Here is a 107,605-nt window from a genome sequence, read left to right as displayed (position 1 = left end):
CCATATTTGAAACAGAAGTTTCAAGGAGGAGAAAACTTGCACTGCCCACCTTAACTAGTTGTGGGCACTGGGCATGCTACATACACCCAAAACAAATTCATCAAAGAACACTATGAATGTGTAGGTGTATGCCTCACTGCCGCTTCCATTCCTAACACTTGCATTCAATTGCCAGTTCTCAAAATGAAAGCCTGGAGTTACTGTATAAATACTGTAGCTCTTCTAAAGAGAGATACAAAGTAACAATGTTATTTTGAATTTGCTCTGTTTCACTCATCTGCAGATCATGTGAGCAACCAGACTAGTAAAATAAGCTATATTTAACCCCTGATTAATTTACCTATTTCTATTTTATTAGCTAATAATATTTAGAATTTTTTTAATTGTTTGTTCTTTTTTTAAGTGCTAAATTTAAAAAAAAAAGAGAAAGAGAGAGCAGCATATCAGTGCAGCCCCATTAGTGCTGCCTCATCAGTGCAGCATACCAGTGCCCATCAGTGCAGCTTATCAGTGCCCAAAAGTGCAGCTTATCAGTGCTGCCTCATCAGTACAGCCTTTTAGTGCCCATCAGTGCAGCATATCAGTGCCCATCAGTGCAGCATATCAGTGCCCATCAGTGCAGCTTATCAGTGCTGCCTCATCAGTGCAGTCTCATCAGTGGCCATTAGTGCAGCCTTTTAGTGCCCATCAGTGCCCATTAGTGCAGCTTGTCAGTGCTGCCTCATGGCCATCAGTGCAGCCTCATTAGTGGCCATCAGTGCAGTTTATCATTACCCATCATTGTCACTTCATTAGTGGCCATCAGTGCAGTTTATCAGTACCCATCATTGTCACCTCATTAGTGGCCATCAGTGCCGCCTCATCATTGGCTACTAGTGCCGCCTCTTCAGTGGCTATCTGTGCAGCCTATTAGTGCCCATCAATGCAGAATATCAGTGCCCATTAATGCAGCAAATCAGTGCTGCCTTACCAGTGCAGCTTATCAGTGCTGCCTCATCAGTGGCCATCAGTGCAGCCTTATGTCACTCGATTAGTAAGATTACTCCTATCTTGTAAGATATTTGGACTTGTGTTTGCTGCCACTGATTGTAAACATAGGATTATATCACTTATTTGTACAATGACTAGGAAGTGCCTAGTCATTATACAAATAAGTGAAATAATCAGTGGCAGCAAACACAATTATTATTATTAATAATTGTTATTAATTATTATTATTTTATAAGATAGGAGTAATCTTACTAATCCAGTGACATATTGGGATAGCACATATGAGGTGAGCAGGTCCAAAATATTATTGCCATCATATACAATTAAAAATCTTACTTGTATATGATGCAGTTTGATATGCTCACTCAAGGACAAGGATGTTTAAAGAAATTAAATCATATTATTGAAATGATGCCATACCTGGGGGCTACCTTCTTCTCCGCGCTATTGACACAGAGCTCGGAAGGACGTTACATATCGTAACATCCTCCCAAGGATGCCACGGAGGAGGGTAGGTGGAGCATTAGGCTGCAGTGCCACACATATTAGTCTTGTCGGCTGTCGGTCTGTTTGAATGTCCTCACCGGCCGGTATTACAATACTGGCAGGCAGCAGTACGGCCAATGTATGGGGGCGCCAGACTGATTTGCCTCCTGGACCCTGCCCCCCCCCCGGCCCAGTTTGCCCCATAAGACTGGCGCTACACTAAAAGTGCGGGAGCCAGGAGGAGGCTGTTCTTTTCATGCGGGGGGTGGCTTTTTTTGACACCACCCTGCAAAGTGCCGCCCTAGGCCTGGGCCTTGTCGACCTAGGCCAAGATAGAGCGCTGCTCGCAGCACCACCAAAAAAATGTCTGCCCCTATGATTAGGCCTAGAAGCTAAGGGATCACATAAAGAAGCAGAATTGAATTTAGAGGCTACTTGTAGGCACTTTAGCTTTTTTATTATTCTGGAAACATTTTAGACTAGATTAGGTTGAGTAACCACTTACAGACCGGATGATTATCCCCCTTAATGACCAGGCCATTTTTTACGCTATGGCACTGCGTCGCTTTAACTGACAATTGTGTGGTCGTGCGACGATGTACCCAAACAAAATTGACGTCCTTTTTTTCCCACAAATAGAGTTTTCTTTTGGTGGTATTTGATCACCTCTGTGGTTTTTATTTTTTGCGCTATAAACAAAGAGTGACAATTTGGGGAAAAAAAATATATTTTTTACTTTTTTGCTATAATAAATAGCCCAATTTAAAAAAAAAAAAAAAAAACACATTTTCTCATTTAGTTTAAGCCAATATTTATTTTTCTACATTGGCGCAATAAACGTATAATGATTAGTTTGTGCAAAAGTTATAGCATCTACAAAATAGGAGATAGATTTATGGAATTTTTATTATTATTATTTTTTTACTAGTAATGACGGCAATATGTGATTTTTAGCAGGACTGAGACATTGCGGCAGACAGATCAGACACTTTTTCTGGGACCATTGAATTTATACAGCGATGAGTGCTATAAAATGCACTGATTACTGTGTAAATGTCACTGGCAGGGAAGGGATTAACACTAGGGGGCGATCAAGGGGTTAAATGTGTTCACTGGGAGGTATTTCTAACTGTGAGGGCAGGGTGGGACTGATTGGAGGAGGAGAGAGATCGTTGTTCCTAATCACTAGGAACAGCAGATCTCTCTCTCCTCCCATCAGAACAGGGATCTGTCTGTTTACATTGACAAATTCCCATTCTGGCTCTCTTTCCCACAATCGCGGGTGGCCGGCAGACATTGCGGCCACCGGCCACGCGCATCGCCTGTTCTGGTTATTCAAGGAGCCGACGTACAACTACGGCGATTTGCGGGAACAAGCCGACCTGCCACAGTATAATAACGGCGGCTGGTCGGCAAGTGGTTAAAAAAATGTAAAGTTTACAGCTAATCTAATTTTAACTGACTTAAATAGTTTTATTATACAAGAAAATTTACTAGCAAAAAAATGTAATTGGTGTTTCTGGGACCTCACCAAAACACCAAATGCAAAAAAGGAAAATGACAGTAAGTGCTTGATAACAGCTTTCCATTTTAGGGCCCATTCACAACAGAGGATAACTTGTCCAATAGTTTTTATGACAACTAATGCCACGTACACACGATCGGAAATTTGGCCAGCAAAAGACCGATGAGAGCTTTTGGACGGAAAATGCGACCGTGTGTATGCTCCATCGGACTTTTGCTGGCCGAATTCCAGCCAGCAAAAGATTGAGGGCATGTTCTTAATTTTTCGGTCGGAAAAAGTTCCTATCCGAAAATGCAATCATCTGTAGCAATTCCGACGTGCAAAATTACTATGCATGCTCGGAAACAATTCGACGCATGCTCGGAAGCATTGAACTTCATTTTCTCGGCTCGTCATAGTGTTGTACATCACTGCGTTCTTGGCGGTCGAAAGTTCAGCAAACTTTTGTGTGACCGTGTGTATGCAAGGCAAGCTAGAGTGGAATCCCATCGGATAAGCCATCATATCTTTTTCCGACCAAAATCCCAATCGTGTGTACGCGGCAAAAGAGGGAAATTTCACTTGCTTTTTAGAGAATTTCTCTCACTTCTTGTTCTATCAGGACAGGAAGTGATGGGAAATCCCCCCAATGGGGGCAGTCCAGACAATATAAAATACATTCAAATAGGTTTCATTCCTTTTCTGTTCTATCCAAATTTAAAAAGAAAAGGTTTTGACCAAACATCAGGCTAGGTTCACATCTATGCATGTGCTTTTGCTGCATTTTCCAGCAGGTTTTGCTTTTTTCTTGCATGTTTTTATGCTTTTTTACTGTGTTTTGCATATTTTGTCTTGGCCAATGGCAAGTTATGGTCATGTAGGAAAATGCTGCAAAAACACATCAAAAACATATGTATGTGCGTTGTTGATGGAATTCCACTGAAGTCTATCAAGCCAAAAACTCACCGTGCTGCGTGTAAAAAAACGCATTGCAGAAAACTGCGAAGATGTGAACAGGACCCACAGGAAATAAGGTTAAATGGATTGTAGTGCGTTTCTGCAAATTTGCAAACACACCAAAAAACTCATAATTGTGAACTTAGCCCAACTCCCGTTCAGACATTTGTTCATACATAAATACAGGTTGAGGGCTCAGAGCTGCTCTATCTCTTCCACATGGGATTTCAGAGAAAGGACTGCCACAATATGTAGTCCTGCTGGAGCACATGCTCTCCTTGTGGATCACTCGGCTTGGATTCTCCCTGGAACCAGGACTCTACTAGAAATGGACTTGAGCTAAATGCACTTTCTTTGGAGAAGGTATGAACCCGGACAGTCTGCATTAGTTGGTTAGGGCTGGGCTCTGTTTCATGTACAGTGTGCTGTTGAACTGTGCTGATGAATGCTCAGTTAAGCTTCATTAACTGTTTTATGCCTGGTCTGGGTGCATGAAGGTACATGGCATATCAGAACAGGGCTCGTAAAGCATACATGGGGTACAGGAGGAAAGTCATAATTCAAAGAGTTAACTCAGCAGAAGAGTGGAAGAGTACTTGCCTTGGGTAACCAAAGACTGGTGGGAATGTATAGCAGGCGGTCAATAAAGCGTGATATGGAATAGGTGACAGGTCCTCTGGTAGTGAGAAGGGTCAGTGTTCTGGTTCTCTCCCTAGAGGTCGGTTTCCCCAAAAGCATCTCGGACCAAACTCGCGGTACAGAGACCCCATGTACCTAACTGCATGGTACGGGAGAGTGAAAAAACTAAATTTTTGTGCACACATGAGGTCCGCGCTAGTGCACTGCAGAACCTGATTCTGTCACTGGAAGTGAGGTGACAGAGTTAGGTTGGACTGGTGCAGAGGGTATAGGCTCAGTGGTGTCCCTCCTAAATGCAACATACATTGAGCAAGGGTGTGTAGTAATATGGGACACTACATTTTCACAAAGGGACTCTACACGTTACAATACTGCACACAGTATAGGGCTCATCTATGCCAAGGAGTAAATGCCCATGGTTAATATCTACCTATAGGTAAGCCTATAAAAAGGCTTACCTATAAGTACAGTAAATATCTCCTAAATGTGCGCTGCTTAGGAGCTATTTACTTGTGAATGGGCCGGTGAACTAGGGTTGCCACCCGTACGGGATTGACCCGGACAGTACGGGTTTGGCAACTTGTGCCTGGGTTTCTGTCCCCTGGAAACCCGGGCACGCACAACATATATCCAGTGCCTCTGTGTTCTGGTTTGTCCCATCCTCCGCCCCGTAGCTCTGTGCTTAGTATGTGGCAGGTGGCGCCGGCGGCTCTGCGCCTACCTGCTCCTCTCCTACACTTGTCTGTGTAAGAGTGCCTCCTCACCTCATGGAGACTCGCCCTCTTCCTGCTCCACCACTGGGAGACAAGATACTGAGGTGACCGGGGAGCCCAAGACCTCCTCCGCACAGTGGGAACCCAAAGGTATGATCGCAGCCACCCTCCTCTGTCAGCCCCCTTCCTCTCTGTCAGCCCCCCTCCTGTCTGTCAGCCCCCTCCTCTGTCAGCCCCCTTCCTCTCTGTCAGCCCCCCTCCTGCCTGTCAGCCCCCTCCTCTGTCAGCCCCCTCTCCTCTGTCAGCCTCTGTCAGCCCCCTTCCTCTCTGTCAGCCCCCTTCCTCTCTGTCAGCCCCCTTCCTCTCTGTCAGCCCCCTTCCTCTCTGTCAGCCCCCTTCCTCTCTGTCAGCCCCCTTCCTCTCTGTCAGCCCCCTTCTTCTCTGTCAGCCCCCTTCTTCTCTGTCAGCCCCCTTCCTCTCTGTCAGCCCTCTTCCTCTCTGTCAGCCCCCTTCCTCTCTGTCAGCCCCCCTCCTCTCTGTCAGCCCCCTTCCTCTCTGTCAGCCCCCTTCCTCTCTGTCAGCCCCCTTCCTCTCTGTCAGCCCCCTTCCTCTTCTCTGTCAGCCCCGTCCTCTTCTCTGTCAGCCCCGTCCTCTTCTCTGTCAGCCCCGTCCTCTTCTCTGTCAGCCCCGTCCTCTTCTCTGTCAGCCCCGTCCTCTTCTCTGTCAGCCCCGTCCTCTTCTCTGTCAGCCCCGTCCTCTTCTCTGTCAGCCCCGTCCTCTTCTCTGTCAGCCCCGTCCTCTTCTCTGTCAGCCCCGTCCTCTTCTCTGTCAGCCCCGTCCTCTTCTCTGTCAGCCCCCCTCCTCTCTGTCAGTCCCCCTCCTCTCTGTCAGTCCCCTTCCTCTCTGTCAGTCCCCTTCCTCTCTGTCAGCCCCCTCCCTCTCTGTCAGCCCCCTCCCTCTCTGTCAGCCCCCTCCCTCTCTGTCAGTCCCCGTCCTCTCTGTCAGCCCCCTCCTCCTCTCTGTCAGCCCCCTTTCTATCTGTCAGCCCCCCTCCTCTCTGTCAGACCCCTCCTATCTGTCAGCCCACCCTCCTCTGTCAGCCCCCCAGACACCAGGAGACCTCCCCCACCCCCCCAAAATTACACTGGGAGGCTCCCCACCAAACATTACACACTAAATATACACTATATTGTACATTACACACTAAATATACACTATACTGTACATTACACAAGCCTGCACTATATACACTATATTGTACATTACACACTAAATATACATTATATTGTACATTACACATGCCTGCACTATATACACTATATTGTACATTACACACTAAATATACACTATATTGTACATTACACATGCCTGCACTATATACACTATATTGTACATTACACACGCCTGCACTATATACACTATATTGCACATTACAGACACTTGCACTATATGCAATTGGCTACACCCCCTGTTCACCGCTGCGCATGTCGCATTACTACTCACCTAGGGCACACAGAGGTGTCCCAGGTATTTTACTATCTCATAGTGTATACTACAAAAAAAATGCCAAGCCCCGCTAAAGTGTTCGGGTTTTTTCTCAAAGAAAAGGCGGCAACCCTACCGGTGACGTCACCGGCGCATGCACTCTGAAGGAATGGTATGCCCCTGCTTTTCCTTCAGAGTCCTGTGCCATGAATAGCGGCTCCCACGCGCAGGTGTGAACCTAGTCTAACCAGCACAATATATACTGACTGACAGACCCACAATGTAGGGTTTTCCAAGTCTATGGAAAACTGAACAGGATGACAGCCATTTCACCAGCAGAGTGGGCCCAGTGTCAAGGCTAAATCTGGTTTGCTATGCAATGTGATGACCATGCACACTCTGCACAGCAATAAAAAGAGCAGCCATTATCAAAACCAGATTTGTGGCAACCCTACCACACTGGCGGCCCATTAACATGTTGGTGCCCTGGAGCATTGTGTCCCTAACACGACGCACAAGGCCCCTTGCACAAGGGGTTGTCCAGCTGCAGTGTTTTAGTGCACCAGGAACAGTTGCAGCATTCAGCCCTGCTGCAGACAGCCTGCCAAAGTCCAAAGGACCCAAGTCTCTGAACGCATAGGGCCTTAAATGCTGGTACCACTCTGTACAACGTACCACTCAGCCCTGTCCAGCTGCAGCCTGCCATAGACCTTGACAGTTTGTCTGCAGCAGAGCTGGACACTGCACCTGTTCCTTCTGGGTGTACTAAAACGCTGGATGGGATGCACTGCAGCTGGACAGCCCCATGTGCAAGGGGCCTAACACGTGAACAAAAAGTGTGTTAAGGCAGCTAATGAAAAATCTAGCAACGCACTAAAACATTAAAAAAAACTTTGCACTGTTTTTTACAATGCTTGGTGAGGCATCTATGTGCATTGAGGTTTCCTTAAAAAATTAATAGCATCGTGACTGCTGGCTGACAGATTTAACATGCGTTAACACGTGCTGTGGTAAATCAACACAACAGTGTGAATGGGCCCTTAACCACTTAAGGACCAAGCCTCTTTTTGACACTTGTTGTTTACAAGTTATAATCATTTTTTTTTTTGCTAGAAAATTACTTAGAACCCCCAAACATTATATATATATATTTTAAGACACCCTAAAGAATAAATTGGCGGTCGTTGCAATACTTTGACACACACCGTATTTGCGCAGTGGTCTTACAAGCGCAATTTTTTGGAAAAAATACACTTTATAATGTCGTGATGAAATCGCCACATCACTCTATATCCGCCATCAGTGTTATATTTACCTCTGGTATTCTCTTCTCTTTTGGTTTCCTCTTGGCCCTGTTTTGGGGAACTGGGATGTTTGGCCACCCAGTGTTTTTACTTGATTGGAGTCCCTTAGCCTTTCACTTTTCCTTCATCAATTTGGGTTTCATTCTTTCTTAATCAGATCTAGCTGATGGCATATACAGTACATGTGGATGACCTCCCATTTTCTATTTTGATATCTTTCTTTTAATGATCACTGATATGACTTGGGACACATATTCCTGTGCTGGATACCCTCATGCCAGGCGTGTTGATTATATATTAAAAATGTGTCTTTGGGAGACACATGGGGGGGATGGGGTGAAGGGGTTAATGTCTTGGAGAGCTATATCATGTGATGCTGTTTCATACTTCAATAAACCAGATATGAGGCGATAACCCTTGGGTGTGCATACAATTATTTATTTTTTATTTTTTGTGGAAGTGTTGATTATATACTTCATGACCATCCTATGAATTATTCGATTTACCAATGTTGCTAACTGGATCCTGAAGAAGCCTCTCTACGAAAAAAGCGTTGATCCACTATCTACACTTTTTTCAACACGCATTGTTTGCACAGAACGGTCATATTCTGTTGATATTGTTGTACTATATATCTATGATATTATATATGTTTTTAACTTTTGTATAAATAAAATGTATGGCTTTTTATGTATATTGCTATATGTTGAGGATATGCAATTAGTGGACCTCCAGCTGTTGCAAAACTACAAGTCCCATCATGCCTCTGCCCCTGGGTGTCATGCTTGTGGTTGTCATAGTTTTGCTATGCCTCATGGGACATGTAGTTCTGCAACAGCTGGAGGTCTGCTAATTGCATATCCCTGCTATATGTGATATTTGATTTTATGGCACTTAACCACCCCCCCCTTCTTTCCCACAAACTCCTCATCAGGGGAGATGTGGGGACTTATTCTCAATATAAACCTATCGATTTACTGGTTTCAAAAACAGTTACATTCCCGTAATGTTGGAAATGCAAACTGTCACATTTGATTGTGTCCTCAACCAAACTGTCAAACCATCAAATGGCTGGTGTAATAACCGATCACATGTGCAGCACCATGGCAGTTGCAGTTCAAAAAGAAGCAGCTTCGGATAGGAGCATACCTCCCAACTTTTTGAGAAAGGAACGAGGGACACCTGTTAGCAAAAGTATGCCGGAATAGGGCACACCCCCTCAACCACTTCCCGCCCGGCCTATAACAAAATGACGGCTGGGCGGTGGTTCCGTTATCCAAACTGGATGTCATATGACGTCTTTCTGGATAACTGGCCGGCTGGCGTGCTGATCGGTGATGCAGCATGTCAGTCTGACACACCGCAACACCGATCTCAGTAAAGAGTCTCTGACGGAGACTGTTTACCACGTGATCAGCTGTGTCCAAACAGAGCTGATCATGGTGTAAACAGGAAGAGCCGTGTATCAGCTTTTCCTCACTCGAGACAGATGCGAGTAGAGGAGAGCAGATTGGCTGCTCTCCTGACAGGGGGGGTCTGCGCTGATTGATTATGACCACCAGGTATGCCACCCATGGCCACCAGAGATGCCAATCTGTGCCCAAAAATGATGCCAATCAATGCCCATCAGTAATGTCTGCCAGTGCCTACTTTACAGTGATGCTCCTCAGTGTCACCTATCAGTGCCACCCATAAATACCTATCAGTGCAGCCCATCAGTGCCCCCTATAAATGGCCATCAGTGCCACCTCATTGGTGCCACCTCATCAGTGCCCATCAGTGAAGGAGAAAACGTACTTATTAACAACATTTTATAACAGAAATGAAGACACTTACCTTATTTTTTTCCAAACTTTTTGGTCTTTTTTTATTTGTTTAGCAAAAAATAAAAACACCAGTGGTGATCAAATATCACCAAAAGAAAGCTCTATTTGTGGGAACAAATTGATAAAAATTTAGTACAGTGTTGCATGACCACACAATTGTCATTTAAAACGTGACAGCGCTGAAAGATGAAAATTGGCTTAGGCAGGAAGGGGGGAAGTGCCTAGTATTGAAGTGGTTTAAAGGAGAATTATACAAAAAAAGATTAGTTAAACTCACAATTGCTTTTTTTTTACCACTACAATTCCTTTATACTGGCTTTTAAAATTTACAAATGCTAATAGGTTTAGCACTGGGAAACACTTTTTGAAAGATAAATAGTGCATTTTATATACAACTATATAGATCAGAACAAAATGAGGGACAAATGAGAAAAGACAGAGGGGCATTGTTCTAAATCAGGGACAGTCCCTCGAAATCAGGAACAGTTGGGAGCTATGTAGGAGGGTGTAATTTTTTCTAGATTTATACTTACCAGGTGGATGCAGCATGGGTCCGATGCTGCATCTATCCCCCGGCGCCTCTGCACTGAGAACAGAGCAATCGAACACCGCCGATCAGTCGTATTTCAGAGCTTCTGTCAGTCACAGCTTCCTGCTCTTCTCCCTCCTCGCTCATTGAAACGCTGGGCTGTGGAGGGGGCGGAGCGGCCATCTTAGGCTCTCAGGTGCTTGCCGAGAGGCTGACCTAGGTGGGACCTGGCGTATCCAGACTCGGTGGTCAGGATGATGCGCTGCCTGGACTGATTTCTGTGATGTCAGCAGAGAGCGGACTTCAGTCCGCTCTCTGCTGAAAACGGGTCACAGGAGTGCAAAACTGATTGCATTCCTGTGATCCATATAAGAGGTACAGCATTAAGGTGAAAAAGCTTCTGTCTCTCAGCAGCCCCCCCGAGCCCCTGTTATACTTACCTGAGCCCTGTGTTTCCCACGACGGGAATGAGCACACCAGCTCTGACGGTGTCTCATGTCCTGATTGGATAGATTGATAGCAGTGCAGTCTTTGGCTCCCGCTGCTGTCAATCATAGGGTTGCCACCTGTCCAGGTTTTGAGTCATGTATCCGGGTTACAGTTCACTTGAAACCCTGACACATTATTCGGATAGGAATGTGGCTTGGAACAGAGCTTGACAGGAGGGTGAGGGGCACTATGTGCGCCACATTACTATTCTCTTTGGAGTGCCCAAAGGTGTCCCGGGTCTGTTACAATCCTATAGTGCAGTGATGGCGAACCTTGGCACCCCAGATGTTTTGAAACTACATTTCCCATGATGCTCCACTACACTGCAGAGTGCATGAGCATCATGGGAAATGTAATTCCAAAACATCTGGGGTGCCAAGGTTCACCATTACTGCTATAGTGTATACTAAAACAAAACATTTAGCCCCCGTTCACACCTATGCAAATTAGATGCGGTTTATACCGCATCCAATTCTCAGGCCATTTTAAAATACATTCATATGAATGCATCTGGTTCACATATGTGCGTTGCATTCGCACTGCGCAATGCACAAAAAACGTGTGCGTTTTTTGGGCATTGCGGTGCGAATTACAAGCCCATTATCTTTTATGGGAACGCATCTGATTCGCAGATGCATTGCGTTCTGAACATGGATTTTCTCCTTTTCCTCACTACACCTCCCCCTCCCTGCTCACTGATCCGCAGCTAAAAACGTTGCGGAACCTCTGAACAACTGATTTTTATCTTCCCAGTGAAACCTGAGCTTCAATTCGCACCGCACATGTGTGAACCCAGGCTTACTGTGTGCAGCTAAAGTGTTCGGGTTTGGCTTGATGAAAAAGTGGCAACTCTAGTCAATCAAATCCAATGACGTGGGGGCCGGAACCGAGTCCTCCTTTCTGTATGAATAGATGCAGAAGCAGGACACGGGAGCCCGCCCGCACGGGTGTCCACGAGGAGAGCGCTTCTCCGAAGGGGCACTTGAGAAGAGGAGGAGCCAGGAGCGCGGTGGTGAGGGACCCCAGAAGAGGAGGATCGGGCCACTCTGTGCAAAATCAACTGCACAGCGGAGGTAAGTATGACATACTTGTTATTTAAAAACCCTCAACCTTTACAACTCCTTTAAGGCTGTCAGCAGACAGCAATAAAAACAAACAGGTGTTCTAATCCCTCTCTACTCTGTCCGAAACTTTTTTTTATAAATTGCCTTTAACTATACTTTAACAAAGGACACATTAGGAGCATTTGTTTTGGGCCCTAACACAGCTAATTTTATAAATAAATCCCGAAAAATCAGCTGTTTGTTGCCGTCTAGTGCACAGCCATGATTCCGAAGACCAGCAATCATTGCAGTCACTGGGAAAGTCTCAGCCAACATGGCTACCGGTATGCAGACAAACATTCACTTCCTTATGTCTGAGACTCTCAGCGCCCCGCCTATTTCCGTGTTTTCCCAAAACGTTTTACGGATTTAGAAGTTAAAAGCTGTCATTGGAATTAGATGACTCTTTGCTGAAGCAATATCAGGCGAACACGCCGCTATTGTAATATTTGTATTTCACAGGAAGCCCCATAATATAATTGAGCAGATCCGGACATGGAGGCGCTCTGAAGACTCCTCGGGTGCCTGTCCTGGGTACGGAGTTCGGGAGTGGTCCGGTTCTGGAGGCACGTGCTGGAATCTTCCCGTCATGAAGCTGCTGTGGCGCGTCCTCGCCTGCAGGGAGCGCGCTGTATCCTCGTACACAGGGGGCGCGCGCTGTACAGGGCTGCAGAGAGCGTGCCCGAGAGGTGAGATGTCAGCTGCCATGTAGGGAAGCCTTCAGATATAGGAGAACATGGTGGACCATGCATCTGCAGGCAGGGGGACCTGCTGGAATGTTGGAATACTAATTTGTAAAGCAACAAGAAGGTTATAGGGAGCTAACATTTGCTGTACAGATTATCTGGGGAAATAAATTCACTTTACGACTATTCTGGCGGTAGGTCGCTTTAAAATTGCATGTCTTTTCTGCAATAAACAGCCTGTCTGCTCACCATATAAAAAAAAAAAAAAAAAAGTTCTGCTTTTAGGAACTGTTGCAGATTTAAAAAAAAAAAAAAAAACACTGTCCGGTTGCAGATTAGGAAACTGGCAGTAATCTGGCTCACTATTAAGGATGAGCTCAGGCGTGTTCGCAAATTCCAAGTGCCCGCCAGGAAGCCAACACTGCGCAGCGTAAATCACAGGCAGCAAGACATTTCCTGATCTGTGCAGCCACGCATCGGGAAATGTCTCACTGCCTGTGATTAGCGCTGCGGAGCGTCAGCTTCCTGGTGGGCACTTGGACTTGCAAACACGCCTGAGCTCATCCTTATGGCCTGTTAACACGATCCGAATATCCTATGAAAACTGTCGTCCAAGGAAGAATCGTACGATTTTCGGATCATGTGTCCACTTCTTTCGAGAGCCGATCACAACAGTTCATCTGATATTATTCGACCGGACAAGCATGAAAATGTTCCTCGTACGATACCAGATCGTACGATTTTCATTTAGTCAGTATAGTCGTCGTCCGAAAATACAATACAAATACATTACAACACATGACATCACTTCTGATTTTTTTTTTTTTTTTCTGTCGTACGAGAATTTTCATGACTTTATTTACCTATTCAATTTCTACTTGCAACTATTAAGCAAAAAAGGTTGTACGATCTGTCTCTGTATACGTTACAATCCGGCCTTTTGTGCAATCAGCCAAGACTCGTTTGTAAACTATCCTAATCAATTTTGTATCCAAAAGCAGACCCCTTGCGCTACATACAGTACTTGTTGGTAGATATAAAGGATATAGTACATTCAGATTGTAAGATGTATGGTGAGCCCAAGACCAGATCCAAAAAGGCGTACAGAGAGATATCAGTGCCCAGAGTTGGGCATGTGTGTGCTGGGAAGCTGTCATGAATGTGACAGTTTCCTGAACTGGACTTGTAGTAGCTGAGACACCGGCTGCTGCCTATTTTCTAGCAACTAGAAATGAGGTTGAGCCCACGTTCACGTCGGCGCAATTTGACTTGTCAGTTCGCAGGCCAGATGGCAGCCTATTAATAGCAATAGCACTGTCCTAATCAGTGCAACATGCCGATTTTGTGGCGCCAAACCAATTTCCAAAAGTAGTTCCTGCACTACTTTTGGCAACTTCAGGGATGATTTCAGTAGACTTTTGTGCATGAACTCGCACGGATGTCTTTCAAATCGCCGCCGAAACTCTCATTGAAATATGGGTTTGAAATCGTGCAAGTTCAGCTAAACTCGCACGATTTCAAACCTGCGTTCAGCGTGAACGAGGGCTGAATGTCATCCAAACTCATCTCTAGTCGAACTTGGGCTCTTTGTTTTTATACTCCAGAGAGCAGCAGGCCGGGCTCATGCCTGGTCCTGCAGCCTGCCTCTTTGTTGATGTGAGCTGCGGGACAGGAATGACCCAACCTGCAGCTAATTTGAGTAAAAAAAAAGAGGGTAAGGTCGGAGTTCAGATAAAGATAAATTCAGAGGACGCCTGAGCTCATGTCTGCTAGCAACCAATGACTCCTCCCCAGCCCCGTTCGGGGGAAATTCTACGGGCTGAAAGTTGAATGTAAACAAATGGGATTTGAGATACTGACTGACTTTGTTACCCAAATATGGTAATGTCTTTATTAATATTAGGACAATGATGAGTCACACAGAAGGTGGACCTGATGGGGGATCTAGTCAGACTTTCCATCAGGCTTTACCCACCCAACTCCACAGCTGTCCACTACAGTGTGTTGTCAATCAAAAGAAAGGTAGAGCGGGTGAGGAACTAGCCTCCCCATCAGGCTGTGCCAACTCCACTACAAAGCTCTTCGGCCATGCATCTGTCTGGGTGATGGGTGCAGTGGCCCAGAGAGGTGCTCCGTAATGCTGAGATGCACTGAGGACATATGTCTGTCTCTGCCTAGTCCTAAGGTCCTTTTGACACCAGCGGACCGATCGGGTCTGCCTGTCAGTTTTTCAGGCAGACTCGGTCGGACCACCCATTGATCCCTGTGGGGCAGTGGATGTCAGCGGACATCCGATCCAATAAAATACTCTAAAAATAGACGTATGGTGATATGTTTGCCAACCATCCATCGGATCGGATGGACATGCAGTCGGCCATCCAATGCCCCCATAGAGGCGAGCAGGCTGTGTTCATATCCACTCTGCATGTCAGAGCGGACATGGACCTGTCATCTGCCTGCTCAGTGGCGATCAGCAGAGAGATCCCTCGTTGAGCAGGCGGATTTCCCTCCATCTGAAAGGGGCCTAAGACTGGTGCATGATTCGTTTGTAAATACAGACCATTTTGGTGCGGAGGTTTAAAGGGGTTGTAAAGTCTCATGGTTTTTTACCTTAATGCATTCTATGCATTAGGGTGAAAAATCTGCGCTTCAGCTGCCCCCCAAACCCCCCCTCCCCCCCTTTTCCTCTAATCGTCTTTCAGGACAGCCACCTGAGAGACCTTGGCTCCTCCCCTCTGTAGGAAACACCGCGCCAGCCTTCTTATAAATTTCCTCCTCCCCTGCTGGCTCCTCAGTTATTTGTGTTTCCCCCAGAGGGGAGACACCAGTGGAACCAAGCCAGGAGAGTCAGGAGGCTCAGACAGATGTCCTAAAAGGGAGCAGAGGCTCCTTGGGCAGACCAGGGCAAAAACTAACCTGGAAGAGGATTTGTCACCCCCGCATCCCTGAGTGCAGGCAGAGGTCGGGGGGGCTGCCTTTCAGTACCGAGCGTGGTAGCAGGAGGTGCATGTCCAGCGGTCCCATACCCACAAGCAGCGTGTAGCACTGGCAGTGTAAATCACGCCGGGTATTGGGACCGCACAGCGCCAGTGGCGGGTGACGTCACGTCTGGCGAAAGGGGCGTGTACTTCCGGGTTCACGGCTTCCGGGTCCGGCCGCGAATCATGAAAAGGAGCCAGGCATGGGCTGGAGAGGAGCCACACATGCTGTAGAGACAGCAAAGGCTCCGCTAATGACACCATAATGTCGGACGCAGAAGGAAGGGACCAGACTGCAGCTCCAGCAGAGACCAGCTCCAGCCATGTTAAGGTAAGGGGAACCTAGGGTGGAACTCCCCTGGCCTGAACCCCCCCCCCGCAGGGAGTACATGGATAAAGGGGGGGGTAGGTAAAGTTCCCTCTGGTGTCAGAAGGTGGTTCATGGGGCCCCTGGTGAGGTAAGTCCACATGAAAACGCAGTGCACCTGCAGTTTTTCAGGAAAGGATTATGGTAGTGTTAATACTGTGGGGTTTTCTTTTTTACGTCTTTTCAGAAAACGGACAAAACCAGGCCCTCTCACAACTCAAAGAGGTGGTGCCCTTCTTGTAAAAATACACTTAAAGATTCCTGGGGGAAAGCATTATGTAAGGAATGTATTAACAAACTAGTACAGGAACATTCCACTGAGCAGGGCAGTGATTTAGCGACATCTGTTCTAGTACCTTTGAATCCTTTAAAACCTTCATTGAAGGGTTTTAGATCCCACAGCTGCAGACTGCTCCTCCTTCAGTACAAACGGCACTACCAAAAATACAAGCACTACCCTCCACTAGTGCAGGCCCTTCAGCAGCCCCTAGGGAGGAGGCAGAAGAGAAGCCTGACAGCGCAGCCTCTGGCTCCCAAGAATCAAAGGGTGAAGCCCTGGAAGGGGATTCCAGAAAACCCTCCCAATACAAACGCTCATTAGAAGAGGTTGACCATCTTCTGGGAGCCATTCATACCACATTAGGTATACAAACTGAAAAGAAACCTTTATCCCTGCATGATCAAATGTATGAGGGTTTAGGAGAACAGGAAAAGAAGAATTTTCCTGTTCATGAAGTTCTAATAGAGGCAATTAAGAAAGAATGGCAGGAACCAGAAAGAAAGCCATTCTTTTCTAAAGCCTTAAAAAGACGGTTTCCATTTTAAGATGATGAATAATCAGTATGGAACAAAACCCCAAAGCTAGATGCGGCCTTCTCACAGGTTTCGAGGCACACGGATCTAGCTTTTGAGGATATGGGGGTCTTATCTGAAGCAATGGATAAGAGGATGGACTCCCTATTAAAAAAGTCATGGGACTCCACAGTGGGAAGCCTAAAGCCAGCCATGGCAGTCACGGTAGTGGCCAGAAATGTAGAGTTCTGATTGAACCAGATTCGGGCACACATCGAGGAAGGAACTGCAAAGGAGCAGATTTTATCCTCTTTTCCCACTCTTCTGCGAGGCATCGCGTATATCGAGGATGCATCAGCAGAGCTGGTACGCATGGCAGCCAGATCGTCAGCACTGGCCAACTTTACAAGAAGGGCCCTGTGGCTAAAGACATGGCAGGGTGACTGTGCATCCAAAGCCAAACTTTGCGGGATCCCTTTTACAGGGGACCTGCTGTTCGGTCCAGGGTTAGAGAAAGTGCTGGACCGTACAGCAGACAAAAAGAAAGCGTTCCCGCTGAAACGCAAAGCAACCTGGAGTCAGCACACCAGAATAAAAGGAAGCAAAGAGGGGACACAAAACCCCGTTTTTCAGCACCCAAGGGGAGAACCAGAAAAGACCTTGGGTCCAGAGAGGGAAAGGCAAGGGAGGAGCGATTTTTCGTCCTCCTGAGCAAACCAGAAATAAACAATGACAAAGTAGTCTCAGTGGGAGGAAGACTGGGGGCCTTTCTCTCGTAATGGGAAAGGATATCCTCCAATCAGTTTATTTTGAGAACAATAAGAGAGGGGTATTATCTAGAGTTCTCAAGATCACCCCCCCAAGCAGGTTTTACACCACCAAGCTTCCAAAGAACAGAGAAAAGGCCAGAGGGTTAATGAGTTCCATAAAGGATCTCAGGAAACAAGGTGTAATCATCAAGGTACCAAAGGAAGAAAGAGGGCAGGGCTTCTACTCCCACATATTCGGAGTACAAAAACCCTCGGGAAAGGTCAGACCAATCCTCAACCTCAAACCCTTAAATCTATCCATAACTTACAAAAGATTCAGAATGGATTCCATATACTCAGTAAAGGCTCTGTTACCACCAAGCTGTTATATGGTTTCCCTAGACTTAAAAGATGCGTACCTACACATACCGATACACCAAAGTTGTCAGAAGTTTCTAAGGTTAGCAATAGAAACAGGAAAAGAAACCTTACACCTTCAATTCCGAGCTCTACCCTTCGGCCTCTCTTCCTCACCCAGAATTTTTACAAAAATTCTGGCAGAAGCTCTGGCACCATTACGACTAAAAGGCATATCCATCATTGCCTATTTAGGCGACCTTCTCCTTTTTGCAGACTCTCCCGGGAGATTGCTAGAAAACCTCAAAAACGCACGGACTTTCTTGGAAAGTCTAGGTTGGTTGATAAGTGTAGAAAAATCCAATCTACAACCCACGCAACAAATAAAGTATTTGGGATATATAATAGACTCAGTGCAACAAAGAATATTCCTACCAAAGGAGATGATAGAAAAAATTCAAAAAGAAATAAAAAGAATACAAACCAATCTACCATGTTCAATCCCAGCGGTACAATGGGCAAGCCTACATTTTCGGCCACTGCAGATGTTCCTCTTAAGGATATGGGATCACTAGCAGAAATCACTGGATACACAGGTATTAATACCAGCAAGGATAAAAAAAAGACCCTATGGTGGTGGAGGAGAGCAGAAAATATAAACAAAGGAAGGCTATGGATCCTACCCATTTCCCGAACCCTAACCACAGACGCAAGTGGCGTAGGGTGGGGAGCACATTTAGACTCCCAAATAACACAAGGGACTTGGGAAAAGGAGGAAAGGAGGAGGTCGTCCAATTGGAAAGAGTTGAAGGCAGTATGGTTTGCGCTTCAGTCCTTCCAGAGAGAGTTGGAAGGACATCATGTACAGGTCAGGTCCGACAACTCATCGGTAATCGCCTACATAAACAGACAAGAGGGAACCAAAAGCGGAGCCCTGTGGCCTTTAGCAAAGGAAATCTTGAACTGGGGAGAGGAAAACATACTTTTTATCAGCAGTCCACATTTAAAAGGGGATTTAAACAAAGTGGCAGATTTCCTCAGCAGGAAGAAAGTGAGAGAAGGCAATTGGGTACTAAAACAAGAGGTATTCAAGCAGATTAAAAAAAATGGCTAACACCTCAGGTGGACTTATTTGCTTCAAGAGAAAGCAGGAAAGTTCGAGCGTTCTTCTCCCTGAGAAGAGAGGCTGTAGCACTCGGGGTAGATGCATTAGCACAAAAGTAGACGCTCAAAAAAATGTTATGCCTTTCCCCCACCAGTACTACTACCAGCGGTGATGAGAAAATTGCGTACAGAAAACACATCACTGATTCTCATAGCACCTCACTGGCCCAGGAGACCGTGGTTCTCTATGCTCAAAGAACTCGCTATAGAGCCCCCCTGGTTGTTACCAATCCAGGAAGATCTAATCTCCCAAGGCCCAGTGTACTGTCCCCAGGCGGAAAGGTGGAATTTAGCCGCCTGGTATCTGAGGAGCAGCTGCTAAAAGCAAAAGGGTTCTCAAGCCGTTTAATAGAGACACTGCTGAAAAGCAGGAAGGTTGAGACACGGAATATCTACCAAAGAGTATGGAAATGTTTTAGCAGATGGTGCACAGAAAACAACTTCGAAGCACAAAGCTCAGTGGCAGTCTTAGAGTTTCTACAGAGTGGTGTAGATAAAGGACTAAGTCTCAGTACATTAAAGATTCAAGTGTCAGCACTGTCGGTTTACCAGAAAAGTTTAGCATCAGATCCATGGATAATCAGACTCTTTAAATCCGTGAGCAGGCAGAGGCCGATACAGAGTACAGCCTTTCCAAAATGGGACCTGTCATTAGTGCTGGAAACTATGACAGCAGAACCCTTTGAGCCCTTAAAAGATAGCAGCCTGAAGATGCTGACACTTAAAGCAATCTTCTTGGTAGCAATCACTACAGCCAAAAGGGTCTGCGAGATAGAAGCCCTATCAATTGGACCCCCCTTTTGTCAGATTTTCCCGGATCGCATAGTCTTTAAAATGGATCCGGGATTTCTGCCTAAAGTGGTCTTGAAATTTCAGAGGCCAAGACATAGTGTTACCATCATTTTGTCCAAATCCTTCGAAAGAACAAGAAATAAAATTTCATAATTTAGATGTCAGGAGATGCGTCTTACATTATTTAGAGGTAACAAAAACACTTAGAAAGACGGATTCTTTCTTTATTTTAATTTCTGGAGCTAGGCAAGGGCATAAGGCTTCAAGAAGCACTATAGCCAGATGGCTAAGAGACGCCATTGAACAGGCGTTCAAGTTAGGAGGCATGCAGATCCCAGAGGGAATCAGGACACACGCCACAAGGTCAATGGTAGCGTCACAGGCAGAGAGAGCTGGAGCAACGCCAGAACAGATTTGTAAAGCGGCAACCTGGTCCAGCTTTGCCACTTTTGTAAGACATAGAGTGGACCTGTGGTCAGCCAAAGATCAGACCTTTGGACGCAAGGTCCTACAAGCTGTGGTCCCACCCTAGGGGTAAGTGCTCGGTTATCCTCTCAGGTGGCTGCCCTGAAAGATGATTAGGGGAAAAACGAAGTTACTTACTGGTAACGTTCTTTCCCGGAGTCTTTCAGGACAGTCGGGTACCCACCCAAATGTATATTAAGACATAAAGATTTCCTTACAGGAAATGTGATATAGTTGACTATGTGTATCATATGTTCTTGTGTCTCCCCAGCGGACTGGAGGTGCTCTTCAAAGAACTGAGGAGCCAGTAGGGGAGGAGGAAATTTATGAGAAGGCTGGCGCGGTGTTTTCTACAGAGGGGAGGAGCCAAGGTCTCTCAGGTGGCTGTCCTGAAAGACTCCGGGAAAGAACGTTACCAGTAAGTAACTTTGTTTGTTTTTTTTTCTTACCTGAGCCTGATCGATCCAGTGACAAGCCGCTGTCTCGGGTCATCGTTGGATAGATTGATAGCAGTGGGAGCCATTGGCTCCCACTGCTGTCAATCAAATCCAGTGACCTGGGACCCGAGGGCGGGGCCAAATCCTACTGTCTGTGTCAATGGACAAAGCAGCGGGACTCATGAGCGAGCCCGCATGGGTACCCCCATGGGAAGCTGCTCTCCGTGGGGCAGCCGATGAAGAGGAGGAGCTAGGAGCACTGCCGGGGCACCCCGGAAAAGGAGGACTCTTGCACAGAGCAGGTAAGTATAACATGTTTGTTCTTTAAAGAAAAAAAACAAAAAAAAAAACCTTTACAATCACTTTAACTAAATTTGTGTATGCAACACATTTTATGAGCTTCCTTCCTGTTCCTACAACTGGATATTGGCCAGACTAATTAAAAAAAACGAGTTACCCTGAAACCTATACCATAATCAGTGTAGCATAACCCATATAAATTACAATCAAAAATGATTGAAAAAATAAAGAACAAAGTTCCAATATTGTGTATGATATCCATCACTGTGCAACTCAAAGTGACAGTTCAAAATGATATTCAGAAAATCGTGATCCTGTGAATTTGGTGACCACCACCTATGGCTGGAATGCCTGCTCACCACGAGATAATGACCCTACTACAGAGTCCTAATCGCCTGTTTAGGATGTCTCACAGGTAGGGTTGCCACCTCATCCCTTTAAACCCGAACACATATTAATTACACAGGTTCTGTGGCTGATTAAGGTGGTAATTAAACTTGGTGCCTTACCTGCATTCAATTAGCCACAGAACCTGTGTAATTAATATGTGTTCGGGTTTAAAGGGATGAGGTGGCAACTCAACTCACAGAGTGCCACGGGGGTGTTGATCCACAGGGTATCTCTAAACTTTGTTGTCCTCCACTTAGGATCTCAATCATTCAAGTACGGCAGGTTCACAATGTGGTGATACTCCTTTCACTTACTCCAGTTTCTCCTTTTTTTCATTGGAATACAGATCTTTCAATTGTTGAGGCTCCATATCACATGTGGGATTCGGAACACCAACTCCTCCAAACTCCAGTTACCCTGAAAGTCCAGCTTTCACTGCAGTACTCCTCTTCATTCCATCACCATCCCCGATAAAAAGTCATCTCGTCCACTCTAGCCTTTTGTTACCCAGTGTCACTTAAAGTGGACCTTTACCCATTGAAGGCATTTTCACTCATCTCCCCCTCCCTCTTACACGTGCAGATTGGACTGAACTGAAGAAGTAACCGGTCCACATGTGTGAAAGGGGCCTTAATGAGTGGCTATTCAGGTGCTTATATTCTATTTCTATGTGTATATCAGCAACTGTGTTGAATCTACCTTCATAACTTTCTTCAGGATTGCTTATGTAGATGTGACAGTCATTTCAACATTAGTGTCTTTGATTTCCAGATTACAGAACATCTGTTTCATTACCTGGGGACACACAAAAAAGAACCGTATTTTCATTTGTGGGGAAGAAGTTCTACTTTGACACTCATGCTGTTGTGCAAGTTCTGGAAGACAAAGGTAACAATATCGTATGCTTAGACAAAACAAATTGCCTGTCTTGCTTTGGGAACCATATTAAATTTGGTATTTTTGTAGAGTACTAGGACCAATTATTTAATTGTGTACAATTTTCCCCTGTTGTATGTGACCCCAAAATGAAGAAAAATATATGGGTGTACTCTTTTACGTTTAGTAAATGTAGCCTGTACATTTTCTCGAATCATCTTCCAGGGCAGCATCTGAGAGAGAGGCTCCTCCTCCCTGAAAAAGGAAACACATTAGTCCACCATTATAAATTTCACAGTCTTACCTGCGTGCCTCAGTTGTTTGTGTTTCCTCTGAACCCACATGAGCTGCAAAAGAAACGTTTGTTATTTTACTTCTGTCTCTGTGCTAGTTGCAGGAGACCCCCTGCCAGCATCCCATCCAGCCCAGCAGGAGCAGCAAATTTGAGCAGAATTGCTCTGCCTGAGATTTTGTCCCTGCAGAGGGGTCTGCAATCATCCCCCCAAGCTGCAATGATGCACTGACATTTCCCCCATGCCGCTGATCTAGGGGCCTGCCACAGTTTTTCATCGAAACTCCATCTGGGAACTCTGGAAACATACTTTTAGATATCAAGGGTGTACAGAGGTGTGGGTGCATGGATGCCTTACCCCCTGACCACAGCCGCCACCGTGCTGGACGGGTAGGTGTCTCTCTGCTGTAATTTTTTTCCTTGTATTCTCTGGGGATGTCCACACCCGCCGCCCACCGGATTACCGTTATTTTCGCCGCGATCGGCGTCCTCCACACACCACAGAACAAGCCTCTCCTCGTGGAGGCTCTGTGGGGTGTACCAAGATGGCGCCGGAAAATTGTCATTTCCGGTTTCGGGTTAGCTGCCGTTTTCCCGGAGCCTGTTCCATGAGATACAGAGAGGGACACCTGCGATGTCCTCACTTCCGGGGGCGGTAATTTAAAAAAAAAAAAATATATATATATATATATATATATTAATATAATCTGTCTAAAAAAATCTGTCTTAACCGTACTGTAAAACTGTCTACTTACAGGCAGCTTTTTACCGCCTACCTCACGGGGACCTTTTTTATGCTTGATTTTAGGCAAAGACCCCTGAGGTAAGGAAAGTGAAAAGCAACAAAACATGTGCTTCATGCAGCCACCGGTTTTCTCCCGAATGGAAAAAACCCCTATGTCAAAAATGTATAGACAAAATGGTGGCCAAAGAATCGCAAGGGTATCTGAAAGATCTGCTCAGCTCTTTCAAGAAAGAAATACAGAGCACCATGGCGCCACTACGTTCAGCTATTGAAAAGTTGGAAGCGCCATCAAGTGCCAGTCAGACCAGTACCCCGTCTATCAGCGGGATATGCGTGCCTTCAGGTAACAGGGAACAGACAGAACAAGAATCGAATTCGGATGAATCCGAACAATCCGAATCGGAGGATGGACTTTGCTCAGACTCTGATGAGGAAGATGCGGTTTCAGAGGGCAACTTATTTCTCTGAGGATATGGATAGCCTTCTAAAAGCCATAGCGGACATGCTAGGTATTAAAGAACAAAAAGCCGCAGAGCTCACAATACATGACAAGATGTGTAAAGGGCTACAACTCAGGAAGCCTAGAACATTCCCTGTACACCAAACTCTCAAAGATATTGTTAAAAAAGAGTGGGAAGACCCAGAGAAAAAAACTCTTCATTCCAGCCACAGTCAAACGCAGATACCCGTTTGCAGAGACAGACACCAAAACCTGGGCTAAATGCCCCAAAGTGGACGCCTCTCTGGCAAAAGATAAATAAAAGACAAATAAATCTGACTTGGCCTTTGACGATGCAGGTACCTTAAGCGATCCCATGGACAAGAAGATAGAAGCCCTTTTAAAGAGGGCCTGGGAAGCAGGGGCTGCGAACCTAAATCTGACAATAGCTTCCACCTGCACAGCCCAGACTTTATTAATCTGGTTAACCCAGCTTCAAGAACTACTGGAGAGTGACACACCTAGGGAAGAACTAATAAAAACCATCCCTACACTAACCAGAGCGGCAGCATTTCTAGCAGATGCCTCAGCTGAAACTGTCAGGATATCTTCAAGGGCCACAGTTCTGCTCAACTCAACCCAAAGAGCCCTGTGGCTGAAGTCTTGGGGAGGTGATATCCCTTCCAAGAATAGACTGTGTGGGATTCCATTCACTGGAGACCTACTTTTTGGGCCTGAACTAGAAACAGTCCTAGACAGGACCGCAGCAAAGAACAAGGGTTTTCCCCAAACCAAAAAGAAACAAGGGAAGGTGTCCTTTCGGCAATTCAAAAAATTCAACAAGCCGGGAACAAAAAACAATGGCTGTCACCACGTGGGGGGCAGACTCGCAGCCTTTTCCCACCAATGGATGGAAGCAACAAAAAACAAATTCATCATAAGCACCATAACGGATGGCTACGCAATGGAATTCTCCACCCGCCCCCCAACCAAGTACCTAGTAACCATGCTGCCAAGGGACGACGATCGCACAAAGGCCTTTTTAGAATCACTGTAGGACCTACTGGATCAGAAGGTGATTCGCCATGTACCTCAAGAAGAGGAACAAGGGGGTTTTATTCCCATACCTTTGCAAGTAAAAAAAAAATGTCAGGCAAGCTAAGACTCATACTGAACCTCAAACCCCTCAACCGAGGAATAAAATAAAAAAATTCAGAATGGAGTCTATTTACTCGATCAGAAACATCCTACCACGGGAGACATTCATGGCAACAAAGACCTACAGGATACCTACCTACATGTCCCCATAAAGGAGGATCATCAAAAATTCCTGAGGTTCGCAATACGAGGGCCAGCAACTACTCTGCACCTACAATACACAGCTCTCCCTTTTGGCATCTCTTCAGCACCAAGAATCTTCTCAAAGATAATGGCAGAAGCGTTAAAAGGTCGAAGACAACAAGGTATTGGCATAATACCATATTTAGACGATCTACTGCTCTTTGCAGATTCAGCAGAGGCCCTAGAGAACAACCTGCACACAAGTATGTCCTATCTGCAAAACCTGGGATGTATAGTGAATGCAGAAAAATCACAGATGACCCCAAGCCAGAGAGTGGTATATTTGGGCTATGTACTGGACTCCAGACTAAAGAAAACCTTCCTAACGGAAGAAAAAAACGAAAAAATTACACCGGCAGTAACCTCCCTAAGAGACCAACGCCATAACAATCAGACAAGGAATGGCCGTACTAGGACTGTTGACGTCTTCTATTCCAGCTATCACTTGGGCACAGATTCACGTGAGACCTCTACAGAACTACATTCTGTCCCAGTGGGATGGCATCCACTCATCCCTAGACAAGTCCATTCCTGTTCCGACCACAGTCAAACACTCCAGTGGTGGCTCAATCTGCTTCGATACATCGAAGGGCGCAAATGGGCTCAATCAGATCCAATCAGGATCACCACCGATGCCAGCGCCCTAGGCTGGGGGGCACACGTGGAGGGCCTCTGCTCACAGTGAAAATGGACCTCCAAATGGTCCCAAGCCTCCTCAAACATGAGAGAGCTAAAAGCTGTGGAGGAAGCATTAAAAGCATTTGAACCAGCTGGGGATGGCATCTGTGCTATGCATTCCCTCCAACTGCCATAATACCAAGGGTAATTCAAAAAGTAAAGGCAGAGAGAGCAACGGTGATACTAATAGCACCGCACTGGCCCCAAAGGGCATGGTTCAGCCACTTAAAAAACCTCAGCATCCAACCTCAGCTGACACTGACGGACCGGCCAGCTCTCCTATCACAGGGGCCAGTCAACCACCCGAACCACAGAATCCTGAAGCTTTCGGCTTGGTTACTGAAAGGGTAAGACTTCAGAACAAAGGACTGTTGGACAAGGTAATCAATACCATCCTAAACAGCAGGAAGCCTGTGACTAGGGCAATCTACGAGAAAGTGAGGAAAAAGTTTGTCTGCTGGAACAGAAACAAACCGATTTTCCAACAGAGGGATAATCCCAACAATCCTGGATTTCCTACAAGATTGAGCAGACAAAAATATCTTCCCAGGCAAGCTAAAGGTACAAGTTGCAGCACTCTCCTCGTTCATGTACACCAGACTAGCAGAGGACCTGCTGATAAAGCGATTCCTAATGTCACTTAAAAGAGCTAGACCAGCCAAAATGAATAGAACTCCAACTTGGGACATGGCCACAGCGCTTAGAGGATTTCTTTCCCCTCCATTTGAACCGATGGAAGATAGCTCAGACAAAAACCTCACTTTAAAGACTGCACTTCTTGTGGCCTTAGTATCAGCCAGAAGAGTGAGCGAAATCCAAGCTCTGTCTATAATGGAACCATACTGCCTAATACATTTAGACAAGATAATTCTCTCTCCAGACCCGGCCTTTCTACCTAAGGTCTCCTCAACGTTCCATAGAACCCAAAATCTCATCATACCTTTGCTTCCAAAAACTATGAATAGCAAAAAAAAGAGACACTTACAACAAACTCGGTGTAAGAAACACACTCGTAACCTACTTCGAAAGAACGAACGATTGGCGAAGAACGACCTCTCTTTTTGTCCTTTATGCAGAAGTCAACAAAGGGAAACAGGCTTCCAAGAATACCATCAGCAGATGCATAAGAATGGCCGTACAAACGACCTATGAGGCACAAAACCTCACTCCGCCAAGCGGGATCAGAGCACACACAACCAGAGCCTGGGCAACCTCAGTCGCAAAGAAAGCAGGGGCAACTCTGGAGCAGATCTGCAGGGCAGCGACATGGGCGAGCTTCAGTACCTTCGCAAAGCACTACCATATAGACCAACTGTCTGGCCAAGACTAGGCATTTGGTCGCAAGGTGCTCCAGTCTCTATCCCCACCCTAGTAAGTATTGCTTGATACATCCTCTCAGATGCTGCCCTGGAAGACGATTCAAGAAAAGAGTTAGGTACCTGGTAACTCTTTTTTTTTCTAAGAAGTCTTCCAGGGCAGCACTAGTTTCCACCCTTGAAACGACAAATACAACGGGGGAGCTTTTAAACTTACTGAGATTTCCTTTGTTGCTTTAATACAACTGAGGCACGCAGGTAAGACTGTGAAATTTATAATGGTGGACTAATGTGTTTCCTGTTTCAGGGAGGAGGAGCCTATCTCTCGGATGCTGCCCTGGAAGACTTCTTAGAAAAAGAGTTACCAGGTACCTAACTCTATTTTTCTATTTTTATGTTGCTGCTAAATACCCTGAAATCATGCCAGTTTCCTTTTGCATCTGTGCTGGTGTGGTCAGTTTGTGTCCCTGGAAATACTGCTAGGAGTTACAGGACACTGTGCACATGCACAGCGTACCTGTATCTCCTGTAATGTTTTGCAGCCACACTCCTGCCCACAGCATTCAACTCTGGCTCAACGTTGTCTCTGTGAATTAAGATAGGGGGCCTCACCTTAGGCAGCATTAACACACCAGCCTTGCCCCTCTTCTCTGCAGATTGATAGGCAATGACAGTGAGGATGGAGGTGGAGGGCCACACCTACGACAACAGTGTCTTGCTGGCTCCGCCCCTTCTCCGCACTGATTGACAAGCATTGTTACCAGTAATGGAGGTGAATACACTGCCTACCCATATAATAAAAATAAACATGCCCACTGCTATAAGGAAGAGAGCAAAGGATAAAGCTGTGCTGTAATGTGACTACTGAATTAAACTGATAAAAAGGTATAAATAAACTTTATTTTTTAAATAAGGAAATTTGAAAAAACATTAATGAAATTTTAAGATGATATGTTTACATATAGTTTAGGCTTGGGAGCATGCTGGGACATTAGACTTGGGCCCCATTCACACCTGAGCGTAGCGTTTTTCGGGCGTTTTGTCACGCCTAATTGTGTGTTGCCATGCAGTGTTTTCTGGCGTTTTTGAGCTTTGTCGTTTTTTTTTTTTTATTAGCCAATAGGAAAAATGATCATCTGTTTCATCATTTGTTGCTATGTTTTTAGATTTTCATCTGCTTCCTGGGTGAATATGCTCCAAAAATGACCAAATTGAGCGACAAAAAAGGATTCAGAACTTGTTTGCGCTTCAGGTGTTGGGCTTCTGGCGTCTTGGAGTGGAGATGTGAACCATCACCATAGAGAATAATGGATTTTTTTTCCCCTCAAGCGTTTTGTAGCCTCAGGCTTCAAGCTACAAAATGCTCAGGTGTGAATGGGGCCTTACTGCTGATTTGACTTAGGGACTTGGGGTCCACTTGCACCACATCTGTTGGGCTGCTTGCTCAAAGCAGGCACAAAGCAATGATGGGCCATCCATTGCTTCCAATAGGTCCTGTTCACTCCAATGTGTTGATATGCACTTAAAAATGGAGCATGTTGCATTTAAATACAGTGCAATGCTTTACAATGCATTGAAACAGAATGGTTCGCACTTTAAAGTACAGCTGGTATTATTTAACTGACTCCACTAGTTTGCCATTGATGCGCGTGCATACCTTATGACAGTCTTTTAGAAGCTCCTTGGCAGTACATAATTCTGGGGTACTTCAGTATACACAATTTGATGAGCACCCCTTCCTGCCTCTCATTTTTGTTGCCAATTGAGATGCCTAGAATAGCACTGAGCCAAGTGGAAGGTGAGGGGGATGTGTGAATTGGCTCTTAGAACTGCTAAGGAAGGCTTATTAGACTTTCAAGAGGGCTGTATGTTTACCTACATTTCACACGGGCAAGTCTGCTTTATTAAAACACTTTCTAGAAAGGTAACAGGTTGGCTCAGTGATAGCATGTGGGGAATTCAGTAAAGCTGCTGTGCCACTCTTCTGGTGTTAGTCCCTCTTGTTAATGTATTGGGCCAAATTCATGAAGCACGACACTTTTGGTTCTGACACCTACTTGTACACCAAATTCACTATAACTGAGGTCTGGTTGGGAAGAGGGTAGGTCATTGTCCCAAATTGTAACAAATGACAGAAAAAAAAAAAAAACCTACGGGACTTTAAAGGCTCAAATACACAAAAATAATAGTAAATAATAGGTGGATGTGTATAATATAAAATCTCAGTACAAACTTTATTAAACAATATTTTGAAAACAAGGGAATCCATCCTGGACCTCAACCAGAGAGGCTGCTTCAGGACTCCTTGCCACATATCCAGTGAATACCTTGTGTCTGAAGATGTAATTTTATTTTATTTTGGGGACCATTGGCCCCTTTTGGCGTGCCTCCTTGGCTGTCCTCACTTTGATTTTTTTTTTCTTATGGGTGTGACTGGTATATCGTTCCCCTGGTAACATGATGGATACCACTGCTTGTTTTTAACCTTGTTGGCTGATGTACAAATGCTCAGGTAACATAAGTGATTTTTGTTCTACTTGCCTTACACCCCTGAAGAAAGAACCCACTTCAGAAATGCTTTGGGTGATTATGCTTGACTGGTCGCTGTTGGACCATCATGATGTCAACAGAAACTGCAGCACACTGTTCACATATATTTTTTTTATGGTTGCCATAATACTACACCAGCCGTATTTTGTTTTTAAAATACTGTTTAATAAAGTTTGTACTGAGATTTTATATTATATACGCATCCAATTGTCATTAGTATTATTTTTGTGTATTTGGGCCTTTAAAGTCCCATAGGGTTTTTTTTTTTCTGTCATTTGTGCACCAAATTCAGGTAGTTCTAAAGTGCACCAATTTTACGTTTGTGTCGCATTGAATGCACCAAATGTAAAAGTGGAGCTAAATAAGACCAACTCTTTGTGTGTACAGAGAGAAAAAAAACTGTCTCAGACAGATTTTGTGAAAGTGTCTTATGTGCATTCTAAAAGTGGAGCCAAATCCAAGTACAAGTTCTAGACAGGTGTATGAATTTAGTGTATTCTTCACCACTTTTAGAATGCATGAGACACACTTTCGCACAATCTGCCTGTGCCAGAATTTTATGAATTCCAGGGATGTTTCATTTCCAGATTTTTTTCACCCATTTACTTTGCAATTGGTTAATCATAGTTCATATATGAAAGCAGGCCAGAGCATAAAAGAGAATGATAGAAGATGACTGTGCACAGGTCTTTTTCTGGCCTTCAATGGGAATTGTTGGCTTTTGTTCATAAGATAATGCTTGTAACAGTTTTTGGCTGTTTAAAAACAGACACATGTAAGTTTTGCTGCTATGCAACATTTGCTTGAACTGAAAGGCCTGCATTTCACTTGATTGGATCACTGATCCACACAAAAAAACTGTTAAAATTGTTACACTCTTTGTTAAATAGAATGTCCTCCAGTTCCTATGTATTTGAGTTTTGTGTTTTTGTCTAGGATTCAGCACTCAGCAGTCGGAGGTCGTTGTGTCAGCACTAGTGAAAATCATGAATACTAACATGGATCTCATATACCAGGACATGGTTTCCAAAGTGCAACAGGTTAGAAACGAGAAGAATGGGATCTAAGGGTGGGTATAGCCTTTTAGAAACAAAAATATCCAAAAACCTAAAAATTCCTGGGTGTTTCCTGTGGCAGAAAAATGAGCAAGGGCTTGTGTTCCTAAACTGAAAAATGTGTCATTATAGCTGATGTCTGAAACTATTGGCTTTAGAAACTGGAAAGATGATGGCTTTTTCTTAGCTAAAGAAAGCTGTCTTGTTTTTATTGCTACTGACAATTTACAGAATTTTGTGGATTGGGACTCTTACCACTCACCATTAATTTACATTTAACTATTTTTACATATTTTTGTTTTTTTCAGGTATTTACCAAAACATATTCAAGCTATAGTTCTAGAATGGATATGGGCCAAAAGTGCACACTATCAGGTTTAATTTAAGCATATACATCCAAATCGGAGGAAGGATTTAGGAATCACAGCTCTTAATAGCCATCCCCCCTTTTTCAAGGGACCAAAAGTAATTGGATAATTGAATCAAAAGCTGTTTCATGACCAGGTGTGGGCCGCTCCTTTTGTTATTTCTTCATCAATTAAGAAGGTCTGGAGTTGATTCTAAGTGTGGTATTTGCATTTAGAATCTATTGCTGTGAACTTACATCATGCGTTCAAAGGAGCTGTCCATGCATGTGAAACAGGCCATTGTAAGGCTTTCAAAAATTAAACAAATCCATCAGATAGCAGCAACATTAGGAGTGGCCAAATCAACAGTTTGGTACATTCTGAGGAAAGAAGAACGCACTGGTGAGCTCAGCAACATAAAAAGGCCTGGACGTCCACGGAAGAGAACAGCGGTGGATGATCGCAGGATCCGCTCTATGGTAAAGAAAAACCCATTCACAACAACCAGACAAGTGAAGGACACTCTCCAGGAGGTGGGCGTATCATTGTCAAAGTCTACAATCAAGAGAAGACTTCACGAGAACAAATACAGAGGGTTCACCACAAGGTGCAAACCATTCATAAACCTGAAGAATAGAAAAGCCAGATTAGACTTTGCCAAAAAACATCTAAAAAAGCCGGACCAGTTCTGGAAAAGCATTCTTTGTACGAATGAAACTAAGATTAATCTTATACCAGAATGATGGTAAGAAAAAAGTGTGGAGAAGGCTTGGAACAGCTCATGATCCAAAGCACACAACGTCATCTGTAAAACCTGGTGGAGGCAGTGTGATGGCATGGGCATGCATGGCTTCCTGTGGCACTGGGTCATTGGTGTTTATTGATGATTAGACAGAAGCAGACGGATGAATTCTGCAAGGTTTAGAGATATACTGTCAGCCCAGATTTAGCCAAATGCAGCCAAGTTGATTGGACGGCGCTTCACAGCATAGATGGACAATGACCCAAAACATACTGCAAAAGCAACCCAGGAGCTTTTGAAGAAAAAGTGGAATATTCTGCAATGGCTGAGTCAATCACCTGATCTCAACCCAATTAAGCATGCATTTTGGTTGCTGAAGGCAAAACTAAAGGCAGACCCACAAAGAACCACTGAAGACAGCTGCATTTAGAGCCTGGCAAAGCATCAGAAATTAGGAAACCCAGTCTTTGGTAATGTCCATGGGTTCCAAACATAAGGCAGTCATTCGCCAGTAAAGGATTCTCAACAAAATATTAAAAATTACAATTTTTTTTAATGATTATATTCATTTGTACTTTATATTTATGTCCAACCCCTTGAATTAAAACTGAAAGTCTGCACTTCAAATTCATTTGGATTGCTTCATTTTCATTTTATTCTGGTGGCATACAGAATAAAAGTGTGAAACTTGTGCCTGTGTTCAAATATATATGGATCTAACTGTATATTTGTGTATATTTTCTCTATTTATTTATTTTTTTTTTATTAAAGAAATATTGCATTTGAATATTTTACACATTTTTCAGCCAGCAGGTTCCCCTTCAGGTTCCTTTTCACATGTTTACATAGATTTTCTTAGCAGCTCTGCTGAAAGCAAGTTGTTTACAGAGCTCAGTTGCTCAAGCTGACATATACACCACTGAGTGGCTCTTTGCCCCCTTTCTGCCTTCCGTATCTTTTTTATTTATTTTAAATTCTTTACTTTGAAATTTTTACAGTCATACAATAAGTGTGATACAAATACAACTGTAGGATTGCGTACAGGAGAGGGACTAATTCTAACTAACTTCTTCCATCAAACCAATGTATAGAGAAAGTGGTAAACAAAACATGAGGTGGTAACACCCTATGACCCCACCCCTCTCTGATAAGGATATGAGAAGAACTTATGTCAACTCGAGTATGACTGCAGACTTTAGTGTAAGTGCCTCAGTAGGCCAAAAAGAAAACCCTGATCTTCTCTCTTTTTTTTTTTTTTTTTTTTTTTTAAAGACAGGTTCTGCAGAACTACTCTCTTTAGAAAGTCCATAGTGCTCTGTAAATCCTATGTCATACAGTATATGCACTCACCTTTTAAAAGTTTTACCTGTAAATCAAAGACTTTAAATACATAATACAATATATGACAAATGATTTAATATATTAACATAAAAAATATGAAAATATATTTGACCCCCAAATGATTAGATTAACTATTACATTATAGGAGTAATGTAATTTCTACTATCAATATAGTCTATAACACATATATCTCCCAATTGCCCTACCATCCCAATTATATTAAAAATGAATTGTTAAACCTAAGCGTATGGGCCAGCTCTACTAATATATCACTGCCATCAAGCTAATGCAGGGCTTTTGCATCTTTTATTACAGGAGATCACTCTTCAGCAGGTCATGTCACACATAGCTTCAGTAAAAAAGGATATGATCATCCTGGAGAAAAGTGAATTCTCTGCTCTCCGAACACAGAATGAGGTACTTAATACACACCAGATTAAGTGTTCTTGAAATGTCCTAGTGTTATAAATCCATTTGTTTCACATAAAATGCTTTTATATTTAAACATAATTATTACAAAAAAAGTGTATATGCAGTAATTAAAAAGACAATGTACAGTAACCCAAAGAACCAGGTTTAGATGTCGGTAAACGCTGAATTTTACACGCTACACTTTTGCTTTAGTTCCTTTAGAAACCTCTGCTGAGAGAAATATGAGGGCTGCCATTTCCACCCCTTCTAAAAATGCTAGTTGCCTGGCTGTCTCCAATCTTGATACTTTCCAAATTTCTGACCAGGAACAGTAAGAAAAGTTAAAGCGGTTCTTCAGTCGGAAACAAAAAATTAAGTGGGCAACTACAAATACTGTAGCTGGCTTTTAATAATAGGACACGTACCTATCCAGGGATTAGGATTAAGTATGGTCCTTAGCCGAGCTGGCTCTTCGTCCGTCTTCGGGTCCAGGCGTCGGCATCATTACTCTGGGAAGCTGGCTGTGAGTGCTTACAGCTTCACAGCAGGTTTCCCACTACGTATGCGCAAACCGCACTGAGCTTTGTGAATGGTCTTGCAGCTTTCTGGGATCCTGTGACGTGTCCCAGAAGGCTGCTACACTATATTGTCAAAGGTATTGGGATGCCTGCCTTTACACGCACATGAACTTTGATGGCATCCCAGTCTTAATCCGTAGGGTACAATATTGAGTTGGCCCCCGCTTTGCAGACATGGATGAGTGCATTTGGGGTGGAGGAACTTGACTGACCTGCGCAGAGTCCTAACCTCAACCCAATAGAACCTTTGGGATGAATTAGACTGCGAGCCAGGCATTCTCGTCCAACATCAGTGCTTGACCTTGCAAATGCACTTCTGGAAGAATGGACAAACATTCCCATACACGCTTCTAAACTTTGTGGACAGCCTTCCCAGAGGAGTTGAAGCTGTTATTGCTGCAAAGGGTGGGCTAACTCAATATTGAACCCTACGGACTAAGACTGGGATGCCATTAAAGTGCATGTAAAGGCAGGTGTCTCAATATAGTGTATATTTATCTATATTATATGTTCTTGTGTTCTTTAAAAGATGTTTGGTTTCTAAAATGTCTCTTGTTCAAGGCAGAACTGACATGTATTTTATTAAATGCTTTTTAGTTCATCGAGGCACTGTCATTTGGATACATGTATTCTTGTTACAGCCAGTGGCGTCTCCAGCTTTCAAATTTAGGGGGGGCACATGGGGGGACAGGGACAAAAGTAGGGGGGCAACTATAAAATGTGTATATCTATCTATCTATATATATATATCTCCTGGGGCCCTTTACTACGACCCCACAACGGGCCCTTTCACATGTTCTGCAGTGAGCTCCCTTCCTACTGTATTGGGGTCCCCCAGGGTGGCAGAAAACAAGAGATATATGTCACCAGCATATCAAGAAAATAAAAGGATCCAAAGCAGTGGGAGAACCATCAGGGTTGCAAAGGTTGTCTTGCCTCCGGGCCCTGGTGTTCTGCCACTGTGGGGTTCCCCAGCCTCCTCTTGCTGTCCTGCCCCTGCTATTGACAGCGCTGGTCTGGCATCTCTTGGAATTTACAGGCTGGTCCTCCTGTCCTAAGGACAGGAGAAATCAGTCTGTTTTTTCAGTAACTGAAAGTCCTGGTGGAGTCCTTCCTGCAACTCGCTCTTCTCCCTGCCAATGAGGATGCAGGTGAAGGAGCAGATCGGGCGGCCGTGGTTGTGTGAACGCTCGCATTATGCAGTGTCAGCGAGCAGGGGAGGGGGGAGGAATCACCCGCAGGAGCTGACGGGGGACTCTCTCCCTCTTAGACATTGATTTTTTTGTAAAAAAAAAAAAAAAAAAAAAAAAAAATGTTTTTTTTTTTTTTTTGGTGGGGCACAGCATAATGTTGGGGGGGTCAGGGCCCCCTCTGGCCCCCCCTAGGGTCGCCATTGGTTACAGCATATCCATTAAATAAATTCACTATACTGTACTTACCAGTAGGGATGTGTTTCCGGTTCGCATGAACCCTTGTTCGGTTTAAATTTTTTCATGCTTGGCGAACAGCCAAACTGAATGGGGTGTTTGGCTTTGCTGAACCTTCAGCTAGTGGAAAGTGAAACCTTTAACAGTGGTAATTCTACTAAAAATGACAGCTTCCTGTTCAGGTTGGTTGTTAGGGAGCCCGACCGCTTTTGTTAGAGAGCCAGTATAGCTTTTAAGGGGGACCCCAGCATTCAATACAAGATCTGAAGGGTCTTGGCAGTATGAGGCTGTTAAATAAAATAACCATTCTCTTGCAGAGCTAAAGGCATTGACAGAATTTTCAGCATCCAATACTTCCAGGTTTGTCAGACGCTGCATGCTAAAATTCCACCCATCAGCCACTATCCCTAGTGTGTTCTAGGCGGAAACTGTATTAAACCTGTAGGGAAACCTTTTTTCGCTGTTGAAGCCATGCCACACAAGCAGTCCTGTCACAGGTGGTAATCGGACAACAGCATTGCTAAAAGAGCACAGATAGCACTCCTTTGCTGTTGTGACCTTACTGGCTGATGGGTTGCTTTGTTTTAACCAGTGAGGGAGCAACATTGTAGGAGTGGGTAAGCTCTCTCTTTAGCAGAACTATTAGTGCACGTTGCTGTCAGCAACAGGATCGCTAATGGCACTTGGTCCACAAACGAATAGAATTGTGTGATATGTATGATCACTACAACTATAGTATCTTTGCATTTTCCCGATGAACTGTACTAAATTAAGTTGGCGAAGGCATACTCTTTTGCCAGTATACACTGAACTTAAAACTGGTTTACTTATAATAGTTAAAGTGGAACTTCACCCTTCCAATCATAATGGATTATTTTTAATCCTCCTGTTGCTAACATTAGTAAATAAATAGGAAAGTATATCATTTACTTGTGTTAAATTTTTTTTTTTTTTGTTTTTTGCATTTCTTCAGATACTTCCTGGTTTCTTGCATAGGCAAATTATGTCATACATCCCAGGAGTCTACAGGAGGAGAGGTTTTCTCAGCTAAGCACACCCTCCTGCATGCGTACCTGAGCTAAGGGCTGATGGATTCCAGGAAGTATATGTTGCATGAATCATTTGCCCTTACTCAACATGGCCATGGCCAGAAATGCTAGGGGGATGTTTTTCAAAGTGATTTCTCAACAAGACATGGATGGATGGGGGAGTTTGCTTTGAATATTAACAATAAATTAAATAGTGTTTTTGGTTCGTGGCGCTCAGATGCAGTGAAGATCCGCTTTAAAAACAAGAGTGTGATTAAAGTAATGTAGTAATTGTTGTAATGTAGTAATTTTTGCGCATAGCTTTCATGACCGTTGTAAAATGTGTCTGCTTTCCAATGATATGGCCTGTTACCTAAAACTATGTGCTGCTATACAAAACTAATCAGGAGACTGGTGTTGACCTTGCAGCTGGGTGTAGTTGTGTGGCGTTATAGCTGCTTACACTTGTGCGGTATAATTCTGTATTCTAGTTACAAAATTTAGAGATGCTGTTATTTGAAAATTGTCTTGGATAGCTTCTGTGGCAGCTGTAATGCAAACTGTCTGTTTCTCTTTGCAAAACGTTTGATGGTGGTTTGAAAGCAGACTTCTCAGACACTCTATTACTCTATTATAGAAGATCTAATATGTGTGTTTGTTTTTATTTATTTTTTTAACTCCTTTTTTCAAGAAATTGTGTATATCAAGCATATAAAAAAACATGGAAATTTCAAAATCAAAAGTTCCATAGTATTGACAATAGGTATATCCACATAGTAGTAATCAACAGTATATTGCAGTGATACACAAAGCGTAAAAATGAAAAAACCAAAACAATTACCTGTAAACTTATGGGGTACGTAACTACAGATAACACATTATTGTACAGTAACTGGTGCTCACCCATATTACCAGTTTTGTAAAGAAATATTAAGTACTCAAAGATCAGTGTAGGTTCGAATAGACAGCACTCTGTCATAGGCATATATAGACTCAATGTAAGAGCATACTAGGGAAGAGGGTCGGGGACTAAGCAAAGCAAGAAATTGCTAGTACCCTGCTAGTCTATCCATGGTCCCCATATTTTAAAAAAATTCTTAGGGCAACCTCGCTCCTCATATGTCCACTTTTAAAGTGTAAGGTTTTGATCAATTTTTTTCCATAGGCCCAAGTGGAGACCATCAATCTTTATTCAATGCAGAGCAATTGTTTTCTTAGCATAGAAGAGCAATAGTCTAAGAGAACTTTTGGTCTTAGCCGGTAGATCTACATTCTCAAATACTCCCAATAGACACTATTTGGGGTTAAACACATTAGGGAATTCAAAATTGGAGGCAATAAACTCCAGTAACCTTTGACCAAAAAGGCCTGATCTTGGTGCAAGCTAAAACAATGTAGAGAAAGTCACCCTGTTCAGCCTCGCATTTGTGACACAAAGGACTCTCTTGTTTGTGCATAAGGAAGAGTTGCTTAGGGGTGTAGTTTTTCATTTAATATCTTTTCAACACAGTAGTTGCCACAACTGTCTATCTAGAACAAATCTCAAAATGTAAAGTATTTGACTTTTTTTTTTTTTTTCTCTCAAAGAAAGTAAAAATTGAGCTACAGCAACTGAAGAAACAGTTAAAAGTAAGTTTTTGTAATTTACTCTCACTACAAATCTTGGTTTCTAACAAATATTCAATAAACAAACCTGTGTTGAAACCTTAGATATTAGATCAGCAGGGGGTCTGTCCGCTGATCTCCTGCTGACCTGAGGAGAGAGTGGATGACAGGACATGTCCATGTCTGCTTAGCTTATGCAAAGTGGATACGGATTGAGTCTGCTCTATTGACCATTGGGTGTAAACGGACCCTGCTGTCCATCTACACTTGACTACCCTCCGATCCGCGGGCAAACTGGATGGGATTGGAGGTATGCGGGGATAAATGGACACAAGTCCGTTTACACCTGCTAGTTCATAGTGGTGAACGGTGGATCCGATCAGGTCTGCCTAAAAAACCTACGGGGGCCTAACTGCCTTTGTACTTCTTTTTTTTTTTTTACTTCCAGTCTTCTACGCACCTGTCCCCGATCCAGTGAGAGCTCAGTGCTGCACAGCCTCCTGATAGAATCTTCAAGGCTGCAAAGTTGAGAACTTGTGGGATTGGGCACGAGTGAGTGGACTCTTTCACATGGGCAGATTTTGTTGTGATCAGCAGGGGATCTGTGAGCTGATCCCCCCCCCCCCCCCTGCTGATCGGAGCAGAGTGGATGGATGCCTCTGTGGCCCAATACTGGCGGGAAGAAACTAACGGTGGGAGTCAAAAATAGATGTAGCTGCACTGGAAGTTGTTCATTGCTTTCCAAACCTGCCTTTGAAGTTTCAGTGTGGTTGGTGATGTAGGTAGCTAAGAGATCGAATGTTAGATAAATGTTAGCAGAGATTAAAGCTGAACTTTGAAATAGGAATTATTGTCTAAATACAAAAGCCATTTTAATTATTGGCTGCACGTTGGTGAGCTTTGTGTATTTCCTTCCAGATGTGTGCAGTAATCCAGCATGAAATTTTTCCTTTGTGCAGGAGTTTCTTGTAATAAAGATCAGTCACTGCTACTTTCTCCTTGTTCAGGGTGACTCCTCTTGTATCTGCCCCCTACTGTAGTTTACTGCAGGCAGCTTGTAGGGGGTGGGATTGCTTGGTCCCTCCCACAGCTCTGCTCTCTGCACAGGCCATAGGCAGCATAGTGATGTCATCAGTACTTTCACAAGGTAATAACTAGGCCTGCAAAAGCCTTTGGTGCACACAGCATTGATTTTATATCCTTTTTGACTGTTGAGGAATAAATATAATGAACGTTTTTGTTCTGAGATTTCTGCCCTCCCACTGACCCTTCGAGGTCTATGTAGTTTGTGTGCAGTGGATCCAGGGGATTGCAGAGAACTTTGCTGCAGTATGCTGCAATGCATTTGGTTGGTATCACTAGGGCACCAAATGTATAACAAAAAGAACCCTTTTTTTAACCTTTTAGTAAACCAGAACCTTACAAATCATTTTTTTTTCTCTAAGGATGAAATTCTTAAAGTCAGAGCAAACAACAAATTAGACTTTAACTCTGAGAAAAGCAGAATAAAGGAAATGGTAAGTTTGTTCCACTTTTGCACATCTGTTTTCACTTGCAGTAACTCTTAACCACCCATCAGTGCATTTGTACACCATGTAAAATCCATACAACTTGCATTACTATGATATCACTCTATATTGGGTATAGGTTTAAAATGTTTTGCCATAATTACAGAACTAATGTGTCTCATGTGGTTAGCATTAGTTTGCTTGAGATAGAACCTATAATCGTGAGCGTATGCTATATTATTTAAAGTGTCTCATGCTTCTTTGTACCCCTCACTATCAAACCTTATGAATCCACTCAGTTGCAGTGATCAGTGTAGTAAATTATATGTTTAAGAAACTAGTGGTGGTTCTACAATTTGTCTTGCCTTTTAAGAAGCTCCCTGTGAGGAGGCTCGTAAGGCCCAGACTATGTCACACTAAGGATAGGCACTCAACCAGCCAAGAGAGCACTTACCTGCTTTCTCAGAACTACTCATTGGCTGAAGTACTGCAGAATCCCATTACCAATATTGGAGCAGCAACGGTAGGACACTTGCAGTAACAAGTGAGTGTTCTCTCTGCTCTCTTAGCAATTCTGTCTCGTGCACTTTGACACCAGGACCCGTAATCTGAGATTGCCCTCAAAGTCAGTGGGAAAAAATATCCAGAATAACCCCTCACTGACCCACAGACACACACCTCACTATATATAGAAGACACCTTACATCACCTTTACTCTACTTTCCCACTCCACTGCCCTGCTCTGATTCCCGATGCAGTTTTGATGTACAATGAATTGCTCATCCCAGTGGCCAATTGCCAAATGTTGTCACACAGAGGATAGGTTGGGTATTCCTAGATGAGTGCAAGTACTGACGATAGATCATGGTCAGTGTGTGAAACGACCTTTGATTGGTCTTAATAAAGGGTCTACAAGTGCTAATCTCCACCTGAAAATGCTAGGTTCTTGACTTTCATTTTGTTTTAAGCTGATTTAAGGTGCTTTCTGAGTAACTCATTTGGAGAAAGTAGGCAGATTGGGAAAGTCACAGAAAACCAAGTCCTTATCTTCTTGTATCTGGGTCAGTGGCTTAAAGTATTGAGTAAAGGTTCAGCCAAGCATCTGCATTTTCAAGAAGTCAGTAAAAGAAGCCTCATGTGTCTCATTTGACTGGTTTCCTTGAATACAGGTTCAAGTTCTGTCCACACATACATCAGAAGGGAATACCCAGCATGGTTGATGCTGATTTAATGCCCAGTGAGCAGCAGATAATGCAGGCCATACACTGAGCGGATTTCTTTCCTGCGACCACAGGTTGCAGCGGGGGAAGCCATTCCCGCCGGGAGAACACAGTGATTATTGCTAGCGGCTATAACACCCGCTAGCGATAATTGCATGTGAAATCTGGCAGGCTGGTTGTACCCAAGTTGATCGATTGATCAACTTGGTACATTCAGCCTGCCCATACATGGTTTGCATCTCAGCTGGTCCCTGCTGAACTGGCCAAGATTCGACATATGGCCGGCCTAACACAAGATCAGCTGAAAAGGGAATAGTAGTGTGACCCCCTCTGGCTATGTTATGTAAAAAAAAATAATGTGAAATTAAACAATGGGATAAAGAGAATATCTAACAAATCCTTTAGCAGATAAAATTAAACCACGTGTTATGCAGATATTTGCCTGGAGTTCCTCTTTAAACTAGGCAATAAATGTTTCCATAGATAAAGATGGAAACATTATGGAAACTGTAGTGTGATTTCAATTACATCCCATCATGTGCCACACTTGTGATTGCCATTTTGAAAGCTTGAAATAGTAGAAGTGGATTCAGAAATAAGTCATGCTTTTTGCATGTCTCTGTTTATCTTTGAATGATATTTTTGAACTGAGAGGGAGGTGAAGGTAAAATAAATATTTTCTCCCATTATTGTGTTTATTCCAAAAGAGTCAGGAAATTGGGTTTGGAGTACTCCTACAGAAAGATTAACAACATGATTTTCTAAATCGCATTTAAAGCTGTGTTGTACATGTGCACCTTTTTCCATTTTTAATAACGGCATCATTTGTAAAGTTATACTAACTTTCTAGTCCAACAGACAACCCTTTGAAGTCAAGTCTTGGTAAACTGCTAAATTTAGCGACAAAGCCATAAGGGTCAGATTTGTGACTTCTAGACTGTGACAGGTACATTCCATGTGTGCACTGTTCAATCCTGTCACAAAGAACATGATTTGCCCAACAAGTTCTACGTTTTTAAATTATTTTATTTTTTTTTTTTTTTTGTGCTGTGCATTTATAATCCATTTTTTCTTTTCACTTATAGTATGCTGATCATGATAGAAAACTCCTAGAACTTCGAACAGAGATAGTGGAAATGGTATGTAACTGATGCTTCTAAAATAGAGTTTGTAAAATCGGAGACCATTAGGTTATTTTTTTTAGTATTACAGCCTTCCTCAGTGAAAATTGTTGGAACACGTTGATTTACTAAAAGACTAAATTGTGTGAAGATTTACTTCAATGTGCAGATAAAACAAGTAAACAGGTATTTCTTAATCTTTTATTAGGACCCCTTTCACACTAAGGAGCTTTTCAGGCACTTTTGCGCTAAAAATAGCACCTGAAAAGCTCTTGAAAACTGCTTCCTATTCATTTCAATGGATGCTTTCACAATGGGGCGGTGCGCTGAAAAAAGTCCTACAAGCTTTGTTCTTTGGAACATGTTTGAAGCACTTAAAGCGCTTCCAAAAACGCCCCTCTCCATTGAAATGAATAGAACGCGCTTCAAAAGCGCCACAAAATGTGTGTTTTTTTTGTTTTGTTTTTAGACACGTGACCTTAAAAAAAGCGCATCGCTAAAGTACTGCAAAAACGCCTGTTTTATGGCCAGTTTTCAAGCGCCTTCCTGAGACACTGGGTTATGCTGCTGTCTACAGGAGATTGCTGGACACTGGCAAACAAAGCTGTAGGACAGCCAGTGTAACCCCTACCACTCCTATCTTGTTCCAGTTTTGTTTTTGTTTTTTTGCTAATGTCCTTTGAAACCCAAACTCAGTTCTTTTTGCATGTTATTAAGCTTACTTTTTCTTCAGTCAGTCAAGATTATCTAGTTGCCGCAAAGCTAGAAGAGCTCTCTTTGCAGCTTTCCAGATTATAGCCAACAAGACTGTATATGGATGCCGCTGTGATAAAGACCCAGGACTTGCCTGTAATATGACCTATGGGCACTGTGTCTCTGCTGTAGCACTCTCCAGACACAGAGTGTACAGAGTAAGCTACAGAATGCTTTAAAGGTCCAGGGCAGTGATGCATCATTTTTAGATGCTCCCATTGAAGTCTGTTGGGACCAAAAGAAGCTTCAAGCTACGCTATGCTTGGGTATGAACAGGCGTCATTGAATGTAATGGAAATTCTAGTGGTGAGTGTTGAAGCTTCTCTGGTGAAGCTTCAAATCACACTTCAAAATTGCACAAGTGTGAACCAGGCATTATACTGCAGCTGCTGGAAAACCATGCTTGTAGACTGCCACTAGCATAAAAAGTGATGAAAGCAAATCTGCCTTATTGTGACAAACCAACTGAAAACCTACCTCAGACAAAGACACAAGCAATACAGCTTACATAAATCAACCCAGCACCAACACATTTTTAGACTGAGAAGACAAAGAAAAATAACTTGGCGAAGCGAACCTCCCAGAACCAACAAGAGAGGATTTTACAAAAGTCCGTTATTCAACATATCAACAAGGACATTGAACCAGGGTGATTACATATTATAATATAAAGGACCATTGTTTTGCCCAACAATGAACTAGAATGGATTGATACATTTAAGTCTGATATTGACTTATTCAAACTAGAAAGAAACATGAAGTTAAAACAGCATTTCCATGGCACAAAGACACACGATAAACAGGACACAGTCAAATTACCCTTCAGAATTAAAAGTAACTTTATTCCCCCTGAACAATTCCACTCCATAGAAAGTTTAATTAAAGCCGGCTATAGACAGTTCAGCAGGGAACGGCCGCGATATGAACCATGTATGGGTAGGCTGAATGTACCCAAGTTGATTGTTCGACCAGCCTGTCTGATTTTACACGCAATAATTGCTAGCAGCTGTTATAGCCACTAGCAATAATCACTGTGTTCTCCCAGTGGGGACGGCTTCCCCCGCCCCCGGGAGAACACAATGGCTTAATGGGAGGCATTCCTCTGTCAATACTTTCTATGTTGATGGGGGGAATCAAGCAAATTCCTTTCAACCCATGCTTGCAGGAAAGAAGTTCGCTCGGTCTATGGCCAGCCTAAAACTACCAGACATGGTGTCATGCACAGGGCAAGAAAGCAAAGAATGTGCTCCAACTTCCCTTAAGGCAAGCTCTGAGCACTATAATCACTAAGGGATTTTAAAGACATTCTTATCAATCCAGCAGTTAGGGGGTGCTGTAGTCCTTGTGAGCTATTCAGATTACCTAGTAGACATTCGGAGATTGCTTTTGGACACTTCCAGTTATTCCTAGAAATTCAAATGATCTGGCCAGGACCATACCACAGAGCAGTTAATTGATATTGGATTAAGAATCCTGATCATGAACACTGGTGCTATGTTTCTTGCTATTGAACACCCTAGAATCACAGTAATCTATCAACTGCTTAAAATAATATGAATCCTCTTAAATTTAGACCCATTGTTTCCGGTGCCAATGCTGTGACCAAACCCCAGCCTCAAGTGTTGGAACTTTTTATGCAACATATTGTAAAGGTACCCCCAGCTTATATTAAGTATACCAGAAACTTCTTTTGCATATGGGGTTAGAACCAGACTGGCTTCCTGCCACATTGGATATATCTTCATTTTATACAGTATCTCAATACCCAATGTGGTGGGACTTAAGGCAGTGGAACACTTCCTCCAGAAAAACTTTGATCTTCTGTTCCTTATTGCCAGAAGGACTAGTTCTTAATGATGATTTATGATTTATTTAGATTTAAATACAGCTAGGGGAATTCAAAATGGCCCAGATTTATGGTGGTAGTTCCCTTTTTTTTTTTTTTTCTCAGAAAAAAAAATGTATTAAATAACAAAAGTTACAATCATGTCATAGATTCCAGTTTCAACAAATCACGGTGTACATACAATTTTTCTTATCTCTATACCTCGGCCTATGTCATGGTATCTTCAACATGCATTTTTCACCCAACATCCTATATGACCTGCTGCGCTGGCCATCATCTATCAGTGAAACCTGGTGTTAATCCCCACACGGTTGACTCAACACAGTAGCCTGTCAAGTATGAGATCCACCGGGGATAGGCTCGGGGAGCTCAGCCAGGGTGACCACTGCGCTTCAAATTTGCTAGGGCGTCCCCTGTGTTGAAAGATACATTTTTCTAGCTGTAAAGTGTCCCCCTCCTGGTTAATCCATTCCCTGAGGGAGGGTCGGTCGCCTTCCATCGCCGAAGGATGAGCAACATTGAATAACAGTTAGTTAGAGATAAAGTCTTTAAAACTGATCACCTCCTCCATATAGTGAAATATGGTGTCGGGGATAGAATCCATGGAGTCCCGCTGGATTGAGCCCTTATAGCGTGTTGCAACTGGAGGTAGAAAAAGTGCATCGTCTGTGGGAGCCAAAATCACTCCCGCAGATCAGGAAAGGTGCTCAATTTGCCTGCCGTAAAAATGTGGCGCAGGTGTGTGACTCTGTGTTTCCTCCATCGAGCCCCACACATCCGTGATTGAAATTCCGGGTAGTACCCATTGTCCCATATTGGGATGTATTTAGTAAAACCATTTACCACCTGTAACTGTCTGGCCTTGTTCCATATTTTCTGGGCCAGAGCAAATGTGGGGAACCTCTTATTAGATTTTGCATAGGCCAAAGCCTCCAAACCCTACGCTATATCAGGAACCTCTGTTACGTGGCACATGAGGGCTTTGATGGGGTCTGTTGCAGGGTTGCCCTCCTCCTCCCCGCCCAGCGGGTTCAGGGCTTGGGCCACATGCTGTAGTTGGGCAGCGATATAGTAAAGCCACGGGTTGGGCAAGCCAGACCTCCCGCGTCTTTGGGTTTCTGCAGTTGTTCCAGCTTGACTCTGGGGGGTTTGTCCTGCCACAGGAAGGACCTAAAAATAGAGTTGATGATGCGAAATATTTTAAGGGGGATCACCATGTGGGTGTTATGTAATATATAGAGGAGCTGAGGCATGAAAATCATTTTTATAAGGTTTACTTTACCCACCAGGGTCATTTTTTATTCTCGACCACACTTTTATTCAATCACGAATGCGTCCTAACGGGTGACAGATTGAGGGGGGTATATTCTCGTATTTCCGGGGTGACCTGTACTCCTAAATATTTAAAGCTTGAGGTTACTGGTACTTGGAGTGCTGCGGGGCCCTGAGCATCAGGATCTGCATCTAGTAACATTAGTGATGATTTAATCCAATTGATCACCAAGCCGGAGTACGTTCCGAATTGTACTATGATCGACATCACTGCTCTCAAGGAGTCGAACGTGTCTCCCAATAGCAGCCTGGTATCATCCACGTATAACATTTTTTTTTCGTGAAGCTCCCCATACTTCAAGCATTGGACCTGTGGATTAGACCTGATCAGGGTGGTCATTGTCTCAATCGCAACCGTGAACAAGAGCGGGAACAATGGGCAGCCCTGTCTGGTCCCCCTGTGGAGTCTGAAGGGTAGGGAGATGTGGCGGCCTGTCTGTTCCCCCTCCTCATAAAAAGCAAGCCTATTGAAATCTCTTTCTGTCAGCTGCTGACCAGGTAATCCGCTCAACCGCCTCCTGCGCCGCTAGCCAGGACTCTGAATCACTAGGGCTGTCAATAAACCTTGTCTCAAGCTGGCGCTCCAGGTGTTCCGCCTGCTCCTTCCTTCTGTGCCCTCATTTTGGATTTGATGTTCGTAGCTGCAGTAATAAGAGTACCTCTCAGGAACGCCTTAAAGGCATCCCAGGCATTATTAGGATCAAGGTAGTCCGCATGACACTTCCAGAATTCCCTAATTGCCTCTGGTAGGCCATCTTCAGAGGGGAGTAGGTTTAACCAAAAGGCATTGAGTTTCCAAGGGGCCCTCAGCAGGGTCATGTCAGGCTTAGAAATCAGGTGGATCAGGAGGGGGGAGTAATTGGAGATGCCCCTGACAAGGTATTGGATGTCATGTAGAAAGCCGGACGTTTGGGCTGTGCATAGGCACAGATCTATTCTGGAGATGGATAGGTGCGTCATTGAGAAGCAGGAGAATTGTTTTTGCTGCGGGTTACAGTCCCGCCATGGGTCCAACCATCCCACCTCCTCTGTGGACTTCCGCAGTGCCGTTCGGGCAATTTTGCGGCCGTTCACCGGAGGCAGATGTTTGTCCTGGATGGGGTCCATGTAGCAGTTAAGGTCCCCCACAACAATCAGTGGTAGGTCAGGGTAGCTTAGCTGAAATGCCAGGAGGGTTCTCAATGCCTCTGAGTTAAAGAGGGGTGGAATATATAAAGCAGCCAGAATACATTTCAATTGGTGCACTTTACATAGCAGGATAACATATCTCCCTTCTGTATCAATCAATTTGTCATACACTTGGAAGTCTACTGAGCGATGCACTAGTACGCTCACCCACCTAGAATAGGAGGTGTGCATAGAGTGGTACCCCCATCCCACCCATACAAAGTTAATCCAGGATACCGTTTCTGGAACCAAATGAATCTCCTGGAGGGAATAGATGGCCGGAGCTTGCTTCCTGAGGACTGTAGACACCATAGTGCGTTTGAGTGGGTCCTGAAGACCCCTAATGTTCCAGGACAATAGGGGGACGGTGTTCATGGTGGTAGTTCCCTTAACAACTACCTGCGCCTAATTCAAGCAGTTTTTTTTAGACCGTTTTTAATTTACACAGTGATTTGCACCAGTGTCGGTAACATTACTGAACTAAAGAATTTAAGAAAAAGCTGGACAGCTGCACTCCGTTGTAACAAATTTATTAAAAACGGTTAAATCCATAAGGTTACAAAGACATCAAAGGCACAGGGACAAAAATACTGAACTAGTCGCTCAGTTCCCCATTAGGCTCCACCTTGGCCAGGCACCTGTCAGTGTGACAAGCTCAGTGGCCTGAGAGGATAGGAGTGGGTGCACTGAGGGAGTGTCTTGTGTGGACATCCCTTCCCTAGTGAAGACGCAGACAAATTCATGTATCTGTCTGTCAAGTACATGAATTGGACACGCATACTGACACTTTCAGGGCTGAGCTTTGACAGCTAAGGGCAGCACCACAGGGTGTCTATGAAATGTACAGTATCTCACAAAAGTGAGTACACCCCTCACATTTTTGTAAATATTTTATGATATCTTTTCATATGACAACACTGAAGAAATGACACTTTGCTTCAATGTAAAGTAGTGAGTGTACAGCTTGTATAACAGTGTAAATTTGCTGTCCTCTCAAAATAACTCAACACACAGCCATTAATGTCTAAACTGCTGGCAACAAAAGTGAGTACACCCCTAAGTGAAAATGCCCAAATTGGGCCCAAAGTGTCATTATTTTGTGTGGCCACTATTATTTTCCAGCATTACCCTAACCCTCTTGGGCATGGAGATCACCAGAGCTTCACAGGTTGCCACTGGAGTCCTCTTCCACTCCTTCATGATGACATCACGAAGCTGGTGGATGTTAAAGACCTTGCGCTCCTCCAGCTTCTTTAGCTTCTTTAGCAAGGCAGTGGTTGTCTTGGAGGTGTGTTTGGGGTCGTTATCTTGGAATACTGCGGCCCAGTCTCCAAAGGGAGGGGATCATGCTCTACTTTAGTATGTCACAGAACATGTTGGCATTCATGGTTCCCTTAATGAACTGTATCTCCCCAGTTTCAGCAGCACTCATGCAGCCCCAGACTGACACTCCCACCACCATGCTTGACTGTAAGCAAGACACACTTGTCTTTGGCGGCAACCAGGTGAGGAGTACAAACGCGCTTGACAGCTTCTGAACCAAATAAGGTTATCTTGGTCTCATTAGACCACAGGACATGGTTCCAGTAATCCATGTCCTTAGTCTACTTGTCTTCAGCAAACTGTTTGCGGGCTTTCTTGTGCATCAGAGGCTTCCTTCTGGGACAACAGGCATGCAGACTAATTCCATGCAGTATGCGGCGTATGGTCTGAGTACTGACAGGCTGACCCCCCCACCCCCACCCCTTCAACCTCTGCAGCAATGCTGGCAGCACTCATCTGATGGCCAGGTGCATACATATAGTCCCCAAAGGGGTTGGGATTTCCATGATGAAATCTGGAGTACTGTCAAATGGTTGCAAAAATGTCTAAAATATGAATAAGTCAATAAAAATATTAAACAATGCTGCTAACAGACATACTCAAACCTGTTTACTGTCTCCATGACCAAAGGCTCCATTCTAGACTTACGGATTCTTAACAGGTTCATTTAGTTTCCAAACATCCATATGGAATTTGCAAGGTCAGCTTTCACTTCCCTGCAACAGAGGGACCTTCTGGCCTCTGTGGACAAGGAAGCCTACTTGTACATCCCCATTTTTACTCTGAATTAACAATACGTGCATTTTCCTGAGGACACACTACACTACCAGTTTGTGGCACTTCAAGTCTTCACCAAGGTGTTAGCTGCTGTCCTAGATCTGCTGTGCTCGTAGGTTATTCCCATCCTGGGATACCTGGATAACTTCCTGCTATAGGAGCAGATGGTCCAGATTCTGTCAGCTAATGTTCATGAGACAATGTAGACTCTGCAGAGGTTCAGATTCACTTCTTAGTGAAAGCACTTGTATAGGGTGTCACTCACGTCCCCCCCGTACATCCTCCAGTGATGCCATGGGATCTTAACCTGGTTCTGCGGGCCTTCACAAACCACCTTTCAACCTATTAGAGATATTCCTCTGTCTACTTTAACTCACAAGGTTGTGTTCCTCATTGCCATCACATCCTTGGGGTGAGTTTTTGAGTTTGCGGTCCTAACCTATAAAGAACCTTGACTTGTGCCAGACAGGGACAAGGTTATCTTAAGGCTTTGGGTATCTTTTCTTCCCAGAGTGGTTTCTTCCTTTCACCTAAACCAAGACATTGTTCTCCCCTCTCTGTCTTTGTCCGAGACAGCCCAAGGAGAATTCCCACCATTGTCTTTATGTGGTATGTGCTGATGCAGTCTCTTAGCTACAGTTTCTTTTAAACTGACACTTTTCGTCATTACTGAGGGTCCCCATAAAAACGTCTTGTTTCACTTTCCACCATCTCTAGGTAGATTCGTCAGCTTATCATTCGAGCCTATAGACTTAAATTGGATGTAAACCCGATTCATGAAATTTGAGCTGGTGTCCTATATCCGTAGTGGTTTTTTTTTTTTTTTTTTCTCTCTTCAAAGCCTGTAGCTTTGTTCTTCTGTTAGCATGAGAACTTTTGACAAGCTCTCCGAGACGGGTGATAGAAGTATGTGTCAGGGAAGGTTGCTATAAATTAGCACACTGCTAAACTATACACAGGCAACCTTTGCATGTGTGGGTAGGGGGTGTTTGCCTTTCCTCCAATCAGCTGTCTGTGTCTAGCAATAATCCCCTTCTACAGGGGAACCAGGAAGAGAAAATTCTAACAGGACGTGCACTTTCTAAACATTATATCAAGCTGAAGACAGCACATATACATGTAAAACTTATGTAGGTAGATTTGTTTCATTTCTGTGTATCATCCGAGGCTGTTTACTTCACTGGGTATATGGAGGGCTTACATCCACTTTAAGGACAGGTTTCTTCCCTTTCCTGTCAAAAGGCAGTCCACCAGATCAGTTAGTGTGTCATTGGTTTTTCAGCATCAGGCATCTGTATCTCAGATTTCCAAGGCTGCCACCTGGTTCACGCGTTCATTAGCTTTTAACAATTGGATGTTCAGAGTTTATCTGATGCAAGCTTGGTTTTTAAGGTTCTTTAGGCGGTTCTATAAGTTTACTTGTGGACTGGTTAGCCTTTTGTTTGGTGTGTTGCCCACCCCCTCAGTTGGGCTGCTTTAGGACTTCCCAGTTAATCAGAATCCTTCCAACAATGTGTCCCTAATGAGTGAATAAAGTAGAACTAATAGGCAACACCACTTTTTTTTTTTCACCCATTTTGGATTTAGTAAGGAAGAGTTATAATCCCTGCAATGTTTATTTTTGCCATCTTTGTCCCATTTCAGAGATTTCCCTTTACTTCCTGTCCCATATCCACACAGGAAGTTTGAGGAAATCCCTGCAAATTATGAGAATTCCTTGGGGGCTCCGGGGTCACCAGAACTAGTGTCCCCATTGAAAGATTTCCCCTCTACTTACTACTTTTCTGGGATCAACCCAAAATTTGGGATTTTCTTTACCTTTGCTTTCGATGAAAACGGTAAACGGAACAAATAGAGAGGGTGAATCTCCTTAACAGGAGCACAGATAGCACTAAAAACTGACAGCGGTTCTAATCCCTCTCCACTATATCCAAAACTAAAAAAAAAACAAACAAAAAAAAGTTTTGCCTTTAAGTTGTACTTTAAGAAAATTGTATTTTTGACTTACTATAAACTCATTTTCTTGGAGTTCAGTAGGAACCCAGGTGGTCCCTCTACAAAACTGAAGCATGATGGGTTTCTTACAGCTTTGTTTGCTAATATCCAGCCTCATGAAGAGAGTAGCAGCATAACCCATTGTCTCAGAAGTACTTTTACACTGTATCCCTTTAAAGAACTCCATGAAAAGAATTTAATGGGAAGTGAAAAATCCTGTTTTTATTTCACATGATTAGATAGATAGTTAAAGTGTTGTGCTCTGTTGATTCTTTTACTTGGAATTACAAACTTTTCATTTAGGGACCACTCGCTTTGCAGTGTGTTAACGTGTTGTATTAATGCAGACCATTAAAATGAATAGCTGCCAAAACAACCATAGGTGTCAAATTGGAACTGGCCCTTTTGTAATGCGCTGCAACGCAAGGTGGGTTTTCATTAGTGTGTTGGGTTGAATTTTAAAGTAAATCAGTAATGCGCATTGTGATACCATGCACCTTATCCCAACATGTTAGTACAAATGGAGTCTAAATCATTTCAATAATCATGTTTACCCATAATACCATTGAGCCCTTACTGACTTCAAAGTTAAGCTATTTTTAAAGTGTAAACCTAAAACTTTATTTTTTATTTTTATATCTATAATCTAATGATAGGTATTCACATTTCACATTAAACATAGCATATCCCCACTGTATCCAGTTACAGATATGTGATAGTAAAAACTGTCAGAAGTAAAATCATGATACAGGAGTGTACACCAAAATATTGGTCCAACATTCCTAAAGAAAAGCCACAAAGGGCTGTTGAGAAAGTAAGTCAAAAGAGGGTGCTACCTAAGTCGCTTGAATAAAGAAAGAGGAGATATTGGTATATTATATATGTAAAAATAGAAAATAAAACAACTAAAACTGAAGTCTGAGTCTGCAATGCAAATTCTAGTCATCCATCAGTAACGGGTCTTGGTATCCGTTGAAGGCATGAATCCCCATCAACAGAAAACCATGTATGAAGTTGCTAACAAACCCTAATCCATTAAACATCCAGTAAAAGTTGAGTGTGTAGGGATCTGAGTGTGTAAGAAAATAAAGCCAACAGGCCCATATTTTATAGAACTGGTCATATTAATCTCTAGTTTCCAGTCAAGTGCAGCGGGACATTTGTCCTTTTTCCAAAATTGGAGGGATAAGGCTCTTGGCTACAATCCATAGGTGAGGCAACACACTATTTTTGAAGGCTTTCACTAGAACCTGTGTGTATCATGAAATAGAAGTTGCCTGGGCTCTTTTAAAGCGTAACTCTACTTTTGTCTAGGAAAAAAACATTTCCCCTCTGGGTGATCTCTAGCATGTACATTTCAAGGTTTTTAACAAACTTTGTTGCAGATTCCTACCTTTTTGTTGTTCTGAAGAAATCCCTGTTTGTTCCTCTATGCCCCTGTGCTGAGCTGCTGCAGAATCAGGCCTCTAATGAGGACGGCTGCTGGGCCTGCATCCCTTTAGACGTTATTACTGTTTGGCGTATCTCCCCAAAAATGAACATTTTCATGCAGGGGATGCCAAAATTCTGACTTGTATTTTAGTGTAGACTTCAGGGAAAATCAGTGGGCCAATCACACAAGCAGGAAATTATGTTTCTGTGGGGCATTCTGTACACATTCTTTGTACAGAACACCTCCGGGTAGCCATATTGCATTGCACTTTACAGAAAAACAGAACTGCAGATTGAAAAGGAAAGGTAATTTTTAATAACATTCAATGAAAATATGACTTGTGTCGCAATTGTATATGCTAAATTTTTATTTTTTATTTGCTTTTTTTTTTTTTTTTCTATGAAACTGGAGTTATCCTTTAACACTACTGAATGGGGATATTCTCCACACATTGAGTTCTCATCCCAAAATGTCTGAATATTTGGGCATACCACCATATACAGTATGTAAGAAACAACCTGGTTGCATGCAACCCCTGCCGTTTTGAGCTACACATAGAAGAACAAACCAAGCATAGATTGTAGACTTTGCTTATATAGAAGCCACAGTCGGTGGTCTTAAAGCTGGCCATGAACTATTTAAAGTGGAGTTCCACCCAAAAATGGAACTTCCACTTTTTGGATTCCCCCCCCCCCGGTGTCACATTTGGCACCTTTCAGGGGGGAGGAGGGAGCAGATACTTGTCTAATACAGGTATTTGGTCCCACTTCCTGGCATAGATCACCGCGGCGCTTGCGGTGACCTACGCCACTTCTGGTGCCTACACTGTCCTCCCCCGCTGTATTCTGGGAGACACACAGAACACAGCAGGGACCAGAGAGGACGAGCAGCGCGACTCACGCATGCGCAGTAGGGAACCAGGAAATGAAGCCGCACGGCTTCACTTCCTTATTCCCTTAACGAGGATGGCGGCTGCAGCAGCCGAGAGCCGACGGACGGATTGGCTTCGGCTGCCGACATCGCGGGCGCCCTGGACAGGTAAGTGTCCATATATTAAAAGCCAGCAGCTGCAGTATTTGTAGCTGCTTGCTTTTAATATTTTTTTTTTTTTTTTCAGCGAACCTCCGCTTTAAAAAAGATTGGACAGATTCTTCCATCTGTGCTATATAGCATGAATGGATTAAACTCCCGCTGTGCCCATTTTATTCCGAGTCGCCGTCACCCAAATAGCTGCATTTGATTTTCTTTCCAGCTCCTTCAGTTTTTCATAATTGGGGAGGGGAGATAACATGACCTGCAAATCTGCATTAGTATATGGTTAGTGTAAAATACAGATTGTTGTTCATCCCCAAGATTTGAGCTTAACAGTGGCCATGACAGCCAGCAGAGGATACCTTTTAAGGTCCACAGTGGATTAAGCACTTTCTAAAAGAGTGACCTAACTTGCAGGCCTTTTTTACTTTTTTTTTATTTTTATTTATTTATTTTTTGCAATCTGTGCTCTCTGATTTCTCACTTTATAATAATTTCTTGTTGCCATGTTTACCACTTTTAAGTAATACTAATAACATCAGAGACAATGTTCAAGGACATCATTTGTTATTGCAAATCCCTTGAAATTATAGTTCTCTGCATACATAATCCAAGTGTGAAAATGTGAGGAATGCAAAACTGGTCCAGCCCGGTGAATCATGCACTGTGTGCTTTTCCTGAACTAGTTTAAAGAGGCTCTTCCAGTTTAATCGGAAGTACAGCCTGTGTGTGCTATGAAGGGATCTATGCTTCAGGCAGTTCTAGACAGGATTAACTTCGTCCACAAATATTTTCGTTGCCAAAATTTAACACTATTTTAGTTGACTAAAATTTGACTAAAACAATTCAGATGACTAAAACACGACTGGAACTTAAATATCATTTTAGTCATAATACTATGACTAAAACTAAATTAAAATTTGACGTCAAAATTAACACTGGTTATGTATCACAATGGCTAAATCTGTGTGTGTAAGTGCACCTTAATACCATACATAATATGTTATTAGATTTTTACTCCAGGAGTATAGAATACGTTTGGAAATTCTAGAGAAATGCTTGAATAATGCATTACGATTTAACGAAGCCCATTAGATTTTAACATGGGGACAAGGTGCTATTGGGGGGGGGGGCAGCCTCAGAGCAACCCCCCCCCTCATGGTGAGGGCATGTGGCTCACTTGTCTTGTCCCTTTCTGACCTGCCAGGCTGCATGCTCTGATAAGGGTCTGGTATGGATTTTTGAGGGGACCCCACACTATTTAATTTTTTTATTTTTTTTATTTTGGCAAGGGGTTCACCTCAAAATCCGTACCAGACCTGAAGGGTCTTGTATAGATTTGGGAGGGACCCCACACTTTTTTTTTTTGCCGATTTTGAATTTTTATTTATTTTTTGCCGGCAATGCTTGTTTTTGCAATCAGCTGTTAGCGGGGAAGCCCGCTGACAGCTGACGACTCATTGGTTGTTAAGGACATGGCAGCCAGCTTCCCGGCCCACTCCTTAACAACCAGCTATACACTGTGTTCTAGAGAAAAAAAATGCATCAAAAATGCAACACTTGCGTTTTTGGTGCAGGTCTATTGAAGACTATTAAACGCAATCCGATGCGGGGGAAAAAAGTCCCTGATCCTTTCCAAAAGCGCAGTGGCTGAAAAACACATAGATGTGAACATGTACCATAGGAAACCATGTTTAACCGCTTAAGGACAGCCCCACGTACATATACTGTGGCGGGGCGGGCCTTAAGCGCAAAATCACTTGATTGATGATTTCTTCTTCCGGGTCAGATCGGCTTGCGCGGCGCTGGAGACCCGCTCCCACTGTGATTGTACACTGCGGGAGCCAATCGGTGGGTCTGACAGACCCGATGTCCACCGGGAACGAGAGGGAAAGAACGGCGGTCTGCCTATGTAAATAAGGCAGATCGCTGTTCTGCTAGTAAGGAAGCTAGGGATCTTGTGGTTTTTTTTCTAAGCAGGAACACAGATCTGTCTTCCTAGAGTGCAACTATCCCCCCAGACAGTAAGAAAGCACTCCCAGGGAACACCTGTAACCCTTTGATCGCCCCTGATGTTAACCCCTTCCCTGCCAGTGTCATTAGTATAGTGGCAGTGTATTTCTTTTAGCACTGATCACTGTATTGGTGTCACTTGTCCCCAAAAATTGTCACTTGGTGTCAGATTTGTCTGCTGCAATGTCGCAGTGCCGCTAAAAATCACTGATCGCCGCCATTACTAGAAAAGATATTAAATATGTAGCAGAATACATATTGGCCTAAATTGATGAAGAAATTTCGATTTACTTTTTTTTTATTATTGGATATGTTTTATAGCAGAAAGTAATAAATATTGTTTATTTCAAAATTGCCTTTATTTTGTTTTCTAGCACAGAGTTGATCAAATGCCACCAAAAGAAAGCTCTATTTGTGGGGAAAAAAAGGACATCAATTCAATTTGGGTACAGCATCGCACAACCGCGCAGTTGTCCGTTTAAAATAATGCAGTGCCGTTTTGCAAAAAAGGGCCTGGTCAGGAAGGGGGTAAAACCTTCCAAGGCTGAAGTGGCTAATGGACTGTGGTGCGTTTCTGAAAATTGCAAAACGCACTACAAAATGCAAAGGTGTGAACCTAGTGTTAGTGTTTCAAGGATCAGTTCCCTCAGAAGTGGTTATTCAGTTATAGGTGCTCTGGGGGGGATTGAGGATCCCACTGGCATTTAAGACTACATTCACACTAGCGATGGGGTACAGATTGTTTGCTGCATTTAGAGACTGCTTAACGCCGCTTCTGGACACAGCAAAAGTCTGCAAGCAAACTGGCCAATTATAAATGTGTGAAATTCAGCGCTAGATTTAAAAAGTGAAAAAATAGAAAAAAGACAGCTGCTAGCATAGATTAACAGATACAAGCCTTCTACAAACTTTTCACACGCAAAGTGCGGCGCTTGTCACAAGAAACATAAATATTATTAAATTACAAAAACAAATATAAAAAAATCTGTCTTTTCCAAGAAAGAATCCATACGTAAATGTTAGAAAAAAAATGTATAAAGAAGAGTCCCAAAGTGGGCAAAAAGTGTCTCTAATTATCAAAGAAGATGAAAAACACCCACAACTCCAGAAGGGCAAGCTCTGAAGAGGGGAAAAAAAGCACTCCAGACAGTGGCAGCCCATCCATAGTGGATGCACGGGTGCCGCCCCCCCCCCCCCCCAATCCATGCGTTCAGCCCCCTAATCTACATGCAGGTCACCGGACGCATGGATTCCAATGGGTTTTTTTTTCTTTTTTTGAAGCACGTGATTAGACCCTGAGACTTTAATTGACTTCAAAAAAGGATGGGCTCGGGGCACAGAGCAGTGCGCCCAGAGCCTACCCAGCTGTGTGACAATAGCAAATTAATATTCGCTATGATCTTCCTGCTTCTACAGCCAATCGGGAAGCAAGTCAACCTGATTGTCTGTGAGAAGCGATCGTATTGGCCAGGCAAGGGGGAGGATGTACGGGGAGATCCGGGAGCACCAGAACTGGACTCCCTTGTCTACCAATTGTCCGTCCGGTCATCTCTGCCACTTCTTTAGGCTGATCTGTGACCAGAGAGCCGTGGTGCTGTAAGTGCGGCTTGTTTACATATTACATGCAGTGTGCAGGGGGTGCATGCCTTCCCTGCCTGCTGGTCAGCTGTGACTTCCCCAGTGTTACATCATCAGTGCTGTAACCGGACAGTCCACGGAGATCCCAGATCTCAACATCCACACCGCACCCACACACTGCCGACACATGCAATGGAGGGAGCTCAGTGCTGGATGTCCCTGTGTACAACCGCAGCAGTTCAGTGTGAAGTCACCCCTACTGTTCTGCTACCACAGAGGTACTCCTACTCACCGTGCTGCAGTCCTACTGTGCTAGCAAAAGTGTGCCTAAGAAATTAGGGAAACATTGTAATCATATTGATACTGTAATCGTGACTGTTGATATGGACAATAAAGAGTTTATGGAGCTGATCTATGAAAACTGGGCAGATGTGTTGTGGAAATGAGTAAATGTGTTACAAAAAAGAATTTTTTGATTAACTTTTATATAGTGATCTGTGCCTGCTTCGTCTGCACTATGGGTGTCACTATCAGTGCACATCTATCATCAAATCCTCCCAGCAATGTGATCACTGACACCCAGCACTAAGATCACTGACACCCCAGCAGGTTGGCTGCTTACCAGATATATATTAGTCTTTCAAACAAATGAAAAGCCAGTAGCGCTTTAGGGGATAAACCCCAAAAAGATCCGCGGTGCCTAACATGACGTCACCAATTATTATTTATTTATTTTATTGGTTGAACTAGATGGACTTGTGTCTTTTGTGTCTTTTTTCAACTAGACTATGTAACTAGGTTTGCCGGCAGGGTTTAGTACTGCTGGCAAAAATCTAGGGATTCCTGCTGGCAGCCAGGCCTGGCTTCTGCTGTGTGCAGAATGCAGCTGAATGTCTGTCTGTCTTGGGCACTTCAGCAGTGAGATCTCCTTGTTATAGTTCCTGGCTTCAATATTAACCTTCTTTTAGTCCTATGGGCGGCTTCACACCTCCCCACTGTGGTTTGGTCACAGCATGGGTGCAGCGCAGTGTACCCTTAGTTTTTGTATACAGGACTCTTCTTGCGCTTTCAGAAAACGCACCAAAACTGTGGGACATAATAGAAGTCTATGGCAAAGCTCAGCTAACCCACACCAAAACCGCAGCAGTTCAGTGTGAAGTCACCCCTACTTTTCTGCTACCACAGAGGTACTCCTACTCACCGTGCTGCAGTCCTACTGTGCTAGCAAAAGTGTGCCTAAGAAATTAGGGAAACATTGTAATCATATTGATACTGTAATCGTGACTGTTGATATGGACAATAAAGAGTTTATGGAGCTGATCTATGAAAACTGGGCAGATGTGTTGTGGAAATGAGTAAATGTGTTACAAAAAAGAATTTTTTGATTAACTTTTATATAGAACTCACTTTATGCACCTTCAGTCATGCTGGAGCCTTTTCACATTCTGTGTTCTCTTTTGGTAGGTTTTAAACCACTAAGGTGCTTTAATAGGTTACAGGATATGCTGGCACCTTTTAGGTTTGTGTACATTTAATCTATCAGTGTGATGGGTTGGACTAAATGGTAAAGGTTATAGAAACCCCACCTAGAACAAACCATTAGCAAGAGCTTCGATATTTGATAGTCGGGGTCCCTTTCATTTCTTCTGTTGCTGCAGCACTACATTAAACACTCTTTAGTGACAAATGCTGTAGAAAGACTGGATTTCAGACTTGTGCAGTATGGGACACCACATGTGATTCGGATAGGAATCACACTGCATTTCCATTCAAATCACATGCGATTCTTTGCAGTGTGGTTTGAGCCCATTCATTTTGTATGAGCTCAATTCGCACTGCACAAAAAAAGGTGCAGGCATCTTTTTTCTTTTTTTGCCGCACCAAAATTGGATCGCATTGGGTGTTTTACACCCATGTGATCCGATTCTTTCAATCGCACTGCGTTTTGCGACCTGTTTTGGGGTGTCATTGATTTAACATTAACTCCTGTGGCAGATCGCATACACAGAATTTGATTTCAGTGCAGTGCAGGAAACAATCAGGATTTGCAGCATTTCCCTCACCGCATATATGTGAACCGGGGCTTAAGCCAAAGGGCAAAGGATCTACCAGTTAATGTATGAGCCAATTTTTTTGTAAAATACAAAAGATGTTACACCAAGTAAATAGATGCCAAACATGTCAACATGTCACACGTTAAAATTGCGCACGCCTGTGCAATCATGACAAACGACATCAATTTTACTATCCATTGGAGACATTTTAAAAGCCCTTTTATAGGTTACTACTTTAGATTTGCGCAGAAGGTCTGATGCTAGAATTACTGCCCATGATCTGACGTTCATGGTGATACCTCACATGTGTGGGACAAACGCTGTTTGCCTGTGTGTGGGACCGACGCGTGTTCACCTTTGCACGGAGGGACAGGGGCACTTTAATTTTTGTAATTTATTTTTACTGTGGCTTGACCTTTTTTTTTTTTTTTTTTTTTGTATCACTTGTATTGCTGTCAATTGCTGGCTTGTCACAGCAATTTGTGACAGATACTCTTTACGGAGAGATCTGGGGTCTATAAGACTCTAGATCCCTCCTCTGCCCTTTAAAAGCATTCGATTACACCAAGATCGGTGGGATCAAATGCTTTTGATTTTTAAAAATGGCGCTGTTTACATATGGGTAACCCAGAAGTGATGGGACGTCATCGCTTCTGGGTTACTATATCATAGAGTCCAGCTAAGCTGATCGGTTCTTTACATGGCTCTATGATCAGCTGGCGGAAGTGGGAGACCCGGTACAGCCGTGGAAGACAGTGGGAGTGGGGGGACGTCCCCTCCTGCTGCTTGTAAAAGCAATGCAGCAGCCAGTTAGCCGGTAGGATTGCTTTTACAAGAGAGCCAACCGAAGGCTCTACAAAACGGTCCTGGGGTGATGTAGGCAGCTGCCGGCATCATCCTGGTATAACTGCTCAAACTCCAGCGATGTACAACTATGTCGCTTGAGATGACGTGGATATGGTGAACCATACCAGCGCACTATAGTGTTGACAGGATTAGTGAGCATACCCCTGTCACTCCATAGTTACAGTAAATAACATTTCCTGGTAAATGCCGTAATTATGAATGCTAGAACAGTAACTTCTGTCTTTTAAAACATCAAATTACTGATCAAGGTGGCTACAGGCAAGTGATAGTAATGAACTGCTTCAAGTGATGATCTTCATGTATGTGGGCCCAAGCATAGAGTGCAGTAGCGATTGATTATGTTGGATCATTTCAGAACTAAATCCAGTCAGCACAACAGTTTGTTGAGTGAGTCTAATAACGTTTACGTTACTAAGAATTGTCTGGGTAATTTATTTATTTCAGGTACTTATAGAGTGCCGTCAATTTACGCAGCGCTTTACATATACATTGTACATCTAAGGTCCCTAACTCACATGCACACATACTAGGGCCAATTTAGACAGGATCCGATTAACCTACCAGCATGTCTTTAGATTTAGAGTCTTAGGCCCCTTTCACACTGGGGCGGTAGGGGGCATCGGCGGTAAAACAGCGATATTTTTAGCGCTGTTTTACCGCGGTATTCGGCCACTAACGGTGCGGTTTTAACCCCCCGCTGTCGGCCGAAAAAGTGTTAAAACCCCTCGTATAGCGCGGCTATAGCCGCGGTATTACCACGGTATAGCCGCGCTGTCCCATTGATTTCAATGGGCAGGAGCGGTTTAGGAGCGGTGAATACACCGCTCCAAAGATGCGGCTCACAGGAGATTTTTTCTTCTCCTGCCAGCGCACCGCTTCAGTGTGAAAGCCCTCGGGCTTTCACACTGAACAAACAGCGAAGGCTGTTTAGGGGCGGTTTGCAGGTGCTATTTTTAGCGCAATAACGCCTGCAAACCGCCCCAGTGTGAAAGGGGCCTTAGAATGATGATGTAAATGTTAAAGAAATATATAAGCCCCGAGAATGATGCTGGTAGCTTCCATCTTGGATGTGTTAATAGCCCCAGCAGGATCATAGGTGTCTCTCTAGTATTCCCCTTCACTCCTCCCCTGGCAGCAACATTAAAAGGTTATGTAGGGTCAAAAGAGCCGGATTAGCTGGGCCAGCATAGAGAGTAATTGCACACTCCTGGAAGAGGAGAGGGCTGACATGCAAGGAGGGAGGGTGCTCTGCTAGGGAATCAACTGTTATGAAGTAGCTAAATTTACTAGCAAGTTTGGAGGCACATTGTCAATAAAAAAAAAAAAAGGTTCATAGAAAGGAATAGGCTGCAAGCAAGCATTCACAATACATGAATTTTCTTTTTTCTTTTACGTTTTAATTAGTGACAGGGTGTCTTTAAATAGTTCCTGAAGCCCTAGTAACAAATAATTACTTTGTGGATCGATACTTTTGCTAAAATTTTATTTTGTACTATAAAAAACTGTTTTAAAGGACAAAGAATATATAAAACACAAAGCGCTGTGATGCTAAATAGCTGATAATTACACAGAAAACCAAGTGAGGCTGCTATCAAAAAAGATTGTTTTCAGAGTCACTTAAAAAGAATAAATAATGATATTTGAAGCGCTTCACAATGTGCATAAAAATGAATATATATGAATAAATATAAATACTCAAATAAACCCAGCGGTGAGTACAAATTCCTAAAAAATCCAGCAATCAAAATAGTGTAAAATTATAAAAAAATTAGTGACACCAAATGTGTAAAAAAAAAATCCACATAAAAATAAATATATAGGGATGTATTCAGAAGGTTCAATTATACAAGTGTAGAATCCGATTGGTATAGAGCTTTGATCCAGTCCCACTAGCAAAGCTGTTTAAAAACACTTCCTTAATTAAGGTGCTCATTGACCTTTATAGTAATGATATAATGGCTCCTCCCACGTGTTACATCACAGTCACGTGACTTTTTCAAGGATCCTTGAAAAAAGTCACGTGACTGTGATGTAACGCGTGGGAGGAGCCAAGGACGCTCTCTGCAGATCAGCAGTATCACTCAGTGTACTGCAGTGAATCTGCTCCTGTCTAAGGCGGCTGACTGCTATAGTAAAACCTGCATATGCCTTATCATTATAAGGCACACGTGAGTGGATTGAAGTTTGCCTGTGTACCTTGGTATCCTAACTATTGCACAATGATTGTTTTTTTCTCTTATCTGCCTGTCAAATAAGATCTGTTTTATGAATCTCACATTGGTTGTGAACAGAAGGAAAGGAAACATTGTTACTATAAAGGTCAATGAGCACCTTAATTAAGCAAGTGTTTTTAAACAGCTTTGCTAATGGGACTGGATCAAAGCTCTATACCAATCGGATTCTACACTTGTATAATTGAACCTTCTGAATACATCCCTATATATTTATTTTTATGTGGATTTTTTATGTGGATTTTTTTACACATTTGGTGTCACTAATTTTTTATAATTTTACACTATTTTGATTGCTGGATTTTTTAGGAATTTTTACTCACTGCTGGGTTTATTTGAGTATTTATATTTATTCATATATATTCATTTTTATGCACATTGTGAAGCGCTTCAAATATCATTATTTATTCTTTGTTTTAAAGGACACATGCTGCTATTGCTGACTAGTGATGAGCTCAGGCATGTTCCGATCCTAGTCCTAACCCACCTGAGTGAGCCCACCAGGAAGCTGTACTGGACTGATCCTAAGTGGCCAAGGCATTCACCGCCCCATGGCCACACATATGCACGCCCATTGTATACATGCATATATATAATTATACACAAACCGTCTCTAGTACAAAAATTGCCTCTTAAAGTCCCAAAAGTTTAAAAACCATTTCAAATAAACAAGGACACACATAAAGCTCCCCAGCAGAACGAGATAAAAAATGTAGGGCAAAGTGCATGCTTATCTATCTGTATTCACGGTTAAGTAAGGTCACAGACCTTAAGAGGAAAAATGATCAGCAATCTTGTGGCTCAAAAACTAAAACACATGGGAAAAAAAATGACATTTTTTTGGTATTGAATTTGTACCTGCCTGTGCATGTATGTTTTGCGTGATATCCAGATACACTTAAGTATTATCCGCATTAGCAATTAGTAATCCATGGATATGTTCACAATGTATATTGGATAGATAAGATAAGATTTATTATCATTGTAGAAAACAAATTCACAATGAAATTTACATTTCTACTCCACACATTATTCATACATCAAAATTATCAACCATGCATTTACCACACAGGATTTAATTATACAAAAAAAAAAAAAAAACGTCTCCCAGATGGCAATAATTTAAAGAAATGACAACCAGGATGAGTCTGGTCTCACTATTTTTCCTGCTCTACAAAGGCAACGAGTCTCCTATATTTTTTTTCTAGAGGAACAAGTTCACATCCTACAATTTTCTGTGCTGTTCGAACAACTCTCTTTAGAGCATTTTTATCTGCCTGTGTACAACTAGGATACCAAACTATAATACAATACCTTGATGTACTCTCAATTGCAGAGTGATAGAATGTCTCTAGTACCTTCCTTCCCAAGCCATTCTTCCTAAGGAGTCACAAAAAATATAAACGCTGTTGCGATTTCTTAATAATGGCTTTAACGTTGATTGTCCACGATAAGTTTTCAGAAATGCATGTTCCCAAAAACTTAAAGGTAGAGACCCACTCCACGCACACGCCTTTAATAAAAAGCAGTGCTGGTTCAGGCCTGTTCCTTCTGAAATATACAATAGGTTCCTTTTGTTTTCCCTGCGTTTTAGGATCAGGTTATTCAGGGTACACCATTCCACTATCCTATCAACCTCTCTTCTGTATCCCTCCTCATCGTCTCCAGTGATACAAGTGATTACGGTAGTGTCATCGGCAAACTTAACTATACTATTGGTCTCATAGGGGGTGCAGTCATATGTGTACAGCGCATAGAGAAAGGGACTTGACACACAACCCTGCAGTGGTCCAGTACTTATTTCTCGCTTGGAAGAAATAAACTTATCCAATTTGACCACCTGCGAGTGATGGACCAAAAAATCCCTTATCCAAAAACAAATAAAGGCAAATCCAATTTTTCCTTTTTTTTTTTTTTTTTTTTTTTTTTTCAACCAACCATTCTGGAATGATGGTATTAAAGGCAGAGCTGTAATCCATAAACAACATCCTTATGTAGTTTCCCGAATGCTCCAGATGACTAAGTGCCCCATGCAGCGCTAAAGCTATCGATGTTCTGTCTCCACTCATCATATGCGTGGGAAAAAAATATTTAGCTCATATAATTACAGGAATGTTAGGATTAGCCTTTTGTACAGATTATTGCTAATAGGCTGTATAGAAACCACTCGGGTATTCATCTCAGATTGGGTCATAGAATCCAAGTGGAACTAGATAGCTCAGCAAGTCTGACAGAAGAAACTATTAATTTCCTAGACTGGCTCCTTTGTTTACATTGATATCCACTGATCATGTGCAGATGTATGGATCTTAGAATCATTCATAACATTGAAGTTGTAAAGCTTAATCACATGGGTGTAGGGGTGAAGCAATAATGATGGACTGCACCAGATGACTCCTGGTTTATAAACGTGAATAGTCTACTCCCACGTTCTCCACTGCTGCACCTAGGAGATTATTATAGCAACAAAGACAGAGTTCATATCAGTATATTCATAATATCTCCTGTACCATTCATGGAATGTGACCTTGTAATACTATACAGCATAGTGGATCACAATAGAAGCAATAAATTCCATATGTAAGATAAGTGGAACTGGGTGGCTCAGCAAGAATCATTTGCTTCACTCTTTGGTATAGATTGGTATCCACAAGTCATATGCAGATGTATTGAACTTGATAATTCTGATCACTTATAGCATTATAATAGTGATGCATATTTTCATAGGCGCAGAGATGAAACATGGGTAAGGAACAGAACCAAATAGTTCCTAATACCTAAACATAAATAGTCAACTCCAGTCAGGTCGATGCCACTACTGTACCAAAAATCCATGTATTTTGTAACGACAATAATGCAAAGTTCATATCATATCCATAACATCTACTGCACCTTTCATAGCATTGAATACTTAATAATGCATGTATGTTGTAGTGTTCCCACAGTAATTATTGCTGGCCTTCTGAAAATATTAGTTACCTGGCTGTTATGCTGAGTCATTGATTTCTGATCTTTCAGAACAAGTATGGAGATCAGAGGCTCTGACTTGGCTTGATGAATGGCTGTTCTGGGACATTTAAAGTAGCGTTAAAGGGTTTGTAAAGGCATTTTTTAAAAAGAATAACAAACATGTCATACTTACCTGCTCTGTGTAGTGGTTTTGCACAGAGCAGCCCTAATCCTCCTCTTCACGGGTCCCCCGCCGGTGCTCTTGGCTCCTCTTCTCTGAGTGTCCCCATAGCAAGCCGCTTGCTATGGAGGCATTTGTGTGTGCTTGCTCCCAGGCCCTGCTCTGTGTGTCCACACAAAACAAGGCTTGGCCCTGCTCCTGCCCCTTTCTCTCCTCACTGACTATGATTGAAAGCAGCAGGCGCTGTTGTAGAATTGCCCGAGGGGGGATGAGGGGCGGGGTTCAGTACTCATAACGTAGAATGCACTTAGAAACAGGCAACAAAGTACCACATGTACTTTGTCCCAAAAAAAAAAAAAAATGTAATGAGAGATCTTCAACGCATTGAGCACAAAAAAAGGAAGTTTTCTGAGTAAACTATTTGTTGAAATTCTCAATCCAGCACTTGCAGTTTACAACTTTCAATGATGCTGGCTCCTGCTGTCCCAGTGCTGTTTCTCTGAACTCCAGGTTTTCACTGGAAAGCATTAAGTGAGGACAGTGTGTTCTCCAGCCTCCAGTAGTCTGTTAGCTTGTTATAGGGGTGAAGGGAGGAGAACAGGGGGAGCACCGTCACAGGGTACAGAGCTGTGTCTTTCTATTGATGCACATAGTGTAGGAAGACAACTCTGGTACCTGCGTGCAAGGTTGGCTCTATAGGACACTGCAAGTGAAAGGAGCCACCCTGAAAAGGAAGCCTAGGCCAGTGGTCATGGCACCAATTTAACTGCGTGCTGACTGCCCGCCGTCGAATGACGGAGGTAGAATGGCATTCCTGCGCAAATCGCCAAAGCCGTACGGTGGGCACTTTAATGAATGTAGGGGGTGCCGGGCACCCGCGATTACTCCTGACAGAGCAGGAACGGGGATTTATGTGTGTAAACACACAAATCCACGTTCTGTCAGGGGAGAGGAGACAATTCGTGTGTTCCTAGTATGTAGGAACACCGATCGGTCTCCTCCCCAAGTCAGTCCCATCCCCTCAGAGTTAGAATACACACTAAGGGAATACATTTAACCCCCTTGATGTCCCCCTAGTTTTAACCCCTTCCCTGCCAGTGACATTTACACAGTAATCAGTGCATTTTTATAGCACTGATTGCTGTATAAATGTCAGTGGTCCCAAAAACGTGTCAATAATGTCCGATCTGTTCACCGCAATGTTGAATTCCCGATAAAAATCGCAGATCGCTGCCATTACTAGTAAAAACAAAATAAAGAATAAATAAAATGCCATAAATTTATCCCCCATTTTGAAGACGCTATAACTTTTGCGCAAACCAATCAATATACGCTTATTGTGATTTTTACTATACACTGAAGACTTTCCCACAGTGGCACCAATATTGTACAGTTATGCAAAATCCTCACATTTTGACTGCATTAAAGCAAGCAGTTTAAATATGGATGACCTAATACTGTAATTGCACTGACCTATACATTATTTATTGTTGCTATAGTACATATTTCTTTTCCAAGAGTACTTCTTCATTAAGCTAAGCAGAGAAGCATTTCCAGTGACTGTCCATGTTATTGCACATATTTCTGGCACTGTACTGTGTGTGGACTAACTAGGTTCTGCCCTCACTGCTGGAATCGCAAGTACTTCATAAGGACTCTAACTATGCAAGAGCAGCATTGTCACCGTAGGCTGCTTTCTTGATTTTGACTTCAAATACCTCCTCCTGTCCTCCTCCTTTTCATTACATAGGGAGGAGGGCTTTTGTACTTCACAATAGATAGCTAGGAAGGCAGGTAACATTGTTTTGAGATTTCAGTTCAGTGTACAGGTACTTACAAGGACATGAATTCCAGCAAGATCAACTGGTATTTCTCTGTACTTGAATAAAATGATATAGTTGATGTCCAAGGATTCCATATACTGTAGCAGGCATCACTAAATGGTGGACTGGGATCCAGATCCAGACTGAGTGACCGTCTCATCCAGAACGCCGTGCTCAAATCACTCAGGAGCTTGGTCTCTAGCTCTCCTTTGTATGTAGATCTTGCTGCTGTTTATTACCCCTAGCTGCTATGCTATCATCCTTGCAGAGCAGAGGATGGGAGAAGCAGCAGGTCTGGATAGAGCGCAGGAGCAGCAAGTGGGTGAATGGTTGCTAGGATGCTAGGTAGTCCTAACAATCAGCAGCTTGTTAACAAGAAAGTTTGGGCAGCTCCCATCCTCTGTACAGACCTGCCTTGTGTAGGATAGGACTGAAAATGCTGATGTGAGTGGGAAGGGATTTTCAATGGGGGGGGGGTGAGGATAGTGCTCTGAAAAGGGGGTGTATGGGGACGTGAGGATGGTGCTCGGAAGGGGTCTGAGGGCAGTGCTCTGAATCTGGGGTGAGGATAGTGCTCTGAACTGGGGGTGATTGGGGGAATGAGGATAGTGCTCTGAAATGGGGGTGAGGATAATGTGCTGAAGGGGGGTTAATGGGGGCAGGGGACACTAATGTGAAGGGGGAGTGCAGGGAATATTGATATGAAGGGCCAGTGTGGCATAAAGGGGGAAACTGTCATGTGAGGGGGGACTGAGGGCAATGTTGTAAGAAGGGGACTGTGATATAAATGTGTGTGGGAGGGGGCTTTGATGTGAAGGATCTGCATTATTGCACATGCAATTTGGACCCCTGCTGGAAGAGATTTGTACTGATGTACTGATTTGACCTATGTGAATCTTCATTTTATACCCCTGCCATATAGGGATTCTGTTATGATATTTTTTTTTTTTTACACTTGCTTGAGAAAAGAGCTATCCTCAATGGAAACTCAGTACAGCATCTGTGCCACATATTAGTTTTGACGCAAGTACGGTAAACTGAAACAGAGTTCACTGCCCCAGAACTAATTTGCAGTAAAGGCTGTACTTACTAGAGGAAATTAGGTTCACTTGAGCCAAGTATAAAGGGCTGTAACAGAGACTCTTTAACATTGCTTACCATTTGAAGTTCTAGTTATTTAGTGATGTCTTTATTATTTGTAGCATGTTGATCAAGACAAAGGACTGACACAAACCAAAAGAAAGATTGACACAGAAGTAGCAGGCCTGAAAACTATGCTGGAATCGCATAAACTTGATACAATTAAATATCTTGCAGGTAAGTGGTCTTGACAGGTATTGTTTCTTGACCATATGTTGCTTTATTGGTCAAAAACTTTTCCTAATCTTACATTACAGGACAAAGAATGAGTTTGCAGGTACATAGTTATGTTGCCGAGTTTAGGAGATTGGACACTGGCAAAATAATGCTGTTAGGACAGCCCAGTGTAATCATTTTCACACCCTAGTGTCCTAAGAGAAAGGACATCTTCTCTCTACTCTAAATAAAGTAAACTATATCCTTTTTATCAAGATTTAATTTCATCCTCCTATAAAATTTCTGCAACTGCATGCTGAGCAAGAAGGTGCTCATTTTTTAGATTGGCTACTGCAATGGAGGCTGTACCCGAACCCTGCTGGGACAAATTAAGGCCAGCCTGTAATGTGTCCTTGGCGAACTGAGCTCTGTGTTATAGTGATTTGAAAAAATATTCATACCCCTTGACATTTTGCACATTTTGTCATGTTACAACCAAAAACGTAAATGTATTTTATTGGGATTTTATGTGATAGACCAACACAAAGTGGCACATAATTGTGAAGTGGAAAGAAAATGATAAATGGTTTCCAAATTTTTTTACAAATATGTGAAAAGTGTGACGTGCATTTGTATTCAGCCCCCCTGAGTCAATACAGGGGAACCTTGGATTACGAGCATAATCCATTCCAGGAGAATGCTTGTAATCCAAAGCACTCGCATATCAAAGCGAGTTTCCCCATAGAAGTCAATGGAAATCAAGATAATTTGTTCTGCATTGACTTCTATTGCATGCACTACTGCATGTGGTCAGAGGTGGGGGGCGCCGGAGAGCCTCGGAAATACTCGGGGACAGCTTGGCTGAACTCAGAAAGGCTCGGGAACTGAGTATTTACGAGTGATTCCGAGTATTTCCAAATGGCTCCGAACCGTTCCGAGTGTCACCGGCGCCACGCACCTCTGGCCAAATGCGGTACTGCACACCACATTGGCTTGAATCCTGCTCATTTTGCGAGACAACGCTCGCAAACTGAGTCAGGATTTTTAAAATAAAGTTGCTCGTCTTTCAAAATGCTCATTAACCGCATTAATTGTAAACCAAGGTTCCACTGTACTTTGTAGGACCACCTTTTCCTGCAGTTACAGCTGAAAGTTTTTTTGAGTATGTCTGTATCAGCTTTGCACATCTAGAGTGACATTTTTGCCCATTCTTCTTTGCAAAATAGCTCAAGCTCTGTCAGATAGAATGGAGAGCGTCTGTGAACAGCAATTTTCAAATCTTGTCACAGATTCTCAATTGGATTTAGGTCTGGGCCTTGATTGGGCCATTCTAACTCATGGAATATATGCTTTAATCTAAAACATTCCATTGTAGCTCTGGCTGTATGTTTAGTCTTTTTAGTCACAAGTCTTTTGCAGACTCTAATGCCCTGTACACAACGGTCGGACATTGATCGGACATTCCGACAACAAAATCCATGGATTTTTACCGACGGATGTTGGCTCAAACTTGTCTTGCATACACACAGTCACACAAAGTTGTCGGAAAATCCGATCGTTCTGAACGCGGTGACGTAAAACACGTACGTCGGGACTATAAACGGGGCAGTAGCAAATAGCTTTCGTCTCTTAATTTATTCTGCGTATGCGTGGCACTTTGTGCGTCGGATTTGTGTACACACGATCGGAATTTCCGACAACAGATTTTGTTGTCGGAAAATTTTATAGCAAGCTCTCAAACTTTGTGTGTCGGAAATTCCGATGGAAAATGTGTGATGGAGCCCACATAAGGAAAATCCGACCGTGTGTACAGGGCATAACAGGTTTTCTTCTAAGATTGCCCTGAATTTGGCTCAATCCATCTTCCCATCAACTCTGACCAGCTTCCCCACCCCTGCCGAAGAAAAGCATCCCCACAAATGATGCTGCCACCACCATGTTTCACGGTGGGGATGGTGTGTTCAGGGTCATGTGCAATGTTAGTTTTCCACCACACATAGCGTTTTTCTTTTAGGCCAAAAAGTTAAATTTTGGTCTGCACTGACCAGACCACCTTCTTCCACATGTTTGCTGTGTCCCTCACATGGCTTCTAGCAAACTGCAAATGGAACTTCTTATGGCTTTCTTTCAACAATGGCTTTCTTCTTGCCACTCTTCCTTAAAGGTCAAATTTGTTGAGTACACGACTAATAGTTGTATTGTGTAGGAATTCTCCTATTTGAGCTGTGGATCTCTGCAGTTCCTCCAGAGTTACCATGGGCCTCTTGGCTGCTTCTCTGAATAATGCTCTCCTTGCCCAGCCTGTCAGTTTAGGCGGACTGCCATGTTTTGGTAGGTTTGCAGTTGTGCCCATACTCTTTCCATTTTTGGATGATGGATTGAACAGTGGATTGAACAGTGCTCCATGAAATGTTCAAAGCTCAGGGCTTCACAGAACAGCTGTATTTATACTGAGATTAAATTACACACAGGTGTATTTACTAATTAGGTGACTCCTGAAGGCAATTGGTTCCACTAGATTTTAGTTGGAGGTATCAGAGAAAAGGGGGCTGAATACAAATGCACACCCCACTTTTCACATAATTTTTTTTTTTTTTTTTTAAACTTTGAAAACCATTTATCATTTTTCTTCCACTTCACAATTATGTGCCACTTTGTGTTGGTCTATCGCATAAAATCCCAGTAAAATAAATTTTATGTTTTTGGTTGTAACATGACAAAATGTGGAAAATTTCAAGGGGTTGGACTACTTTTTCAAGGCACTATAGGCATTGGCCTATACAGCTTGTATGTAATGAACAGAGTTAGCCACAGAGCACTCTATAGGTTTAGGTAGTTGTGCATTTGTTTGGTAGAACCCCTAAATCCTGTGTCCTTAAAGACTCCTTAGGAAGTTTTCCCACAGGGAGGGTGACGACTATCAGGATAGAGCATGTCTCCTAGATCTTGCCTCCTGTCCTTTAGCATTTTTCTGTGGTACTTCAGGTCAGTTTCTGGACTGCATTTGCTGTGAGTCTGATCTTTTTACTTTGTTTTCTGAAGCATCTCATCACTTGAAGTACCTGGGTATCTGTGCAAAAATGCCTTGAGTTTAAGGAACGCTTCACTAAGGTAACTGGGAGGGAAGAGAACCCTTTTGCCTCTTAAAAAGGCAAAATATCCATCTGCGAAACCTTCTATTCCTGAAGCTAAAGAGATGCTTTCCTTTCTCTTAGGCCTCCAGGTCCAAGCAGAACCTTGAATCTAGTTCTATCATAAGCCGTGGACCTCCAAGTCCACAAGCAAGTCCTCAAAATGAAAGGGCACCCCAACTTGTTAGTCATCTGCAGCTGCTGATGAGTGTTTTCTGGCAGTGGTGGGTGCCACTGTTAGAATACAATATCCCAGCAAGTTGGGGGCTCAATCTATCTTGTTTGTGTAGATGGAAGAATCTACCATTGCATTTTTTTATTTTTATTTTTTTTTTATTTTTTTTAACAGTAAAAACTTTATTAAAAGTTTCCGAAATCCAGTATTGGTTATCAAAAAGTGTTACCATATTTATAGTTAGTATGGTTGAAAAAAGTCCATCTAGTTCAAGTATCGTACAGTAATACAACATAGGTAGAATATACAATTCAATTGATAGCTAAGCACCAACCATTATAAGAGGGTGGGTTGAAAGTTTCCATTTTTAAGGGGAATTTCTCTTCTGGCATAGTAAGACATGTAGAACAAAATAGTTTAGCATGTTAGGAGAGAGAGAGAGAGTTGTAGATACCTAGTAACAGAACTACAGTATCTCACAAATGTGAGTACACCCCTGACATTTTTGTAAATATTTTATTATCAATTCATGCGACAACACTGAAAAAATAACGCTTTGCTACACCCCTAAGTGAAATTGTCCAAATTGGGCCCAAAGTGTTAATATTTTGTGTGGCCACCATTATTTTCCAGCACTGCCTTAACCCTCTTGGGCATGGAGTTCACCAGAGCTTCACAGGTTGCCAATGGAGTCCTCTTTCACTCCTCCATGATGACGTCATGGGGCTGTTGGATGTTAGAGACCTTGCGTTCCTTCACCTTCTGTTTGAGGATGCCCCACAATGTTTAATAGGGTTTAGGTCTGGAGACATGCTTGGCCAGTCCATCACCTTTTTTTTTAATTGGAAAACCAACTTTATTGAGAAAATATATGCTTGGTACATAAAAAAATAATGTAAGCCAACATGGCCAGAACAGTTATACATACATGAGCACATTGAGTTATCTGCATGTTTATAGGGTGAAATATCCACCGGGCATGAAGCCAGTACACAATAAGGAAGAAGAGGGGAAAAGGGGGAGAGGAGAGAAGAAGATGAGAGGTGAGCATATCAACATTTCAAGTACATGTTTCACCATCTTCCAACCATCTGTTCCAGACTTGCTCGTATTTAGGCGGGCATCCTCTATGAACATAAATCAGCTTCTTATAGGGGACAGTGTCATTAATTTATTTTTTCCAATAATGGATTGTAGGGGGTAGGGCCTGCATCCAATTACGCGCTATCGTTTTTCTCGCTAAGAATAGCATTTCATGTAGAAAGGTATGGAGGGGTTTGTCAGCGTCTAAGTTAGGTAGCAGACCGAGTAAACACATCTTTGGGTCAAGGGTAGCAGGAGAGCCCATCTGATCGTACAGGAAGCGTATCACTTGTATCCAGTAAGCTTGGATATTTGGGCAGGACCATATAAGGTGATAGAAAGAGCCTGGGGTGTGGTCGCATAGACGGCATCCTGGATTATACATGGGTTTGAAACGCGCTATCCTCTGAGGAGTCAGATATGTCCTATGTATAATATACAACTGTGTTAGGTGGTCCGACAGTTTAGGGGAAACTTTTTTCACATCTTCCAAAATCTCATCCCAATCCTCATCCTCAATCATTCCAACGTCCACCTCCCATCTAGTCTTAGCATTATAGGCCAAGGTTATAGAGTTGGGAAGACGGATGGCGGAATAAAGAGTGGAGATTAGTTTGGCTGGCTCAGTACCTATGACCGTGTCAACTATGGAGGGGACTGTCAGGGATGGGTTGGAGCCAGCAAACTGAGTTTGTATAGCATGGTGGAGTTGTAAGTACCTGAAAAGGATGTGATTGGGAAGTAAGAATTCGTCTTTTAAGGTTTGGAATGTTTTAAGTCCCGTAGTGGTCATGATCTGATGCATATACAAGATCCCGTTACGTATCCAAACCGTGGGGTCTAGGATAGACAACAGCTCAGGCAGGCGTGTGTTGACCCATAGGGGGGTGTGGGAATGAATCTGAAGTCCCGAGTTTTTGTAGTGCCAACCGCCACACCCTCCGGTGATGTGCCAACATGCCTGCTTTGTGTTGGGGGGGTATGTCCTGTCAATGGGGCCCTTAGGACTGACTGAAGTGGGGTATGGGCTGGGTTATCAGGGTGTTCACAGAGTAGTAACTGGTATCTTGGTAGCTCGTTCTTGTCAAAATGATAGAAGTGGGACAGTTGGGAGGCAAGATAATAATCCTGAAAATCTGGAAGAGCAACTCCTCCCAATGTCACTGGGTTCTTAAGTATTCTCCAAGATAATTTGTGTCTGCTGTGTCCCCATATAAACGAATTTAGAATAGATTCAATTGTTTTGGACAAGGGGCGTGGCCTGACGCATGGAGGAGTAAGTCGCTCTCCTTAGGAGCTCCCGCACACGCCGGCACAAACGAGGCTCTCAGCGCTTCCCAGCACCGCCATCCAGGTCTGTTATGGGGAGGAGGGGTGGGGGAGACAGGCACCGAACCCCCGATCCACATCCTGAAGGGGACATAGATCGGTTCTTTACACACTTGGGCCATAACCGCTCTGGCCCCCCCTCATCCAAGATGGCGCCCGCCCGGACCCCAGGCTCGCATGCTGCCTCACAGGGAGCTGCTTCACAGCGCTCCACACCACACATGAAAACCAGGCAAAGGGCCCGATCTCCCCCTGATTCTGAAGCTGGATCCACCCGTTCAGCCTGCCATTCCCCTGAATCCCACAGATCTTACACAGGATGGGACATGGAAGCATATATCAAAGCACTCCCCACCAGACATGATTTTGAGGCCTATGTGCAACGCTTAGAGCGCTCATATAAACAAGAGATGTCTGAGCTCTGCAGAGATATCACTAACAGAATTGAGGAGGTAGAACACACCATGGAGGAAACTGCATCCACTTTACAAACGCATGACACTATTCTACATGAGCATACTCTTCAGATACAGCAATTGATGTATCATCAGGATGACCAGGAGAATAGGGCCAGACGCAACAACATACGCATACGCGGTCTGCCTGAATCGGTTGAAACCAAGGACCTTGCACCGGCTGTCACAGCCATCTTTAATGACCTACTTCAGAAAGATAAAGATGATCCGCTGGAACTAGACCGGGTCCACAGAGCCCTAGGCCCTAAAAATCCAAATCTGGAACACCCCAGAGACGTGATCTGCAGAGTACACTTCTTATGCAGTTAAAGACGCCATCATGCATGCCGCACGTGCTCAAGCTGCCATCTACTTCAACGAAACCCCAGTGTCTCTCCTCCCTGATATATCTAAACTGACCCTGGACATGCGATGAGCTCTGAAGCCTCTCACCGGGGCCCTTCAAGCCAAGCAGATTAAGTATCGCTGGGGTTTCCCCTTCAACCTGTTTGCATCCCATGAAGGAAAATCTGCGACTTTCCGCACGTTAGGTGATCTACCTAAGTTTCTTGGAACTTTTGAACTGCCACAGATTTCCATCCCAGATTGGCCCCTCCATGCCGCCACTCCGGGTTTTAAAGCCGCGCCAGGTTGGCAGAAACGTTCGAAGAAGAACAAATGACCCAAGTCGGACTTCTCTTCGACCGAAGGTTGAACTCTCTCCTCAATTCTCCTTTTTTTTTTTTTTTTCCCATCTCTCCCACAGGTTCCTAATCGGTGGCGGCGTCCCCGGTTACAATATCATTGGAACATATGAATAACTAACACAATATGTTTTACTTCCTTACTGTAGGATTTATATTACAGATTATGTTCCCTGATATCTTTGACGTGCGGTGTCCCGTCACAAGGACACTGCGCTTCAAACTCCATGTAATGTCCCATCCTCTCCCATCCCTCTCCCCTTCCCCCCCTCCCTTCCTTTCCCCCCCTTGTTGCTGGAGAAAAGGCCCTGTATGCAATACATTTAATCTGAAACCTTTTGGGGATATTCTCTCCTAGGAGGTCAACAGTACAATCTTTAGCTTACTTAGACATACAGGGCCCTGAAATGTTATGTTCATTGTTACCAGTTTATGTTAATATACAGAGCCATCATGTTTCTTTTGTTATCTCACACTCTATAGCCCGGCGTGTGCGGGCTCCCCCCTGCGTTGACCACTGTTACCCCATTTAGGTCATTCAGCGCCCTAGGGGTGTTAGCTGATACGTTGCTGACAACACCATTAGTGAAGCCGTATTGGCCCTTTTTTCTTTTTTTCCTTTTTTCTCTTCTCTTTTCCTTTTTCCCTTTCTATTCTCTCAACTTCAACTATTTCCTTCTACTCACCACTAGATGTCCCCCTTCTCCTCCCCCAAACCCCTACTCTCTATCTATGAAGACAGCGAGCCTCCCTTTTATCTGTTTTTTTTGTCAATTAGAACAATTTTCTTATGGCATCAGAAACCGCCTTGAAAATTTCCTCATTAAATTGCAGGGGTCTTAATATTCCTGAGAAGAGACGACAAATTCTTTTTCACTTCCACAAAATGCGGACTCAAATCTTACTTTTACAGGAAACCCATTTTAGGTCAGACAAAATCCCGCAATTCCCCTATAAAAGATATCCTACTTGGTTTCATAGCTCCAATCCCTCAGCAAAATCTAAAGGGGTTTCTATAGTCTTTCACGCATCCTTTACTCCAGATGTGCTTGACTCGTATATCGACCCGCTAGGCAGATATATTTTTCTCAAATTGTCATACAAAAATGTTATATACACTGTTATTAACGTGTATTCTCCTAACCAGAACCAGCAACAATTCCTCACCTCCGTTATCGCCCGTCTGAAAAGATTTGGTACAGTCAACATGATTCTGGGAGGGGACCTGAATGCCACCTTGATACCTCGTCTTGACTCCTCAACCGGTAAGTCCTCGATCTCTCCAACCTCTCTGACCAAAATCAGAACCCTCCTATCTGACTTATCTCTGGTGGACATATGGCGTATGCTACACCCTTCCACCAAAGATTACACCTTCTACTCACCCATACACGCCACTTACGGGAGACTGGACTATCTCTTTATCTCACAATCCCTATTAGACTTCTCGCCGTCCGCGTCTATAGGTATCTCTCTGTGGTCTGACCACGCCCCTATCCACATTAGCTTGGGATGTACACCTTCACGCAACCGAAACTCTTCCTGGAGATTGAATGACAATCTCTTAAACGACCTGGTATGCTCTCAAGATATAACACAGAATATTAAACACTTTGTGACAGACCACACTCACGATCCCACTAATCCTTTCACGAAATGGGAAGCCCTTAAATGTGTGCTCAGGGGTAAATTTATGCAACACGGTTCCAGACTTAAACACGCGCGTATAGCAGACACGAATCGTCTTCTCACTACCATCGCCACTCTAGAAGAATCGCACAAACAAAATCCCATTGACTCGACACTCCTTGACCTCACCAACGCTAGGAGGGACCTCCTACGCATTTACGCGGAGAAATCTCTCATAGCTAGGGACAAAGGCAGATTCACTTATTATTCTCAAGCTAATAGGTGCGGTAGACATCTCGCATCCACCCTGCAACCCCGCCAAAATAGAACGCCCATTCCATTCATAAACTCTCCCACTAAAGGTAAAATCAGGCAGAATTCCGCCATTGCCGAAGAATTCCGCCAGTACTACTCAACACTGTATAACCTTACCCCCCAGATCCCGCTATCCTCATCCTCACCGCCTGACTTAGCCTCCTATATTCAAGAGACAGCTCTCCCAACTCTCCCCACATCAGATTCACAAGACCTAGAGGAATCCTTATCCGATACGAAATTCCTCTCTGTCATTAAAAACCTCAAGAACGGTAAGAGCCCTGGACCCGATGGGTTCTCTTCTCGTTTCTATAAACTCTTCGCAACACAACTTTCCCCTTTATTAGCGAAAGCTTTTAACGCTCTAGAGGGTAATATTGCCCTCTCCACATCTAGCCTCCAAGCCCAAATAGTGGTCATCCCTAAGACTGGAAAGGACTCGTCCATATGCTCCAACTATAGACCGATTTCTCTCCTAAATATTGATTTAAAGTTATATGCCAAAATACTTGCTAACCGTCTCTCCCCCTGTTACCGAATTTAATACATAAAGATCAGGTTGGTTTTGTCCCAGGCCGAGAAACCAGGGACAACACCACCAAGACCATACACTTAATTACTTTTGCCCAGCGCCACCGCATACCAACCTGCCTTCTCTCTTGCTACGCGGAGAAGGCCTTTGATAGGGTCAGCTGGTCTTTTCTCCAATCCACCCTCTCCCAAATAGGCCTTGGCCCGAAAATGTTAACACGCATTATGGCACTCTACTCTAGACCCTCTGCCACTGTCCTAGTGAATGGCACCCAATCACAAAACTTTACGATCACCAACGGCACCAGGCAAGGTTGCCCCCTTTCCCCTCTCCTGTTTGCCCTAGTCATAGAACACCTCGCCCAAGCCATTAGATCAAATCCCAACATACAAGGCATCCAGACCCCTTCATCTCACTGTAAACTCTCTCTTTACGCTGATGACCTACTCCTGTACGTAACCAAACCCCACATATCCATACCCTCTATACTAGCAGAGATAGACAGATTCGGTCGCTTTAGTAACTATAAATTAAACATCTCCAAAACTGAGGCCCTAAACATATCTTTACCACAACCCACACTCTCAACCCTCCAATCAAATTTTTCATTTCAATGGAAACAGAACTCCATTTCCTATCTAGGTACGGCCATCCCGAAAATTTTTTCGAATATTTACGCCCTGAACTTTAGCCCTCTCCTTCTAAAACTCAGACATTTAATGGAAGAACGAATGGAGTTAGCGGTATCCTGGATGGGCCGTATTAATACACTAAAAATGGATATCCTCCCCAAACTCCTATACTTGTTTCAGGCCCTCCCCATAGTCCTTCCCCCTGCCTTTTTCCGCTCCCTAAGATCAATCGCTATCCGTTTCGTCTGGAAGGGCAGACACCCGAGGCTGAAACATAAACTTGAGCTCCCCCATTACAAAAGGTGGGTTGGGTTTACCTGACTTTGAGCTATATCATACATCTACAGTAATCTCCCGCATCCTTGAATGGTTTCCTCGACCCATGACCAAGGCTACCACATTCGTGGAGCAAGACCTATCCACATATGATCTCAGAGCTCTTCTCTGGGGATACGACCATTCATTTAAATCGATAGTGGCATTGTCCCCCCTTACAAGAGACGCTTTGACGATCTGGTATCGTAGAAAACTTACCTATGCTCTATCCTCGGAACCCAGCCCACTCACCCCTTTGTTTGATAACCCTAAACTTCTGGAGGGCCACTCCATAAAATCCATAGACAACTATTTTAGAGAGCTTTGGCCCACCGCACCACAATTTGTTGACCCCACCTTAGGTACATTTGCTTCTGCTCTTCCAGACACAACCTCCAGAGTGACCTGGCTCACCCGTAGACATTTGAGCGAATACTGCAAACAATTACACGACTCTAGCCTAATTCACAGACCTTTAACAGGATTTGAACAACTCTGCATCCTACCGGAGACCCCACGACACCCTTTATCAAACAAATCTTAGAACACACTCACGGTGTCCTTCCTATATACACAACAAAATGGTCAGCAGAGGTTGGAATTGATATATCTGAGGCGGACTGGAGTAAGGCCTTTCTTTTCACAAGCAAGACCTCGATCTCGAGCTATATGCAGGAGAAGAACTATAAAGTCCTATCAAGGTGGTACCGAGTCCCCACAACACTTAGGATGATGTTCCCTGCCAATTCGGACACGTGCTGGAGATGCAACTCCAAGAAAGGTACTTATTTGCACATCTGGTGGGAATACGATAGGCTTTTACCATTTTGGACGCAGATTTTTCACATTTATTCAGAGATTTATGATAAACCCCTGATGCCTTCTCCCACCATTGCCCTCCTATCTATTTTTCCCGGAGGCGTAAAATCACAGAAAAACAGTCTTTTGAAGTTTTTCATGAGTGCAGGGAGACAGCTTATTCCCAGACACTGGAAATCTACCACTTCCCCCTCTATACTGGAATGGGTCAATGAAATAAATAATATAATGCTAATGGAGGAAATGCAGGCCAATGTCCTGGATAAGCAAGCTAAATTTTCATATATCTGGAGTGTCTGGAGGCATTACTCCACTTCAGACAAACTTAAACAGAGAATGAAGAATACGAACCCCCCCTAATGGTCACACACTGTATACCAGTAAAACGTGGGCTGTACCCCATGGTTTGTTTTACAGAGCGAGGTTCGCTGTCTCCCCCACCCCCCTCTTGTTCTCCTACTGAACATATCTGTTCTTTCCTCTTTCTCTTTTCCCTTCTTACTTCTATCCTCTTTTTCCAGATTTTTCAAGACCTATACAAATGCAATCTATTCCAATAACCGCCCCTCCCTCAGTGGAGGATTATTTTTTTCTTTCACTCCTTACACTTTACATGTTTGTGCACTTTATGGCAGATGTTACGTTTGCACATTTTCTCCTTAGTTACCCTTCACAGTGCCCTGAGTCCAAGGAAGCAGAAGATCCCCATAGGGGCTTCCTAGACCAGGGTACTCAACGCCTTACAGACTAATATCTCATACACATGACCCACAGAGAATGAAACAATGTAAAGGATCAATGTCTGGTCAATTGATTGCACTAGTCTGAATTTTATACATTTTTGCACTTGGGTAAACCAAGAGATTTGATGTCAGGTCTCTAATTTTGTTGTTATTTCTTCTTGTGTTATAAACCTGTCTAAAATTAATAAAAACTAATTGTTTTGAAAAATTTTTGTGATACATACAGGGGAGCATGCCACACCATATAGAGTATTATTTGGGAGAAGTATCATTTTGACTAGACTGATGCGTCCCATAACACCCAGGGGTAGTCGAGCCCAATTTTGTGTCTTAGTCTTGATCAGGGTGTACAGGGGTTTAATATTCAAGAGTGTGTACTCTGTAAGCGATCTAGTAACTTGCACTCAGAGGTACTTAATTACAGAGACCCTGGGGAGAGTCAGAGGGGGGATGTGAGTGAAGGAGGGAAATGGTCCATTGGAAGGATCTGGGATTTAGACCAATTTATGCTTAGGCCCGAGTGGCTACCAATAAGCTCTAAGGAGTGGAGAGCTGCAATGAGAGAGGGACTCGAGTCTGCCAAGTAGAGGAGCATATCATCTGCGTATATCCCAATCTTTTCTTCCAGATTCCCTATCTTGAGGCCTCGAATATTGGTGTCCGCACGAACCATGATGGCCAACGGCTCCACAGCCAATGCGTACAGCATGGGGGAAAGGGGGCAGCCTTGTCGGGTCCCTCTCTCCAGCGGAAATTGATCGGAGAGCCAGCCGTTTACAAACACCTTGGCCTTCGGGGATTGATACAGGAGCTGAACCCAACGAATAAAGTTGGGGCCAAGTCCAAATCTCGAGAGGCACTCCCATAGATAGTTCCACTCCACGGAATCGAAGGCCTTGGCGGCATCTAGAGCCACCGCGACCCTCGAGCCGACTTCATCATGGGACCCCTGAATGGTCATAAATAGACGGCGAATATTCATAGCAGTGTTCTTCCCTGGCATAAAGCCTGTCTGATCAGGGTGGATTAGGGAAAGAATGACCTGGTTAAGGCGGAAGGCTAGAATCTTGGCAAGTATTTTAATGTCGACTTGTAGTAAGGAAATGGGTCTATATGACTCTGGGTATTTGGGGTCCTTACCAGGCTTAGGGATTACTACAATTTGGGCTTCTCTCAGAGGGGGGTAGGATCCCCATATCAAATATGGATTTGTATAGGTCATGAAGTTTAGGGGTTAAAATTTCGGAGTAGGTGGCATAAAATTCAAGTGGTAAGCCGTCTGATCCTGGGGCCTTAGATGTAGCCAAACAGGAGATAGCCTCAGAGATATCTTCCTTAGAAATGGAAGCTTCTAAGAGTTCACGTTGGGCATCAGTCAATCTAGGGAATTTAATTCTCGCTAAGTAATCTTTGGTATCTTGGGGAGTATGAGTGACCCGGGAGGTGTAGAGTGCGCAATAGAATTTCGCAAATTCCTCCGCTACTTGTTTCGGATCAGTGATGACGTTCCCCTGGGGGTCAGTCAGCGACACCACTACCAATCTAAGTGAGCAAGATATGCAAGAAGTTTGCCCGATCTTTCTCCATACTCAAATATCCTTTGCCTACAGAAAAAGATACACTCATTGGACAATGAGTTTTTGATGATCGCTTAAGTCTGTTAATACGTGTGGAGAGCAGGGAGCGGGCGTGGAGCTTAAATGTCTCCCACACTATATCATATGTGGCTGACTCCCTGTTAGCTGTAAAATAGTATTGCAATTCCATGGGGATGTCATCCTGGTCCTGCAGGGCAGTCAGCCAAAACTGGTTTAACCGCCAAAGAGGAGCAGGGGAGGCCTTCAGGAGCTGAATCGTAACCCAGTAGGGGGCGTGATCTGAGAGTATTCTTGGAGCAAAGCCCGTGTCTCCCAGTTTAGGTGTCAGGGTCTTTGAGATTATAATGAAATTGATTCATTAAATTGTGTTGTGGCTGGCTGAGAAACATGAAAAGACTTTAGAATGTGGGTGCTTGTGGCGCCAAGTGTCTACAAGAGCAAAGTCAGTCAGTATTCAGTGTAGTCTGGTATGGGCCAGTCGGTCTAGGGGGAGGTCTGGTGCGCCCATTCGGTCTAGCGTGGGAATGAGGGTCATATTAAAGTCCCCCATCCACACCGCCGGTACAGAGGTGTGTTGTGCCATAAAGGCAAGACCCTCCTGAATTACAAGTGAGTTGTATGGGGGGGGGGACATAGCAGGCTAGTATCAGGATAGGGGATCCATTAATAGCTGCGTGGATAAACACATATCTGCCCTGCCAGTCCGTCTGGAGCAGCACTAGGTCAAACGGAACCCTTTTAGCGGTCAGGACCGATACACCTCTGGAGTAAGAGGTGTGGGTGGCGTGGTATGCCCAACCAATCCAAGGATTTTTGAGAGAGGATTGTAAGTGGCCCGTGAAACACTCAGCTGTCAGGCCTCGTTCACATGGATGCAAAAGAAAGGTCTGTTTGTGTGAAAAGTGATGCATGACCGTGCAATTGTCATTCAAAGTGCGACCGCACTAAAAGCTGAAAATTGACCTGGGCAGGAAGGGGGTGAAAGTGCCCAGTAGGAAAGTGGTTAAGCGAGATTCTAATGAGCTCTGCTGGAGGGATAGGAGTTGCTGGAGGGATAGGGTAGGAGGGGAAATTGGACCCTAAAATTAGAACCAATTAGGTAGGCCAAATTCTTCCTTTAATAAATGAATGGAGCATAATTCTCTCATTAGGAAAATATGACTAAGAGTGTGGATACCTGCTCTTCTCCAAATCAAAGGGTCAGGGACACTGGTAAAATAAGGGAGAGTGAGATTTTCCCAAAGGAGGGTATTGGGAGATGAGGTCAAAGAGTCAGTTGTCGTCATGGGTTGGGTACATTCCTCTGCGGAACAAGGGCCCCTACGTACTAAGGATGGAAACAGTTGTGAGGATCCAACTATGAATATCCCCAAGTCTAGGACAGGGTTCCTGTCAGGGAGGGTAAGCCACTCGTGTACAGAAAAAAAAAAACTGCGGACGTGTTCTGATCATTGTACCAGCCCACTGCCAGCACCATGTGATTGCTGTGACCAGTAACCGCAGATCACATGACATTCGTAAACAATGGATGGCTTCCTTTCATGCCATCCATTGTGTACAGTTTTGTTTTTGATAGCTGTGATTGCTCACAGTGATCACATGGTACAGACTAGACCAATCACAGCTAATCATAACAATACTCACTGAATGAATCCGTTTCATTTAGTAAAAATGGTTGCTTATACCAATTAAATTAATTGTGGGTTAGTGTTTGGACAGAATGTCTCCACGCTAAAGTCGGACCTCCCTGTTCCTCTGGCATTTGCTGTTCCTTCAGTGCACTTGTATTCTGTGTGTTTGTTCGGTCTTGTAGCTGTTCTCCATGATTTCTTTCTTGCTGCACTCTAATTCCCTTAGAATTTCTGTCTGTGTATCCCTTTGTTTTCTGTTACTGTGGGTGCTCTCCACATCGTTGCTTCTTCGTTGTGCCTAATTCCTGATTGCTGTGTCTATCTCTTCCTGTGCTTTTGCCCAGCTTCCCCCACTCTCCTGTGCTTCACTCTTGTTCCCTGCATACCCCCCTTAGTGTCTCTTCTTAGCTTGCTGCCATAGTCTTTCCTTGGTACCTTTTTGTCCAATGTGTATCCCGAGTCCTTCCAGGGTGCTGTTTGCTAGCACTGTGCCTGCATGGGTGTGTTGGAGAGCCACAATCTGGGGGCTGCCTCGCAGTGCAACATCCACACCTCCAGTGGCTCTGGAGAAGACCAGGCGGCTCCTTAGATCCTGCAACTCTGACACGCCTCTATCCCCATCTTCTAGGACCGGTAATCTGGCACACATGTTTAGTCATTCCTACTGCCCGGCTAGACAGTTTTACAGTCCCAGGTGTTCCAATCCTCAGATTGTGAAACTCCCCAGAGTAGTACAGTGTTACTATGGTAACCCTGTATTGCTCTGGTCACAGTGTGTAATAAAAAAAAATGAAAAAACAATTATTAAAAAAGGTTTTGTTTTTTACATACTGTCACCAGTCAGTGTCCTTGATCACCGCCACACCAGTTATATGATGGTGATGTGAACAAAAACATTTTTTTTTTTTTTTTTTTTTTACATTTCTTTCTTTTCCCAAAAATTGTTACAAAAAATTACAACGTTAAAAAACTCACCATGACTCTTACTAAATACCTTGGACTGTCTACTTTCCAAAAAGGGGTAATTTGGGGGATTGTTTGTACTCAAGAGATGAGGGCGTAATTATATATATATATATAATATATTGTAAAGGACTAGCGTCAAATGTAGAGCTGTAGGGACACCGCCACTCGCTGGTTCTTCTTTTTAAGGGCTTTGTTTGCCCATTTTTATTAAAAGCAAGTTCAAACAGACATAGGTTTACCTCGCAGGGGTTTTCAGCATTCCTTTTTCCCATCAACAAAATGACATTCAGGCTAGTTGGCTCTCACTCGCAGCACTGCTCTGGCCTTACACTCCAGGCCCTTGTCTGTCTCGTACAGACTGTTTCACCAACCACTTTGGTGCATATAGCTAGCAGTCTCTTGCTGCACTGGCTCCCACGTGGAGCCCTCCTCACTCCTGGTACTCAGACTTCCTAACTGCCGGGGTGGAGCCCAGAACCATGGTCAGGTTACTACTAAAAGCCCAGCACACACCTGACCAATCAGTATGCTGGCTGTTCTCAAAATCAGGACCCAGGACTTCGGATTTCATCCCAACCGGATCTCTCAGAAATCCCAGAGCTCCAGGTCCCAAAGTGGACTTTGCAAAACACTGAGGAAACTGAAAGGTCAGTTTCCTCTTCATGTTACAAGCTCCCTGGAGCCCCTCAACCCATCCAGTTGAGAATTCTGGGTCACAACCTCCTTCTAGACCCTGGCAGGGCAACGCTCTGCCACATATCCTCCCCCCCCTGTTTCGACCCTGGAGGGGGTGTAACACACCAGCCAAACCTCTTCAAATTGGCACCTCTGTGCCAGCTATCACCCACAAGGGCCACACCCAGTCTTATCAGGTGACTCTCACGTGTCCCCCTGCTACACTGACTTGGGTACTGCAAAGATACCCGTTCCTTTTTACGGGTGCACTTCCAAAAACGCCATCTGCTCATTTTCTTTGGGGCCATACCTTCAAACACTTTAACATTAGGGGATTTACTAAGATCTTTGGGAATATTTTTTCCCAACCTTTTTCTCTTTACTTCTAAAAGTGGTCACATTTTTAAACACCTTTTTATCCGCAAGTGTGGACACTTTTATTTGGGAATTAAACTTTTTTTAATGACACCTTGTTAAGCTTTGGGCCAATGTCCTAAGAGCTTTTGCTCTTGCAACTTGGGAGGTTCCTGGACCTCTGGAAATTTTTTCCAGAATTACACTCCTGAACCTGTATAGGGCCTATTTCTACTGGACCTATTCCCTCTTCTCTGTCTGTCATACCATTATTCATCTTCCTGTATTTTTTAAGATTAACAGCAACCATGTCACCTTGACCATCAGGTCTACCCTTATTTTTGTTGTTACCCATGGTAACCGAAACATTTACCAGTGCGTTGCAGTTTTCCTCACTGTCCGAAATATCACCACATTTATCATAACTCATCTCACCAGTGTTCTGCAAGGCAGTGTCTGAAGGAGAATCGCACAAAGTGGAGTTGTTGTCTACCATGGCAATGTCACTAACCCTCAACTCCACTGCCACATGATCCTCTTCCAGTAACTGTCCTGATACCTAATCATCATCATCCAATTTCACCTTTTGGGTTGATGACCCCAACCACATCACATATACTTGTGCCCTCTGGCACTTCCGCCTAGATCTCTGTCCTGTCCAACAGTACCCCAGAGTGCCTCTCATACACAACCTCCATATGAAGCAATCCAGCACACTGTGAGACAACTTTCCACATTAACAATAATCACATTAAACGCTAACAACTATGGCAATCTCTGCATTGTACAGCCTGTAATATCCAGCTCCATTTATGTATACCCCGTGGTACAAGTTCTCCAAACGCAGGAGAGGATGGCAGGATATACACCAGCTGTACATTCCAACATTCTTATATTTCTCTCAGCATATCTGTCATACAAAGGTAGTGTGATTCCACACCGAAGACCTTCCTGGGGTTCTTCATGTCCCTAGGGATGTGGAAAGACTAATTTAGAGGTGGCGCTTCTTAAATGGGCTTCCTCCCCACTGGAGGTATCCAATGCAATAACCTGGTGCTCTCCTAGAGCGCAGCCAGGTGCGGGAGTCACCACAAAACTCTCAGGCTCAGTGCCAATGTTCTGTTCCTGGTCTTCTCTATGGATAACATTCGTTTGGTATACCACACCAATAACTCCTTTATGGGTTGTGGACACAACCTCTGCTATGTACTCAATCTCTCTTGGCCCTTCCATCTCCTGAGGAATATCCTCTGCAACAGCAGGAAGTGAGCCCTGGTCCAGAAGCTGCCCTGCATTCCCTCCATTTAGCACAGCATAAATGGTGTCCGCTCCATTGTTACACACTGAGACTTCTTTTAATAAAGCCAACAGACTTGTTGCCCATCTGTCCCAGTCTATCTTCTCTGTGCTTCCATCAGAGGTACTACGCAGTACTTCATCACCTGCTCTAGGAGGTACTTGGGATTCTGCAGCGCAAACAGTACCTTTGTCCATTTTATATAAATCACATTTTGACAACATGCTTTCACTCTTTGACCCCTTTCACACTGCCATCGTTTTTCAGGCGCTACAGCGCTAAAAATAGCACCTGAAAAAACCAGCAACTTCTCTATCATCAGCATTCATAAATGTTGCAGGGTTATACGCTTGATCAGGCTGTTTATGATCATAATGCACAGCACCCTGTGTGCCGCTCAGCACACCACCCTTCCTTTCCAAAGGGAGTCTCTTGCCCACTAGGGCGGCTCCCCAGTTGTCCTGGGAAACCACGTGCCTCTCCACTGCGGGCTCCTGGGAGGTTTCCCTGGTTTACCTTAGGTGCATACAGAGTCCATATGTCCTTTTCAGTCCTTGACCTTGCTGCAAGCTGGGTTTTAACCTGTGTCTCCCCACTGCTCTGGGTAGCACACTGCAGCAAGTCCATTTTTACACCTTCTGCGGATCTCCCCACCGGTCACACTGCCACTTCACTGGGATCAGTCCCACAAACCGCAACAGTCTTACCATATCCTGCAGCAGATAACTTTGGCTTCAGTTGAGTGCGCTGTCTCACAGATGCATCCTCACAAGCTACTGCTACTGTTGTCACAGGGTGACATTGCAGCCTTTCCAGACTCTCCAGTGGTGTTCCAGTACCTTGGGCAAGTAAAGATACTATGCCCTAATTGACCACATTCATTGCATGGTACTTGGTGATTTTCTCCTGTTGCTAAGGGAGATGGCACTCTCCCAACTGCACTTTGCTGGCTCTCCCAAACCCATAGACTTCTCTCTCTATGAAGCGGCATTGCTTTAAACTTGCCATGATCCTCTGTAGGCAATATCTTTGTCTTGCAGGCCACCGACCTGACATCATAGGTGTTGCTATGGGCAACTGCACTCCTTTCATCTGCTTTCCATTTTAGGCCTCTGCACCTTGATAGCTACTTGCACCAGCGTTGCCAGGGGCAACAACACTCCTCTCCCAGGTATGAGCATCCAGCCGCTCTCTCCTTACACTAAGGGTTGGGTTGCTCTCCTCTTTAACTTGGTTCAGTGCTGCCAGGTGCCGCTTGCACCAATCCACTGCAGACTCTGACTTTGGTGGACTCGCCATACTCGCAGTCACCTGTGCACTCATTGCACCAGTGTTGCTAGGGACAACACCAGTCCTCCTTCTCCTAGGCAAACTCTGTTCAGGCATGTATGGTGCTTATTCAGGTGGTAACAACCCCTCTAGCCACAGAGCTCTATCTATCATCTCAGCCATCCTTGCTTCTTTGAGGAGCTTTGAGTGCCCCATACTCAGTCACTCCAGAACGACTTTGTAGTGCAGCAAAAAAAATATTTTTTTAGAGCACTGTCTCTTTAAAGCAGGTTGCTTTTCTCTTGCAGGTTCTCACCTGTACTCACAGATTGTGCAGTCTCATGCACTAAACACACAGTTCAAATCACAGAGGAAATCGCTTGTTTGCAGGGATCTTGGATTGTGCCCAAAGCACTTCTCCACCATAATGTAAAGTTGGGGGTTGTTTAGCTCTCATAGTAGATGCTTTTGCCAGTGATTCAAACCAGTCAGGAACTGTATTTTAGGGCATGGTAGCCCATTTTTTTTAAAAGCAAGTTCAAACAAACATAGGTTTCCCTCGCAGGGGTTTTCAGCATTCCTTTTTCCATCAACAAAATGACATTCAGGGTAGTTGGCTCTCACTTGCAGCACTGCTGCTCTGGCCGTATTCTCCAGGCTCTTGGCTGTCTCATACAGACTTTTTCACCAACCACCTTGGTGCATATAGCTAGCAGCCTCTTGCTGCACTGTTTCCCACGTGGAGCCCTTCTGACTCCTGGTACTCAGACTTCCTATCTGCCGGGGTGGAGCCCAGAACTATGGTCAGGTTACTACTAAAAGCCCAGCACACACCTGACCAATCAGTATGCTGGCTGAGAATTCTGGGTCACAGCCTCCTTCTAGACCCTGGCAGGGCATTGCGCTATGTACAACCCTCAAATTTTTGTAAATATTTTATTATACCTTTTCATGTGACAACACTAAAGAAATTACACTTTGCTACAATGGAAAGTAGTGAGTGTACAGCTTGTATAACAGTGTAAATTCGGGCCCAATTAGCCATTTTCTCTCCCTGGTGTCCTGTGACTCGTTAGTGTTACAAGGTCTTAGGTGAGAATGGGGAGCAGTCGTGTTAAATTTGGTGTTTTTACTCTCACTCTTTCATACTGGTCACTGGAAGTTCAATATGGCACCTCATGGCAAAGAACTATCTGAGGATCTGAAAAAAAGAATTGTTGATCTACATAAAGATGGCCTGGGATATACGAAGATTGCCAAGACCCTGAAATTGAGCTTCAGCATGTTGACCAAGGCTATACAGCAGTTTAACAGGACAGGTTCCACTCAGAACAGGCCTCGACATGGTCGACCAAAGAAGTTGAGTGCACAAGCTCAGCGTCATATTCAGAGGTTGTCTTTGGGAAATAGACGTATGAGTGCTGCCAGCATTGCAGCAGAGGTTGAAGGGATGGGGGGGGACAGCCTGTCAACGCTCAGACTATATGCCGCACACTGCATCAAATTTGTCTGCATTGCTGTCCCAGAAGGAAGCCCCTTCTAAAAATGATGCACTAGAAAGCCCACAAACAGTTTGCTGAAGACAAGCAGACTAAGGACATGGATTACTGGAACCATGTCCTGTGGTCTGATGAGACCAAAATAAACTTATTTGGTTCAGATGGTGTCAAGCGTGTATGGCGGCAACCAGGTGAGGAGTACAAAGACAAATGTGTCTTGCCTACAGTCAAGCATGGTGGTGGGAGTGTCATGGTCTGGGGCTGCATGAGTGCTGCTGGCACTGGGGAGCTACAGTTCATTGAGGGAACCATGAATGCCAACATGTACTGTGACATACTGAAGCGGAGCATGATCCCCTCCCTTCAGAGACTGGGCCGCAGGGCAGTATAACAACATAACAACCCCAAACACACCTCCAAGATAACCACTGCCTTGCTAAAGAAACTGAGGGTAAAGGTGATGGACTGGCCAAGCATGTCTCCAGACCTAAACCCTATTGAGCACCTGTGAGGCATCCTCCAACAGAAGGTGGAGGAGCACAAGGACTCTAACATCCACCAGCTCCGTGATGTCGTCATGGAGGAGTGGAAGTGGACTCCAGTGGCAACCTGTGTGAAGCTCTGGTGAACTCCATGCCCAAGAGGGTTAAGGCAGTGCTGGAAAATAATGGTGGCCACACAAAATATTGCCACTTTGTGCCCAATTTGGACATTTTCACTTGGGGATGTACTCACTTTTGTTTCCAGCGGTTTATACATTAATGGCTGTGTGTTGAGTTATTTTGAGGGGACAGCAAATTTACACTGTTATACAAGCTGTACATTTACTACTTTACTTTGTGGCAAAGTGTCATTTCTTCAGTGCTGTCACATTAAAAGATATAATAAAATATTCACAAAAATGTGAGGGATGTACTCACTTTTGTGAGATACTGTGTGTATGTATGTATATATCTCTATCTTCTTTTATCTCTCTATCTTATATAAATTTCCTACAGACTAAATAATAAACACTTACTTGGGTTATTTTTTTTCAAAGAAATGTAGAAGAATGCATTTTGGCCTAAATTTATGAAGAAATAATATTTATTTGCAAAATGTTATAACTGAAACAAAGAAAACTGTTTTTTTTTTCAATATTTTTTGTTTATTTAGCAAAAAATAAAAAACCCAGTGGTGATTAAATACCACCAAAAGAAAGCACTATTTGTGTGAAAAAATTTTGAGAAATTTCATATGGTTACGTCGTTGCATGACAGCGCAATAGTCATTCAAATTGTGACAGTGCTGAAAGATGAAAAACTGGCCTGGGCAGGAAGGGGGTGAAATTGCCCGGTATTGAAGTGATTAAGACAAGAGTGAGATCCAAATTTGTTAAAGGTTTGCAGTGTAGCAGCCAGGGAGGACTTGGCATCATTTAGATACAGTAACACATCAGCATATAATGATAGTTTGTCCTCCAATGCCTCAACACACAGACCACATATATGTGGGTTGATACAAGCAAGGCTAGCCAGAGATTTCATGACTTGAGCAAAAAAAAAAAACCCAGGGGCAGGGGACATCCCTATCTTGGACCCCTGTTTAGGGAAAAGGGAGTCGAGAGGGTATTGTTGGCAAAGATCCTGGCTGCAGGGCCCAAATAGAGAAGCTTAATTCACTGGATAAAGTTGGGTCCAAAACCAAATTTAGATAAGGTTGCCCAAAGAAATGGCCACACTATTGAGTCAAATGTCATTTCGGCATCCAGTGAGGTAACAACCCTGGTGCCAATAGTGTCATGTTGAACCGAGCAAAATCACTTTCTTTTCTCCAAGATAGACCCAGATTGGTTTTTATGCACAGGGGTGGTAATAACCAAGTTCAAACTAGTAGCCAGGACCTTTGCCAAGTTTTTGGCTCCACCATTCAAAAGGGAGGAGGAACAACTATCACACATCACCTCTTCCTGGTTTACGAATTACCACTCCATTATATTTGTAAAGCATGTGTGAGTGTTGCACAACATAATGCACATAGTATTCCGCTGGAAGTCCATCTGCTTCCAAAGTTTTACCAGATTAGATAGATGTAATTGTATGGAGAAACTCATCCTGAGTGATATATGCCTATAGCTCAGCGCATTTTACAGGAGAGAGAGAGAGTGGGCAGCAAAATATCAAGTAAGTGTCTAGGTTGTCAGCAAGTAGGCTACTGTAGTGGTATAGAGGTTGCAATAAAATGAGGCAAACTGGTTATTAAGCATAGGACATAGGTTTAGCAACTGATTGCTTACTTGGTTATCTAGAGAGGACTCTCTACAATTGCATTTCTAATGGTGCAAAACAAGACGCTCTTTGTGGGAAGAATCCCATTTTATTTTTTATTTTTTTTCTCCAATCTGGTCTGGATGAGGGTTTGGCCGTGGGTACCATCTAGGATTAAGTCTCAGCTGTAAGGATTCTTCTTCAGAGACCACTTGCCTCTTGAACCTGTTAGGGATATTCATCTCTCTATTCTCAGGGATATTCCCCTCTTTGGCCTTTTTTTTTGTCTTCATCGCTTCTACAAAGTGAGTTTTTGAGTTGGTAACCTTAACTTGTACTACACGAGAACAAGGTGGTTTTGAGGTCCAATACCTCTTTTTTATTTCCAGGGTGGTTTCTTTTTTTTTTCATCTTAACCAAGGCATTGTTATATCATCTCTGTCCTGCTCCTAAACATCCTAAGGGGATTTTCCCTTCTTTGTCTGGATGTGTTACATGCTGTTAAGCCGGCCAAAGATGGTGCGATTTTCTTTCCTGCAGCCACAGATTGAGCTAAGAACAGTGATTATTGCTAGCAGAAAAATTTTTTGGGAAAATCCGACAGGCTGGTTGTACCCAATATGTTCAGGTATGTACCTGAATACTCATCCGGTGTCCTGTAATGTACTCCAAGAAAAAGATTTCACGTTAAGTTAAAAAAAAATGTTTTTTTTTTTGGCACTTGCACATCTGGGTATGCCCATATTTATTTGAAGCAAAATATTGGAAATTAATTGTAGAAAATGGCTTCTTGTCCTTTTTTGTAGCTTATATTTCCTTGCAGAATTTGTTTTATTTATACACATACAGTATTTTCATATAAATACACAAAACAAGATGTTAGGTTTTTTTTTTTCTTTTCTTTTAAACCCACACTAACACCGGCATTGGTGTGAACTGGCGCCATTGAAAACCAAACTTACTTTTTTTTCTAGTGTGTTGGAAAAAAAAGGGTTTGTTACATTTTATTACAGCACTTTGCAGTGTTATGCAGTGGTCATTGTAAGCATAAAAGTAAAAAAAAGCAAATAAAAAAAAAAAACAATCCTGCACAACATTTGTTAAAAACACATCATAAAATCATATATTAATGCATTATGCACATATAAATGTATGACCTTATGTGTGAAACTTAAGCTACCTCTGTTTTTCATATCACTAAGATAATTATAAATGTATCTAATAGGTTTCATGAGTCAGTACAAAGTCTGATCAGTAACTTATAGAAACCAATGAATTTTAGGCTTAGTGATGTTGGATTATGTAAAGATTTGGTTGGAAATGGATAAACAGGTGATGTTTGAAAAATGCACTCAGAAGTTTGAAGGGATATGGAGAAAATGGATAGATGCATCACGTTCTAATTTTAATTTAAACCCATAATTAAGATTGGGTATTTTTTTTAGAGGTAGGGGAAGGCCTGTCGAAGAAAAAAAGTTTTCTTATTAACTATCTGTTCCAGGGTATTTCAGGATTTTTTTTTTTATAACGGAATAATTTGGGAAAATTAGATGATGATGTATCAAATATACCAATGCTGATACTGTTTGGAATGGTGATTTAAACTTGGTTTAAATGTTTTTTTATTGGTTGCTTTTTGTTTATTTGTTATAAAATCTGGAAAAAAAAAAAAAAAAAATTTGCTTGGTATGGGTTACTGCGCTGTGTACATTGGTCATCGCTAGCTGTGTGTACATTACACCGTGTGAGTCATTTTATGACTTGTGTTTTTTTTTTTCCTAACAGGTTCTGTATTCACATGCCTTACAATAGCTCTTGGATTTTACCGTTTGTGGATGTAACACCTGCCAATCTGTTAAACTTTTATACATCATAATCCACTGTGTTATTTTAAAAACAAATGAGATATGATGGATTCAGTGTCAACCAAGTATTTATTTTGAAACGCAGCTGCATAACCAAAGAGTGAGAAACGACCACATACCTAATTTCACAACAAGATATTATATTTAGTCAAGTGAATGTTTTTCCGTCCATTCAATAAAAAAAAAGTGTCATACCAACAAATTTTTTATTTCCAGAAATAGAAATGCTGTCAAAACATTTTTTAAGAGTAAATGTGTGTTTTCTGTTCTTTTCAGTAATGGAATGCTTACTAACTATAAGCTGTTAAAGGAGTTGTAAAGTCTTGAGGTTTTTCACCTTAATGCATTCTATGCATTAAGGTGAATAATGCATAGAGCCTTCCTTTTACTTGCCTGAACCCGATCGTTTCAGCGTTGAGAACAAGCCCAGCAGCTCCAGCTGTTGTCTTTGGTCCTCATTGGATAGATTAATAGCTCCTGCTGCTGTCAATCAAATCCAGTAATACGGGAACTGGGAGACGGGTCGAGTCTTTCTGTCTTTGTCAATGGATGCAGCATCAGGACTCGGTAGTGCGCCCGCACGGGTGCCCCCATGGAAATCGGTTCTCCATGGGGGCACTCTCTGAAGAGGGGAAGCCAGGAGCGCCGTCGGGGGACCCCAGAAAAGGAGGATCGAGGCTGCTCTGTGCAAAACCCCTGCACAGAGCAGGTAAGTATGACATATTTGTTATTTAAAAAATGAAAAGCAAACTTTTCTTTATCATACATCATGGGACACAGAGCCTTAAGTAATTAATGGGTTATGGGCCACCTTCAGGTGTTGACACTGGTATACCCAATCAAGGAAGTTCACTCCCTATATAACCCCTCCTCCTTCCAGGAGCACATCAGTTTTTTCGCCAGTGTCTAAGGTGTTGGCCACAAGTGAAGATGTGCTCTGAGGAGCTCCAGGAGGGATCCATGCTGGATTTAAAAAACCTCCACAACCGGATCCATCCATGCCACTGTGGCCACAGGATGGTACCCGGCCTCGCATAAGAAGAACAAGGTTTTGCCTGTAACGCTTCTCTTTGAGGGCTGGACCCTAGGAACCAGGATTCTTTTTGGTCTTGATACATTACCTAAAGTTGTCCTGAGGGGTGCTATACAGGTCCGTGTGTGTGTGTGTGTGTGTGTGTGTGTATGTATGTATATATATATACACAGTCAGGTCCATAAAGATTGGGACATCGACACAATTCTAATCTTTTTAGCACTATACACCACCACAATGGATTTGAAATGAAACGAACAAGATGTGATTTAACTGTAGACTTTCAGCTTTAATTTGAGGGTATTTACATCCAAATCAGGTGAACGGTGTAGGAATTACAACAGTTTGTATACGTGCCTCCCACTTTTTAAGGGACCAAAAGTAATGGGTGTGTGTTATTCCCTCATTATCCCATTTACAAGGAGTAGATAAAAGGTCCAAAATTAATTTCAAGTGTGCTATTTGCATTTGGAATCTGTTGCTGTCAACTCTCCTCTAGAGGAAGTATATTACACTTACCGTGTATGATGCCTGGTACAAATCTCTTACAGAGATGGTTCGTGCCTCTTTCAAGCTACCTCTAGTAGAGTCAGCTGATAGTTCTGTTTTTTTCTTAGGTTCCTTAAAACCTTCACTGCCTTTTTCATGCGTTTCCTGTACATGTACAGATCCACGCAGAAATTCAACAGATCCATTCTAAATCTAAAAGAATCGATATCAGTTCCTAAGGATCCGCTCCTTTCTATGGAGTCGATCAGGTCAGTAGTTTCTATCCTACAAGGGGGAAAATTTCTGGCGTCTAACGGCATCAGGGATGCACATCTGCATGTCCATATATTTCCCGCTCACCAAAGGTACTAACCCCACCTCTAGCCAGGTCAAGGGAACGGGGTTTAAACAGTCTTGGCATACCTAGACAATCTATTGCTAATAGACCAATCGGTGTTCGGAGTAAGGTGTATGCTTTACAACCAGTTACCTGGAAAAGTCTGGATGGCGTTCTCAACCTAGTGAAGTCTCCCTTAAAACTGCTAAAAAAGCTGGAGTATTTGGGTCTGATCATAGATACAGCCCAGAAAAAGGGTGTTCTTGCCCAGGCAAAAAACAACTCCATAAGAGAGATGGTGCGGATGGTCAGGTCAAAAGGAAATCCCTCCATTCACCTTTGCATGAGGTTGTTAGAAAGGATGGTGGCTTCATTCAAAGCAGTTCCTTATGCCCAGTTTCATTCAAGACTGTTGCAAAACAGTATTCTATCTGCTAACAAGACGATCCAAGCTTTGGACTTCCCAATGCGGCTGTCCCCAAGGGTGTCCCAAAGCCTCAATTAGTGGTTACTAACCAGAATCTGCTGAAAGGAAAATCCTTCAGACCTGTATCTGGAAAGTGGTAACGACAGATGCCAGCCTTTCAGGCTGGGGAGCAGTACTAAAGAAGACAACTGGAAGAGCCTTGCCCATCAACATCCTAAAGATTCGGGCAGTGCGTCTGGCTCTAAAGACCTGGACTTCCAGGTTAAGGGATTGTCCTGTCAGCATCCAATCCATCAATGCCACGGCTGTGGCCTATATCAATCACCAAGGGGGCACCAAGAGTCTCTCAGCACAGAGAGAGGTGAACCATATTCTAACCTGGGCAGAAAGGCACGGAATATTTCTATCGGCAGTCTTCATTCCAGGAATAGAGAATTGGCAGACAAACTACTTAAGTTGCCAGCAGTTATTCCCAGGGGAATGGTTTCTTCACCCCGACATATTTTCGGGCTGTTTGTCAAAGATGGGGGACTCTGGACGTAGATCTTCTCGCGTCCAGTTTAACATAAAGTTAGTCAACTTTGTGTCCACAACAAAAGATCCATTTGCATGCAGAACAGATGTGTTGCTGATACCGTGGGATCAGCTTTCACTGATCTATGCATTTGCCTCTATTCAATTGCTGTCTCGACTTCTTTGCAGGATCAAGCTGGAAAGAAAACTGGTAATTCTGGCAACACCAGCATGGCCCAGAAGGTCATGGTATGCAGAACTCGTAAAGATAGCAGTGGAGGATCCATGGTCCCTCCCACTAAGGCCAGACCTGCTCTCACAGTGGCCGATATTCCATCCTACTTTACGAACGCTAAATTTAACGGCCTGGCTATTGAAACCCACATTCTGAGGAAACGTGGGCTTTCCAGGTCAGTTATCTCTACTTTGATTAATACAAGGAAACCAACTTCCAGAACTATACATTATAGAATCTGGAAGGCTTATGTTTCCTGGTGTGAATCCAAGGGTTGACACCCTTGGAGATATATCATAGGCAGAATTCTTGCCTTTCTACAATTAGGCGTAGAGATGAAGTTGGCCTTGAGTACTATTAAGGGCCAAGTCTCAGCCTTATCGATTTTATTTCAAAAACCACATTCTTAGTCCAGCGTTTTATACAAAGTGTGATGCGGATTAGTCCACCAGTTAAATCACCTTTAAGCCCTTGGGACTTGAATTTAGTTTTGTCAGTGTTACAAAAACAGCCATTTGAACCGATACAGCATATTCCCTTCTGACAAGGAAGCTGGTATTTTTGGTTGCTATATCCTCAGCAAGGAGGTTTTCGGAATTGGCTGCTCTTTCTTGTAAAGAGCCATATTTGATTATTCATGAGGACAGTGTGGTGTTACACTCTCGTCCAGGCTTTTGCCAAAAGTGGTTTCAGGTTTTCACCTGAACCAAGATATTGTCCTGCCATCATTTTTTCCAAAATCATGTTCCAGGGAAGTAAAGTCACTACATTGTCTTGATGTGGTGAGAGAAGTGAGAATTTATTTAAAGACAACTGCTCAGATTCTTAAGACTGATGTCTTATGTATTCTGCCAGAGCGTCCTAAGAAGGGACAGGCCAGGTTGAAATCCACTGTCGCTAAGTGGATTTGACAAGTTATAATTCAAACTTATAATTAAAGGGTAAGATTCCCCCTTTTCAAGTTAAGGCGCACTCTACCAAGGTGGTTAGTGCTTCTTGGGCAGTGCGTCACCAGGCCTCCATGGTTCAGATCTGTAAGGCCGCAACTTGGTCTTCAGTGCATACATTCACAAAAATGTTATCAGGTGGATACTACTGCCTGCAGTATGCTGCAGGCAGTAGTATAAGTCCTCAAGTCTAGGGGTACCCTGCGGGTTGTCTTTTCCTCCCCTCAAGTAGCATTGCTATGGGATGTCCCATTAAGTAATTATTTAAGGCTCTGTGTCCCATGATGTACAATAAAGAAAATATGATTTTTATTACAGCTTACCTGTAAAATCCTTTTCTGGAGTACATCATGGGACACAGAGGAACCCTCCCCTCTTTTGAGATTTAAGTATATTGCTTTGCTACAAAAACTGATGTGCTCCTGAAAGGAGGAGGGGTTATATAGGGAATGAACTTCCTTGATTGGGTATACCAGTGTCAACACCTGAAGGTGGCCCATAACCCATTAGGTTATTACTTAAGGCTCTGTGTCCCATGATGTACTCCAAGAAAAGGATTTTACAGCTAAACTGTAATAAAAATCCTATTTTTGCAATTACTTTAAGATGCTATAGCATACTTGGGGCTCCTCCTAATACTAGTTTCCATGTTTCGTCCTTAACCCTTTTTGTACCGGGGTACACTTTTAAACAGTGGATTAGCGGCCTGTTTACAAAGTACAGTTAAAAATGGCACTTGATAAATAACCATTGGGCGGATGATTTACCTGCTAATTGCTGAGTACTGAGCCATTAGTGGACAGCTCGGTACACAGAGATTGCTGTAATTGGTCATCATAGCAGTCACATGCTGTGATGATCTCTCTGCAATAGAGGACGAGTGTAGTAATCTGTGTATAGAGAATGCATGAATGGCTAGGTAGCAGCAACTGCAGATCTATTCATTCAGTTTCAGTGAGATTGGGGTCACTTTTTAACCCTTTTCACCACTCCTCCTCTCCTATATCTAAATGCTGTCTTTGTATATGAACTGTATGTTAACATCTCATCTCCCTTGTCCTGTACATCTAAACCAGGGGTCTCAAGGTACTGGCCCGTGGGCTGGTTACAAATGGCCCGCAGGCAGGGCCAATCCTAGATGGGTGACAGCGGCTGGGAGCTTTCTCTCTCCGTGTCCTCTCCCCCGCATGCTGCTCCAGCCCAGCGCAACACAACACAGGAGAGCGGAGGGAGGATCCTCCTATCACCCCGCCCACCTAGTTCTATCGAGAAGTGCCTGCTATCGAATAGTGCATGGGACGAACTGCACATGCACCATACGTAATACCACAACAGCTGATTTTACGATCAGCTGTTGTGTCGGCAAGACGGCGCCTGCACACAATAGCTGACTGAAGACATTTTTCAGTCAGGTTGTGCCGAGGCACGTTCATGTAGGAGAGGGGTAGAATTTAACATGAAGGGGGCAGATATTTTCATTGATGGCCAATGCTGCTCTAACATGAAGGGAGCAGATGTTTTCAAGGATGGCCACTGCTGCAAAAATGGGGGCAGAATTTTAAACGTTTAGCTAGCTAAATAGGCCCTCGAGGAAGAATGGCAGATAAAGATTTGTTTAGCAGATTTGTTTGGGCATCGTTATAAATTCCGCCCCCATCTTTGCAGCACTGGCCATCATTGAAAACATCCACGCCATTCATGTTAAATTCCGCCCCTCACCTACATGAACATTCCTCGGCAGTGGGAGGCACAATCTTATTGAAAAATGTCTTCAGTCGGCTATTGTGCGCTGGCGCCATCTCGTCGACACAACAGCTGATCGAAAAAGCTGTTGTGTTATTACTTACGGCGCATGCCTAGTTTGTCCCGGGCACTATTCGATAGCAGGCACTTCTCGACAGAACACCATCCCCGGATCCAGGGTCCTGCTAACACCTCAGGACGGAAGATTGTGGCGTTCTCAGGGTGCCCAGGCCTGTGATGAAGCCAGGACCTGACAGGAGGAGAGGACTCGGGAGGCAGAAGATCAGGCCACTAGCTGACTGCCAGGAGGAGAGGTAAGTGAGTCATCACACAGAGGCTGAGCAAAGTCCTTAGTTGCGTGACTGGGGTTGACATTTGTGAAGAGGGGGTATTTGTGGAGTGTATGTGTGGGGCGGGGGTGGTATTTGTGGAGTGTAAGGGGGGATATGTGTGGGGGGGGGGATTTTTGGAGTGTAGGGGTTAATGCTGGGGGTTAATAGTGCGTCGGCTGACACCAATGCTGTGGGGTTAATAGTGCATCCGCTGACACCAATGCTGGGGAAAAGGAAAGTTTGCATGCGGCCCCCATTGGATGTAAAAACTTGTCCTGTGGCCCCCTGATCTCTAAACATTACCCCCTTTATCTCCATCCTCCCACTGTGTGTGACCTGTACAATAATGTACCTATTGCACCGTTACCTTGCTCCTTGTCTGGACCTCTCAGAACCAGTATATTTCTTCTTTTGCAAAACAATGACATCACCTTAAGCCAGCCATAGATGGACCAATTTTCTTTAACCTGTGGTTGCAGGAAAGAAAATTGCTTGATTTCCCCCAATAACACAGTCAGTGTTGCTGGGGGAATCCTTCCTGCGGAGCTATTGTGTTCTCCCACCGGGGGGGGGGGGGAGCAGGAAGCTGTCCCGGCCGGAAATGTACACAGTGATTATTGCCAGCAGCTATAGCTGCTGGCAATAATCGTATGGAAAATCCAACATGCTGGTTGTACCCAAGTTGATCGATTTGATCAACTTGGGTACAATCAGCCTGAGCATACATGGTCCGAATCTCTGCCAGTCCCTGCTGAAACGGCCGAGATTCAAACTGTCCATAGCCGGTTTAAGAGTGTTTACTTTCCAAAATGGTAATTTTGGGGTTTTGCTATTGTCCTGCCATTTTTATTTGGTCTGTTTTTTAACATCAACTCAAGTTTGGTCCCTCTTCCATCATATAGTAAAAAAATCCAATGGTTACTAAATACCACCAAAAAAAAGCTAAATTTGTCTCAAAAACTTACTCTACTGCCAGTCTCCAATATGTCGCAGGGTGCAGTGGAGCCGAACTGTGCATGCGCGGAAATGACGTCACTTCCGCCGCAACAGAGGCAAATTTAAAAACCTCTATCTTTTACAAAAAAAATGACAGATGGTTCCAGGAACAGCACAGATTCCTGCTGCTGCTAAAGATCCGTTTTCTTCATCTGCTCCTTGCTGCTTTATTGATCCATAGTCCCTCTCCTGGTAAGTTATCTCTATGGCTTATCTTCTGCTTCACTCATAGAGGCCGCTGCTCAAGCAGGCAATCACAAGTCTATAAGGTAATTGATGTTTGGTAAGTAGTGAAGAGGAGTAAAAGAGTGCATTTCCACTAATACCATCTTGTTGGAACAGCCCTGCCAGATCATCAAGATCTTCACACTCCAAACGCAGTGACTGTTCAACGCATAACTCTTCAGGAATTAGACGGTCCAGAAGGAGTAGCTCAATATTGCCTTCCCATAGACTTAAATCACACCAGAGAAAGCCATCTTCAACACGTGGCAGTCTTCGCATGCACCCAGCAGCCAACGCATGCGAGGTCTGTGGGGCTCTGTCTCTCCTGGACAAGCTAGCTTGCCGAAAAATGCTTTGAAGAAACAACACGAGAAAAGGACACAGATGCAAGAGAAGTAACCAATATTACACGAGATTCAGTAAGGGAATCAATTATGCAGGTGGCTACTCCAGAAGTGGACAGACCAGACCCAAGCACATCCTCCGTCACTTCTCACTTCCTCTGACAATGAAGGATTAGAAGTAGTCACTGGCTTCGACTTTGCTCTATTAGACCCATTCACAAAATCAGTAAAAGAAGCGATCAGTTGAGAGGAGTCAAAGGAAGCACCGTGCTAGGCTCGGAAATATTTTCCACATTTGAAAAAAGAGACTTTTCCATTTATAGAGGAGCTGGAGGACCTAATAAGACGAATGGCAGAAGCCGGAAAAGAAAGCTAGCTTAAACAACAGACTAGCAAAATTACACCCACTAAAAGAACCAAATGTTAACCCTCTTATTTCAACACCAATAGTTGATGCATCTCGAATGCGCCTCGCCAGACACGTGACATTACCTATTGAAGATGCAGTAACCTTTAGAGATGCACTTGATCGGAAGATCGACCTTGACCTAAAACGATCATACTCTGCAGCAGGCGCTGCCTGTAGGCCAGCTATCGCACTAGTGGCAGTAGGAAGAGCAACCGGTAGCTGGTCCTCAAAGGCCGAGAAGCCGATCAGGAAAAGATAGTGTCCGCCTTGCAGGAACTCACTCTAGCCGGAGATTTAGTGGAGGAAGCTTCAGTAGACATAATCAGGACATCGGCAAGAGCCATGCTGGCCTCCGTGACATTAAGAAGGGCTCTGTGGTTGAAGCCATGGGTGGCGGATCCAGCCTCCAAAACAGACTGGTGTAAAATACCTTATGACTAACCAAATCTGTTTGCCGAAAAACTAGATTCGGCCATCTCAAAAGTCACCGGCGGTAAATCAGGCCTAATCCCATCCGACAGAAGGCGAAAGCAACAAAAAAATCAAGTGCTATACAGATGTAATCTACCTGAAAGGTATGGAGAAGTAAGGTCATACAGACCTGGAAAGAAGTTCAAGTGCAATCGGATTAATACCCAGTCTTCCTTTCTGCGACTACAAAAAACAAAACCCGCTAACACTGGAGATCAACAAAAATTATTTTGAAATCACGACCGTCCTACCTGCCACTGTAGGGGCCAGACTTAGGTTTTTTTGCGGGTTTGGATGGACTACATATAAGATCCATGGGCAATATCCACTATCTGCGGAGGCCACAAGTGGAGTTTCAAGAACAGTCCTCCCAGGGACCATTTTCAACCTACCAGACTTCCATCCTCTCTACAAAAGAGGAAAGTGTTGATCAAGTACGTGTTCAAATTGCTTTAAAAGCGTGCAATCGTGCAAGTTCTCATCAATCAAGGAGGAAGAGGTTTCTATTCTCCTCTTTTCCTCGTAAAAAAGAAAACGGGAGACCTACGCCCAGTCTTGGATTTAAAAAGGCTAAACTGGAGAAGTCGTGTCAAATCATTCAAAATGGAGAGCCTCCAATCCATCCTGATGGCAGTAAACAGAGATTGGAGATTGGATGCTGTCGATCGATTTTGTCAGATGCCTACTTGCATGTCCCCATACATCCGGTTTTTCAAAAATTCTTTTGCTTTGCGGTGAATCAACAACACTTCCAGTTCCAAAGCCTACCGTTCGGGATATCGAACATTCACAAAGGTCCTTCTTCCAGTCATAGCATACTTGAGAGCGAGAGGATTGAGGGTTTACCATTACCTCGACGATAACCTCTTATTGGCTGACAGCCAGCAGTCTCTCCTCCTCCAACCGAAAAATCTGTTATCCACACTACAGCAGTTCGGATGGCTAATAAATTAGAAGAGCAAGCTACAACCAACCCAATAGATGATCTTTCTGAGAGCAGAATTAAATACCAGAGCCAACAGAATGGAACTTCCCCAGGAAAAGATTAAAACCTCTAACTCACAAATTGAGGAAACTGATGGCGGCGGTTCACCTTCCAGTCAGGGCATGCATGAGTATTCTGGGGTCCATGTCAGCCACTTTCTCTATGATTCAGTGGGCACAGTGGCACATGGGAACATTCCAAAATTCATTCTTGATGCAGTGGGATGGAGTTTCAATGTGTCAGAAGATATATATTCACGAGACGGTGAAACAGTCGATATGGTGGTGGACTCTGACCTACAACCTAAAACATTATCGCCAAATTATTCCCCCTCAGCCAGAGATAATTACATTAGATGCCAGTCTAGACGGATGTGGAGCCCACTACCGGGACCATTCGGTTCAGGAACGTTGGCACTTCAGACAATAGGGGTAGTTTCAAACATTTTGGAACTGAGGGCTGCCTTCCAATCTCTCTCATAGCGTTTATTCCACTTATCAAGGGAAAGAGTGGCAGTAGCCTACATACAAAGACAAGGTGGAACCAGAAGTTGCACACTCATGAGGAAAGTACGACCAATTTTCGAATGGGCGCGACTATATTTGACGGATCTGAGAGCAGTTTACATTCCAGCAGCCCAGAACCGTTTGGCCAACGATCTGAGCAGAACCTTCATTTCAAACAACGAATGGTGCCTGAGTTCCCAAGCCTTCTCTCTTCTAACGCAGACCTGGGAAGTCCCCGACATTGACCTGGCAGCAACACAGATGAATGCCAAATGTTAACATTTCAGGCAAGAACGATATATCCAACAGCAGTGGGTGTAGACTGTCTACACCAGGGATATGCAATTAGCGGACCTCCAGCTGTTGCAGAACTACAATTTCCATGAGGCATAGCAAGACTCTGACAGCCACAAACATGACACCCAGAGGCAGAAGCATGATGGGACTTGTAGTTTTGCAATAGCTGGAGGTCCGCTAGTTGCATAACCCTGGTCTACACCATCCATGGAACTTCAGCCTGGGATATATTTTCCCTCCAGTTCCATTAATAGCGAGATTTCTAGCCAGACTTCAATGATCCACCTCCACAGTAATTGCAGTGATACCCTTCTGGCCAAGACGTCCATGGTTCACAACCATCCTACAGCTAAGCATAGAGGAACCATTTCCACTACCAGTAACACTAGACCTACTCTCTCACAAGGCCAATTCCTACATCCGGCTCTGGAAAAACTCCACCTGATGGCATGGAAATTGATAGGCTGCTAAGTCAGGGATGCTCAATCAAGGTGGTCGATTTTTTAAAACAGGCTAGGAAGAATTCAACTGATAACACCTACAAGAGAGTATGGGAGAGACTCGCCATATTTGCACAGCGGCAAGACTGGGACCCGCTAGTACCCACAGTTTCACAAATTCTGAAATTCCTATAATCAGGCTTAGATAAGGGCCTAAGCTCTGTTACACTGAAAGTTCAGGTATCTGCCCTGTCGGCAATGACGAGAATAAAATGGGCCTTAGATCCTCTCATCACTCTTTCTGAAGGCATGCCTAAAGATAAGACCACAAAGAAGCCGACCTTTCCTACTTGGAATCTCGCCACAGTGTTGGAGGCACTATCAAGCCCTCCTTTCCATCCCATCAAAGTAGTCTCCCTTTGGGATTTAATACTTAAAACGACCTTCTTTATTGCCATAACATCAGGCAAAAGGGTCTCTGAGATGCAAGCTTTACGGATGAAAGAACCTCATCTGATATTCTACCCAGACAGAATAGTTCTAAGATCAGTTCATTCCAAAAGTATCATCTGCTTTTCATTTCAATCAGGAAATAGGCCTGCCTCAATTCCTCGCTAGTCAAGGTGATCTACATCCTTTGGATATCAAAACCACTATTGCCTCATTCCTAATGGTTACCAGCCCAATTAGGAAGACGGAGAATCTTTTAATGATGCCGCATGGTCCAAAAAGAGGACAAGCAACATCGTCACGCACAATAGCCTCTTGGCTAATTAAAGCCATCAAGAAAGCTGCAGGGTCTTGGCAGAAACCATATGCAAGGCGGCTACTTGGTCAGCTAAACCGACGGTCACGTCACATTACAGAGTAGATCCCGTGCAATTGACGACAGTAGAATTTGGGACAGAAATTGTTCACGCAAATTCTTCTGTATCTTGTCAATAAATTAATACCTTATAAGCACCCACCAGTATAGCAAGTTATTTCCCAGTGTATGCTGCCATGATGCGACAGCAAAACAGAAATTTGTATATTCGCCTTTTCGTAATTTTCCTTTTCTGACGCATCTTATGGCAGCACACAGCTGCCCATCCATTTAAGGAGATAGATACAGAGAATGGGAAGGTGGGTCTCTCCAACTCTTATAGCTAACCAGTACTATCAGGTTGTGGGGGCGGAGTTACAACCCAGTGTGTGCTGCCATAAGATGGGTCGGAAAAGGAAAATCACAGAAAGGTGAGTATAAAATTTTCCGTTTTCTTTGCCTGCGTAAATTGGGCTCTTATTACAAGCAATTTTGTAAGTAAGCAGTGATCATGACATTCAGCAAACATTCTCTGCAGGACAAAATTCCAGGTTCATGTGTATTAAATGACAGTGTTTGGTGTCACATTTGCTGCTTAATAATTGGATCCAAAGTAAATATGATTATTTTTGTATGCTGTAAGTGTGTGTGTGTGTGTGTGTGTCAACAAGAAAAAGTACTTTGTATTGAGTAATATGCTATTGGCTAATCAGTCAGTTAAAATGGTTGTAGAGGATTTTTCTTTAAATAATAAACATGTCATACTTAACTGCTCTGTGCAATGGTTTTGCACAGAGCAGCACCAATCCTCCTCTTCTGGGGTCCCCCACTGGTGCTCCTGGATCCGTCCCCCTTCCGAGTGCCCCTATAGCTAGCCGCAATAAATCTGGTTATAGCTGTAGATAATGTTCCCTGAATACAGAATTGAGGTTTAGATCTGGCATTCTGTCCATATTACCCATGGTATCAAGTGCAGCATAGGCTTTATTTCATCGCACATGATTGTGTTCAAGTGGTTTTACCGGGGTTATGGCTGTTTTAGCTGTGTGCCATAACCCTGGTATTTTTTTTTTTTTTTTTTATCTAAAATCAATCCTAACAGCTAATTAGCAGCTGGAGTGCTTTTACAGGCAGTGGAAGGGGAGGCAAGATCAATAATTCTAGGCTAGACCCCCTCTGTAACTCTAACTACTTGATGACCAGTCACATACCTGGTATGTCACCATTCTTCAAGTAGTTGTACCTTGTAACTGCTAACTAGCTGCTTGATTGCCATTACAAGCAGCGGGAGGGCTCTCCACTATAGTAACCCAGAAGCGATGACATGGCATCACTTCCAGTTTACCCGGATGTCAATGCCTCCATTTTTTTTAAATAATCGAAAGCATTCAAAAACACATGATCTTGCTGTTTTGAATGCTTTTAAGGGTAGAGGAGGGATTTGGGGTCTTATAGACCCCAGATCTCTCCATAAAGAGTACCTGTCATATGCTTATTGCTGTCACAAGGATAATTACATTCCTTGAGACAGCAATAAAAGTGATCAAAATAAAAAAAACAAAAGTAAAGCAACAATGTAAAAAAATTTAAACTTTTTTTTTATTATTCATTTATTTAAGTGTCTGTCCCACGCAAACAGTGATCGTCCTACACGTGTGAGATATCGCCACAAACGGCAGATCATGGGCACTAATTCTAGCACCAGGCCTTGTCCGTAAATCTAAAGTGGTAACCTATAAAGGCTTTTAAAGCGTTGCCTATGTATAGTAACATTTACAGCGTTTGTCGATATTGCACGGGGCAATTTTTAAGCATTACATGTTTGGTATCTATTTACTAATAAGATCATCTTCTATATTTTACATAAATGTTGGGTTATGTATTGTGTTTTTTTTTGCATTAAAATTCATAAAAGGGTATATTTTCCCCAAAAATTTCTGTTTGAAAAACTGCTATGCAAATACCGTGTGACATAAAATTGCAAAACCCATTTTATTCTCTAGGGCCTCTGCTTTCAAAAATATATAATGTTCTGGGT

At 43.5% G+C, this 107,605-nt stretch overlaps 1 protein-coding gene across 5 annotated transcripts; it reads left to right on the top strand.

Annotated features, from left to right (window-relative positions):
• The first annotated feature begins 12,331 nt into the window (after positions 1-12,331).
• MCUR1 (mitochondrial calcium uniporter regulator 1) lies at positions 12,332-94,274 on the top strand. 5 transcript variants are annotated; one of them, XM_073631089.1, is made up of 10 exons: positions 12,332-12,714; positions 21,849-22,151; positions 22,274-22,390; positions 30,676-30,779; positions 33,540-33,641; positions 38,256-38,297; positions 39,719-39,790; positions 42,087-42,140; positions 68,678-68,792; positions 93,954-94,274. In XM_073631089.1, exons 2-10 carry the CDS (start codon positions 22,136-22,138, stop codon positions 94,007-94,009), a joined length of 678 nt encoding a protein of 225 aa, XP_073487190.1. In that variant the 5' UTR covers positions 12,332-12,714; positions 21,849-22,135; the 3' UTR covers positions 94,010-94,274. The 5 variants fall into 5 exon arrangements, with proteins under 5 accessions (XP_073487190.1, XP_073487191.1, XP_073487187.1 ...); XM_073631086.1 differs by lacking the exon at positions 21,849-22,151 and having other exon boundaries at positions 12,333-12,714; XM_073631087.1 differs by lacking the exons at positions 21,849-22,151; positions 93,954-94,274 and adding an exon at positions 73,038-73,149 and having other exon boundaries at positions 12,333-12,714.
• Positions 94,275-107,605: the final 13,331 nt, after the last annotated feature.

Source organism: Aquarana catesbeiana, linkage group LG05 (genome assembly GCF_042186555.1).
Source record: "Aquarana catesbeiana isolate 2022-GZ linkage group LG05, ASM4218655v1, whole genome shotgun sequence".
NCBI lineage: Eukaryota > Metazoa > Chordata > Amphibia > Anura > Ranidae > Aquarana > Aquarana catesbeiana.
The sequence above is the reverse complement of the archived record's forward strand: the minus strand, read 5'-3'. Positions and strand labels throughout refer to the sequence as shown.

Bases quoted from the DNA above. Each gene is read 5' to 3' on its own strand.
- MCUR1 (XM_073631086.1), top strand. From the start codon at position 12,615: ATGAAGCTGCTGTGGCGCGTCCTCGCCTGCAGGGAGCGCGCTGTATCC. The intron at 22,391-30,675 runs GTAACAATATCG...GTTTTTGTCTAG, and splicing joins GCAAGTTCTGGAAGACAAAG to GATTCAGCACTCAGCAGTCG. The intron at 42,141-68,677 runs GTATGTAACTGA...TATTATTTGTAG, and splicing joins GAACAGAGATAGTGGAAATG to CATGTTGATCAAGACAAAGG.